Raw genomic sequence first — 106,128 nt, 5'->3', positions numbered from 1 at the left:
CAACAACACTATTTTAGTATTCGGTGCATGTCAGTTGCATCTAGTAAGCATAGGGAATTCACTGGTTCCAAGAAGTTACAGCAAAACCTCAATTCGAAGTCGTTGGGACTCAAAAATTGGACTTTGAATTACGCGATTTTGAATTAACCGCCAATTCGTATTTCAGAAATGCCAAACCTTGCCACGTTACAAATTATTCTAAGGCCCGTTCTACATGCAGTTAACCTTGATTCACAGTTTAAACCTTTCAAATGCCATGGGAAAAACTATTTCCGAAATGTATCGAACAAGGTGCATTTACAATGTTCAAATAATGCACTTGGATAAATCACTTACAAACATAACCTCACGCAACGAAAGAAATAACACAACACGATTCAAAGACGAGGATAAATTTGCTGGTTCCCCTGTGCAAATGCATTATTTCTTGGATTACTCTACCATTTGCATTTTTAGATGCCTTGTACATGCACGGAACGTGCCTGACGCCCTTAAAACATTTGTGGCTTATCGAACTTTCCTATGACGAGGCGAGGAATTATCTCGCTTCCGTGTGCACTGCAACACAGTATATACGAGGGCTATTTTTTTTTTTCAAGGTCCGATTGGTCACGAAATGAAACAGCAGTACAAATTTGACACTTTTCTATTAGTAACACACTGATACATCACAGCTATTTTTCAACATAGTCGCCTTGCAGAACGAGACATTTGTCGTAGCGTGGTACCAACTTATCAATGCCCTCTTGATAGAACGTCGCCGCCTGCGCCTGTAACCATCTTTGTACGCCGGTCTGCAGCGCCTCGTCGGTGTCAAAACGCTGTCCTCCTAGCCAGCGTTTCATGTGAGCAAAGAGGTGAAAATCTGATGGAGCCAGGTCCGGACTGTATGCTGGGTGATCGAAAACATCCCACTGGAAACGCTGCAGGAGGTTCGTGGTGGCAGCTGCAGTGTGCGGCTGAGCATTGTCATGGAGGAGGACAATGTCTGATGACAACATCCCTCTCCGCTTATTCTGAATTGCCCGTCGTAGACGTTGAATAGTCGCACAGTATGCGGCTGCAGTGATGGTGGAACCACGTTCCATGAATTCCACCAACAGAACTCCTTTCCGGTCCCAGAACACAGTAGCCATACACTTTCTGTTGGAGAGTGTTCGCTTGAATTTCTTTGGCTTACTCGGGGAGTGCGAATGCATCCACTGTTTGGATTGCTCTTTTGTTTCTTCCGTTTCAAAATGAACCCATGTCTCGTCCCCTGTGACAATTTTGTTCAAAAAAATCCGGTCCTTCATCATGGTAGCGCTGGAGAAACGCTAAAGCGGCGCCCATTCGCTGTGTTTTGTGACGGTCAGACAGCATCTTCGGAACCCATCTCTCACAAAGTTTGCGGTACTGAAGTGTCTCACTCACAATTGTGTAGAGAGCTGACCTGGAAATTTCAGAAAACGAAGCACTCAACACAGAAATTTTGAACCGACGATTTTCTCGAATTGCCTGATCCACAAGCTGAACAATATCATCGGTTGACACACGCTTCCTTCCCTGGCCGCCTGCATCATGGAAGTCTGTACGCCCTGCTGTAAAGTTCCTGCACCATTGTCGCACTTTGCTGTCGCTCATGCACGTTTCACCATACACACGACTTATTCGGCGATGAATTTCGGCTGCATTGCACCCCTCAGCCTGGAGAAATCGAATTACACCGCGCACTTCACACTTGGCGGGCGAAGCGATCGTTGTAGCCATGTTTACGAGCGCGCTGCACGCTCACTACTGACGGGACTGAGGTGAGGCGTACAACGGTCATTTCAGTAACGTTGCGGAACACATCTGCGCAACGGTCCATCATATATTCGCGGGCGTTTGACTGTCGCGACCGATCGGACTTTGGAAAAAAAAATAGCACTCGTACAATGACCCTCACCCTTGTACGGTTTTCCAGCTGGCACTTTCTCCTTCAAAACCATAAGACCGTTTGGGCTCGGCATTAAAAGAACGCAATGCAGTTTCATCGGCAATGACAATACTGTTCGGTGCCTACGAATTGATTATATGAGCCACGCTTTTTCGTCAACTGTCAGCATCGCCAGTGTTCGCGGATTCTGTTTCTCCGCTCACTGCCTGCTGCGTGATATTACGGTGTTCCTTAAAATGTTGAATACAAAAAAATTCAGATTTCACTCGAACTTAGTAATTATGAAGCACACTGCAGACACAGCAAAGTGCGCGAAAGTGCAGAAAGCCACCCCTGCACGTTCCGGAAGACACGTTATGATACGGATAAATTTTGAATTTAAATTACTCTGTAATTTTACTATTGTTTTAAAATGTAAAGACAGTTTTGAATTAAAAGTCTGAATTTCGGTAATGGGGCCGATATTGTACTTCGAATTACGAATTATCAGTATTTAGAATTAAACAATTCAAATAACATGCAAAACCGTATCTCGTGTTTCCGGGAACGAGAGCTTCTTCGAATTAGGAAGGATTTTGAATTAACCAATTTCGAATTATCGAGGTTCTATTGTATATGTTTAGCAGACAGATGACCGAGGAAGTCTGACTGAAAGTTGAGTACGCCCTACTATGCACCCCGTGGGAGACAATGTGCGACTCCAGTACGCTTTACTACACAACCCACGGGAAAGAGTTAAAAATGCTCAAATTATGAAAGTCTCTCGCACACCATGCCATCAATTATGTACCTTTCGTTATACATCACCTGTTGAGAGCTAAAGGTATTGCTGAAAACTATGAAACTTCCACCAAAAATACAAATACAATGCAGTTATCTCTCCAGTTGCAACTTATCTCTGAATGAACGTTTTTTTGATATAGTACTAGACGGCAATTGCACAAAATACATGTTTAATTATACTAAATCCTTTATTAATCAGTTATGCTATACATTTCTGACACCACTTGCACTGAGGGTATGTTTCCTTTTTACATGAGGCTTGAAAACCCATGTTACCAACATAAAGTTTTCAAATATGAAAGTCCAATTCTGCAGATTTCTTCCGTTGATCTATACTCCTAAAAAGAAAAAAAAACATTCTTGAAATGGGAACAATATTTACAAATCTGACCTGAAACAAAAGAAAGTACATTATTACTTCACTTTATACTAATGAAACAAAAATAACATTTGAGGGCGATGGATCAGCACAGACAAATTCCACATTTAGAACATTCCTTAACCCTAAAGTAGATATAACTAAAGTTGGCGTCTGACAGGTAAGGTTGGAGTGAGGAGCACTGCATGTGCCATTTCACGATGTTGCCACATTCAGACCCTACCCACTGATGCTGGGGTATATGCAGGTGAAATTTATCAGATGCCTATTTATGAGGCACAGTCTGATAACTGCATACGGGAGATAAAACTACACAATGGAATTAACGCCCGCCTAGAAAATCCAAATGGAAATTCTAAATTCCCTTGCTAGGCGGGCATTAATTCCATTGTGTAGTTTTATCTCCCATATGCAGTTATCAGACTGTGCCTCATAAATAGGCTTCTGATAAATTTCACCTGCATACACCCCAGCATCAGTGGGTAGGGTCTGACACATCCCACTCTGACGAGTCTAGTGTCAGACCTAAGATGAAATGCTGGTTAATAGAGCAAACGCCTGAAAAGCCGTACATCTAATTTTCTGATCTGATTTTTGATGCTCTATTGGTGGAAAATTATCTAATCCATTCTCTTACCCCTCGCTTCCGGCTCACTTGTTCCCTCCTTGATTTGACTGCTGTGACATGAACTGGTCTTTCTTCACATTCTTCTTTTCCACTGTAATGGGAGTGATCGCAAATGGGACAAATTTTGCTGCGACTGTGACTGACTTGGTCTCATGCTGCGTTATTTTTAACAGGGACAGGCCTGATAAGCTCAGAGAGTAGAGCGCTGGCCTTCTGATCCCAACTTGGCAGATTTGATCCTGGCCCAGTCCGATGGTATTTGAAAGTGCTACAGAACGTAAAATCAATAACATTATTATTCTTTAACAGGGGTGGTACCTATAGCCTGACAAATCCTTCAACATACCCTTTGTCCTATACTTTGTCTCTGTACACCTTATTGGCATAAGTACAGGACGTAAAACAAATAAGAAAAAGTGTGTTCAAGGGGAAAAGGGTGCGCTGGAAGGAAGTGTTCTCTTTTCCACACCACCCAGCGGTAGAGTACTTGGCGCGTTTCATCGTACTCGAAATATAAATTAAAATACGATTGTACGTACGTAAATAGTATTTAAAATACAATTAGAAAACTAACTTAGAAACAGAAATAGAATGCCACTCACACCGAAACGCTTGCGACAATATCGAACTCGCAAGTGAAGCGAGAGGTTTGGCAACTCCCAGCAATTAAATTGAAATAATAAATATGGTAGTTCAACCTATTCAATACAAGTAAGTAAGAGATGTAGAGATTACATTCTTATTTAATTAAAAGTGGAAATGGTACCGGTTTCGACCCCAGTCTGGGTCATCATAAGCCGATTATAACTCTAAAAACAATGCATTAGTAAGAAAGAAGTTAACTGTCAAGTCCACACAATATCAGATATAAAAATGACGGGGGTAGGCACTGTAAAATTCAGACGAAGTGGAATGTAAGTCACTTAAAAGAAGTAATGTGTAATCTTCCGAGCATCAGCACGGCACACGCAAAGTTTGGCACTGTCTCACAATGTTCACGAAAAGCAGAGAACAGTTAAATGAGCCAGACTGCATACACCGTCAGGCACAAAGTCACAACACAATCCAAATATGAAGATCTAAAGTCATGAAGAAGCCGAAGACGAGCAGCTCAACCAAAGTAACTTGCAAGCTCCGGAAGATCGGCGCGGTGTTTCCAACGTCAAGTGCTGTAGTTTCATACGCTGACGGAGATTGAAGGATAGATTAATGATCAAGTATTTGCTTAGTTTACGAAAATGTACCGATATATACACACACACACACACACACACACACACACACACACACACACACACACACACACACACACACACTTATATGATTCAATATAATTGAATACGTAATTATTATGATCTTGAAGATTTTTAGAACAGTTGACGTGAAAAAACAATAGTGAATAGAAAAAAAATGGTAAAAAGCGCAATGCTGGAAACAAATGAAAACGTGTATGCACAGTGCGCTATTTCTTGAATAAAAAAAAAATTCAGGTCATGATTGAAGTAGTCAAAGTTGGTGGACGCAAGGCATGAGTTTAAATTTGAAAGTGAGGTCCCTAAATGATGGTGGCAATGAATTTTTTTTTTATGGGTGAAAAGAAAAATAGGATAAATTAATAAAGAAAGAAGATTAGTGGATAAGAAAAAGATTAAAAGGGTTTAAAGGTGGTGAGAAAGGATAAGATAGGGATGAAGACGGGGTAGTTTAGGGTGGGTTAGGAGGGTGGGTTACTGGAGGTACAAAATGTGGGTAGGAACTTTGTAAGGCATGGAAAATTGAATTAAAGTTTTGAAATTTAGAATTTTTGAGAAGAAGAATTAGGAAGTCAAATAGGATGTTGGGTTTTTCAGAAATGTTGTTTAAGTTGAAATTGGGGTTGAAGTATTGGTCAAGGTGAATAAAACAATTTTCAGTAGTGTTTAAGAGGTGGCCTTTGTTAATGATTTTAAGTATTTTCATGTCTTTTTCAATATTGGTGGAATTGTGCTTGGAGTCATGTATGTGTTGTCCTATGGTGGAGAATCTGTTGTATTTAATGGCGTTGATATGCTCGGAGTATCTGATGTTGAAGTTGCGGTCAGTTTGACCGATGTACGAGGAGCTGCAGTTGTTACATTTGAATCTTATCTTTAAATGCACAAGCTAACCAAGCTAAACAAAAAGCCTTCTCTTACATGGGCCTTAAGATCAAGATCGCTAAATTAGGAAAAGATATAGACTTCCTAAAACAATGCATTTCCTATAATCTTACCCCCAAATTTCTTCGATGTTGCATCAGGAAAATCCATTCTTTTCCTCACATATTAAAAACCCAAAGAATAACTAACAAAATTTGGTTAAGAAACGAAATTTGTTTCTTACACAAGAAAAAATCGTATTTAAACAACAGATTATATGAAACACATCTAGAAATTGCTAATCTTCTCCCGAGTGCTCAATGGAACCTCTTCCTAGCTCAAGTTGACAAATTATTTCATGAACTGTCAATTAAGCAACAAACCCTTGAGAAAAAACTCAACATTCTTAAGAACAATTCCTCACATAATTATCAGTTTAAGAAAATTATCACACCCTCCAAAACCATTGAACAATTCCATCCTCCTATAGTCAATTTATCTAAAACAACTCAGTGATGATGAAAACTTAATTCTTTCGAAGGGCCTCAAATACAATTGGCCCAACCTCAACACTTTCAATATAGCCACCAATTTAATCATTGAATCTGAAATAGTCATTAACAAAATGCCAACAGAAGAACAAGATGAAATCAGATATGAAGTAAAAAGAAAACTTGAAAATATCTTCATCAATAATAACAAAAACACTTCTCCTAAAAACTATAATATTATTAATAATAATTTTAATAAATTATAGGCAATAAACTCATTTTAGATCTTAAAAAGAAAATCAATGACAATAACCTCATTATCACCAAATCTGATAAAGGCAACACCACCGTCATAATGGAAAAAACTGACTACATAGCTAAAACTAAACATTTCTTCAATGACTCTTCTTTTTCTATAGTAAAAAAAGACCCAACCAATAAAATCCAATGCCTACTCAAACCAACCTTAAAAAACACTTCCTTTCTCCTCACTGATCAAGAAAAAACTAAATTAATTAACATGAACCCAGGCCTACCCACTGCCAAAGCCCTCCCAAAAATTCATAAAACTAACATTCCCATCCGTCCAATAATCAATATTACAGACGCAGTCCCTTATACAATACTTCTAAATTCATCCAACATTTTTACTAAAAAACTTTCGATTTTTATCCAACGAATCTATCAAATACACTTCTGAATTAATAGACAAATTAAAGAACTTTGACATCCAACCAAACTTTTCTCTCCATTCTTTTGACATCGTAAACATGTACCCTAGTATTCCAATTTCCAAACTATTCCCCATAATAAACAACAACTTAAACAAATTCAGTAATCTGAGTAAACCAGAAGAAAATTCACGTCAATCTTAACATTTGTTCTCAACAATAATCATTTTACCTTTGACAACACCATTTATCAACAAGATGGTTTAGCTATGGGTTCACCAGCTTTAGGCATTGTAGCTGAAATTTACCTTGACTTCTTAGAAAACACAAAAATTAATAATAATAATAATAATAATAATTTCTCTAACATCCTCTTTTGGGCCAGATATGTTGATGACACATTAGTAATTTTAAACGAAGAATCAACCAACGCAGCCTCTACACTTCTTCTCAACAACATTGATTCTAACATTAAATTCACCCTCGAATCAGAACACAACAAAACTCTTAATTTTCCAGACTTAACCATTACTAGACATCCTTCTTCTTTATCTTGCAAAATTTTCAGAAAACCAATCCAAACGGCAACCACAATACGACAAGATTCTTCGCACCCTCAAGCACATAAACATGCTACTTATAACAGCCTAATTTTCCGTGCCTTCAACACCCCTATGTCTTAAAAAGATTTAAATAATGAATTAAACACCATCCGTAACATCGCTAAATTCAATGGCTATAACAACTCCTTCATAAACTGTATCATCAACAAATTCAAACACCGTCCTAAAACTACTTTATCTAAAGACAAAACCAAACCCACTGCATTTTCCACTTTCACTTTCACTCAATAAGCTTATAAAATAACTAATGTTCTTAAACATAACATAAAAATTTCCTTTACAACCAATAACAGAAATTTTGATATATTACACAACTCTAAATCACTAAATAAATCTAGTGCTTTTTCAAAATCTGGAGTATACAGATTCAAATGTAACAACTGCAGCTACTCGTACATTGGACAAACTGGCCGCAACTTCAACATCAGATACTCCGAACATATCAACGCCATTAAATACAACAGATTCTCCACCATAGGACAACACATACATGACTCCAAGCACAATTTCACCAATATTGAAAAAGACATGAAAATACTTAAAATCATTAACGAAGGCCCCCTCTTAAACACTACTGAAAATTGTTTTATTCACCTTGACCAATACTTCAACCCCAATTTCAACTTAAACAACATTTCTGAAAAACCCAACATCCTATTTGACTTCCTAATGCTTCTTCTCAAAAATTCTAAATTTCAAAACCTGAATTCAGTTTTCCATGCCTTACAAAGTTCCTACCCACATTTTGTACCTCCAGTAACCCATCCTAAACTACCCCTCCCCTTCATCCCTATCTTATCCTTTCTCACCACCTTTCAACTTTAAACCATTTTAATCTTTTCTTATCCACTAATCTTCTTTCTTTATTACTTTATCCTATTTTTCTTTTCACCCATAAAAAAAAACATTGCCACCATCATTTAGGGCCCTCACTTTCAAATTTAAACTCGTGCCTTGCGCCCGCCAACTTTGACTACTTCAATCACGACCTGATTTTTTTTATATTCAAGAAATAGCGCACTGTCCATAAACGTTTTCATTTGTTTCCGGTATTGCGCTTTTTACCATTTTTTTCAATTCACTATTGTTTTTTCACGTCAACCGTTCTAAAAATCTTCAAGATCATAATTACGTATTCAATTACATTGTATCCTATTATAAGTGTGTGTGTGTGTGTGTATATATATATATATATATATAGGTACATTTTCGTGAACTAAGCAAATACTTCATCATTAATCTATCCTTCAATCTCCATCAGCGTGTGAAACTACAGCACTTGACGTTGTAAACACCGCACCGATCTTCTGGAGCTTGCAAGTTACTTTGGTTGAGCTGCTCGTCTTCGGCTTCTTCATGACTTTAGATCTTCATATTTGGATTGTGTTGTGACTTTGTGCCTGACGGTGTATGCAGTCTGGCTCATTTAACTGTTCTCTGCTTTTCGTGAACATTGTGAGACAGTGCCAAACTTTGCGTGTGCCGTGCTGATGCTCGGAAGATTACACATTACTTCTTTTAAGTGACTTACATTCCACTTCGTTTGAATTTTACAGTGCCTACCCCCGTCATTTTTATATCTGATATTGTGTGGACTTGACCGTTAACTTCTTTCTTACTTATGCATTGTTTTTTGAGTTATAATCGGCTGATGATGACCCAGACTGGGGTCGAAACCGGTACCATTTCCACTTTTAATTAAATAAGAATGTAATCTCTACATCTGTTATTTACTTGTATTGAATAGGTTGAACTATCATATTTATTATTTCAATTTAATTGTGATACTTTTCAATACGGAACAATGAAATTTTTATCTTTAAACTCCCAGCAAGACGAGCTGCCCATAAATTGTATCTCCATGGCAACCATAGTCGCCCCACCCTTGTTTCCATGGCAACCATCCTGCCGCTCCCTTTATCCCGCCCCGGCAGGCAGTAAACGGACCTCCCTCTAAGAAATGCCAAACGCCAACTTTCGTTGTTACCAGTATAGTACTCCTGCAGAATTTTACCTCAAGTGCTGAGGGTAAAGTTACTGCGTTACAGACATAAAAAAATTGTAGCCACACATAAGCCATAATATATATGTATTGTATACCATTTCAAAGCTTAGAAGTAGAACTAAATGTTGATCCAAGAGACAAAAAGATTAAATTAATAATAATGGGTAATACTGTGAAAAATGCATAAAGTTTTACTAATTACAAAAATTTTTTTAAATCCTGGCCTAGAAGTAGCTGAAATAATTGGTTGATGCGAAAATATTACTTATGTAATTTGTGCACTATAAGCTTACGATGGAGATCCACAACATTAATTTTAAGCCATTAGTTCCCTTTTGAAAAAATAAAAGATTTACCCAAACATTTTTCAGAAAAACCACAATGGTGGAATAAAGTCTTCACACTCTCCTCTTTTTGGTGTTGTGATCCAAGTCCTTGTAACAGTTCACACATACAGCAACATCACATCCAAAGCAGCCATAGTTGGACCTTTTCACTTTTTTATTTCCACGAGAATTGCATACAACACACCTACGTTGACGATTATTGAGAAGTTTCTCTATAGTGTGAGAGGTGTTGCCAGAAGCTGGCATGTTTTGAACTTCTTCAGCACCACAGAGAGATTCCACAATGTTCACAATAACGTCATACCTTGATATTAGTTTATCTTCATCTGTATTCTGTGTATATAGAATATAGGCATTGAGGATGGCATTGTCAACAATATGAAAAAAAAAGTTTGTACCAATTCCTATGGCTAACTCGTTCAGCTGACACATTATCAATTTTTTGATCAGACACATCAATGCCCCTCATCCCCTTCGTATACTCTGTCACTACAACTGGCATAACAATTTCCCTCCCCTTTGAAGATCTAAGTTTCACCTTGTGGTTGATAGCTGGGCATGCAGTGGAGAGAACTGATAATTTTTTCTGAGTTATTTTCTCTCTCCATGCAGTGAACAGCAAAGGGCCACTTCTTTTGTATACAGTTTGTTCAGGCTCTAATTTGAAAGAGTTTATTCCTGGAGGGAATTTTTCCCATTACTGCGAACAGTACCGGTAAAAAGTGTGTTCTTTCCCAAAGAGCTAATGTCAAGTCAACAGAACTATACCAGTTGTCTACAACAATATGGTACTCCTTCCCAAATATATTTCCAATACTGTTCAGTAAACTGAAAACTGCATCATACCCCAATCCTTTACCACTTGGTGCAGAACCTCCAGACTTTACAGGTGAATAAAGACTGAACTGCATTGTATATGAGGAAACGGGTTCACACACCTTGAAAAGTTTAATTCCCCACTGGTGGTGATGTTTGTTTGGCAGATACTGAATCAGATGAGTTCTGTTTTTAGTACCAACTAATGTCTCATCAATACCGAGTGTTTTCCCTGGAACATAGTGATTTTTAAAACAAGAATTGAAGTGGTCAATTGCTGGCCGAACCTTGAAGAGGGAATCATAGTCCGGGACACCTGGTTTCTTGCTGCATGTGTTGTCCACGATATGGAAAAATCTGTTCATTAGTAAGAAAGTATCCCTTTCTAAAGAAGGGTGTGTCTTGACTAGGGTGCTGAGTTGACCAGTAACTTGACAGGTTCTTTTTCTTCATAAGACCCATATTTATGACCAGGCCAATAAAACATTTTAAATCCGCCATCTCTATACCACCATCTGGCCATAGACGAAATCGACTGTGCTTCTGTAGAACATCTAACCTATGGATGTATTGTCTGGCATAACGATTAGTCTCTTGCACTAATAATCTCCAGAACCCAAAGTTAAAAAACAGAAAGAAGTACAAGATTGGGGCTGCATTACGGGGAGGCATACTTCTGCATCCGGGGTGGTGAACAGTAAATGACACTTTTTCCAGGGAATTCACTTTCTGGAATTTCCACATCACACCAATTCACACTCACGCCTTGAAAACTTACATTACCAGTCACCTGAAAACCTGTTGTAGAACCTGGAAGCTCATCAACATACACGTCACTAGATTTTGGGACACCTGTGAAAATCTACCCGATGCACTCACAATTTCATTTTCAGTTTCGTCATCTGATGAACTCTCCACATTATCCTCCATGCAATAATCATCTTCACTATCCGTATCATCATAAATAAGTCTTTCAATTCCATTATCGTCAACAAACAGACACCATGTTGCTTAACTGATAACTTCAAGTGTAAAGATAAAATAGTGTCTGCCTTCCAAACAAATTATATTTGTGACTCACAAATAGTTTCAAAAGAAAGATAAACCTTCCAACTAGCAGGTAAACATACTACTCCTGCCATCTCTTGAGATTCTTACAAACTACAACGATTTTCGCAACCGTCTGTCAGACAAGACGATCGCAGTTGAGAAACAGTTACAACGTCTGTCAGACAGACGGTCCGCAGTTCTTGGGTTAAGCAAAAAACATTAATTGCTAGGTGAAGTGGAACAATGTTATATTTCTATTTCCTCATTAACGACTAGCACGATTTTCGAGTCCACACTGGAATTCCGATGGTGTCTCATTTACACAGCAAGCGTGATATTTGGCGACAGATGAGCGAACTCCAGACAGCCACGTATTAAGTTACTGATTGTGGGTAGTATGGCTTGACATTTTGAGTTGCCGGACATTGATGATTAATGTGAGAACTACACTCTCACCCGAGACTAAATTTTGACTAAAATGGATTTCATACTAACTACATCATTCCATCAGTGAAGATCATGTTTTTGGTCAGAAAGATGTTGGAAATGTGTAATACATAATACAGTAATCTATTCTAATTAAATTTAAATCATCTGTAGTAATCTAATGTCATACTGATCATCATCATGTTTCCAGCTGTTGGCCAGGTCTGCTTGGAACTTAACCCTCTCCATCTTCTCTTATCTTCCCACCACTTCTCCCTTGTCACTTGCCCAGGGCTCTCCTCTTTACACACTCTTCCACTCCTTTTATCCACCTGTCTCTGTGTCTTTTTCCTGTCATCTCCATTTCATGCAGCCTCCTCGCTAGCCCTTCGTCTGTCATACTCATGTGTACATGTGTGTCTAGATGCCTCTATCCTGATCTGTAGTGGCTCTTCTTTTACTACAGTCAAACGTTGACATCTCAAACCTCCATTACTCGAATTTTCAGTGTCTTGAAGTAACTTGAATTTCCCGGCCATTTGTGCTATTCTTCACACGTATATTTCTCTACTACTAGAAATTTGGTTACACGAACTTCTCTATTTCTCGAAGCAAACATTTTCTCCCTAGAAGCAAAAATTACTCTTACTCAAATTTTGTGCAGCATTAACTGTGGAATACAGCATTTGTGGTTTGTGAGAACAGTTAACAAGTAAAGGAATGTTTACAGTGATGCTGGGAGCTAATATGACGGGAACCGAAAAACTAAAACTTCTAATGACTGGAAAATCAGCGAAGCCTCGCTGTTTCTCGGTTGTGAATTGTGAACAAGGGAAACCACGGAAAACCTTCAGGGCTGCCGACAGTGGGATTTGAACCCACTATCTCCCGGATGCAGGACAAAGAATGAATGGATGGGTGGATATGAAGTTAAAACAATCAGTGGATCCGACCTGCAATGCCCCACATTCCCAGAAACTAGCATAAATGATAGTATTACTGACTGCTTCTAAAGCACAATACTGAATCAATGATGCTTGTAGTCCAGGTCATCGGCCCCTCAGAATGGTACTTATCGCTAGGGAAGTAGAACCATTCTATTTGTCATGTTGCGGTACTAATCAAAAGTAGCGTAGACTCGCGGTATTCCACACATTATGGTACTATTCAGATGTAACACAGACCTATGGCGTTTCACACATTGCGGCGCTATTTACAAGCAACGCAAACCTATGGTGTTCCTCACAGAAGTGGACTAACCACAGGGATATCACAAATAGGTATAATAATAATAATAATAATATTTATAGATCCACCTGTTCAATGCAATACAATCCACTATTTCATGTGGTTAAAATTTATACATAATACATAAAAGTCAAAGGGCTAACCACAGGGACTCACACTATCCCGTGGTGTTCCTCACTTAGTGAGTACGAAGCATTGGCAAAGCAGAACAATGGTGTCGCTCATATAGGGGTACAAATCACATGTATTGTAAAATGCATCCTGAGCCACACACTGTCACTACTAATCACAAACCTATTTTGTACCTAACATAGTAGTTCAACGCGCAAGTAAAAGCAACCCATGGTGTTCCCTGCGTGATGGTACTAATTACAAGTAGTCTCATGGTTCTAATATCATCCCTTGGTTACCCCTTTTAATCGCCTCTTACGACAGGCAGGGGATACTGTGGGTGTATTCTTCGTCAGCGTCCCCCACCCTCAGGGGCTTGTGTGTGTGCTCCGCGATAGGTAATTTATTTCCCTCAAGTCCGTCGGAAAGGCGGTTAGGAACCCCCTATCCGCCACCTGGGACGCGCCACGTGGGAGAATCAGCTTTCCCCCTTGCTACACCAGCGTAGTAGGTTCATGGGATGATTAGAGATATCGAGGTTCCACTGTATATCTCTTACCTTCCCATTTCTCATCTGATCTATTCATGTCACTCCTAACCTGCTTCTCAGAAATTTCATTTCACTCACCTGTATCCTAGTCATGGCTCTCTGGCTTATTTCACATGTTTCTGCTGCACAGGTCAGAAAAGGTATATAGTATGTCCTGTATATCAATTCTGCTCCTCTGAAAGACATCCTTACTCCAAACCAGACTTTTGATACACTTGAGAAACGCTCCTGCTTGTCTTCCACGCTGAATTTTTTCCTTATAATTTCTTCCACTGTCCTCTACGATAGTCTACCTCCCAGGTACTTGCATACCTGCCAACTGAACAAAACCAAAAATCAGGAGATACAATTGGTCAAAACTGCTTACTCTACATGTCTTGCGCAATACAGGAGTACGATGGTACATATGACACTTATCTCAAAACCTGACTTGTTACACGAGGCTACAAGGCTAAAAACTACACATCTCTATTCCCTCACAGAAAGTAGGTGAGTGAGATGATAGGTCTCTGATAATCCTTCTGAAAATAGCATGAATTTGTGCTCCACGTGCGTCAATCAGTCATGCACTTAGAAGCCATTACTCAGCAAATGCATAGATTAATATACTGCATCACGTACCATGCTATTTTTATCAAGTAATAAAAATTTGCCAGAATTGTCTCCAAATGGCTCCTAAAATCTCTAGAAAAGTGACAAGTCGCTATTTTAGAAATTCTGTCACTAAATTACTAAAAAAAACTCCAAATCTAGTGACCAGTCTCTAGAATAGACTAGACTGATGAACGAACACAGCACATGAGAACAAGAGACTGACAATCGATATATGCATAGCGGTGTACAGGTTTCAATAAACATCGCACATTTGTGAGCATTTCTCGTATTAATAAATGTAGATATTTCATTTGAAAATGACCAATGGGCGAAGGACTTCCGGCCACTGGAGTACAAAGCTGAAATGGCAGGATTTGAAAACAAATGTTTGAAGTTCACCAAAAAATAAACCAAAATTGGGAGGTGGAAAAACTGTTGAAAATTAGGAGCCTCGTGAGTAAATCATGAGAGTTGACTAGTATGTACTTTAAAAACTCCACCTTTACTGTTCCCCTCAAAGCATTATCCCTCTCGTAAGTCTCTTCTTTCTAGTTGTGATCACTATCTCGCTCTTTTTGGCATTAAATTTCATTCCATGTTGTTCCCACTAACTGTTCCTGGATATCCTCTTCCTTTTCTCCCCACACCAAAGTCATCTGCAAACATCATCACTTTCATTTTTCCTTCTCCAATTTCCTTACCATGTATAGAATAAAAAGAGCACAGGTGACAGCACTTCGTTTCAATCTACTCTTTTGCTCAAACCAGTCTGTTCTCTCTCCTCCTACTTTCACACAACTGACACTCCCAATGTACATCTCCCTCACTTTCTATTGTCTGCTTCTAGACACCTTTTTCCTCTAAGGCTTATAATTATTTCTGCATGAATGATCATACACCTTCTCAAAGTCCAAGAAGGCCATCAGCAGATCTTTACCCCACTCATAATGATGCTCTGAGAATATAAGGTCTAATGTGGACCGATCTGATCTGAAGCCATATTGCTCGTAACTTCTCTTCTACCCTCTTTCTAGTTTTATTCTCCAGAATCTTCTCATTTGCAGTGAGATATCAATGCGACTCCCTTATATTTCTTAAAATCTTTCCTACTCCCCTTTTGGAAGACAGGTATAAAACATTTGATAAACCTGGTTTCCCTGCTCCTGCTGCCTTCACCATCTGAATACTTCATCTTAACCTGGGTCTTTCCCTCCTTTCATCTCCAGTGTTTTCTATCATTAACAAACATAAATTTCACCCCAAGACCACACTTAAAAAAGAACCACCTAAACATGACTTTTTCCATCTTCACTTATGTCAATGGAATTCACAAGATCACCAATGTTTTAAAGAAAAAAAGGTATGAAAATAGCCTTTAAAACCAACAACAACACACAAATCTTACATAACACATCACATATTAATAAAATAAATAGGTACACAAAATCAGGCGTCTACAGGATTAAATGTAATACATGCTCTAATATTTCTTCAACATTAGATATTTAGAACATTTCAATGCAGTCAGATACAACAAATTTTCAGCTATCGGCCAACATATGGTCGACTATAACCACAAATTCACGAATATTGAAACAGACATGGACATTCTCAAAATAGCTAAGAAAGGACCTCTACTCAATATAATAGAGAACTTTTACATTCATTTAGATCAATACTTTAATGCCAACTATAACCTTAACGAAATAACTGAGAAACCCAATATTTTATTTGACCTTTTCATTACTTATTACAGAAAAAACAAATCGGTCGTTCAAAATTCTTTAAGTCAATTAAGGGTCCCCCGACAATACAAACACCATCACTTCCTCTCCCGTCCACCCCGCCTTGATCCTTTCCCATCCCTCCCACCCTCCACCACTTACATCATTCTTCACCTACCCCTTTCTTGCTGATCTACTCCGCGCTAGGCTCACTCCGTAAGTTGCATTCAATACAGCAAGTTTGTTCCACGCAGCGCAAGGTGAGTCATCGTTTATATTTTCCGGTGCCTCACTTGTTCTCTATCCGATTACCCGCGTTAATACTATCTTATTTCCCCAGGTTCACTGGGGTCCCGATTGAACTGAGACTACTTATGTTTAACACAGAAAGCCTTTAATTCCACCATAGAACAGGTTCAACTTTGTCAATTTTTAATCTGGTGCTAGTCTCATCGGATAATTCTTCCCTCTACGCAAAAGTGGAACTTACATCTACAACTTTCCAGAAGCATATACGTAGTTACATATGTCAATCGTGCAACACAGGAGTAACTGCCAACCAAAGACTATCTCATCAAGAGCTTTTACGTGACTTCACAAGATTTTACTTGTTATTGTGAAAACTTCTGTTACTTTTATCATTATTCGCAAATACAGTTTTTTCACTTTTATCTGTCATTCCACCACCATCCCATCCTTCTAGATCCTCTCTCATTTCTCGATACTATTTTTATCACTATGTCTTTTACTGTTGTAATTTGGCTAGGCTGATGATGGTCCACAGTGGACCGAAACTAGTACCTTTTAACGTCATTGTAATGTTTTTGTAAAAACATCAAATGAATTTTTTAGTATTGAGAAGGTGGAATATTAAAATTTTGTATTTACTTTAAGCATAGTCTCAACTCAATACGGAACCTAACAATGAAGTTTATTACTTTTAAATTCACAACTCATTCGATTTGTCTGTCGCTCACTCTCTCTCTCCCCTCCTCTGACTAGCTACGTCATTCACTTCGTCCTTTACTCCCAGTCCCATCCTACCTGTCAACTGTGTTATTACACCATGAAAAATATATAGCCTACGAAGACACTGACAATCCGACAGAATGGGAACACAGCAGACATGCAAATAAAATGCGTGACTTGTGAATCTGAAAGTAAAACGTGCGCTGATCCACAGCCGAAAGAGGATCTTCCTTGCAGGAGCGTTCATCTCATACAGAACACTTAATTAAACAAAACTGCACTTGTGGAATAGACTAATTAAGTAATAAATCAAAATGAATGGACTTCATATCATTTTTAAAGACCTGAAGCTGGAATCGTCTCTCCTATATAGAGTGCTTTAAGTACGACGATTTAGCTCTTCCACTAGCTTCTCCGCCATCTGTTTCACATCACCACGAAATTCGGAGTCATTGGGAAATCTGCAACACCATCTTATCAATGACCGAATGAGGAGTATAACTTTTGACGCAGTGACCAGTCTTTCACTGCTCATTTTCTCAGCACAATCTTTGAAAACTTTAAACACTTCGCAGGCTTGTGTTATGCTTGCAATGTCGTCTGCAGAAGCGGTTGTATTGACAATGGATGGGTGAACTTCAATTAAAAATGAGAGCTACTTGTTAGTGACAGCTCACTATATAAAAGGTGGTGGTGGTGATTATTGTTTTAAGAGGAAGTACAACTAGGCAACCATCCTCTATTAAAACTAGTCGGAGAGGAAAAACTGAAGGGATCCGACACTTCGAAAAATGAAGGTATCGGCCAAAGGAAGACAAAGGCCACGAAGGGCGTGAAAATGAAGAACTCCCTAGGCTTCAGGTGCTCTAATAATGTCGGGGTCAGAAAAGAACACGAGTTGACCAAGGGAGGTCGGACAGGGTGGATGAAAGTTAGGAGCCTGGCACAAGTAAGTGGAAGCAATGTCAGAACTCAGCTAAGGGCCCCGTAGTCGCCAGTCCATGCTACAAAGTTCAGAGACCCTGGGGCCCCTTCTAGTCGCCTCTTACGACAGGCAGGGGGATACCGTGGGTGTTATTATACTGCCCCCGCCCACAGGAGGATAACTATATGAAAGATTCATCAGGGTAGATAAATAGATATTTATGGCAGTGGTAGTCATATTCATTCTATTTAGGATTGTATTTTAAGAGGAAAAAAATATTATGATATGATGAATAACGTTGGTAACCCTGGTGTTTTCTGCAAGAGTACAGCAAAAACAGGTATCACGTGGCAGATAAAGGCACTGTTGAGTGCATTATGCGAATAAGATGACCCTAGATTAAATCCGTTCACAGTAAAGTGTGTGAATGAGTGAAGTAGTTCATAGGACTACTGATATTTGAATTACATGCTACTGTATACATTTCCATCCCCCATTAGACATCCGGACGTCTAATACAATAACAACTTGTGAATTGTCTAATGGCTGGAAACAAATCATGTACTAGCTGATGATGGCCGTTAAAGAGCCGAAACCGGTACTAGTTTAATCTATTTAAAATAAATTGTGTATTGATTGGTGGAAAAACACATTTCTTATCTACACTTTGTATCTGTCAATACGGAAAATGAAATTTATAAATAATAATACAGTATACCGGTGACCAAATTACATTGAAAAAAAAAAAAAAAGGAATTTTGCCATTGTTGGATGATTTTGTATCTAATGTGCTTTACAATGAAACTATGTAAAGTTTTTCAAGGGACTGCAAAAAAAATCTTAAGCACGAAACTTCTAAAAAAGGGTAATGCCCAAAACCTTATTCCGTACTTTGAAATACATGTGAAACACATAGCCAACAGATTTCCTTGTTTGTGAACATTTCCGAAATAGGCAGAGGCCGATATATAAGAGGTGCTGAAAGAAAGTCACAATATAAAAATTTGATTATCATGACATGTATTTTTACAGATAAAGTCAAATAATTGAACATAGCGTATTATAAATATATTTGATAAGAGAAGGGAACGTATTATATAAAACCTTGCACAAGAAATAAGAAATACCAAGAACATTAAAACAGTAGATGGTAACTGTACATTATGTAAATTCTGTACAGCATTAGGTATTATTTACATTTTCAAGCACAAAAGTCTAGGCTCCTACTTGGAAGAGAAATTGTCCAGGGTTGACTGTTTTTCAGGTTTTTACTGCTTTCATGAAGCATAAACCTCTTCATATTCCACATTGCCTCTTGTGTGTTCTGAGGCACTGTAACGGATTTAGGATATGTATTGTAATGTACTTAGACACTTATCAATTTACCTTTGGATCAAAACTAATTATCACGATTATTTCAGCTCATCGTAATTGGACTGGAAGTATTTCATGCTGCAAGCTTATATTTGCACGGTCCGCCACAGTAGCGCTAGCGTTCAGTAGGCATGCTGTCGAGATTGTACTGACACCTAGCAACAACCATGGAAGTGAATTCAACCTTTTCTCCATGCACGAACGACAGTGGGCGTTTTTTTTTTTTTTTTTTTTTTTTTTTTTTTAGTGATACAGGACAGAGCTACTTCTGCTATTGCTGGTGGATTTTAACTTGTATTAAGTGAGAAAGAAGAAAACATGAAGATTTTATTTGATCCTGGGTGATCATGTCATCGAGGGGCGATGACCTTATCGCCATTCCATTCCTTTTTCTACTATTTTAAAAATAATCTGTAAGTAAGCAACCAGTTCTTGTTTACCCAGGAGATCAAACAATGTGAGGAGCAAATCGGGTAATTCCAGGTTACCGAGTGGATTACATAAATTCGTCCCGCTTAAGTGAACTGCTTAAATCTATAATATTCTACTATCCAGTTCATTTTAGTGCACAAGAAATTGAATTTAGCTTATAATAAGACCGTAATCTTCATCATTTTAAATTGTGAATTAACTACCAATTTGTTGGGGCTTTTATGTAACTATTTGTAGAGTAATGGTAGGTGTTAAATTTTTAAAATCTGAATCTCCCCATCAGGGAAGTGATTATGAGCCGAAAATTGTTTCTTATGACTAATTCTGCTGTGTATTTATCCTTTCTGGGTGGGTAGCCATTTTGTTTGGGTTCGTCATGTGACCCAGTCGCCATGGTTGCACTATTTACATGTGGGTGGTCATTGCCGTATTATTTTGACATTTGCCGTCTCTGTTCTTTGTTATGTGATCACAGCTGACGTGCGCCATGAGAGAGATTGTTGGATTTTGCTCTTGGGAAATGCATCTCCATTTCTCCGTATGCTTGGCGGTTGTAAACTACTGATATTTAATTCTGGATTATATTTGACTTGGAGACTAATTGTACCTGTTGGTCACATTTACATTTGATTTAATTACCCTTTTCATAAAGTTTGTTCATGTTGAACTTGTGTTCTGCAGATTTCACATGCTACTGATCTTGTCCTACAGTCAAAGTGGTTCTTAAGAAACGGTATTGTGTGAAAACCCGGTTTTGGGTTAAGTGTTCAATTAAGAACGCTGTTCTTTCGTTCATTTCTTTAAGGCTGTATTTCCTAATTCAACCTCACTGAGGATGTCTCCAGGGAACTGGTTTGTGAGCTCAGATTGTATTTCTTTTTCATTTTCTTTCCCTGATTTTAATTTTAATGAACTTGAAAGTTCTATGATTAATTTGATTCCTTTTTAATTTTTGCCTAACTGAATTTTAACTTGATCTTTTTATCACAATTAATTAATTTTCTGTCATTAAAATTATGTGTAACTTGAACATGAATGATAATTTTAGTCAGTAAGTATTATTTCTCGTTATATGTACTCGACCTCTGTAAGCCTAGCGGTTTCCATGCCTTGCTACGATCTTCTCTTGGGAAAATCTTGGTAAGTGCTTTACTTAATTTAATATCCCTGATCGTGCAACTACTGTCGTGTAATACCTCACTTGTAAGTTCGCGACAGCACACTGGCTGAACGTTCTATAAACCGCCTCAGTTTTACAAGGTAGATGCTTGCCTCACAGCAAGATGGTCTTGGGGTATTCTCTTCCTCAACCTCCTCCTTTTCTTCTTCTTCTTCGTCAATCTCATCTCCTGCTTGAATTTCCTTGCAGATCTGATCGATAATCGGCTCCTTTCAAGTGATTACCATATCATCAATGGCAGTGAAGTCGTTGAAACTACTGATAATCTCCATCTTCCCTTGTATAGTTTTCCAGCACCCAGGCTCTTCATCACCAACTTCCATAACAATGCTGTTGGTATCACCACTGAAGCCTGCTTTCTTGAAGCAATTTGCTATTATTACAGGCTACACTGAATCCCATGATGAGGTAATGAAATGCATTGTGTCCAAAAGATTGCTTGTAGATGGATTTGCCTGCTTCCATGCGTAGCAGCATACGGCGCAGAACTGATTTTCTGTACCTCTGCTTCAATACCTTAATGACTCCTTGGTCCATGGGGCTGTAGTACCAAAGTAGTATTCAGTGGAAAAAATTCTACCTTGATGTTCCTTAAATGGAGCCACTCCTCGGGACTAGCAGGGCAGTGGTCCATAAACACCACAATCTTCCTGTTCTGGCTTCCCATCTTCGCATCTAACGCCTGCATATGCTCTTCAAACAGTGAACTTGTCATCCAAGCCAACTTGTTGCTAATGTACTTGAATGGTAAAATCCTGACATTTTTCAAACAACGTGGCTTTCTAGACTTCTCTATCATCAGTTAAGGTAGTTTTTCAGTTCCTTCCATATTAGCACCAGCCAATACCGTAACTCGCACTTTATTTAATTTTACCCTATGGCAAGATTCTCTCTTCAAAACTAGAGGCTTACCCAGGATAAGCTGGTAAAAAAAAAGTAGGAATTCATCAAGATTAAAAACATTGCAAGGTTTGTTTCAGGCAGGACCATTTCCTTTCACGCTTCCCTTTCCTCCGCACTTAGTCTGCTTCGCCACAAATTGTTTTGTATACGACGTAGACTCGATTTTAAAAGCAGTCCAGCCACCCGTTCAAAGCGGTAAAAGGCATCTTTAATTTGCACACAATTTCTTCAGCTTTCTCCTTCACAATAGTCCCACTGAAAGGTGTGTTTAAACTTCGCTGCTGTTTAAACCACGTTAGCAGAGCTTGTTCAACTTCATCGTATTTTCCAGATTTAACTTTCTTGCAATTTGCTGAAGTATTCCCTGCAGAAGCAAAGATCTCTTCTTTCTTTGCTATAATGCCGTTCAAAGTAGACGGCGGCATCCCAGCTCCTTTGCTAAAGCAACAAGGGAAAGTGTAGACGACTCCACTTTCCTTATAATCTCCACTTTGTTGTTTATTGTAAGTGCCTTTCGCTTGATCTCTTCCCTCTGAGTTCCACTCATTTTCAATTAAAACGTTTGTGCATTGATATTACAAGTACAACTAACTTCACTGACTCCTATTCACAATAATCACGAAGCTACAGTATGCTTGGCAATTCGTAGCTTAAGGCTTACAAGACGCAAAGACAATACGTGTACTACAGTTCATTAGTATGTGCTTTCTATCTTCCTCATACCCCCCACCTGACACCTGCTTCAAGGTAAATGGCAGCAAATGGGAAATCTGGCAACTTACTCTTAGCGATTCTTAGAACCTAGACCTAAATCGCCCCTACATTCCTACGGGTTGTCACGGCAACGGGCGTAGTATCTGTCTGTTTCGCAAGTACTGCATGGCCAAGCCAGTATTGAGTTTATTCTCCCGCTTCAATCCTCTTCATACTATAGGTAATGCAGAAAAGAAACACAGGTTCGAAGTTAAAGAAATGAGTGCATGGAAAAGTATCTGGGGTATTATGTGGGACTGACAAAGGCGCAGTAGCAACACTAGCACACCGAAATGTCAACAGTTTCTTTCCCCGCAATAATTTTTAATTCATGTCTCCTCATCCTTGTGCTACGTTCTAATAATGCAATGTAATAATTACGAGTGACACGATAATACAATGTTTCGCTCGTATAAAGGTAAAAATAAAAATAACTTTCAATTTTATGCCAACACGTATTGCAACGCGTCAGTGTGCCTCCCACCAACACCCAGTTGGTTATCTACATTTGTTCAACTTCGTAGACAATCGGGATCTTTCGGCCGGCTTTTTGGCGACGTGTATTAGGTGGCAAGTTGGCTGTTTCCTGCATAGAGTCAGGAAGTTGTCTTTGTTCACCTCACTAATAATGGATACGGAAAATCTTATCAGTTTAGTTCAAAAGGTGCTAGTGTCATCCATTTTTGTGGAAGTGATGCGGTGAATGACAAGTTTATTGCACCATGCGAGCAATGACCTGTTGCTTCAGATAGCAAAGATGGTCTAGATGTAAGTACTGTTGATAATATTCTCCCTATTTCTGGCAGTAATTGGTCTACACGACAAGACCCATAAGTATTATTGCAACAACGAAAGAGAGAATACCTGGAAGGAAATAAGCAAGGGAATGAAAAATCAAACAGGTTAGAGTATTCAATTTGGTGGTAGATTAGGCCTATACGGTATTTAGTTTATTTAATTATCGTTGATCCTGTTTTACAACATATTATCATGTTGGATTCCATTTACAGTACGGTATGTCAGTATAATAATCAGCATTGGTTGGAATGTACCATCTTTAAGTGTTTATTATAATTTTGTAAGTGGCACTCCATAGGCTTGTCGTATACGTATTCCTAACAAACTGTATTGTTGTGGACAAATACATTTTACAGTTTTTAATTCATGTTTAGGCCACGTTGATTAATGACTTCACCCCGTTGTGGCACGCAACTTACTGCATTAAAGTTTTATCAAACCCTCCACTGCGTGCTTTATGTTTCCCACGTAAAATCCTGTTTGATTCCATTACGCTAACTGGAATGGTGGAGTGGAAATTTTGACTGATGTGTTTGATTCAATTCCACAAGGTGAGAGGGAGCATCTGGTGTCAGTGTTGTTACAGTGTGACATCGTACGGCTTTGGCAAGCCCGGACAAGTTCCGTGACACCAGACAAACACCGCAAGCGCGCGAAGGGTCTAACAGAGCGTGCAACCAGCGCGGAGACTGGAGCGTTCTAACCATGGGCTGCTTTGAGCGGACGTTTTCTATCTTTGGGGCTCTAAAATCTGAATGGTTTAACCGGGAAATATATATAGAACAGAAAACTTTGGTCACACTTCTTAGGCGGGAAAACTCCTTAACACATACTTGTCCGGCCCATCTCACGGATAAATAGCCCCTGTGGCCGGAAGGTTTTGGCAGACATATGGAGTTATTGCAGGGTATCGTAATTTAATAAATTAGGGTTCATTCACAGTTATATTAGTCCACTTTAAAGATTTTGGTAAGATTTTATATTTCAGTTCATTCTGGTAATGATATCTGTTTGATTCCTCCACCATATACTCCAACAAATCATTACAAATCAACACCTCCACATCGTAACCTATATTTTCGGGTTCATTCGGCGAAATTTTAACGCCAGGCGTCCCCGAGAAAGACTTCAAAAACAGTATAATATCCTGTTTATACCACTTACTGCCAGAAATAGCGAGAATATCAACAGTACTTACATCTGGACCATCTTTGCTATCTGAAGCAACAGGTCATTGCTCCCATGGTGCAATAAACTTGTCATTCACTGCATCACTTCCACATAAGTGCATGACACTAGCACCAGAATTATCATTAGGCAATTCACTTTCACTCTCCTCAATTCACTGGAAACACGACAAATTATCAGCGTATAATATCACTAGGAGACAATCCACTCTTTAACAACACTGCCATTTAAGTTTATTAGGACTGATGGCGTGACCGTTCACGTCACCTATGTAATGATATGCAGGAGATGAAACATGCCGTTTTCCGCGTCATTCTACGATAAGAATTGTCCAAGTTAGGATTTTTCCACCCGTTCCGGGACACGAATGACAGTACGCTAACTCACGCGATCCAACTCTAGTTGTCGGTAATTAGCAGTGAGGCATTGCAGGAGCGCTTGTACTTGAATTCTTACTCCAACCGCGAGTGAGATGGAGAGAGACGCATTATCACGTGACAGAGAATCTAGGTCACTAGTAGAGCTCATGGAGGACATCCAACATTATACCGTATTTCCCTCATTCATTCACCACTGCTAACTCGCTGAATTCAATTGTTTTTCACCAGACAATTAATATAAATCGCACAATACTCAATGGATAGTCATGTGCAAACATTCATTTGAATCAGAGAATTTTACACATAATTATGAAGCCAAGAAGTGCTCTTCATAATTGAAAAAGCAGCAATTATGCCGTAACATGTGTGTGCCTTAATGGTTACCAGATGTTGGGTCTCAAACGCGGCAACAAGCTTCAGGATTCCCCTAGCGTTCATCACCCATCGACAGGGACCAAAGGACGCTTTTAAGACTTTTCAAGAATCCACGAAACTATTGTAATAAGATTCACTCAGTGAAAATGGGAATACAGGGGCTACAATTTGATACCCCGTTCGTTACTGTACGTTACATATCACCGGAGCGCATTTTGAGAAAGGGGGCGTCTTCCTACTCTGCCAGCTTCAGGGTATCTTGCCTATATATTACAAAGCTGTAAAACTGACATTATCAGTTCATTTTCAGTTCGTTACCAGCTCGTCGAGATTTGTGTGCAAGTTGTTTGTGAATGAATCATTCTGAAGTGTGAAGAACACATTATAGTGATGTATCAAGTCTGATTTTATGTGGAAGTAACCACAATCTAACTAAGCTATTTACGTGTACAGTGTAAGGTACAGTGTGCCGCTAACAAATTTAGTAGATACGGTACGAAACCGTGATGATCGTTGTCTGTGTGACGAGGGGCCGTGCATCGAGCCTCATATATGGCTAAACTAGTACAGCTCAATTCACAAAAACAGGCACGTATTCAGCTAAGTGCGTGGAGCGAGTGTATCAAACGGAAGTGAAATATTTAGGAAAGTGAATGAACGGCCCACTGTCGGCAATGTATAAGGGCAGTGTCTTGTCAGATAAATCCCTAACGCAGTAAAGAGCTCGACCTACGTATGACTAAGTGCAGTGGAGTATGCCTGAATTATTGGTATGTAGTACGAGAATGTTAACACAGTAGTAGCGTATCCAGTGACATAAGTGAACCAGTGAAACTTCAGGGCCTAGAATAACTGTCAGTAAGAAGGATAAGTAGGTGAGGAGGAAATAATGTCAGACTTTAGGGACGTAACCATATTTGGCTGGATTGCTCGTATCATTGAGCAGATCCAACCACATATTTAATCTGTGATGTATGTAAACTAATGTATTCACATGAAACAACTTCTCCTCATTTACATAAGGAGTCTACAAGAACGTCTGAGTGAACGAGATATCTGGCTGCCTGCCAAAATTTCGCCTTGTATAGCATAGATCGTCTGGAACTTCGTACGAGATCAAGCTGTCATGTGCGTGACTCACCAGTTGGTCATCAAAGGACTTCACATCGCTGAGGGCATCATGACGACCGAGTAAATGTATGGGTGTGCCCTCCTGTAAAGCTGTGTTCGTAGTTTCTGAAGGATGAGTACATTTTCAACTATTAGTATCTTTTGAACATCGTATTTATGTACGTTGTAAAATACATGTACAGGCCACCTTCGGCATCCAGCTCTAGTGGTGTAGGCCTATTTACGCGCCATTTGATCACCTACATCGACACCATACTTAGTTCCGTTATAAAATTCAGTCGTACTAGGTAGCTTCTTGTCGTCTTCGGCGACTTGAACGCTTGGTTGTAGAAAGCTTAGCAGAAGCAGATTCTTGTTCACTTTTCCTTGATATACTGTGAGAGTAGTGTGATCTTCCTTTCTGAAGTACGAGAGTCTCATACAGATTCATACGTAGTGCTTTCATTGACACCGGGATTTCCTTCCTCACTCTCGATTGATTGTTCCAACAATACTAGTTTTCTTCTCTTTCAGTCCCTCAGCCAAATTTACCGATGTGAAGAAGTTATCAGTGGTCACGTTACGTCCTTTCATGAGGTATGGGCTCCTAAGTTTCATGACAACATTTTCAGGCAGTGACTCATTGGCGGATCGCATTTCGTCTTTCCTAAGATAAGGAAACCCATTGCACACATACTTAAAATCAACGTCTACCAGTAGCCAGAAGTTTATGCCAAATTTGTCTGGCTTGTTGGCCATGTACTGCGTGAACCTACACCAAGCTTTTCTGGGGAAGAGTTGTTCATCAGCTGAGACATTTGCTCCAGATTCTCAATAAATCTATTCCAAATAGCAGACACCAAACCAAATTTATCTGTCTACAAACGAGTGGATCTAGTTTTACAGAGATCAAAGAGCAAATACCTTAGTATTTCTCTGAAACCGTTTCTTGCCATAATGTTAGTGAAAATAGGGAGACCCCATAAATAAGACCACATATTATGATCTACAACTAGTAAGTTTATAAGCTCCACGGTCATGTAACAAAGCAATAAAAGCATCTAATTCTTCCAAAGAAATAGACCAATTATTATCCATTGTCTGTCTACGACCTTCGGTCTCTGTGCACATCTTTATATGCTTCAACATGGATGCATTGATGAATAAACGCTAGGCACTAACCTTGCTATTAGTTTCTACATCACGTTTAGCGAGGGAAGTACGCCCTGCTGCCTCCTTTAGTACATTCTGAGCAGCCATCCTTCCAGGGGGGTTCCCACTACTGCCGATAACAGTCCAAATAGTTGTTCCATCCTTACCACATAACTGATCCCCTGGTGCAAATGAAGAAGACTTCACCAGTTCATGACCTCTCCCACCTCGTCACCTTCCTCTTCGAACAGGTTGCCCGCTGCTAGGAGATCGTCCTCTGCTGCAAGATTGATCACGGCTGGTTGAAAGAGTAACTGCGTCTATCGTAGGTGCGAAGTCCACTGTGTGCATATTTTCATCAGCGGAATTACCATCACTATCCGACATATTATCACACTGTTGAGGTATAAAATCCTGATCGTCAATCATTGCATCTATATCTGATAATGTATCTTTGTCACGTGATTCGTCTTCTCCTAGCTTTTCAAGTTCTGCTAACAACAGAACACGAGTAAGTTTTAGCTGCTGAGCCATTATTACACACTATACGACACAAAGGACAGGCACTAATGCGTTCACTCGCAACCACTGCTAGAGGCATACTAATTAGTTACAACATACGCCCATATAGCGCCACTTGTAAATAATATATCACAGGAAGCAAGCAGTGAGCAGAATAGAGCTCTCCGTATCAAGGAAGTGAAGCTGTCAAAATGACCGCTTATGGCCTTTCTAGGTATAAGGGACAATATCGGTGTTCCCTTATCCTCTACGGATGTAATTTTTGGCGTGAATGTACATAAACCTAAAATATTAAGTCACAAAAGAACAACTCCGTGCATAAAAAATTACGAGCGTGGAAATACCTTGAAATTCACTAACGGTCAAAATGACCGCTCCGGCCGTTCTAGTGTTAAAGGTGTGACAGTATATATATCACACCCTCGCACTGTATTTAGAAATGAGACATCTTGTCAGTTTTTTCTTTATGATCATTTATGATTATTTTATTAATATTAACAGTGAAGTTACAGATGGCTGCCCAACGTGTGGCTGAATGACTGATACATCTATTAGGCTTATAAGCGTAGGTGCACTTGTCAGGTGTGGATGGAATTCTGAAAGCTATGTCAGTGAAGGGTTTCATATGTATTTTGGAGTATGAAGAAACATTTCAGGGAGTCGAGTATTATAAAATTGAGAAATAGAGAGGTTGCTTAAGTTGTTGGTACTATGAATCAGGATAGAGGTGTCAAAAAAATTCCACCACATCGAGTCTAATTTAAGTGAAAATAGCGAAATGGCTAACAGCAGTAAAGAGCAATCGGCAAAGATAGGTGAGGAACTGAGTAACCCGTCTCAGACTCATAATGTACGGGACCAAGAGGAGGCTTCCATTCGTAGTATGCGTCAGTTGCTTATTAATCAGTATGATGAATTGTACAGCAAGATTGACGAGCGGGGTAAAGTGTTACGGGAGGAATTTAAAGCATTTGATAAAGTCTATTTACGGCAGTGTTGAGTGTGGGTTTGCATTTCTGATTTACGATATAAGCACCATGGCGGGAAATCGTACAAGGATAGGTGAGTCACTGTACTGTGTTCGAATGCAGACGGAAGCGAGAGACTTTCTCCCCTCGTCATAGGAAAGTTTGATAAACCTCAATGTTTTAAGGGCATCGGGTACTTGACGTGCAAATACAGGATATCTAAAATGCATTAAGTTCAGTAATCCAATAAATAAAGGACTTGCTCAGGGGAGCCAGCGTAATTTCTCCTCGTCGTTGAATCATCCTTTTGTTTTCTTTCGTTGCGTGAGGTTATGTTTGTCAGCGAGTTATCCAAGTGAGTACTGTATTGTGAATTTTAATACTGTGAATGCACGTTGTTGGATAGATTTTGGATTTTTTTTTTTTTTCATGGCATTTCAAAGGTTTAAACTTTGTATCAAGATTAATAATGCATGCAGTACAGGTCTTAGAATATTTTTTTGATGCGGCAAGGGTTGACATTTCTGAATTAAGAATTGGCGGTTAATTCGAAATCACGTAATTCGAAGTTGATTTTTGCGCCCAGTTTTGGAAAGGTCGCCAAAAATGGAAACAATACATTCCATCAAAGCGACACAGGTTTGGTATAAAGATGTTTATAGGCCTACATTGCGACTATAAAACTGGGTTTATCCGTGATTTTACTGTTTAAACTGGAAAGGATACGGAAATTGAACACTATGAAGAACTTCAGTGTCTGGGTCAGCACCATACCCTAAAGATATTTTGATAGATGAAACTGATGTAAAATAAAGTCAGTGTGTTGCAAATAGTACAAACTTCATCCTATATAGAGAGTAATTATATTTTTAACAATGTTACTATTCCTTTCATTAAGAAAAATATTTTCTATGCCACTGATTTCAACTAAATTGAAGGTATCAGTTATGTACCGTAAGTATAAATTTATTAATAGAGAAGAGATAGAATCAAAATAACTTAAAATTAAAAATTTTAAATTTTCAAGGAAAATCTCACTCCTGATGGCCTGCCAGTGTCACCAAAACTCACTGATCAAAAGGTTAAGATTAACTGCACAGCCCCAATAAAGTACGGCATAACTTAAGCCAATGTTCTGCGTTGGTATGAAGACAAAAATAGTTTTAAAATGAGTTCAGTAGCCAGCAACAAGGATGCTTACAGAAGTCAAAGATTACCCACTTAACTGAGTACTAAATTCACCACATGTGTAACCTGCCCTGAGTACTTTTTCTCCACTTCGTGATATTTAAATATTTCCTTCATAAATGTGTATGAAATTAGTTTAATCTAATATGATAGTAATTACAGTAGAACCTCGATAATTCGAAGAAGCTCTCATTCCCGGAAACATGAGATACAGTTTAACATGTTATTTCAATTTTTTTTTTTTTTTTTTTGCTAGTTGCTTTACGTCGCACCGACACAGACAGGTCTTATGGCGACGATGGGACAGGGAAGGGCTAGAAGGGGGAAGGAAGCGGCCGTGGCCTTATTTAAGGTACAGCCCCAGCATTTGCCTGGTGTGAAAATGGGAAACCACAGAAAACCATTTTCAGGGCTGCCGACAGTGGGATTCGAACCTACTGTCTCCCGAATACTGGATACTGGCCGCACTTAAGCGACTGCAGGTATCGAGCTCGGTATTTCAATTGTTTAATTCGAAATACGGATAATTCGTAATTCGAAGTACAATTACCGAAATTTAGACTTTTAACCCATTGAGCCCTGCATATTTGTTGCATTGACACTGCATTGGCGCTGGGATTATTTTGGAGGAAATATAGTGCCGATTCATGTCGTGAGAAATTTCTTACTTACAAGACCATTAAAGATTTAAATATACATGAAAACAAAAGGGTTTCATACCACAAACTACAGAACAAGAAATACAGTAAAACATTTTATTAGCATTACGGGTCCGTACTCAGTCCGCCTGCTGAGCTGTAACACGGCCTTCTTTTTGCATTTACTCTTCGATTTCCACATCTATTTGTTCTTCAGGAGCATTGCTGACACTAATATTACTACTAATTTCACTGAAAAAATTACATCCTAATCATCATTGCTTCCTAAAAGGGGTTATATATCGGTAAATATCAGTTCTATACTGGCAGCCATCTTGTTTACAAGCGAATCTCAAAGTCGAGAGATAGCCCACTTCAAACTAATATTACCAAGCACACTATTGATATACAGGGTGTTAGGTGTATACGTGCAGATATTAAGCTAGTCGGCAAAGAAAAAGACATATCACAATATATGCTATGTACTTTTTACCTTGTCCTATTAGTTTGCCCATAACTGAACCAAACATTTCAGGACCTAATGTGTTTTGAACGGCCGTAGCAGGATATGCCGGTTACGTCATTCTGTCCACGCGTAGTGGAAGTACAGTAGCAGAATATAGGGCTTGTTGAACCTGTTTCTTATCGCAGGCCAACGCATGTTATTGTGCACTTCCCCTAAAGGCTTGGCAAGTAGGAGAGGATGACTCACGTGCCAGCCACTTGCTGTACTTGAAAACCGGTCTAGGGTACTCTGTATGAAATGTACACAGAATCCTTACAGTGACCTCGAAGATACGTACCAGCACATACATGCGAATCAAGTATTGTGTAGGTGTGTGTGATTCATAAGACGTCAATGGCAATACTCAGTGATCCAAGCTGACAAAATGAAAGGAAATAGTTAATAAGTAAATGAAAAATGAGCGCAACATTTCGGTGCTGTCATTGCGACAGGCTACGATGAATTTCTGACAATAGACAATGCGAGTTGTCTATGCTTATTCATAAACTTTTCAGGTCAATGAAATGACTGTGGACACTGAAAGAAAAGGCTGTACGTATTCAGTCATATTGTTATTAATGAGACAGATTTCAAAAACCGTAGTTGCAACCATGCGTGAACATTGCTCGAAGGAAAAATAGCTACTGTGGATTTTTTTTTGCTAGTTGCTTTAAGTCGCACCGACACAGATAGGTCTTATGGCGACGATGGGACAGGAAAGGGCTAGGAGTGGGAAGGAAGCGGCCGTGGCCTTAATTAAGGTACAGCCCCAGCATTTGACTGGTGTGAAAATGGGAAACCACGGAAAACCATCTTCAGGGCCGCCGACAGTGGGGTTCGAATCTGCTATCTCCCGATACTGGATACTGGCCGCACTTAAGCGACTGCAGCTATCGAGCTCGGTCTGCTGTGGAATTGCCGCCGGGCATTTCTAATAGAAGGCTTATTCTTCTTTTTCCTAATCTGTTTACCCTCCAGGGTAGGTTTACCCTCGGACTCAGCGAGGGATCCCAACTCTACCGCCTCAAGGGCAGTGACCGGGAGCGTGAGACATTGGGTCGGGGGATACAACTGGGGAGAATGACCAGTACCTCGCCCAGGTGGTCTCACCTTCTATGCTGAACAGGGGCCTTGTGGGGGAATGGGGAGATTGGAAGGGATATACAAGGAAGAGGGAAGGAAGCGGCCGTGGCCTTCATGACGTTACAGCCCTAGCATTTGCCTGGTGTGAACATGGCAAACCACGGAAAACCATCTTTAGGGCTGCCAACAGAGGGGTTCGAACCCACTATACCCCACTCATGAGCTGTGGAACATCTCCATTCAATAGGACAAGGCGATTTCCAGCACCGGTTCTAATTAACATCTGGATGGGTGTAGTTGGAGGTCGGTTACATCTTTTTATTAATTTTATCTTGCTCCTGTAGAGGCAGTACGTTACTGGAGCTTTCAGAGGATGTGTCGCTTCGACTACGCCGAACCACGTGGATTTTACACGATGGTGCGGACATTTCCTCAACGGTAGACAGGACGATGTGGAACTATCAACTGGCCAGCCCTTATTCCAGACCTTATTCCAGTGGATTGTTATGTCTGGCGGGACATGAAACACAAAGTATACTGAACTGAAGTAACCACTTCGGATGACCTCTGTAAACATATTTTTTCGGCACCAGAGGATATTCTGAACAACACAGGTTCCTTGTCTCGAATGCGTCTGCATTCGGAGAAGTGAAGCCCGCATAGAAGCCCAGGGTGGTCACTGTGAACAATTGCTACGAGTTTCGCTTTGGTATGTCAGATGTTACGCCATTTCTGCACCGTAATGGCTTGGGAGTGCAGTACAGTATCGATATAGTATTTTGAGTCCCGATAGTTCGATATTCTCATAAATCCGAGCAGTGAAATTGAAGTACCGGTAACAAAAATTATAAATCGAGAGTTTCAGTGCGCGAGTGACTTGTACGTGCCGAAAGCTGAACACAACACAGGGAAGACGTGCTTGTTAAAACTCTAGACATTGACCTTGAACGCATTTTGGCAGTTCCTCAATTCTACCCTGCATGTGGTTTTGGTTTTTTACGTTTGTTCGAGCAATTTATATTTTGTTTCTTATTCACTACGAGTTAAAACAAAAGGCACGCGCTTTTAAGGGGCGATGACGTTAAAACAGCAATCATCATCATCACCATCATCATCATTAACACGTATAAAAATTCAATAAAATGCTTGTGTTATATTCATCACTACTGAAATAGGAAAAAATTCAATCAAATTAGTTATTTCATTCCCAGACCTCGTGGAGGAGTGGGTGGGCCTTCAGCTATGCGTGTAGCTCATGGGCCATGTAGTAAGGAAGTAGAGTTGTGAGGATGATATAATTCAAGTTGGACGTATGTCTTGTACATACAATAAATTGAATTGAATACGTTAGTAAATATGCTTGTTGTTTAAAGGGGCCTAACATCGAGGTCATCGGCCCTGTTAGTAAATACCTGACCGCGCAGAGAGATAACCGCAGCAACAACACGGACCCCAGAGGAGGCCCGCAGAGCACCCCACCCAGGACAGAGGTCCCCCCAAACACCCCGTTTATTGAGTAAATTTTCATGGTACAATGTTGACATACATACATTGGTAAATAAACAAACAAACAGAGAGAAGTGGTTGGCCTTGAACTTGCTGGGCCGATTGAGACGAGTTCTTAGTCCAGTTATGTGAACAAAACAAGCACTGAGGTCATTAACCATGCTACACTCTTAAAGGCTACAGAGCACATTAAAGGTGATGTATCACGAGGTCAAACTTAAACATGTAACAGAACGTAAGATGTAATTGTGACACATGAGAAACGAAACGCAATCCGGGCTGGGAAAACAAACACAGATAAACGAAATAAACTAAATCTAAATAATAAAAATAACAATAATAATATAAAAATAACAATAATATTAATAACAAAATATCAAACGTGAATAACTAGTATACGACTTAAAAGGAGAGTAAAAAGAGGAATAAGACGAAAATATGAACAGGTGAATAATAATAATAATAATAATAATAATAATAATAATAATAATAATCAGACGAGGAAAAGAGTAATAAGAAGTAGTTCAATATGAGTAGTAGCAATAATAATAAGACTGAATAATAATAATAATAATAATAATAATAATAATAATAATACCGGTAATGTTATTTGCTTTACGTCCCACTAACTACTCGTACTGTTTTTGGAGGCGCTGTAATTTAGTCCCACAGGAGTTCTTTTTACGTGCCAGTAAATCTACCGACACCTTCGAATACCACCGGATTGACCCAAGATCGAGCCTGCTAAGTTGGAACCAAGAAATCAGTGCTTTAACCGTCTGAGCAACTCAGACTGGCCACTTTTATTTTGATAAATTTATTAAGCACTGCAAAGGAAGCAGTACGTTATACTTTATTTTACCATTACACACATGCTTTTCGTTTGTAAGCACGAAATAATAATGTAATTTTTTACGTCCTAATAATTACTTTGACGGATTTTGGAGACGCCGAGGCGCCGGAATGTTGTACCGCAGGACTTTTTTTAATGCAAGTAAATCTACAGACACGAAACTGGCGTATTTCAGCACCTTCAAATACCCCCGAATTGAGCCTCCATCGAACCTGCCAAGATGGGATCAGAATACCAGCGAACTATCGTCCGAGGTACTCAGCCCGGCATTAGAGCTTGGAATACGTTGGTCGTGCGGTTAGGGGCGCGAAATTGTGAACTTTCATTGGGGAGATACTGGGTTCGAACTTCACTGTCGACAGCCCTGAAGATGGTTCTCCGTGGTTTCCCATTTTCACATCAGGAAAATGCTGGAGCTGAACCTTTTTTAAGGCCACGAACGCTTCCTTCTCACTTCTACACCTTTTCTGTCCCATCGTCACCATAAGACCTATCTGTGTCGGTGCGACGTAAAGCCAATTTTGAAAATCATCATATTTAGGACATTATACAACTGTCGAGATCCATAGTTATAAACGATGAGAAGTATTTTCTGGGCAGACATTATTGGCGAGTAGTCAATAATAATAATAATAATAATAATAATAATAATAATAATAATAATAATGATAATGGTATTTGCGTTACGTTTACGGTTTTCGGAGACGATGAGGTCTCACAGAGGTTCTATTTACGTGTCACTAAATCTACCGGCATGAGTGTGACGTATTTGAGCACATTCAAATACCACCGGACTGGGCCAGGTTCGAACCTGCGAGGTTGGAGTAAAAAGGCCACCACCTCAACCGTCTGAGCCATACAGCCCAGCAGGAAGCACGAAATGTAGGTACGTACACCGGTAGCAGCCTTCAGCTGTTATCGTAGTTCAGTTGCTCGTAAACATAAAACCAGTTTGGCAAGTATATTACGTAACATCTCGTTACAGTAGTACATTTGCTCTGAAACATAAACCGGTTTGGCACGGGTGGCGCGTGACTTGCCTGTTATCAACGGAAAGCTATTCATTCACAGAACAAGGCATACTACCTATTCTAAAAACATCGTACCCCTTTGCTTTCGAAAATAACTTCCGCTGATTACTAAAAGTTTGATATATAGTGGTTCGTCACATCGTTCTCTATTGCTACAAGAAATATCTGCACGTATACACCTAACACCCTGTATATTAGCAAAGAGCATATAACATTGCAAGGAAAGAATCCCTACACAAATCACAAATGCAACCCACTCTGCCATCTCTTGAGGAAAAGTTGAATTACGTAGTAAAATGAGACAGCGGAAGTTACGTGGTCGGGCATTTGGTCCATCGAGACGAAGCACGGAACGGTTCCGTGGCTCGGGCCCAATGAGTTAATTCGAAACTGCTTTTACATTCTAAAACAATAGTATGTTACAGAATAATTTCAACCTGAAATTTATACGCTCCACGTCATAATAGATCGTGCGTTCCGGAACGTGGAGGGGTAGCTTTCAGCACTTGCACTCACTTCGCTGGGTCTACAGTGCACTTCATGATTGCTAAGTTGAATGAAATCTGAATTCTTTTGTATGCAACCTTTTAAGGAACGCCATAATATCACGCAACAGGCAGCGTGCGGGGAAAATACAATCCGCGAACACTGGCAATGCCGACAGTTGACGAAAAAATAGGCTCATATAATAAATTCATAGGCACCGAACAATATTGTCATTGCCGGTGAAACTGCATTGCTTTATTTTAATGCGAGCCCGAACGGTCTTACGGTTTTAAAGGAGAAATTGCCAGCCGGGAAATCGTACAAGTGTGAGGGATGGGGGTCATAGTAGTGCGTTGCAATGCACATGGAAGCGAGATACTTTATCCCCTCGTCATAGGAAAGTTCGATAAGCCACAATGTCTTAAGAGCGTTGGGCACATTCCATGCCAGTAAAAGGCGTCTATAATAAAAATGCAAACATTACAGAAATCCAAACAATAATGCATTTGCACAGGGGAACCGGAATAATATATCCTCGTCTTTGAATTGTGCGATTTTTTTTTCTTTCGTTGGATGAGGTTATGTTTGTCAGTGATTTATCCAAGTGCATTATTTGAACATTGTAAATGCACCTTGTTGGATACATTTCGGAAATAGTTTTTTCCATGGCATTTGAAAGGTTTAAACTGTGAATCGAGGTGATTGCATGTATTAATGGGTCTTAGGATACTTTGTGACGCGGCAAGTGTTTAAATTTCTAAAGTACGAGAGAAGTGCCGGCAGGAAATCGTACAAGGATAGAGTCATAGGAAAGTTTGATTTTAAGGGCATCGGGTACTTTCTGTGCAAATACAAGGCATCTAAAATGCATACAGTATAGTAATGCAGTTAATAAAGCACTTGCACATGGGAGCCAGCATAGATTTCTCCTCGTCTTTGAATCGTGCTTTTTTTTCTTTCTTTCGTAGTGTGAGGTTTTACCAGTGAGATATCTGAGTGCATTATTTGAATACTGTAAATGCACCTTCTTGGATACATTTTGGAAATAGTTCTTTTTTCTTGGCATTTGAAAGGTATAAACTGAGAATCAAGGTTAACCGCATGCAGTAACGGGCCTTAGAATATTTTGTAACGCGGCAAGGGTTGGTACTTCTGAATTGCGAATTGACGGTTAATTCAAAATCACCTAATTCAAAGTCCGATTTAGAGTCCGAACGACTTCAAATTAACGAGGTTTTACTGTATTATTCTCCAATAATGGGATACTAACATTATGAAACTATCGAAATACTCGTACAATCAAGCAGATCTACTTTACGTTTGGAAGCCATGCTTCGAGACATAAATGGCTGCAGGGAAACTTCATGCAATAATTTGCATACAATTTTTTTTTATTCCACCTTTTGAATACAATTGATATTGTGTCATTAGAAATTCATATTGGTACAACACTACATTAAAGGGACATGTTCCGCTTGGTTTCAAGCATCTTCAGCCTTTGTATTTTATCTGAAGTTAAGACCTATTGTTAATTTGCTTATAACTAATTTGTACTTAATTATGATTCTAAAAACTAAGCGGTAAAATACATAAACATAAGCATTTGTTAACACAATGGACAATTTAACATTTAAAACTCATAAATGTCTAAAGTTTAAAATCTTAAGTGCGTAGGAATTATTCTGCTTCATGTATTAATTTGAGGTATGCTCCTGTAATCTATTAGTTGTAAATGGTAAAACGCAGCTGTTGGTAGTTTCCTCGAACTAGTCTTGATTTGATGAGCAGATTTTACATTAGAAGTAGTTCCGAGAATCTTAGACGTGTTGATGCGTTTTCTTTTTTCACAATTTTTAAATGATGGTGCGTCCCTTTGACTGCTAATACAATGCCTCGTGGTATTTGTTACATTACGGTGACTGCTTGCTTTCGTGTTTCTACTCGTGTATGCAAACTATAGCAAATTTCAATATGGGTCTAAACATGAGATTAATTACATGTAATAAAATAACTTCATGCAAGGCGCCAAAACAAATACATTTAACGAAGCTGTGACAGGTCTAGAAAAAGTACACTGCGTGATCTCGTGGAAAACATATCAACTAATACGATAGATTCCATGGCAACGCCATGTGCCTACACCCTCAAGAAAAATACACGATAAAGGTAGTCTGTTCAGCTAATAACTATAATATATCATGATCTATGAACGCGCTGAAGTATTCTGTGACGTTGTGCACGTCACTAAAATCTATATTCACCTGTAAAAGCAAACCATGGTTTTGGGGCACCATTCGCAACAAAGTGAGCCGGCTGAGTTACATTTTGAATGTTATCCGCGTCATGTGGTTCGTCTGGAACAACTTCACTTTCACTATCAGGATCGCTTTGACCGTCCTCTTCATCTATATGAATCCTATCATTATCATCACGTAAGGAAGATACCTCATCATTCTCTGCTTCTAAAACCGTCGAAATACCCGCTATCAACTTTGCGATTGGAAGCCATGCCTCGTGACAAATCTCTGCACGGGAAGTTCGTGCAAGGCGCCAGAACAAATGCATATCTCGAAGCTGTGACAACTCTAAGAAACAATACACAGCGTGATCCCGAGGAAAACATCAACTAATGCGATACATTCCATGGCAACGCCATATGCCTTCACACTCAAGAAAAACACGCAATAAATTTGAGGATCGACTAATGCCATCATACCCACTGTAGAAGCCCAGCGTGAAAACGTCTAAAGACTTCATACCAACTTAAGGGGTTAAATTATTAGGAATTTTAGTGAAAAAAGCAAGGGCAGAATGGCCATACCACAGGGCAATAAACCCTTTGACCTTCAACGCCCGCATCTTCATTATACACCGCCAGCCACTAAAGTCCACCCAAACCTGCAAGTGACGCGTGCGTCTAGCGGAAGCTGGTTGTACCTGTCTTTTAGTAAAGTTTTATAGACAGCAGGAATATTTTTCTGATGGACTGTCGTAGAGAAGTGGAACAGGTATTGACGGCAAATTTTCAATGGATTTTTTAAATATTATGGCAATTTTAATTTAACAGTTAGTAAACCTGCGGAAATACACAGCGTGATAGAATAATTGTGTAGCCACAAGAAAATATGGCATTACTAAGTTCTGCATTGGCGTGAAGACAAAGATAGTCTAAAAATGCGTACTGTATAAGAAAGGCATTCAATGATTTCACCAAGCACTTTTTAAGCCTGATTTAATTTTTTAAAAGGCAAAAGTGGGGGTCGCTTTTGGAATTGGAGAACTACAGTAAATATTTGACAAACTACACAAGTTTAAATTTCCCCCCAAGAGAATGTGTTAAAGGTGGAATGAATTGCTTGCTATACAAAGCATGAACAAGGATTCTTTCAAATAAATTCAACTAAACTATAAATTCATTGCTGTACATTGACAGCAAAACCAAATTATATGTATTATAATGCAAAGTACAGAAATATGATTGACTCAGCGAGTCCTAAACTCGTTTACTTCATGAAAATATGCCACTCATCGTACTAACTGGAGACAAAAAAAAAAAAAAAAATTGTCTACACCACCACACATCTGTTTTTCTTACAAATCTATTACGGATGAATGTGTATTTGGAAGTATATTTTTAAAATTTAGTCTTCTAAAATTAGGGTGCAGCGATTATTCACATATATATGGTTATTACTGGAAAATGCATCACACAGGGTCGTCTTGGTCTACCCCTACTTCTCTTACCCTCCATAGCAGAGTCCATTATTCTCCTAGGTAACCTATCCTCCTCCATTCGCCTCACATGACCCCACCACCGAAGCCGGTTTATGCGTACAGATTCATCCATCGAGTTCATTCCTAAATTAGCCTTTATTTCTTGAGTAATTCAGGTGAACTCATAATAGATCCCAGGGAATCACTGGAGAGGTGGAGGGAATATTTTGAACAGGGATGAAATGGCTTCATAGAGTAGTAAAATTAGCGTGGAGTGTTCATAAGGTACCTTCAGATTGGGCAAAAGCAGTAATTGCCCCTATCTATAAGCAAGGGAACAGGAAGGATTGCAACAACTATCGAGGTATCTCACTGATTAGTATACCAGGCAAAGTATTCACTGGCATCTTGGAAGGGAGGGTGCGATCAGTCGTTGAAAGGAAGTTGGATGAAAACCAGTGTGGTTTCAGACCACAGAGAGGCTATCAGGATCAGATTTTCAGTATGCGCCAGGTAATTGAAAAATGCTACAAGAAGAATAGGCAGTTGTGTTTATGTTTCGTAGATCTAGAGAAAGCATATGACAGGGTACCGAGGGAAAAGATGTTCGCCATACTGGGGGACTATGGAATTAAAGGCAGATTATTAAAAGCAATCAAAGGCATTTATGTTGACAATTGGGCTCCAGCGTTTGATTATTGTTTGGTCGGAGGAGCTATACCAAATGAATGGCGAGTTGCTATAGTAGCCCCTGTGTATAAAGGAAAGGGTGATAGACATAGAGCTGAAAATTACAGGCCAGTAACTTTGACACGCGTTGTATGTAAGCTATGGGATGGCATTCTTTCCGATAGTATTAGACATGTTTGTGAAATTAATAATTGGTTCGATAGAAGGCAGTACGGTTTTAGGAAAGGTTATTCCACTGAAGCACAACTTGGATTCCAGCAAGATACAGCAGATATCTTGGATTCAGGTCAAATGGACTGTATTGTGATTGACCTGTCTAAAGCATTTGATAGGGTAGATCATGGGAGACTACTGGCAAAAATGAGTGCAAATGGACTAAACAAAAGAGTGACTGAATTGGTTGCTATATTTCTAGAAAATACATCTCTGAGAATTAGAGTAGGCGAAGCTTTATCTGACCCTGTAATAATTAAGAGGGGAATTCCTCACGGCAGTATTATTGAACCTTTGTTTTCTTTTATATATATATATCTCAATGATGTGTAAAGAAGTGGAATCAGAGATAAGGCTGTTTGCAGATGTTATTTTGTACAGAGCAATAAATAAGTTACAAGATTGTTGAGCGGCTGCAGGGTGACCTCGATAGTGTTGTGAGATGGACGGTGGTCAATGGTATGATGATAAACGGGGTTAAAAGTCAGGTTGTGAGTTTCACAAAAAGGAAAAGTCCTCCCAGATTTGATTACTGTGTTGATGGGGTGAATGTTCCTTTTGGGGATCATTGTACGTATCTAGGTGTTAATATAAGAAAAGACCTTCATTGGGGTAATCACATAAATATGATAGTTAATAAAGGGTACAGATCTCTGCACATGGTTATGAGGGTATTTAGGGGTTGTAGTAAGAATGTAAAGGAGAGGGCATATAAATCGCTGGTAAAACCCCAACTAGAGTATGGTTCCAGTGTATGGGACTCTCACCAGGATTACTTGATTCAAGAACTGAAAAAAGAAAAAGAAAAAAAATCAAAAGAAAAGCAGCTCGATTTTTCTGGGTGATTTCCGACAAAGGAGTAGCATTACAAAAACGTTGCAAAGTTTGGGCTGGGAAGAATTGGGAGAAAGAAGACTAGCTGCTCGACTAAGTAGTATGTTGGATTGGAATAATAACAATTAATCAAATATCATCAATACGGAACAAAAATGATATTTATCACATGTAATAAGTAGTATGTTCCGAGCTGTGAGTGGAGAGATGGCGTGGAATGACATTAGTAGACGAATAAGTTTGAGTGGCGTCTTTAAAAGTAGGAAAGATCACAATATGAAGATAAAGTTGGAATTCAAGAGGACAAATTTGGGTAAATATTCATTTATAGGAAGGGGAGTTATGGATTGGAATAACTTACCAACGGAGATTTTCAATAAATTTCCAATTTCTTTGAAAACATTTAAGAAAAGGCTAGGAATACAACAGACAGGGAATCTGCCACCTGGGCGACTGCCCTAAAAGCAGATCAGTATTGATTGATTGACTCATCATAAAGCATTGAAATACCTACGCATCAGAATAAAACCATTTAAAAGATAATTGCACAATAGTTCACTTACATTAGAATGAGGTCATCCAAGTCACCTGAAACAGAGGAAATGAAGTCATATATAGTGCACACTAACAAAGGTATGACTGTCAGGCATGTTTCAGCAAAGCAATGTTTCAGATAGGGGCGAAAGAAGAATTCTTATCACAAAAATTCAACTGAACTATAAACTCACCATTGTGCAATGCCAGCAAAACCAAATTATATCTATTATAATGCCAAATACAGAAATATAACTTACCGAGTCCTACACTTGTTTACTACATGACAACATGCCACTCCAGGTTCAACCTGAATTTTTTTTTAAATTGTCCACACAACCACACATCTAATGTTTTTCTTACAAATCTATTATGGATGAATATGCATACAGTGGAACCTCGATTCTCCGTTTTTTGAGGGACCACGAAAAAAAACAACGTACAACACGGGAAAACTGAAAATCTGGGAACGAATGAACCATCTACAATTTGGCTAAACATCACAAAATTGAAATATGTATACTTATCTTACAAACACCCCTAAAAAAAACCAAACTACGGCCCCAATGGGCCTTCCGCCTACCAAGTGACGCCCTCGGTCCGAAGGCCTTTGGATTACGAGGTGACGCATGGTCAGTGTGACGAATCCTTTCATGGCTCTCTAGACTAGGGCCGCCATCTCACCATTCAATAGCTCCTCAATTGAAGGTAATCGTAGAATGACAGAACTCAGAACCAGCACTCATATCCAGGTAAAGATGCCTGACCTGGCCAATAATCGAACCCGGGCCCTCCGGGTGATAGGCAGTCAAGTTAGACCACAGGGCTGGCTTCAAAAGTTAATTACCGGTACGCGACTTAAAAATCTCAATCAGTTTTACCGGGGAAACTTAGTCAGTTTCCTCTGAAAATTTTGTCATATTTCTTTGAAAACTTCTTTCAGTTCAGCAACTTTGATCAGCCAATCTCCTAGAAAAATCTAGCACCCGTAACACCAAGCCATACAACAATCGACTACAAGTAGTTTTTCATTCTCTAATCTAATGAAATAAAGCACATTAGGTACATAAGCGTACAAGATGTTGGCAAAACCCTTTCTTCTTTTTTCTTCTATTGTAATTTGGTCACCGGTATACTCTTCCTAGTCAGTTTAAGGAAATCTTGTACCGCGTAAATTACGCCTACATCGACATTTAAAAGTTATGTTGAACTCGAGAATATGGCTTCGAAAGTATCAATTCTCAAGTTCTCGAATGCCTTATATTTAGTTCTGCCCGTCACTAATAACAATCAAGTTGGAAAGAGAAAATATGTCATTAACACTTCCAAAATTACGATTATTCGAACCTTGAGCTCAGCTGGAAAGCGCGTTCGCTGTACAAGTTGGTACGAGTGCAAAATTATGCAAAGTTTTAAAATGTAACATGTGCAAATAAAACGACTGCGGCTTTTATATCATTTTAACACAAAAACATGAAATTCCCAGTCTTATATTAGGACGAAAACAGTAATAGGCAATCCCAAAACCTCCCATGGCTTTAAGTTTGTAAGGTGCAAGATCTGTTCTGGTCTCGATAACAATCATATACCATAGTATTGAAATACTAAATCTGCGTTGCTTAAGAAGGAGCACTTTCGATTCCTGCCTGAAAGCCCAGTGACTATACAGTGCCCTGAGGGAAATGCCGTAAACCTGTTCGGTGGTACACTCGGGGAAAAAAAAAAAAAATCTAACTCTGGACATAATGTAGACGTTTTGCAAGTACGAACATTTGACGAAAATCGTTCCATTTTCATATAGAGCAGTCGAAATGCGCTCTGTCTCCTCCCAATTGTCGTGGGCACTGTCTGCATTATGATTTACGAGGATTCTCTAAACAATACCACACGAATGCAATGCTAAGATGATCCCTTATGCAAGTTCACCGCCGATCGCTTTTCCAGTACAGCACTTCTTCAAATTACCGCAATTACGGGACGTCAACACCAAGATCCGTAAATATGCCGTAGCCATCCTTTCATAAGATACAGTTTCTTGAAAAACGCATGATCGAAGATTTAGCATTGATGGGACTAATATTTCTGGACAGTTGAGCTGGGAAATCGTTTCATCGAGGAACGGATAATGCAGGATTTTTACAACGTGATTTAATTAGGATACTCACGGGACCACGTCATTTGAACGAATAATACAGGAAAACGTAGTTTCCGGGAACGTATAATAGAGGTTCAACTGTATTTTAAAAATTTAATCTCTAAAATGAGGGTGCACTGATTATTCACATATATACAGTAATTACTGGGCAATGTAAAAGATGGGGGTGAAGAAATCTCCTTCAATTACATTGAATCAAATATTCAACTCCTCATGCTGCATTGCAACATCTAAATGCAGTTTCAGATTTAAGGCAGTTGTTACAGAATGAGTATAAAATTAATACTTACGTAAACCAGGAGTCATCCAGTCTATAACACAGGGCAATTTAACCTGATCTCTGCAAAAAAAAAAAAAAAGTCTGTAACTATATTAGAAGCAGAGTTGTGATTCTTCTTGAGGTGCTTACTATTATTTAAGTTCTTCCTTCACATTACAAACTTTTTATTATTACGTGCAGGGTTTTATAGCAATACCATGAAAAAGCAGGATTAAGCCAATTTTGTATTATAACTCATTCAAAATAAATACACACAGACGATACCATGGGAGAGCAGGACTCAGCCAATTTTGTATTTTAACTAATTAAAAAAAAACCAAATCCATGCAAATAATTCGTTAAGGGTGCAATGAATTGCTGGCTATACAATGCATCAGATAGGGGCGAAAGAACAAACATTCTTTCAAAGAAATTCAAATGAACTATAAACTCATCATAAAGCATTGAAATACCTACGCATCAGAATAAAACCATTTAAAAGATAATTGTACAATACCCCACTTACATCAGAATGAGGTCATCCAAGTCACCTGAAACAGAGGAAATGAACAGTCATATATACTGAAAGGTATAAAAATGTCAGGTATGTTTCAGCAAAGCAATGTTTCAGATAGGGGCAAAAGAAGAATTCTTATCACAAAAATTCAACTGAACTATAAACTCATCACTGTGCATTGCCAGCAAAACCAAATTATATCTATTATGATGCCAAATACAGAAATATGACTTACCGAGTCCTAGACTTTTTAGTACACAACAACATGCCACTCCTGGTACTACCTGAAAAAAAGCTTTTTTAAAACTTGTCCACACAACCACACATCTAATGTTTTCCTTACAAATCTATTATGGATGAATATGCATATTTGTACCTACATTTTTTAAATTTAGTCTACTAAAATGAGGGTGCACTGATTATTCACACATATACAGTAATTACTGGGCAATGTAATAGATGGGGGTGAAGAAATCTCCTTCAATTACATTGAATCAAATATTCAACTCCTCATGCTGCATTGCAACATCTAAATGCAGTTTCAGATTTAAGGCAGTTGTTACAGAATGAGTATAAAATTAATACTTAGTCTGTAACTATATTAGAAGCAGAGTTTGTGATTCTTCTTGAGGTGCTTACTATTACAGTAGAAGTCCGCAATAGCGAGTACGGCATATAACGAGAACTCCGTTGTAGCAATAATTTTTTTATGTAGCTTCAAAATCCTATGTTAAACTGTGCGTCGTCCTTCGGTTACCGCGAGAGACCTATCACTGACGCAGCCGTTATTACGAGCGATTATGCGTGCATAGTTTTCTTTCGTTCCCGATATTTCTGCACCCCAGCCATTATATTGCTTGCGATCGATTACCTTCGGTATCGTTTCCTCCCTATGTTCACTAGCGAGTTCTCTCGTCGACATTCGAAGGCGATGTCGGAGTCTATTAGTAACACCCGTCGACTGCGGTTCTCTATTGAAAAAAAAAAAAAAAAACCCAGAGGATAACATGTTTTTGTAATAAATGCATAAATAACGTGGCTGATAGCAGTTGTTAACTTGTTAAAAATAGACTGACGTAAACGATCTCTTAATTTTAATGTTACATATGGAAATGAAGTAAGAATGTAATGCACCTCAATATATGGCAGAGTACATCACAGATTTCAGAGGATAGTTCATATCTTCTGGTGTCTAGTTAAATTTCGGAAAGGCTACTTAAATGTAAGCGAGGAGGTTATCATTTCTCTACTAGTGTTTTCATGATACATATACAGTTAGGTTAGGTGACGCCGTTTGAAGAAGAAAACTGAAGTGTTTGCCACAGAAACCTCTGGAGTGATACCGCATTTCTCCTAATCCAAGTAGACGATTTTTTTTTTAATCTTGTGCAATAACTCAAGGGTTGTCTTGCATTTGCAGCCTAAAAATAAGTAATGTATAGCACTGGCAACTACGCTGCTTCCTTTCACCCCAGCACGCGCACGCGCACACACACACACACACACACACACACACACACACACAAAACTCGTTGACAATAAACGACCCCCTCTTTATTATATATCACTAGCCGCGACTACCGGTTGTACACTGTCTGTGTGAAACGTCACTGGATTTCGGGAAATAGTGAGGAGAGAATGACGTTCTATTAGCCTCTACAAAAAGTTTCTCAAATCTGCAGAATGGCATCAAAACATGCGAGCCTTCCAATTCTTAGACAGGCCGGCTTCTCAGTGGCAGAGTTGTAACGTGTGTATTGAACTTGACGCTTAGTAAAATTAAGTTTTATACTTTCGTGATGGATAGTCGTATTGTAAAGCTGCGTGGAAAATGTATTGCCGGCAAATTTTCAACGGGTTCTCTTCGGTATTATGATGCTGATTATAAGTTAATGGTCATCAAACCTGCGGATATAAAGAATAATTGTGCAGCCGCAAAAAGAGGCATAACGAAAGCCAATGTTCAGTGTCTAAATATAGTCTGAAATGCGTGGGCCTACTGTTCAACAAAGGCATTCATATGATTTTACGAAATACGTTGAGCCTGATTTAAATTTATTGAACAAAAAAGTGGGGTTCGTCTTGGATTCGGAGAAATACGGTACTATATTTTTTCAGAATTAAATTAAACATACACTTTCACATAGTATCATGTTTCGAAAAATAACAAACAAGTAAGCCGTAGTGTGGATATCATCTGCGGAAACTCAAGTTTTGAACAAACTGATTGCTGTTTCATACCAAATTTTAATGTGTATGGTTTTCTCCCGACTTTTATACAAAATCGGATATAACGACATTCTGCTATAGCGAGTAAATCTTTTGCTGTTATGAATTCTCACTATAACAGACTTCTACTGTATTTTAGTTCTTCCTTCACATTACGAACTTATTACGTGCAGGATTTTACAGCAATACCATGAAAAGGCAGGATTAAGCCAATTTTGTATTTTAACCCACTCAAAAGAACTATGCACAAACAATACCATGGGAGAGAAGGACCTAGCCAATTTTGTATTTTAACTAGTTCAAGAAACCCCAAACCCAAGCAAATAATTTGTTAAGGGTGCAATGAATTTGCAGGCTATACAATGCATCAGATAGGGGCGAAAGAACAAGGATTCTTTCAAAGAAATTCAAATGAACTATAAACTCATCATTAAGCATTGAAATACCTAAGCATCACAATAAAACCATTTAAAAGATAATTGCACAATAGTTCACTTACATCAGAATGAGGTCATCCAAGTCACCTGAAACAGAGGAAACTAACAGTCATATATACTGAAAGGTATAAAAATGTCAGGTATGTTTCAGCAAAGCAATGTTTCAGATAGGGGCGAAAGAAGAATTCTTATCACAAAAATTCAACTGAACTATAAACTCATCACTGTGCATTGCCAGCAAAACCACATTATATCTATTATGATGCCAAATACAGAAATATGACGTACGGAGTCCTAGACTTGTTTACTACACGACAACATGCCACTCCTGGTACTACCTGAAAAAAAAAAAAAAAGCTTTTTTAAAACTTGTCCACACAACCACACATCTAATGTTTTCCTTACAAATCTATTACGGATGAATATGCATATATGTACCTTTATTTTTAAAGTTTAGTTTTCTAAAATGAGGGAGCACTGATTATTCACATATATACAGCAATTACTGGGCAATGTAACAGATGGCGGCAAAGAAATCTCCTTCAATTAAATTGAATCAAATATTCACTCTTCATGCTGCAATGCAACATCTAAATGCAGTTTCAGATTAAAGGTTGTTGTTACAGAATGAGTATAAAATGAGTATAAACTGGGAGTCATCCAATCTATAACACAGGCCAATTATCCCCCTCTCTGGAAAAAACAGAAACGAAAGAGTCTAACTATATTAGAAGCAGTTTGTGATTCTTCTTGAGGTGCTTACTAATATATAAGTTCCTCCTTCACACAACAAATTTGTTATGTGCAGGATTTTATAGCAATACCATGAAAAAACAGGATTTAGCCAATTCTGTATTTTAAATCCTCTCCTGCGAACCATGTGACCTTGCCGCGGTGGGGAGGCTTGCGTGTCCAAATGAAGCAGATAGCCAAGCCGCAAGTGCAACCATATCAGATGGGTATCTGTTGAGAGACCAGACTAAGGAACGATTCATCGAAGGCAGGGTAGCAGCCTTTCGCAAGTTGCAAGGGCGGCAGTCTAGATGATTGACTGATATGGCCTTGTAATAATACCCAACCTGGCTCAGCTGTGTTGATACTGCTACACGGCTGAAAGCAACGGGAAACTACACCCGTAACTAATTCCTGAGGACATGCAGCTCTATCTGTATGAATGATGTAGTGATCATGGCTTCCTCTCGGGTAAAATATTCCGGAGGTAAACTAGTCCCCCATTCGTGGGGACTACACGAGAGGGGGCTATCATCAGGAAGATGGATACTGACATTCTGCGAGTCAGAGCGTGGAATGTTATAAGTTTGAATCGTTGTGGTAGATTAGAGAATCTGAAAAGGGAGATGGATAAACTAAAGTTAGTAGCAGTTGGTATAAGTGAAGTACGTTGGCAAGAGGTTTGTTCCAACAAGAACGGGAACGGTTTAAAAACTGGCAGACGCATGCGCAGTACGGAAAGAGCGTTCCAGCAAACTTCAAACTCAAACGCGGACTCTGTTGTTCCAACAGACTATGAATCGTCCCCGAACCAGTTTGCGGACTGGCAAAGCAGTTTGTGCTCCAGAACAAGTACTGTTCGTCAGAGACATGCGCAGTACACCAAAATAAGTGTGAGCTGTGCATTGTGGTCCTAGCTGTCACTTGGTGAAGCGTGAACAGCTGATCGGTCATCACCTGGCAGAGGACACGTACACGTACAGTTAAACAGAAGCACGGCGTTAAAATACCTATATACATACAGTTAAAACATCATTTGACTGCACACTAAGATACACGAGAATGATGCATGACGATTTTGACGTTTTTGAAGGCGATTCTGATGATGATCATATGAACTCGGACTCCAGTGAAGATGATCTAGGGATATATTACAATATCCCAAAAGCGATCCCCCTGTGGGTGGGGGCGGTAGAATAACACCCACGGTATCCCCTACCTGTCGTAAGAGGCGACTAAAAGGGGCTTCAGGGGCTCTGAACTTTGGAGCGTGGGGTGGCGACCACGGGGCCCTCAGCTGAATCCCGGCATTGCTTCCACTTACTTGTGCCGGGCTCCTCACTTTCATCTATCCTATTCGACCTCTCTTGGTCAACTCTTGTTCTTTTCCGACCCCAACGCTATTAGGTTTGCGAGGGCTAGGAAGTCTTTCAATTTCACGCCCTTCGTGGCCCTAGTCTTCCTTTGGACGATATCTTCATTTTTCGAAGTGTCTGATCCCTTCCTTTTTTTCCTATGATTAGTGTTGTACCCGATGCATTTACTGGACGTATTCAAAATGGCGCCTACGGAAGGTAGAGGCCAGCCAAGGCAAAGAAATGTATAATAAGATATCGATATTGATGTATGCTAGGAGGCCATGACTAACTTAAACCTACCACTATGAAGGCGGTGTACAATGGTGTAGAATCGATAGAATTGTTTTTAAAAAAATAAGAAGGATCCAACAGATTATTATAAAAACTGACTTGAAAAATTGACGTGGTGAGAACAAGACGTTCCGAACTTCGCACTCGAAAATAAGCGAGATTGGCAATATTTAGCGAGAAGTATTAAGCTGAGAAGAAGGAAATATTGAGCGAATTGAATAGATAAGCGTTACAATACTGGAAAGAAGGAGTAAAATCCTGAAGCTTTGAATAATACGTCCAGATACTTAGACGCAAAGCCGTTTGAAAATAGGAACTTGATTGAGACGTGAGAGCTCGAGATTAAGCCACTCTTAGTGAAAATAATCGCAAGGAAAACCAAATAAAGAAGCAATCACCATAAAAATATATATATTCTACGCAGAACCATGATGAGCTTATATTTTTCAGAATCATCGCATATTGTCTACTGTGTTGCTGAACAGATGATGGCTTGCTAAATCGACATAGACCAACCTGGAGGGAGATGTCATCCTGGCCGTTAAAACCACCCGACCCGTGTGGAGGAGGTCACACTACCTGAGATACCACTGGTGGAAATCCTGCCCAGTTCCCGATCTAAGGACTATGACCACACCGAGGAGCAACTAAGGCCCGAGATATTGAATGGCGAGCTAAGTAATAGTATTAAGTAATATAATTTCTTATGTGGAGTATTACCAGTATATACAGTAGATCTGAATAGCCTAAGCGTGAGATAATTAAGTGTGCTTGTGAATATAAGAAAGTGCAGTGTGAAATATTTAAGACGATATCTCATTACGGAGTGGTAACGTGTTACTACATTATTTTATCCAAGGATGAAGGAATACGATTTAAAAGTACGACATAGTGTAACAGCTGTTTTCAAAGAATCCCGGTTAGTTAGAAAGGACCATGAGTGATGTAGTACTAGTCAAACCCAGTTACGTCACAGAAGGACGCATGTTGAATTGGTTAAGACAAGTTACCATACTCTTTGCTGTATGATTTTATTGAAAGGAAAGATACTGAATTTGGGGTTATATACGGAATTGCATGATTAAAATGCGTTTTGAGGAACGAATTCTGCGCTATAGATGGGATACATATCGTTGTGTTTAATTAATATTGGAGGTTAAACGCGGTAATTATGAATGTTAAAGGAATTAAATATGGGTTGAATTGAAAGTTAATAGTGAGATAATGGAAGTGTGTATAGTATTTTAAATGATATATTGCGCAGATTAATAGAAAGTAAAGCATATTTGATATATTTTATATGTGATGTTGGAGCACATGTAGTGCGATTACAGAATATAAGTATGCCCCAGGGAGGAACTATAGCAAGGTATGGACAATAATATTACGTATATTTTAATGATGTGTGAAAGTGGTTTGACAATAATAACAACCGGTGATGGGTAAATGAATACATGATTATGTCATATTCTGAATGAATGGTTATTGCATGGAAGAATAAGCTTGTATGCAAGTAGTATCATAATGTAGTGTTGAAATATCTTTGTGTTGACATTAGCACACCTATATATGAAAAATGCTCACTGGCTGCATGTATATTGAGCTGGTATACGATACGTAAGAAATTATTTAGCTAGAATAGGGAAATTATTTGACATTTACGTAGGATATCATCGACGTTTTGTTAATATGAAATATTATTAGAGCGAATACTTAGTTAGGAGCCGTAATTTAAATGGCAATCGGACCGAGGAACTTAGTGCGTCATTCAATATTTCATTTACTCTACTGTAGTCTGCACCAACGAACTCAGATAACTTTCAACATAACTTAGGTCACTGATATTTGTATTCAGGACATATTATTCAAATTCAATTTATTTTTGCAGAAACTTGAACGTGATGGTTGTATTTTCAATGAGGTATGTAATTATACCGTGACTGATGGAATAATTTATTGATATAACGAATTTCGACCGTGGCCAAAAGACTGTGATGTAATATATTTAAGTGACCAAATGTAATTTTTAAAGGGAAGATAATTCATTTCAGGAATACGTTACTCAGTGTGTTAAGATGTAAGCTTAGTTTAGGAATTAGGCAGCGCTGACCTAACATATTTGATTCACTGATTAAAATATTTATTTATTAGATTGATAATTGCAAGCTTATGAACCATATTTAACATTGACCATTTCTTTTGCGAATCTTGGTAATTTAATAAATGTGTTTCTTGGTTTTTTTATATAATGAAGTGAGTTTTCATTTATACTAGTAACCAATAGTTGTACTTAGTGAGTAAGGTTCTCGTTGTGCGCATATATATTTTTTTTAAAAAGGATGACTGAAGTTTGCGTTCACAAAACAACTACTGAGCGTATGGTATCGTTACTTTCTCTGAACCGCGTATGATATCGTTACTTTCTCTGAACCGCGTATGGTACCGTTATTTCTCTTCGGACACACGTAAAACCAAACATAGAAAAATTAACCATTTTTCTGGAGGCATGGATACCCTGAGATATATTTAACTGACTAGTTGGGAATTACTGTGGTTACCCTGACCCGTAGGGTGCAGTGTTATATTGAGGATGGTTGCCTAGTTGTACTTCCTCTTAAAACAATAAACACCACCTCCTCCCAAAAGCGAAAAATGAAGATTTAGGCAAGTTATTACAATTTTTTTACTTGTCTGCAATTATGTTTAAATGATATTTATTTTCACTACATGTAACTCAAATTTGTAACCAAAATTCCCTTTCTCTCTCTCTCTCTCTCTCTCTCTCTCTCTGCCTATAGAAGAAACAGTACCTCTCTATGACAAACGTTCAAGGAGCATTTTCGCGTCAGTAGGGAGATACTGGAAAATATTGCAGGAAGGTATAAGTGACCAATACAAACATCAGTCTGGCCAATATGGAAAACTTTCTGCACTGAGTCAGGTTTGTCTGCAGCTGCAATAATAAATATAATAATAATAATAATAATAATAATAATCATTAAGTGTTGCTTTTCCAATATAGGTTCTGATTTCCCTGTGGTTTATTGGGCATCAGACTGCAAGTTTCCGGGATGTTGCAGATCGGTTTGACATTTCTTTGAGCTCTCTGCATAGAATTGTCAAACGACTGGCCGTCTTCATTAGCAACTTATCTCCACAAGTGATCACTTGGCCTACTGAAGATGAGAAAGTACATATCGAGCAGCATTTCAGGGAAAGTGGACTTCCTGGCGTCATTGGTGTCATAGATGGCTGTCATATTGAAATTGACAAGCCTGCAAATGATCCTGACTCCTACATTAATAGAAAAGGACACTATTCGATAAAAGTATATTTTATTTATCAATATATGTCTTCATAGTAAACCACTGTTATTATAAAATGGATGTGTAAATATACTGGTAGAGCAGTTGATTATTTACAGTACTTTTAATTTTCAGATGAGAGCTGTTTGTGACCACAAGCGAAAAATTTTGGATGTGTTTCTGGGGTATCCTGGGTTCTGTGCATGATAAGAGTATTTAGAAATTCGCCTCTTGGCAATAATTTAGAAGAAAAATGCGGTCAGTATTTTCTTTTAGGTGACAGTGGCTATCCTCTGAAGAGAAACCTACTAACCCCCCTTCAGAGACCGAGGCCAATTGAATTAACATCAGATTAATTACAATGTGAGACTGGCTAGAAGTAGATATGTTATTGAACACACTTTCGGTATACTAAAACAAAAATTTAGGCAACTGTATCATGTAAAATTGAGAGATATCCAACTCATTGCACATTTGATTAGGGCAGCTTGTGTTCTGCATAATATATCAATGAGGGATTTGTGTTCAATGAAGATGTCGGGGTTAATGTAATTCCTCAAGTTCAGTTCCATCCAGAGGATGAGGACTTTAATGACGACAGGGATGCAGCAATGATAAGAGAAAACATAGCTCTCAGATTGTAGGTCTGCATGTAGGGCTGTTGCCTAGGTATCAGTTTCCCTATCAATTGTTTACCTAGTCTTAAATGATGTCAAGAAATGCGGAGAAATGTAGAACATTTCCCTTGATAAATGATTCCATTCCTCTGCCTCTAAATTAATATTTGTTCCAATTTTTCCTGTTGAATTCCAATTTTATTTTCATATTATCATATTTCCTACCTTTTAAAAACTCCACACAAGGTTATTTGTCTGCTGATGTCACTCCAAATCATCCTTTCACTGACCACTGACACCTGGGAACATACCGTACCACTTACTCGAGCATTTCGTCTCCTCACTCGCAAGTCTTCCAGGCCCAAAATAGTGTTTTAAATGAGGAAATGAAGTTGATATTTTACCTGCTTGAAGCAAGAGAATTTTTATATGTAACATACATACATCTTTATTATAGACTGTTATGCCTTGCAACATTACATCTGCAAGCTTTTGTGAATATACAGCACTAAATGCCTCCACAATCCTCTATTTTTAGCTAGCCTCTGTGTCCTCATTTAGTTCCACACATCTCATCTTTAAATCATAGGAAACAAGTCTCACCATCGTCGCCTTGGACACCCTGCACGTCTCTTAACGTCCATGATTGAGTCCATTATTATCCTAGGTAACCTATCCTCCTCTATTCGCCTTATGTGACCCTACTGCAGAAGCCAGTTTATGTATACAGCTTCATCAAAGGAATTCATTGTTAACTCAGCCTTTATGTCTTCATTGTGAAATTCCTCCTGCCATTGTCTCTGCCTGTTTGTACCAGTGAACATTCTCGCTATTTTCATGAAATACTTGTAACTTATGAATAAGATATCCTGGGTCCAGTGCGCTTTCACTCCCATACAGCAAAGCTGGTATGAAAATAGATTGGTGTAAAGATAGTTTCGCCTGGGAGCTCACTTCTTTCTTACAAAATACTGTTGATCGTTATTGTAGTCAACAGTCTCAGTGACAAGGTTGAGGAACTTCTCAGTGATCCCACCTATAAGGTGCTAAAAAATGATCCTACCAACGCCATTGATAGGAAAACAGTGTCTCTTCTTAAAGCCAGCTCGATTCCGAATGATGTTTCTCGTGGTTTGAGACAGCAGGCTTCCAAAATTCCCCGAATTTATGGCCTTCCTAAGATCCATAAAGACGGAGTTCCCCTTAGACCTATTGTTAACAGTATAGGTTCCCCTACATACAACCTGGCCAAATACCTTTGAGAACTTCTCAAGCCGTACATAGGTAATGAGGCATCCATCAGGAATTCATCGCATTTTATTGGCATTTTATCCAATCTGCATGTTTCTCCTGGAGATATTCTAAGGTCAGTTTTCATGTTGTGTCTCTGTTCACTAGGGTTCCAATCAGACGCCTTGTCTCTGTTGGATAACATCTTTCCTGGTGACATTGTTAATTTGTTTCACCTTGTGCTCACTACCACGTATTTCAGTTTTCATGGTACAATATATGAACAAATGGATGGTGTTGCCATGGAATCGCCTTTGGCACCAGTCATCGCTAATTTCTATATGCAAGATTTTGAAGAGCGTTGCCTTCAATCTTGCACGCTCAAGCCGTCCATCTGGTTGAGATATGTCGATGACACATTTGTTATCTGGCCCCATGGTGAACACACGAATTATCCATATTTTTTGATCACTTGAACAGCATACATCCAAACATTAAATTTACCATGGAGACTGAACGTGGAGGTTGTTTGCTGTTCTTGGATGTTTTGGTTTCTAAGAAATCAGATGGAACTTTAGGTCATTCGGTTTACCGTAAATCTACCCATACTAACAGATACCTTCATGGGTCCTCTCATCACCATCCTTGCCAAAAGCGTGCTATGCTTAACACTCTTATCAGCCGAGCAAGGGAGGTTTGTGAGGAGGATAAATTAAATGGTGAACTTGAGTTCCTAACGGGAACATTTCTGAGCAATGGCTATTCAGGGAGACAGATTGACGAAGTGCTACATCCTAAGCCAAAAGACAGATTGTCGCGTGATTCTCGTCCTTTGAGTCTGGCCTTCTTGCCATACGTGCAATCTGTCACGGATAGGATTGGCAATATTCTCAGAAAGCACAATATCAAGACCATTTTTAAGCCTAATATCACCATAGGCAATTGTTTGCAATCTGTCAAAGATCCAATTGGTTTAAACTGCGCTGGAATATATATATGATTCCTTCCTCCTGTGGATCGGTTTATGTAGGCCAAACATGTAGGAAAGTAGCAACAAGGGTTAAAGAACATCGCAGGCACTTACGTCTTTGCCAGCCAGAGAAGTCTGCTGTGGCAGAACATGCCATACATAATGACCATCAACTAAATTTTGATGCAACTTCTGTCATTTGTAAAGAGAAACATTTTATTCCCAGAATCATTCGTGAGGCGATAGAAATTGCTAAACGCCCGAATAATTTCAACAAAGGAGACGGCTATATACTGAGTAGATCATGGCTACCCTCCACAGTTAACTCATCAACATCTTTCTCCGTGACTTTGGAGGCCCTGGAATGAACTACATTTCTAACAGGGTTTCTCTATCTTGAGTCTGGTTACTATGGAGTGACTGTAGCCATTTTGCTTTGTTGTTGCTCTGAAGACGATCCTGGTCGCAGGATTGAAATGCGTCAGCTGGTGTTTATTTATTATTACACGACTTAATATCCCCAAATAATTATCATAATATTGAAAATATTCCTTCCACCTATCCAGCGATTCCCTTTGATCTAATATGAGTTCACCTCATTTACCCAGAACACTTTTTATTTCATTTTCCACTCCCAATATTCTTTATTATTGTCCAGAAAGGTCTCCTTGCAGCTTCACCTAGCTTCTCCAGGTTATTACTAAAATCTTCCCATGACTTCATCTTTCATTCAACAATTATTTGTTTAGCCCTGTGTCTTCCACCTAAGTACAATTCTCAGTCTGCATCAGTCCTTGTTTGAAGCCATTTCTGATATGCCTTCATTTTATATTTACAGGCTGCTTTCAGCTCATCATTTCACCAAGATGATTGATTGTTTCCCATTATTACACACAGTTGTTCCTGGGCATTCCCTTGCTGTTTCTACTACACTATCCCTGTATGCCACCCATTTCCTTTCTCTGTGCTGAACCTGCTTACTATCTTTTGTTGGGATGTTTTCACTAGTCATATCCATGAGCTTGTGCCTAATTTCCTCATCCTGGAGATCTTCTACACTTATTTGTCTGCAGACAGCTTTTGTTTTCTCTATCCTAGACCTGGAGATACTTAGTTCACTACAGATCAGATAGTGTTCTGTCTCATCAAAAAATCCTCAGAATACTTGCACATTCCTAACATATTTCCTGAATTCATAGTTAGTTATGATATATATACTGTTATAGATCTGGTACCTCTACCGTCCCATGTGTAGCAGTGAATAGCCTTACGACTGAAGAATGTATTCATAACTGCTAATCCCATACTAGTACAGGAGTTCAGAAAACACCTCCCTTTTCTATTAACTTCCATATCATGCCCACATATACTCATCACCTTGTCATATCCTTCATTTCTATTTCCAACTTGCACATTGGAAATGCCCATCAGCACTAACCTATCCTTAATGTTGACCCTCACTAAGATGTCATTCACTGCTTCATAAAACTTACCAATATTTTGTGGATGATGTTATACCATACACAGTAATAAATAAGTTACTGGACTGTGAGCGACTACCAAAAGACCTCAACAAAGTTGTAGACGGACAACACTTAATGGTATGATGGTAAACAGGATGAAAAGGTAAAGAATTGATAATCTGCTGCTTGGCAAAAACCCTAAATGTAAATAAGTGATACTGTAGTTGATTTATCCTTATCTGCATCCTCACATGGTAAACAGACTGAGACAACTCTCATCCTAATTTCTCCAACAGCTAAATCTACCCACATCTTTTGCTTATATACCTGCCAAAGAGATATTACTACTTCCGCTGTGCAGTTCTGTCCTACAGTCTCCCCTTCGCTCTTTAACACTCGCTGAGATCACTTTATTATATCCTACTTATTTCTAGTTATCTCCCCTCACCTGAATATCATTAACTCCTAACACATGCAGACACATTCTCTTTGCTGATCAGCCATTTCTATTTTCTTTCTTCCATAAGCCCTATTAATATTGATAGCTCCCCACTGAATTCCATTTTGTTCGCCAAGTGGTTTCCTGGCAGTCCCTCGCCTATCAAATGGAAGTGGAACTCTGTTACTCCCATAGTTCCGAGGCTTGCTTAAAACGTTCTGATGGTGGTGGTGATTATTATTTTAAGAGGAAGTACAACTAGGTAATCATCTCCTGTATAACAATAATCAGAGATAAAAAAATCGAAGGGATCCAGCACTTCAAAACATTATAGTATTGGCCAAAGAAAGACAAGGGCCACAAAGAGGGTGAAAATGAAAGACCACCTAGGCCTCGATACCTAATACAGTTGGGGTTTGAAAAGAACAAGAAAGAGAAGTTGAATAGGATAGATGAAAGTGAGGAGCTTGGCCCAAGTAAGTGGAAGCAATGCCAGGACTCAGCTAAGAGCCCCAACTCATGTACCCAAGTTCAGAGCCCCTGGGGCCTCTTTTAGTTGCGTCTTATGCCAGGCAAGTGATACCGTGGATGTTATTCTATCACCTCCACCACAGTGAAAGGTTCTAAGTGTCCTCAGTAAAAATTCAGTGAAGCAGGATACTTCCTTACTTGCACAATGTCCCAGTGATAATCTGTTGCCACCTGTGCACTAGGAGGACATGACTCTGAATATGTCCAACTTGCCTACTTCTATTCCATAGCAACTATAAAACTGTTACTTTTACGCAGCTTCCGATATAACCGGCTACCGCTACACGCACGTCTCGCTTGCCGGGTTCGGCCAAATTCAGCGGCTAGCGATGTATAGGCCCAATCGTGAACGTTGAAAGTCAACGAACAAGTTTATTGCGCCACGGTATGGCCATTCTGCCCCTGCGTTTTTCGTGCACATACCTCACAATTTCACCTTCGACTTCTTTAAAGCGCCCTTGTTGCGGACCACTGAATGCATTTTTGTGCAGTACGCATTTTTTTTAGCTCTTTGCCTTCGCGCTAACGTCAAATATTGGCTTTAGTTAGGCCTATGCCGTATTTTCTTGCGGCTGCACAATTATTCTACATTTCCCAGTGTTTAATAAACACTAACTTAAAATTGGCATCATAATATCGACTAGAACCCGTTGAAAATTTGCCGGCAATACCTTTTCCACGTATCTTTACAATACAACTATCCATCACGAAAGATGGAAAGCCACATCTAGGGAAAGAAGACAAAGCAGAAAGATGGCAGGAAAATATCCAACAATTGTACCAAGGTGAAGATGTAGATAATTTGGTTCTGGAACAAGAAGAGGCTGTTGATGCTGATGAAATGGGAGACCCAATTTTGAGGTCAGATTTTGACAGAGCTGTGAGCGACCTAAATAGGAACAAGGCACCTGGAATTGATGACATTCCCTCTGAATTACTGCCTGCCTTAGGAGAAACCAGCATGGCAAGGCTATTCCATTTAGTGTGTATGAGACAAGAGAAGTCCCATCCAATTTTCGGCAGAATGTTGTAGCTATTCCCAAGAAAGCCGGTGCTGACAGGTATGAAAACTATTGCACTATTATGCCTGTTACTCACGGTAAAATTTTCTGTAAAATTTATTGTACAGTAATTTAATTTTATAAAATTTATGTTGATCACGGTCAAAGTCAAATTTTATAAAACTTTGATAAAACTTTTCATAAAATAGGACGTTCTATTCCGTAAAACTAATTTTACAAAACGAACCAATCAGCAAAGCTGACATCACAATGATGCTGGCGCTACGTTGTGAGAGGATTGCGAACCTCTATAGTATACACTTCTTTCTAAAACAGGGTGTCCACCAAATCTAAATTTTGAAATTCCCTGACATTTCCCTGTTTTCCAGACATAAAAACCAGTTTTTTCCCTGACACACGACGACAAAAAATAAAATTATAAAGGAAGTTTCCAGCTATGACAGTAATAATAAAACACATTTTGAAAGCTTCACATCCAAAAAATAAATAAGCAATTCAAAAAGTGCATTAAACGCAATAGAAAGTCCATCATCGAAACACATCCTTGTACAAGAAATACAACTGTTGTTTAACAACATCATGAAAGAAGGCAAACAAGTCATCCTTGTGTGGATACCCTCTCAGAGGTATTCAAGGCAATGAATCTGCTGATCAAGCAGCTAAAGACGCTACTTACCTCCCGCTAGGCGATCTAACAATAGCTACCCCTCACACTGACATTATTGCCTATGCTAAAACAAAATTATACCAACAGTGGAAGATAAAATGGCTTCAAACTTCGAACAGCAAACTCCACGAAGTAACAACGGAATCTACAGTACAACACTATCTTCACAACCTTCACAGGCAAGATCAGTCCCAATAACTAGAATACGGATTGGCCACTCCAAGATAAGTCACAGCTACCTCCTTGAGAAGAAACTGCCTCCCATCTGTACAACATGCAATAGTGTGTTGACTGTGAAGCACATCATAACAGACTGTTCACTGTATGACAAATGGCGCCAGTACCACGGTATACCTAAGGATATTGAGGGGACACACTCATCTCCTTCACTGTGCAAACAAATTATCAAGTTTTTCAAAGACACTGGTCTGTATTCAAAAATTTAACTGTTCAGTTTAAAATACCACTTTTTTTTTTTCATTCTTCACCCTATTGTAATTTAATGTAAATTCTACAGTTAGAAGTCACGATAAGACCTTAGAGTTAAAGTGACTAAATTATCTTCATAAAACAAATAATAAAAAACAACTCATCTTACAATGGGATGTCACTTTATTTTAAATCTTGTTCTGTATTCACAAAATTACACTTGATATTACAAGCTACTAGTCGTGCCTAAAACTTGCTAACACCTCGCATGAAAGATAGATTAGAAACTCAACATGGCGCGGCCTGAACGGTGTCACGATGCATTACACATTTACACAAGGTTTACCTATGTCAGCATATTTAATAATTGTAATAATAATAAGAAAAATGAGCACTCGAATGAGTATTTTCAAGCGAATTTCACACTTTCCTGCATTCAGTGTTTTTCGTCTGTTTTTACATTTTACGAGGTAGAGACTATCACACACATCGTTTAGTAAACAAACACAGTCATCCGTTGGGTTGTGGAATTTTGTCTATATGCATATTTCGCTGTGGAAGCCATGTATTTAAGTGATTAGAAAACTGAGAACGCAATTTAGGCCTCGCAGTTCCCCAACAACACAGAATATTCAATAGTAAGTTGTAATGTTTATTTCCTAAATATAGGAAAGATTAATATTGGAAAGGTGGTTTTAACTATTATTCTTGTTTTAATGTTCATATTCGATCAATCGTAGTCGCTACTGCTTCCTATAGGCTATCCATATAGCTATTGATGCTATTGGTTACTTCACATTTGCGATCACAGTTGATTTTTTTAAATGTCTATCAATTTTCTTTACAATTTATTCCTGGCATAAAAGACATGCCCTAGATTATGTTATAAAAACTGAAAAATGTGCTTGTATTAACAGATATATACGGTATGTCAATTTTATTTGGCAGAAGAACGAATTTGCAGATTTTTCTGAATTCCCTGACATTTCCCGGTTTTCTCACCATTTATCGAATTCCCTGATTTCCCGGTTTCCCATACGGGTGGCCACCCTGTAAAATGGCAGGATCCTGGTGGATTAAGGAAGCGTTAGTGTTTTATTGACAAATACCAGAAATATCCTTGTTTGTACGAAGTTAAAATGCCACTTTACCACAGCAGAAATGCAAGAAGAGGCAAAAAACACAATCGCCGAATTCCCATATGAATACTGGTCTTCTAACCTCAACTAATTTTCGACCAAGTCCAGAATTTGCTGGCATTTCTTTTCTTCCTTTTTACCACTGTACAACACATAATTGCAGCTAAAGCAGCAAGTTTTGCTTTGTTTGTTGGAGCCATACTCTCAAACACATTGTAAGTTGAGCAGCTGAATCTTGGTTTTAAAGTTTATCGATAGATGGCAGCACATACACTTAGTTCAAAAGTAAGTTCATAGATAGCCATCCTGATGTTTCCACAGATTTTATAAAATCATTTTACCGTGAGCAACACAACTTGTTATCACCAAATTTTTATAAAATTAATTGTAAAACAAATTTTACAAAACATTTTACCGCTAGCAATAGGCATTAGTTTAGTATCTCATGCCTGCAAAATTTTAACACACATTATTTACAGAAGAATGGAAAAACAAGTTGAAGCTGAATTGGGAGAAGATCAATTTGGCTTCAGAAGAAATGTAGGAACATGTGAAGCAATCCTGACTTTACGTCTTAGAGGATCGAATCAAGAAGGACAAGCCCACGATCATGGCATTCGTAGATCTAGAAAAGGCATTTGATAATGTTGATTGGACCAAGCTATTTAAGATTCTGAAGTTGATTGGGATCAGATACCCAAGAACGAAGAATTATCTACAATCTGTATAAAAATCAGTCTGCAGTGGTAAGAACCAAGGGCTTTGAAAAAAGAAGCAGCAATCCAGAAAGGAGTGAGGCAAGGCTGCAGTTTGTCCCCCCTCCTCTTCAATGTTTACACAGAACAAGCAGTAATGGAAATCAAAGAGGAATTTGGAAAGGGAATCAAAATCGAAGGAGAGGAAATCAAAACCTTGAGATTTGCCGATGATATTGTTATTTTATCTGAGACTGCAGAAGATCGAGAAGCTACTGAATGGTATGGACGAAGTCTTGGGTAAGGAGTACAAGATAAAAATAAATAAGTCCAAAACAAAATTAATGGAGTGCAGTCGAACGAAGGCAGGTGATGCAGGAAATATTAAATTAGGAAATTAAGTCTTAAAGGAAGTAGATGAATATTGTTATTTGGGCAGCAAAATAACTAATGATGGCAGAAGTAAGGACATAAAATGCAGATTAGCACAAGCAAGGAAGAGCTTTAAGTAAAGAAATTTGCTCACTTCAAACATTGATATAGGAATTAGAAAGATGTTTTTGAAGACTTTTGTGTGGAGTGTGGCATTGTATGGAAGTGAAACATGGACGATAACTAGCTCAGAAAGAAAGAGAATAGAAGCTTTTGAAATGTGGTGTTACAGAAGAATGCTGAAGGTGAGATGGATAGATCGAATCACTAATGAAGAGATACTGAATTGGACTGGCGAGAGGAGATTTGGCTACAATTGACGAGAAGAAGAGATAGGATGATAGGACATATCTTAAGACAACCAGGACTTGTTCAGTTGGGTTTGGGTGGTAAGAACGGTAGGGGTAGACCAAGGTATAAATATGACAAGCAGATTAGAGCAGATGTAGGATGCAGTAGTTACATAGAAATGAAAAGGTTAGCACAGGATAGGGTGGCATGGAAAGGTGCATCAAACCAGTCTATGGACTGATGACACAAACAACACATATTTTAACTAATTCAAAATAACTATGCACAGACAATACCATGGAAGAGCAGAACATAGCCAATTTTGTATTTTAACTAATTCAAGAAACCCCAAACCCAAGCAAATAATTTGTTAAGGGTGCAATGAATTTGCAGGCTATACAATGCATCAGATAGGGGCGAAAGAACAAGGATTCTTTCAAAGAAATTCAAATGAACTATAAACTCATCATAAAGCATTGAAATACCTACGCATCAGAATAAAACCATTTAAAAGATAATTGCACAATAGTTCACTTACATCAGAATGAGGTCATCCAAGTCACCTGAAAGAGACGAAATGAACAGTCATATATAGTGCACACTAACTGAAGGTACAAAACTGTCAGGTACGTTTCAGCAAAGCAATGTTTCAGATAGGGGCGAAAGAAGAATTCTTATCACAAAAATTCAACTGAACTATAAACTCATCACTGTGCATTGCCAGCAAAACCAAATTACATCTATTATGATGTCAAATACAGAAATATGACTTACCAAGTCCTAGACTTGTTTACTACACGACAACCTGCCACTCCTGGTACTACCTGAAAAAAAAAAAAATTTAAACAGTTGTCCGTACAACCACACACCTAATGTTTTTCTTACAAATCTATTACGGATGAATATGCACATTTGTACCTATATTTTTAAAATTTAGTCTTCCAAAATGAGGGAGCACTGATTATTCACACATATATGGTAATTACAGGACAATGTATCCGATAGGGGCGAAGAAATCTCCTTCAAATAAACTAAATGAAATATTCAACTCCTCATGCTGCATTGCAACATCTAAATGTAGTTTCAGATTAAAGGCAGTTTTTACAGAATGAGTATACAATTAACACTTACGTAAACCGGGAGTCATCCAGTCTATAACCCATGTCAATTATCCTCCTCTCTGCAAAAAATAGAAATGAAAAAGTCTAACTATATTAGAAGGAGAGTTTGTAATTTTTCTTGAGGTGTTTACTATTATTTAACTATTTCACATTGTGAAATTTTTATGATTATGTGCAGGATTTTATAACAATACCATAAAAAAAGCAGGATTTAGCCAATTTTGTATTTTAACTAATTCAAAATAACTACGCACAGACAATACCATGGAAGAGCAGGACTTAGACAATGTTGTATTTTAACTAATTAAAAAAAACCGAAACCCAACCAAATACAGTAGAACCTCGATAATTTGAACTTGGTCAATACAAAATCCCGCCTAATTCGAAGCAGCTCCCTTTCCCGGAATAATGGGATACGGTTTTGCACATTATTTAAATTGTTTAATTCGAAATACAGATAATTCGCAATTCAGAAATTTAATTTGAAGCTGCCTTTACATTTTAAAACATTAGTATGTTACAGAGTAATTTAAATTCAAAATTTAACCGCGTCACAATAGAACGCCTCTTCCGGAATGTGCAGGGGTAGCTTTCTGCACCTTCGCACACTTCGGTGTGTCTGCAGTTTGCTTCATAATTATTAATTTCAAGTGAAATCTGAATTATTTTGCATTAAAAGTTTTAAGGAACGCTGTGATACCACACAGCAGGCAGCAAGCGGAAAAAACAGAATCCGCGAACACTGGCGATGCCGACAGTTGACGAAAAACGTGGCTCTTATAATCAATTTGTAGGCACCGAACAATATTGTCACTGCCGATGAAACTGCATTGCTTTCATTTAATGCCAGGCCCAAATGGTCTTATGGTTTTAAAGGAGAAAATGCCAGCCGGGAAATCGTACAAAGGTTCATTGTACTGTGTTGCAATGCACACGGTGGCGAGAGAATTCCTCCCCTCGCCATAGGAAAGTTCGATAAGCCACTTTGTTTTATGGGTGTCGGGCACTTAATGTGCAAGTACCAGGCATCTAAAAATTTAAACGGTAGAGTAATCCCAAAAATAATGCATTTGCACAGGGAACAAGCATAATTTATCCTTGTCTTTGAAGCGTGTGATTTTTTCTTTCGTTGAGTGGGGTTATGTTTGTCAGTGTTTTATCTAAGTCCATTTTTTTAACATTGTAAATGCACCTTGTTGGATACATTTTGGAAATAGTTTTTGCCATGGCATTTGAAAAGTATAAACTGTGAATCAAGGTGAGTGCAGGGTTTTTTAGAATACTTTGTGACCCTGTGTTTACATTTCGAAAGTACGAGAAGTGCCATGGCGGGAAATCGTACGAGGATTGACTGCATTGTGTTGTCATGCAGAAGGAAGCGAGAGACTCCCTCCATCATAGGAAATTTCGGTAAACCACAATGTTTTAAGGGCATCGGACACTTTCTGTGTAAGTACAGGGCATCTAACGTGCATACAGAACAGTAATCCAAGGAATAAAGCACTTGCCAATGCCAGCATAGATTTTTCCTCGACTTTGAAATGTGCTTTTTTTCTTTCTTTCGTTGCGAGAGTATGTTTGTCAGCGAGTTATCCAAGTGCATCATTTGAATACTCTAAATGCACCTTCTTGGATGCATTTTGGAAATAGATTTTTCTTTCATGGCATTTGAAATGTTGGGACTTCTGAATTACGAATTGGCGATTAATTTGGAATCATAATTCGAAGGTGATTTTCGAGTCCCAACGACTTTGAATAAACAAGGTTTTACTATAATGTGTTAAAGGTGCAATGAATTGCTGGCTATACAATGCATCAGATAGGGGCGAAAGAACAAGGATTCTTTCAAAGAAATTCAAATGAACTATAAATTCATCATAAAGCATTGAAACACCTACTCATCAGAATAAAACGATTCAAAAGATAATTGGGCAATAGTTCACTTACATCAATGAGGTCATCCTAGTCACCTGAAACAGACGAAATGAACAGTCATAAATAGTGCACACAAACTGAAAGGTATAAAACTACCAGGTATGTTTCAACAAAGCAATGTTTCAGATAGGGGCGAAAGAATAATTCTTATCACAAAATTCAACTGAACTATAAACTCATCACTCTGCATTGCCAGCAAAACCAAACTATATCGATTACAATGGAAAATACAGAAATATGATGGACTTACCGAGTCCTAGTCTCCTTTAATTCACAACAATACACCACTCCTTGTACTACCTGAAAATGAAAAATATTGTTCACACAACCAAACATCGAATGTTTCTCTTAACATTCCATTATGGATGAATATGAAAGATACATTCTGCAATGTATATACGGAGATGGTTTGCAGAAACCATAGAAATCAAGATGATAACACAGTGGAAAACAATTCTACCAAGTGAATTAAGGACAGAAAATTACCAGCTACAAAACACATCAGGAAGGAACAGAAGAAAATAGAGGATTATCAATGGCAATGAAAATAACGCGAATTAGCATTATAATGACCAGCAGTAACAATACGAAATGACAAACACTCATTCACCATGTCCAAGAATCATCCACATTTCACGACTGAAATATTAATGATCGATTTCTCCGGAACATAAAAAACGAAAATACATCAACCATCATTCAACTACATCAAAATTACAAAAACAACGAAACTATGAAGTGTCAATTACTAAGCAATGCATCAGATAGGGGCGAAGGGATAACTACTCTTTCAATGAAATTCAAATGAACTATAATCTCATCATATAGCATTGTGGAGTTAGATAAACGCAAAGAGCTTCAAAGAAATCTCACTACAGTAAAACCTCGGTAATTTGAAGTCGCTGGGACGCAAAATCGGACTTCGAATTACATGATCTCGAATTAACCGCCAACTCTTAATTCGGAAATGTTAACCCTTGCCACATCAAAAAAATATTCTAAGACCTGTACTGTATGCAATATTAATCTTGATACAACTTTAAACCTTTGAAATGCCATGGTGAAAAAAAAAAAAATTCTAAAATGTATCCAACAAGGTGCATTTACAGTATTAAAATTCACAACACAGTATTCACTTGGAAAACTCACAAACATAACCTCATGCTACGAAAGAAAACAAAAGCACGATTCAAAGACGAGGAGAAATCTACGCTGGCTCCCCTGAGCAAGTCCTTTACTCATTGGATTACTGAACTTAATGTATTTTAAATGTCCTGTACTTGCACGGAAAGTACCCGATGCCCTTAAAACATTGTGGTTTATCTAACTTTCCTATGACAAGGGGAGAAAGTCTCTCGCTTCCATCTGCATTCGAACACAATACAGTGACTCACCTATCCTTGTACGATTTCCCACCATGGTGCTTATATCGTAATTCAGAAATGTGAATCCTTGCCACGTCAGAAAGTAATCTAAGACGCATTATTGCACGCAATCACCTTGATTCTCAGTTTAAACCTTTCAAATGCCTTGAGAAAATCTATTCCCGAAATGTACCCAAAAAGGTTCTTTAAATAATGCACTCTCCTGTACTTGCATGGAAAGCGCCCGACCCCCCCTAAAACATCGTAGCTTATCGAACTTCCCTATGACGAGGGAAAGAAGTCTCTCGCTTCTGAGTGCATTGCAACAGTACAATGACACCCCTTGTACGATTTCCCGGCTGGCACTTCTTATATAAAGCCACAAGGCTAACTGACTGACTCACTGACATTAATGTTTGCCCACTTCCAGGTGAGCTAGGAACTTGAAATTCGGCAGTATGATAGCTATTAAGCTGTAACCCAAGGAAAAATTCCAAAAAGTTGAAATTTTCCATATTTAGCCCCCCACCCACCCAACCAAAATATCGGACTCAAATTTCGTGTTAGACCCTTCCAGATGAACTAGAAAGTTAAAATTCAGCAGTCTGGTAGATATTAGCCTGTAAGCCAAGGAGAAATTCCAAAACGTTCCAATTTTTCATATTTATTCCCCCACCACCCAATCAAAATATCCGACTCTAATTTCGGGTTCGACCATTCCAGATGAGCTAGGAACTTGACATTTAGCAATACTATAGCTATTAGCCTGCAGCCTACAGAAAAACTCCAAAAAAATTCTAATTTTTAATTTTTGCCCCCTCCCCCAAACAAAATGGCAGACGAAATGATGCAGTGTTTTACAATATTAAAATTTGGCAAATATATAGCTCCTATCCTGTAACTGATATAGAAATTGCAAGTTCAAATATTTAATATTTTAACCATTGAAAATTTCGAATAATTAAGCCAAATTTAATGACTGTGCAGACTTTCGTTTTGAGCTATATTGTGGCTGAACCGGTAATCGCTATCAATGAACGGATTGCACTCTCGTCTCCTAAAATTGAGAGATCTACAACTTTGGCCCTATGACATTTTGTCGTATCTCTACCGCTTCTACCGCAGATTGAGATTCATTTTCCCGATTTTGGAAAACTTTCTTAAATTTCCATAATTTATTTTACTGATTCACACACTCATAAGACAGATAGATCAACGAAACTTAGCATGCTGCTTGACAACATCATTGGCCATATGTAAACCGACTTTCATTATTCCAGCTGCCTTGCAAGTATGGGAAAGTGTAAGGTATATGTGGAAACACTATTGAAATTTCAGCCTAATTTATGATTCTTAAGCAATTTATGATGAAGCCCGATGAGATACGGCAAAACCTCAAATAACCAAAATTATAGGTTGTTTCATCATCGACCTGTTTGCCAAGTTTCAAGAGTGTAGCTGTCTGCTAAGTTGGCAAAATCATTTTTCAACTTGTGAAAAACAGACGAAATTTGACATGGATTGAAAAGTTCCCCTCTTTCTATGGTATACATAGCGAGATACGAGAAATGACAGTAATGTAGGTGACTAAAAGGGCCGTCAGACGGTGCAATCCGTACCTCGATACGACGCATTGTTTGGCTGCAATAAATTTCCAAATGAAAGTCTGCACTATTCAGCGTGCACGTTGCCTATTATCTTATAGACATAAAGCCACAAGGCTCACTCACCGACATAAATGTTTACCCCTTCGACATAAGCTAGAAAATTGAAATTTGGCAATGTGATAGCTATTAGCGAGTAACCTACGGAAAAATTCCAAAAAGTTGAAAATTTTCATTTTTACCCCCCTCCCCCAAACAAAATGGCGGACACCGTGATGCAGCACCCTACAAAATTAAAATTTGGCAAAGTTCTAGCTCCTAGCCTGTAAGCGACGTAGAAACTGCAATAAGTTAGAATATTTAATATTTTATCCACTAAAGAATTTGAAATATTAAGCCAAATTTAATGACGGTGCAGGCTTTCGTTTCAGGCTTTCTTGCGGCTAAACGGCAATTGTTGTCAATAAACGGACTGCACTTTCGTACGCTAAAATGAAGAGATCTACAACTTTGGTTCTGTGACTTCTTGTCATATCTCCACCTCTTGTACCTTAGATTGAGCTTCATTTTCCCGGTTTTGTTCAATTTTGTTACATTTCCATAAATTATTTTACTGATTCACACGCTCATAAAACAGATAGATGCATGAAATTCAGCACACTCCTTGGCATGACTATTGGCCATATGTAGACCAACCATTATTATTCTAGCTCGCTTGAATGTATGGGAAACTGAAGGAATATGTAGAAACACTAACCTAATTTCAGCATAATGTATGTTTCTTAATTTATGGTGAAGACCATATAGATACGGCAAAACCTCAAATAACAAAAATTGTAGGTCGTTGTATTGTCCTCCAGCGTGCTACGTTTCAAGACTGTAGCTGTCTGCTAAGTTGGCAAAATTATTTTTCAACTGGTTTTAAGCGGACGAAATTTGTGATGGAACGAAAAGTTCACTTCTTTCTATTGTATAGATAGCTTAGGTACAACAACATGTCTAAGACAATAAAGCAGACAACTAGAAGGGTCGTATGGTGCCACAACCCATTTTTCTATACGACGCACCGTTTGGCACCAATAAATTTCCCAATGATAGTCTGCCTTATTTAGCGTGCACATTCCCTGGCCCTATCGGCAATCTGATAACTATTAGGTTTTAACCCAGTGGAAAATTCCAATTAGTTTAATATTTTAATTTTTACCATTCCCCGCCAAACAAAATGGCAGATGCTATTTCCGCGTGCAGCAGAAAATTGAAATCTGGCGAAATATTCAGGCAAATTTCATGCAGTTGGAGGCCTTCGTTTTAGAGTACTTTCTGCCCGAACAGTAATTCCAATCAAAACTGGATAGCACTTTGTCCCGGGAATGATTCAATCTATAAATCTGGTCCTACAAAAGTTTCAAGACTCTAGCAGACTATTAAGTGAATAAAATAATTTTTCAACTTGTGAAAGTTACCCCAAACAATAAATGGCCAATATACGATAAAACATAATAGGACCAAACACGCTGGCGGGTAAAAGTCCGTCTGTTGGCACAGTCTGCTTGTCGATGCGACGAACCGTTTCTCCAGGGTCAATTTTGAAATGTCCATTTGTAATGCGGAGAACCCGGGGGTTTGGAGGCAGAGCCCCCAACGAGCGAAAGCGAGTACGTCCTATAAAAAAAGTCAGTCCGTTTGGGCTTGGCATTAAAAAAAACCAATGCAGTTTCATCAGCACTGACAACGTTCCGTGCGTTTGAATTGATTTTTGTATCAGCCACGCTTTCTAGCCAACTATATATCATAGAAAGAAAAGAAAGATCCACCCAATCAATACTTATTTATTGAATTTCTTAATAACAGAACCGGTTTCAACTCCTCACAAAGTCATCTTCAGCTGTCTTGGAGATTTACATTAGATTACATATTCTTAAGTGTTGTGCCTTGCCAGTTGAAAGTGTACTTCTAGTGTATTTGACAGTCATTAAGTAATCATGTTTCAGAGTGGTTAGTCCAATGTTTATATACTTAATTTTGTTTGAAGACTTATTACACATATTAAATGATAACTATTTAAACACATTAAAAAGATCACAATACATGATAAAAAATATTTCTATGTACATATATTCTATTACCGTCTAAGTTTTACGGGTAAAACATGTTCTTAAAACAACTTTGTCATCTTTCGTTATTATAATTCGTCTGATATAAAAGGATAATGTGCTCGAGTTCAGCCATATTATGCTTTTGTAATGTATTGCATCTAGGCTTTATACTTTGCCAGATGAAAGAAAGTATGTCAGAAGCTAAACTGACATTTTTCAAGTGAATAGTATTACGCTCATAATAATGGTATGTCAGGTAACCTAAAACTTATGTTAAATAACCTATTAAGCATAAACTACATCAAATACAACACAAGGTTAAAGTACACTTTAAGATGCACATGTCTAGTTATGAAGTGAAGGGTATAAACATTCATGCAAGTTTATGCTGAGATTGTATGGGGCACTTTGCATCATTACATTATATTCACAAAAAATCCAACCACTACATAGCTTGCAAATTTTTCTAATATTGTTGAATGTGTACAGATTTGAAGATGAGTGTGTGCTGCTGGAGTTGTTGATAATCTTGAAACCGTTAAATGCAGATTAGACTGACGTGTAAAAACAATTGTTGTTGGTGGCTCTTTTCCGGTCTATGACGATTGATAACTATCTGTAAAGAGTAAATTAAATAAATTTAGAAGTTTATAAGTGTTCAGAAAGTGTCTACTTGTGTGTGCATATGTAAAGGTTACTTACTATTGTTGAGTGGTTGAGAAGCATACAGCTTGGCTGTCTGGCGTGTACTTCTGGTGTTAGTATCTATTGCTGTGAGGGGAATGGAGGGGTGGGGGTTAGGTTAGGCGTGTCCGTCACCTGCGCTGTGGTTTGCGTGTGACGTCGTTTGTTGATTATTCTAAGATAGTAATTTTTTACAATAGGGATAATTTTGTTAAATAAGATATTGTTTTTTTTCCGTTATTTCGTTAATATTGAAGTTGGGGTTAGTATATTGATCTATTGTTATGTATAGTTCTTCTATGATATTGAGTAAGGGTCCTTTGGGGTTTGTATTTAATATTTTCATATCGTTATCTATATTCGTAAAATTATGTTTGTACTCGACCATATGTTGACCTATCGCCAAAAAATGATTGTGCTTTACGGCATTGACGTGTTCATTGTATCTGACAACAAAATTTCTACCAGTACGTTCTATGTAACTTGTTAGGCAATTATTGCAGCTGATTCGGTAAACTCCAGAGCGAAGGTATTTATTGTTATTATTAATAGTCTTGGTATTATGTATGATGCTACTACTATTATGTGTGGTCTTGAAGGCTATTTCAAGATTGTGCTTTTTGAAAATGTTAGTTAATGGGTATATGTGTGTGTTATTGAAGGTGAAGGTTGCATAGTCTTTCTTAGGTTTGTGTATTTTTAATAGTTTAATTTTGGGTCGAGTTGATCTTTTGAATGACTGAATTAACTATTTCTTTCGTGTATCCATTTTTTCTTGCTATTTCTTGAATCAGATGTATCTCTTCGTTGAAGTCGGTTTTTGATAGTGGTATGTTGAAGGCCCTGTGAATCATACTGTGATGCACTGCTTTTTTATGGAAGCTGGGGTGAATGGAATCTATTTTTATTGTGTTTATTGTATGAGTAGGCTTGCGATAAATTTTGAAGGTCAAATGATTTTCATGTCTAATAATAGTCAGATCGAGATAATTTAATTTGCAGTTACTCTCAGATTCTTTTGTTAATTGTATATGCGTGTCTGTGGTGTTTATTCTGTCCAAAAGGGTGTTGTCATTAGTTAAAACGTCATTAACAAATCTGCACCAAAAAAATATTCCATCTATTTTGCTGATTGAGGTGTGTTCGAGGTGGTCTATGTATATTTCGGCTAGTATACCGGAGGCGGGGGATCCCATCGGTAAGCCTAGTTGTTAATAAGTTGTTCTTAACAGCGAATTCAAGTAATGTTATGAACTCCTCGACTTCTAAGTTACTTAATTTACTGCGAGTTTTGAGATTGGATAAGATTATATCTATGGTTTTTTTTTAGTGGGAATATTCGGATACATATTAGTTATGTCGTATGATGCTAAGGAATGGTATTGTTCTAATTGTAGCTCCTTTGTTTTATTACAGAAATCTACTGAATTGCATATAGTTCTGTTAGCTTGAAAGAAGTTAGGTTTTTAAAGAAATTTTTTAATAAATTGTGATAACTTGTATGTGGGACTTGCCCTGTAATTTACTATAGGTCTCACAGGTATGTTATCTTTATGTATTTTTGGAAGAGCTTTTGCAGTCGGTAGTTGGGGGTTCATTGTTATGAGATTTTTCGCTTCCGTTTCTGCAAGTGAAAAGTGTGTATTTTTTAGTAAGGTCTTGAGATTTCTCTGTATGGTTTTTGTAGGATCTTGACGTATGATCCGGAAGGTATCATTATTGAAGCATTCTTTCGTTTTTTGAATGTATTCATCTTTATCAATGATTACTGAAGTATTGCCTTTATCTGCTTTAGTTATGAGAAGATTGTTCCGTTTAATTTTGTTTTTTAGACTGTTTATGCATTTTATATTCGCCTTGTTACTGTGTGAAATGTTTTCTTGTACTTCGTTAATGTACTGCCGTAGTAAGTCCTGTGGAATCTTCTGTATTACTAGTTCGGCTTCCATGACGGTAGTTGTAATATTTTGTAAAATGGACGTATTGACCCCTACTCAATATACCAGTTTCTGTTTCGTCGAACACTGTGTTCGTGAGATTTTTAACAGGTGGATGGAAATTGTGTTCAATGTCTGATTTAGACTGGGATGAAGTGGCCTTATTCGTAAAGGGAATTGTGGGTTTCGCTCTTTGTGTCTGTTTTAAAGTCTCCAATTTTTTACTGAGGGTATTTTGTTTTTTTATGGCTAGGTTTTCTATTTTGTCATTAGTAATGCGTTAAAAGTGATCCCAATAGCTGTATGGCAGTTCTTGGGACATTTTCAAATGCAATGGGTATAATTCATTATTCAAATGCTGTTTTTTTACGATAAAAGAACTATTTCCGTTTTTAGCCAGATTTTGTTGGGTTTTTTCAATGTGTTACGCGTTTGATTAGTGGATCTGTGCTTATTGTTATATTTACTCAGAAATTTGGGAGTTAAGTTGTTAGCAAGGCATTCTTTTAAAAATGTAATGTTCTTGGTGGCATTCATTAACTTGATTCTAATGTTTATCTATATGCATTGCGTTTTGCCTGGTTGGCAATAACATCTTGATTAATTAATTTCATTGGGTTCCATATTGATATCTACCATATATCATCTCACGAACACAGTGTTCGACGAAACAGAAACTGGTAGGCCCTATATTGAGTAGGGGTCCGAAACATAATTGGGTCAATATGTCCATTTTACAAAATATTACAACTACCATCACGGAAGCCGAACTAGCAATACAGAAGATTCCATATGACTTACGAGAAGAAGTTAGACATGACATCGCAAAAAAACTACCGCAGTACATTAACAAAGTACAAGGAAACATTTCACACAGTAACAAGGCAAATATAAAATGCATAAACAGTCTAAAAAACAAAATTAAATGGAACAATCTTCTCATAACAAAAGCAGATAAAGGCAATACTTCAGTAATCATTGATAAAGATGAATACATTCAAAAAACGAAAGAATTCTTCAATAATGATACCTTCCGGATCATACGTCAAGATCCTACAAATACCATACAGAGAAATCTCAAGACTTTACTAAAAAATACACACTTTTCACTTGCAGAAACGGAAGCAAAAAATCTCATAACAATGAACCCCCAACTACCGACTGCAAAAGCTCTTCCAAAAATACATAAAGATAACATACCTATGAGACCTATAGTAAATTACACGGCAAGTCCCACATACAAGTTATCACAATTTATTCAAAAATTTCTTTAAAAACCTAACTTTTTTCAAGCTAATAGAACTATACGCAATTCAGTAGATTTCTGTAATAAAACAAAGGATCTACAGTTAGAACAATACCATTCCTTAGCATCATACGACATAACTAATATGTATCCGAATATTCCCACTAAAAAAAAAAAAAACCATAGATATAATCTTATCCAATCTCAAAACTCACAGTAAATTAAGTAACTTAGAAGTAGAGGAGTTCATAACATTACTTGAATTCGCTGTTAAGAACAACTTATCAACAACTAGGCTTACCGATGGGGTCCCCCGCCTCCGGTATACTAGCCGAAATATACATAGACCACCTCGAACACACCTCAATCAGCAAAATAGATGGAATATTTTTTCGATGCATTGTTGATGACGTTTTAACTAATGACAACACCCTTTTGGACAGAATAAACACCACAGACACGCATATACAGTTTACAAAAGAACCTGAGAGTAACTGCAAATTAAATTATCTCGATCTGACTATTATTAGACATGAAAATCATTTGACCTTCAAAATTTATCGCAAGCCTACTCATACAATAAACACAATAAAAATAGATTGCATTCACCCCAGATTCCATAAAAAAGCAGCGTATCACAGTATGAATCACAGGGCCTTCAACATACCACTATCAAAAACAGACTTCAACGAAGAATACATCTGATTCAAGAAATAGCAAGAAAAAATGGATACACGAAAGAAATAGTTAATTCAATAATTCAAAAGATCAAGTCTCGACCCAAAACTAAAATATTAAAAATAGACAAACCTCAGAAAGACTATGCAACCTTCACCTCCAATAACACACACATATGCCCATTAACTAACATTTCCAAAAAGCACAATCTTGAAATAGCCTTCAAGACCACACATAATAGTAGCAGCATCATACATAATACCAAGACTATTAATAATAACAATAAATACCTTCGCCCTGGAGTTTACCAAATCAGCTGCAATAATTGCTTAACAAGTTACATAGAACGAACCGGTAGAAATTTTTTTTTAATTATTATTTATAAGTTTCATTTTCCGTATTGATTGGATTCAATTTATAGACAAGAAAAGTGTTTCACCGATCAATACTTATTTATTGTGAATGAATTATTACACTAGTACCGGTTTCGGCCTGTCATGGCCAACATCAGCTAGTACGTAACATTTATAGTCATTAGACAAAATCACAAAGATGTTACGTTAGATCATCCGGATGTCTAATGAAGAATGGAAGTAAAATATATTGCAGTATTGTTATATTAAAATATTTGTGATTAAAAGTGATGGTTACAACAAAGTAAAACCTATTTAGTGTATATGAATATGAGTACATTAAACACATTAAAACATATAGGGCACAGTATAAAACACTCTGAGAGTAACACTTTTCTTGTCTGAAAAAAAAAATTTTTTTGTCGGATACAAGGAATATGTCAATGCCGTAAAGCACAATCATTTTTTGGAGATAGGTCAACATATGGTCGAGTACAAACATAATTTTACGAATATAGATAACGATATGAAAATATTAAATACAAACCCCAAAGGACCCTTACTCAATATTACAGAAGAACTATACATAACAATAGATCAATACACCAACCCCAACCTCAATATTAACGACATAACGGAAAAAAACAATATCTTATTTAACAAAATTATCCCTATTTTAAAAAATTACTCTTAGAATAATCAACAAATGACGTCACACGCAAACCACAGCGCATGTGATGGACACGCCTAACCCCACCCCTACACACACCTCCTACCCACCCCTCCATTCCCCTCACAGCAACAGATACTAACACTAGAAGTACACGCCACAGTACACACCAGACAGCCAAGCTGTACGCTTCTCAACCACAGTAAGTAACCTTTACGTATGCACACACAAGTAGACACTTCCTGAACACTTATAAACTTCTAAATTTATTTAATTTACTCTTTACAGATAGTTATCAATCTGTCATAGACCGGAAAAGAGCCACCAACAACAATTGTTTTTACACGTCAGTCTAATCTGCATTTAACGGTTTCAAGATTATCAACAACTCCAGCAGCACACACTCATCTTCAAATCTGTACACATTCAACAATATTAGAAAAATTTGCAAGCTATATAGTGGTTGGATTTATTGTGAATATAATGTAATGATGCAAGGTGCCCCATGTGAACTCAGCATAAACTTGCATGAATGTTTATACTCTTCACTTCATAACTAGACATTTGCATCTTAAAGTGTACTTTAACCTTGTGTTGTATTTGGTGTACTTTATGTAGTTTATGCTTAATAGGTTATTGAACATAAGTTTTAGGTTACCTGACATACCATTATTATGAGCGTAATACTATTCACTTGAAAAATGTCAGTTCAGCGTCTGACATACTTTCTTTCATCTGGCAAAGTATAAAGCCTAGATGCAATACATTACAAAAGCATAATATGGCTGAACTCGAGCACATTATCCTTTTATATCAGACGAATCATAATAACGAAAGATGACAAAGTTGTTTTAAGAACTTGTTTTACCTGTAAAACTTAGACGGTAATAGAATTTATGAACATAGAAATATTTCTTATCATGTATTGTGATCTTTTTAATGTGTTTAAATAGTTATCATTTAATATGTGTAATAAGTCTTCAAACAAAATTAAGTATATAAACATTGGACTAACCACTCTAAAACATGATTACTTAATGACTGTCAAATACACTAGAAGTACACTTTCAACTGGCAAGGCACAACACTTAAGAATATGTAATCTAATATAAATCTACAAGACAGCTGAAGATGACTTTGTGAGGAGTTGAAACCGGTTCTGTTATTAAGAAATTTAATAAATAAGTATTGATCAGGTGGATCTTTCTTTTCTTTCTGATATATGGTAGATATCAATACAGAACATAATGAAATTAATTAATGAAGATTCTCGCTAACTGCCGGCATTGCCGGTGTTTGCAGATTCTGCTTCTCCGCACACTGGCTGCTAAGTGATATTATGGTGTTCCTTAAAACGCTGAATACAAAAGAAGTACGATTTTACTCGAACTTAGCAAATATGAAGCACACTGTAGACACACTGAAGTGAGTGAAAATACTTCAATCTATCTCAGCACGTTCCGGAAGGCGCGTTCTACTTTTATTATGACGTGGACAAATTTTGAATTTAAATTACTCTGGAAAAAAAAAAACTACATTTTTAATATAAAGGCAGTTTGAATTAAAAGTCTGAATTTCAGTAATGGGACCGACATTATTATTCGAATGATGAATTATCTGTATTTTGAATTAAACAATTCAAATAACATGCAAAACCGTACCTCACGTTTCTGTGAACGAGAGCTGCTTCGAATTAGGCAGCACTTTGAATTAACCGATTTTGAATTATCGAGGTTCAACTGTATTAAGCCTACATTATTGCAGGGTCTAAAATTTGAATGTAGAAGGGGAAAACATACCATTGGATTAACAATTTACAAGATTAAAGAAAACTTAGAACTTCGAAATTCACATTTTCAACGTCGCGGAGGTTTCGAAATGCACATCCGTCAGATTAGACAGTTCTAATTTTGACTAAATATCTATTTGCGTAATTCCCTTTGTTGCATAATTTAGGCACCCTGCGTTTGTTAGTTCAAATTGGGGAGGAAGTACCTTTTTATGTATTTGACACACCAGTTTACTGAAGCATCTACGGTGAAGTTCCATGAGTTACAAAATATAAGTGGGAAACAGTAGCCTTTCTATGTTGAAATCTGGTATTCAGTGCCAGACTAATTTAGCACATGAGCCTGCGCTGATCCGATGCGTTAACACTCTTTGCAGTCCATTGTTCTGTCGAAACCTCTGAAACTATCTGGCTGACAAGGTTACTAGAATCTTGATGTTGAAGCTTTTGTTTATTCCATGCTATACTGAGAGTCAACTCAAAACCTTAGCGGTCCCTTTGATGTTAGACTTTTGGTCAGTGAAAAGGCTTCCGCAGCGCCAAATAGTTCCCTAGGTTTGTTACTTGTTCCTGAAGTCAGGAGCTTTCTTCAGTTTGGTTAGATATTCTGGTAACTAACTTGACGAATTAAAAATTTTTGCCCTGTATAAATATGGAAGGTATATCACGTTGTATGTTATTCGGGTTCGTTACCAACTCTTATATTTCCTACGTAGATGACTATGAATAGTTATTGTTCTCAGTGGTGTATGTAGCAAAATAATAATTATTTAATATGCTATTCATATCGTATTGCACGGTGTACTTAGTAAGCTTTGTTCGAGTTCATTCCATTGTTGATAAGTTCGCATAATATGTACGACGTTGAAGATGGATCCAAGACAACTGTTGGGAGTACTGGCTGCAACAGCATGTTCACTTGTTCAGCATTCATAATGGCTGCCAGCTGTGAGCAAGACGTGTGTGAAGCTGTGACGCTCGAGTCCCCCTGTGAAATACTTTAAAGCTAACAAAAGTGGAGAAAAGTTAAGTAGGAAATCTAAACCTCATTGTTTTAAACGTTTACAGTAGCCTACGAGATTAGAATCCGCTGTTGACTGTGGAAGACGGGAAAAAGACCGCGCAGCTGACCAGCGTTTCTGTGTACAGTGTTTACACCACTCGCGTAAAATTTAAACTCGATGGAAATTCCAAGTCTCCAGCGAAAGGTCGATGTGTCAGCTCAGCACTCGCCATAAATAAAATAGGAAGGGAATAAACACGGTATGGGAATAGGATCCTTGGCGGATTCGATATTATTATAACATTTACAACATTCCTGGAAACATTGTATTTTGCAATCCCGCTCACTGGTCGGTTTTTCAGCTTTTTGAACTGTGAGAAACTGCCCCTGACAGTCGTTGCACGAGAGCGGAATCGTATACCGGTAATTATGTTGTAAGTCCCGTTGTGCCTCACACAAATTGCATTATGAAATAAAAATAAACCTTGTATCTCTTGCCTCGGTATTCGTCAGTAAGGTCAGTAGGTTTTACATTGTCAATAAAGGAATAAATAGGTATGGTACGTAGTCGAAGTACAGCTATGTGAAAGGAAGTAATTTTGTTTGATGCTTCACTTTTTGAGAATGAAGTACTTGTCAGGTAGATGCACGGCGTTAATGATAAACTGGTTGTGGCGGAGATGGAGAACGGCACCGGAAAGGGGAAATAGGGGACGTGCTCACTTGCGGAAGGATACTTTTCCTAAGCTCGAGTTGAATTTCAGTATAGCTTTGCCTTCGTTGTTCTATTTTATGATTCAGTTGCTTAGTTTTCCAACCTCGTATTTACATCATTCAAGGAGCCATGCGGTGGGTAAGATGGCACTTTCCAGACTGAATACGAGCGAAGATGCAGATGAGATTTTTAATGAATTATATGCGGATAAGTATTCAGATGGCCCCACTGAAGTTGACAATCGCGAATTTGATGTTGATAGCTATTCTGACAAAAGTGTCTCGGTTGACAATAATGATGTGTGCCCTCCAAAACAACGTGAAGTAGTGGTGGTCGAGAACGAGGCTGTAAGTGATGATGTGAGTGTAAATGGAAGAGATATGTCTATTTCTTCTGATGAATGGGTAGAAAATAATAGTTTGCCGACTTTAAAGGATTTCCCAGGAGTTCCTGGCATAACGGTAAGACTTGATGAGCCTCAAAACATTGACGAAGTAGTAAGGCTTACTTTATGTGATGATTTCTTTGAACTTGTTGCCGAGCAGACAAACTTGTATCCAGCGAACTACTTCATTACACAAAATATCCCCTAAGGGCTTGAAGTGGCCTGATGTAACTAGTTGTGTATTGCAAAAATTGTTTGCTTTGTTTATATTGACGGAACAGGTAAAAAAAAAAAAAAAAATGTTGAAAAGACTACTGGTCAACTGACCCCCTCAAAATTTCACGGAGGTCATTGCTACACAGCCTACCACACCAGGAAATATTATTAGGACTCATACCAAAGGTCGCCAGTAAATTTCACCTTAATCAGTAGAAGGTTAGTGAAGCTAGACTAAATTGTTTGTGTGCATGCGCTGTATAGAGCATCCAGAGTTAAGAAAAGACTACAGGCCTTATGGGCCTCCTGCCTTCCACTGTTGTCATACTCGCTCACTCACCGCAGCTCGGACACTGCTTGTGAAATACAGTGATGACATAAAATTATACATCGCTTGGTAAAGCTGTTGCAAGACTAATAATAATAATAATAATAATAATAATAATATAAATGCCCGATTATCTCCAGTCATTAATGAAATTAGTCATGAAATTTCGTTTTGCCATAACGTTTCTAAGGATAATAGCCCACTGATTGTATCATTCGAAATAGAGTAAGAGTTTGAACATGCAGGGATGCGAACTAAATAATAATAATAATAATAATAACAACAACATGCATGTCCAGAAGCTGAAATGATTGTCTTGTTTCTTATATCCGAGAAAGTTTCATGATTGTTGTTGCTTTAAGGGAGCGCAGTGCTGAGTCTATTAGCCCCCAGAAACAATTCATTATTAAGGCAAATACTGTGTGGTTACAACACAGGAAGCTGACGGCGAGATATCTCTATCTTGGTGATGTATTCTTCAGCTCATTTCAGATAAATTTACTCGTGACAACAGATGCAAGGGCTTCATGTTTATCACAAAATACGATAACTTAAATATTCTTCCGCAACATAAAATACAGAATGCTGAATGACCTATTCGTATGATTTCTTAAAATCAGGTAGTTCGGGGTTGCTGTTTACGGAAGTGAGGATTGTGTTCAGAGTTGGCGGTTCATCTCTAAAATAGAATTCATGAACAGTGCGCCGTATTCCACTTCTGACAAAATCGTCTATTTAACGAGTCCAGAATTACTGCGAATTAACTTTTTCCTTTCCTGCTTCTTGCTGGGACTCTGGAGTGGCCCTTCGCTGGCTTCCTTCCTTATTTCAAAGATTGAAGACCTCGAAATTCCTAAAAACTTTGTGGCTTTATCTACTACCCAGTTTACACTTCGTCCTGGGGCCTATTCCACAAACGAACTTTGCAACTTTTCACTTTGCACTTTTCAGTTCAGATTTTGTTCCACCATCACTTTTCAGATTTAGCTTGCAAGGTGAAAAGTGAAAAGTTAGAAATCTTTTCACTTTTCAAGCCTGTTATGTTCCTCCATTGGTACAGAAATGCAAAGTGCAAAGAAATGAAGTGAAAAGTTTTCATAAATCTTGCAAAGAGATGATTCCCTTTTCATATGTTAATTAACAAGTATGTACATTAGTTTCTCGGCGTAGAATTTGGTTTAGTGATATAAACACGTCACGACATGAGCTTTTGTTAGCATCAAGTGAGGACAGTGATGAAGAATCCAATAATAGAACGTACAAAGACAGGATTAATTTTCATAACCTCACTTCGACGTAATATCGCGAGTGATTTCGTATTATCCCAACAGAGTCTGACTATATTCTTGAAATGATCGGTCATTTATTGAAACATAAAGAAGTAAATTCCTTTCCAAAAAAGAACAAATTCTTATGTTTACATTTTAGTAAATGGTGCCCAGCTGTACTGTGTAACAGCAATGCATGGGACTCAAACCCATAAATAACTGCGTGGCAGCACCAAACAATGTTGCCTTAATGACTACGGCTACGTAGGAAGCTTGCTGTTGAATTGCTTGCATGCAACTCAGTCAGAAGCAACAACTTGCTAGCTTGGGAAATCTTTAAAAATTCTGTGATAGCTGGACAGGAACCACGATATATTTTATAAATATATACATAGATTACATTATAACATCATTATAATATAATCATTATTTTTCGTACAGCATCATGCAGATGTAGATTCATCTTGATGTGTAGCTATCTTGATTCTTACAGTAGCATCCCCAATAGGAGCAGTCCCAGATAAGAGCGTTAACTGCCTGTCCAACTTCAGCATAGCTGAACTCGAGAATATTCTCCCAGATTGCACAAACAGAAGTCTTAGTACGAGTTTTCAACCAAACTTCCAGATAAATGTGCAAACTGCTACATAAATTTAAACCGCACTTTTATCTGGCTGTCAGTGTACAGGCTCTAAGACTGTTTGGACATGTAAAAATCAAGGACAAAAGGATGACAAAACAGATGATGGAGGCTAGAGAGCAAGAAGGAGACCCAGGGCAAGATGGATAGACCTGACAAAGACCAGCATAAAGGAAACAGGAATGGGAGAGAATTACAAAAGAATGATGGAAGGAGAGAGAAGGTGGAGAAATAACAAATACCCTAACCTGGCTGGAGCTGGATAAGGGGAAAATTATAAAGATCAAAATAGACTTGAATGAAAAAACCTAATATTTAAATATAGGTGCATGTTACAAAAACAAACCAAAAAATTCAAAATTCACATAAAATTTGTACACCAATCAGCTCCAAATTGGATATATTATTAGCAGTCACAATTACCAATATATCTACGGGATTATCCAACTGGTTTGCGAAATTTTGCTTGTATAAATATCCTCGGGACATCTATTCCTTCCTTTTTGTTGACAGTTCTGCGATGAATGTAAGAGTTGCAAATCAGTTCGAAACCAGCATCAGTAAAGAGCTTTTGTACTTCCTCTAGTGAAAAGAAGTAACTCCTAGAACAAGATTAAGAAAACATTAGGTCAAAATACAGGATGGTAGTTTCAGTAAGACTCTTAAAATAACTTGTAACATTTGAATTTAGAAACTACCTGAAAAAAGAAAATGTGAAAAGAAAAAAAAAAAAGAAACAACTTGATTAGAAATTACAGAAGAGGAATGTGGAAGGAGAGAGAAGGTACAGAACTACCATTTAAGAAAATGGTAAGATAAATTGTGAAACTTCATCTAAGACATTCTCTCCAAAACATCGTTCAAGGATTTATCTCCCTAGTCATGTTTTGTTGGCATGCAGGGTAGAACTCCAGTATAGGGCCATCAGCCAAGAAAGCTGCAGGTTACCATTGGGCAATAAGAAACAATGGCAGATTGATGCTCTTCTGCACGAATCTATTCCTTCCTTTTTGTTGACAGTTCTGTGATGAATGCACAAGTTGCAAATCAGTTCAAAACCAGCATCAGTAAAGAGCTTTTGGACTTCTTCTAGTGAAAAGAAGTAACTCCCAGCTGTACCGACCTGTATAGATGAAATCTCCTTTACTAATGTGTACCTCACCTGACAGTAGCCATAATGAGCAGTTATGCAAGACTATATGTAAAATAGCAACTCCTATCTTTCTTGAAAGAAAGAAGAAAAAAAACTGCTTGCAAAACAGAATGACCTGAACATAAGTACCTAAATCGAAATCCTTTAAGATAGAAGACATTAACTGCTTAAAGCTGCCTGAAGTAGAGTGGAAGACAGTAAGGGAGATCCTTGCACGCTCTGACAGGGTGCCCGCTAGTAACCTAAATCTAATTTCCTTGTCTTTTCCCTGGGATATTCCAGATTCCATCAATTAAATTTAGTGGGACATGGTACTTAAGAGTGACGCTCAAGTGTTTTTTATGCTGGAATGATAATCTAGAAACATATTTTGCATAAACATTTACAACGGCACCATTGCCTGTCCCAAGTCCGGGGCCCCATCTCTCAAGTGATGGGGAAGTAGGAGGGGGAGGAGTAACACCTCGTTAAAAAACCTGGGTCCATCTGGCTCTGGATGGTAGTATCCTGTAAGGGCCCCTGCCTAGGGTTACTAGGTGAAACCTGGCCAACGGTCTCGAAGACGGAAGAGGAGTTTCAGATTCCCAACGGCGGAGAGAGCGGAATAGCTGCCTCCAGGACTCACAATCCTGGTTGTATTTTTGTGGTCTTCGGGCCACACTAGAAATAACTTTCATCAGTGATGGAAGTGTGTCAAATTCCTTAATGGCAACTTCGGCGGAGATGGAGACCATCGGTGCGGTGTAGTTGGCAGATGAGGCACTATCTTTCTGGGAGTTAATGCAGAGAGGAACGTAGCGTTTGTTCTCCAGAGGAGCGGCTACAAAAGGCATCTGTTATCCAGGTCAGGAGCGGCCTAACTACCTGCTGGCAGCAGCTCTAAAATGCTTGGCGACAGGCTCCGTGACAAGCCGGCCGTAAAAACATACTGTCACATCTTTATGGAAATGTTGTCTCATGGAATCGGAACCATGGCTAGGGCGCCTCCCCGCTAAAAGCGACGCGTGTTGGCAGGCCCCAGCCAGCATGAAAAGTATGCAAGGGTTACCGTCGCATGGGCGGCGACGGCTAAGCAAGCGAGCCCCTACACTCTATAACATCACTGAACTTCGGGACTATGTCTGGCCGTAGCAGTGAACTGGCCACAGCACTTGAAAGAAGGCATATAGACATCTGCGCGGTGCAGGAGATAAGATGTAGTGGAGAAAAGTCACGCGACATTGGGTGTGGATACAAACTCATATACAACGGAACCCGAAGAACAACTAACAGTGTTGGCATTGTTATATTCACAAAATTTGATGGTTCTGTCTCTGAAGTGCAACGCTACGTTGATCGATTGATGAAAATCATATATATAGTGGATAGAAGGAAGGTCCATTTTTTCAGTGCCTACACTCCACAAACCGGCCTAGACACGGAAACAAAAGATGCCTTCTGGGAACTGCTCGATGAGAAGACTGCTGAAGTGCCACCAGAAGACTACCTTATAGTTGACAGTGATCTGAATGGACACGTTGGACAGAGGAAAGAAGACCACACTGCCCATGGGGGACATGGATATGGAGAGAAGAACAGCGTCGACCAACGAATTCTTGATTATGCAGAAACTCATGATCTGATTATCGCGAACACCTGGTTCAAAAAGCATGATACTCATCTAATCACGTACTACAGTGGCTCCAATGCAACTCAGATTGACTAATTCCTTGTGAGACGGAATTTCAAAGATGTTCTAGATATAAAAGTTGTTCCTTGCGAAACCGTCGCGATGCAACACCGACCTGTCATCTGTAAGATACGGATGAAGTCGCCAACAATCGAATACTTACCCAGAAATGGGCCCAAAAGAATCAAATGGTGGCGCTACAAGGAGGAGGAGGCCGACATTGTTACAAAAATTACAGTGCCACCAATCACCACGGTTGAAGAGAGCTGGACTAAACTGAAAGACGCCGTTCATGAAGCTGCACGCTCTATTCTTGGAACAACTAAACCAGGACGACGTAGGATTGACAAAGACATGTGGCTTTGGAATGACGATGTTAAAGATGCAGTGCGGAAGAAGAATCAGCTGTACCACGAGTATCTTTCAGATAAAACACCATCTCGTTGGTATGCCTACAAAACAGCCTGTAGTGAGGCGAAGAAGGTCATTGCTGTAACAAAAGCAAACCGATACGCAGAACTAAATGCAAAATTTGACGCGCGAAGGCGAGCGGCACATTTACCGGCTACTCAAATGGAGGCACTGCAAAACGGAAGACATCCATAGTTTTTACGGCCTCAATGACGAAAAAGGTGACCTTCTGGTCGACTAGAAGAAAGCGCAAGAACGCTGGCGGAGCTATTTTGAGAAACTTTCAACCAAAGAATTTCCCCACCCACCAATCCCAACCACCTCCACTATTGAAGGCCCAGTGAAGGAAATTGACATCACGGAAGTTCAGGCTGTTCTGAAGGAGATGAAACCAGGGAAAGCCACCAGCCCCGATGATCTTCCAGCAGAGTTCTGGTGGTCTGAACGATGGGATGCGGCAATATGGCTAACACAGCTTTTCAATCATATCATCAAAGAAGGTCAAATACCATCAGATTGGCGATGGAGCATTACCGTACCAATCTTCAAAAAGAAGGGAAGTCCTGCCAATTGTTCTAATTACCGCCCGATCAGACTTCTGAACCACGCGATGAAGATCTTCGAACGTATTCTCGACAAAAGGATTCGCCAGATAGCCAAACTTACAACGAACCAAGCTGGATTCGTGAAAAATTGTGGCACAACAGATGCGATCCACGCTGCACGGCTGTCAGTTGAGAAACACCATGAAAGACATAAGCCTCTTCATCTCACTTTTCTGGATCTTGAGAAGGCCTTTGATCGGGTGCCACATGACCTAATCTGGTTAGCGCTACGAGAACGTAGCATTCCAGAGCACCTTGTTAAGTGGGTACAGATGCTCTACATACAACCAAGGAGTTATGTTCAAGCTGCCGCAGGAGCATAGATGATTTCCGCATCACTGTAGGAGTACATCAAGGCTCTGCCTTATACCACTGCTGTTCATTCTTGTGATGGACACTGTTACATCAGATCTACACAAGCCAATACCATGGACACTTCTCTATGCTGATGTCATGTTGGCTGCTGAGAATCAGTCTGATCTCCAGCACCAAACAGAAAAATGGAACAACAGACTAGCGCAATATGGCCTGCGCCTCAACAAAAAGAAGACAGAGTACATGACATTAGATCCTCGAGAAGTTGGAACTATCCACGTGGATGGTGAAGATCTGCCACGAGTAGAGAAACTTAAATATCTAGGCTCCACGCTCTCTGACGATGGCAGACTTACTGATGAGGACAACACAAGGATACACGCAGCCTGGCTGAAGTGGTGAATGACAACGGGCGTCAGCTGCGACCGTCGGATGAAGGACCACCTGAAATCTAAGATCTACCGGACTGTTATCCGTCCCGTCGCTCTCTACGGCACTGAGTGTTGGCCTGCTACGAAGGAGGTAGAACGTCAACTAAGCATCATGGAGGCAAAGATGCTTAGGTGGTCAGCTGGCATCACTAGACTGGATCATATTTCAAACGACAATATTAAGAAACGCTATGGCGTTGCACCGAGCCAGAAGAAAATGCAGGAAAACTGTCTACGCTGGTTTGGACATGTGTTGCATGCAGAAAACAATACACTGGCAAAGTCAGCATATACATTGGAAGTCGCTGGAAAGAGGCCCAAGGGACGACCAAGACAGCGATGGATCGATACATTGCACAACGACCTGAAGGCTGTAAGACTACATCCTGGCATGGCCCGTGACCAAATTAAATGGAGACAACGAATCCACAGAGCGGACCCTGCCACCAGGCGGGACAAACGCTAAAGAAGAAGAAGATTTACAACGGCATGTATGTTCAAAAGAAATTGAAATATATCATAAGTCAAACCAACTACAACCGGGTGAGTTGGCCGTGCGGTTAGAGGCGCGCGGCTGTGAGCTTGCATCTGGGAGACAGTGGGTTCAAATCCCACTGTCAGCAGCCCTGAAGATTGTTTTCCGTGGTTTTCCATTTTCACACCAGGCAAATGCTGGGGGCTGTACCTTAAGGACACAGCCACTTCCTTCCAACTCCTAGGCCTTTCCTATCCCATCGTCGCCTATCTGTGTAGGTGTGACGTAAAGCCAATAGCAAAACAAAACCAAAAACTATACATTATTGTGAAATGCCAAACAGTGAAGTGGGATACCAGTAATCCCAGAAACAATACAACCAACAAAAATGAACTACATTTATCACAGCAAGCCATCATCCAATCACTTTTCAAACTAACGCCTGTGTTCATCAGCGACCTCATTCTTGAAACTGGCATGAGTGAACATGACAGTTTCTAAACAGAAGCATATGGGTTAGAAAATCAGGAATTAGATCCCAAGTCCTGTACCAAATGGAAGTGGCCTTCGAATACGTGTATTGGTCAAATATTGTGCATAGAAAGAAGCACCATTGACACATTCCTTCCTATACAAAATTTTTCTGTGATAATTTTACTTTTCTGTAATAATGTTTCCTTAATAGCAAGGCCAAATGCACAATAATCATGGGCAATCCATAATAATTACCACCTCTACATTATATAAATTATATGGATAGGTTTTAAAACACTGGGCATTTTAAAAAGATCATTACGAAGTTAAGAACATTTTAATTACAGTACACAGATTAACTTTCAGTGGTGTATTATTCTTCACATCAGTCTCCCTCATCATTCCTTTTGGGTCCAGTCTAAGACAAAGCTTAATTTTGACGTGACAAGGGATTTCCCTGTATATTTTCTGCATTTTTTCCCTGTGCTTTCCTATTTTCTATTTTTTTACGAAAAACAGGTTCCTTGTCTGATGTGAGTAGCAGAGAACTGTAACACTACCGCATGTACAGGGTTCAGGCTCAAGTGACTTACAGCAATGCCATTACCAATTGAGGCACTGAGTGAGAGAGTGGGCTATGCCGAGATTGTCAAAATTGAGTTATTGGTACCCTTGTGTAGGGCTTACATTCATCTTTTGGTGCGCAAAATATCCAAGACTTTCACAGGCTCCTTCCTTTCTTTTTGAAAGAACATATTTTCTGTGAATTACTCATCTCACGTTTATGCTGCAAGAGAGAGAGCTATACCAAGCAGCTAGAAGCATTCAATGTGTGCGCCGTCTGTCGGCTATGCGAGCTAGCCAATCACTGCGCATATTCACAAACACGTGCGAGTTGTGTACAAAATGACAGACGGTGAAGGAGAAGTAATAGTGAGTAGCTGTGAAAAACCTAAAAAAATGAGTTATAAATGATAAGTGGAAAAGGAAAAGTGCTAAAGTCTGTTGAAACTAAGGATTAGAGTACATTAGCGATAAAACGAATAAAGTTGTTCGTGCAAAGCAGCAAGGTGCTGAATTATTACACCAAGTAACCAACACCTTAAAAAATCAAGAGATCAAAATAGCTTTCAAAACTCAAAATTCAAACCAAAAAATGTTCTTCAACCATAATACAATAAATTCAGAAAATAATAAATACTCAGGCTCCGGTATCTATAGATTAAAATGTAATGAGTGCCTCAGCTCATACATCGGACAAACAGGAAGAAGCTTCATAACTGGGTACACAGAACATTTCAATGCTCAGAAACATAATAAACACTCAGCAATGAGCAATCACATGAAAGAAACGGGGCACAACTTTACCACAATTGAACAGGACCTTCAAATTTTAAAAACAATAAAAAAAGGTAGACTGATGACCAAATTCGAAAATTTATACATATTTTTGGACCAAAAATTCAATGCTAATAAGAATTTAAATGATCCAATAGACAATAGAAGCCCTTTATATGACCAAATAGTAACTTTATTCAATAATGTAAACCTTCAGGACAAAAAGTTTTTTAATATTTTCAAAACAGCATCAACAAACACCCCTACGTCAACAAATACATCATACCCCCCTCCCCCTCCCATCTTACGTAATTCCCCTCCACGCGCCATTCTGAAACCAATAAAAGATACACGCCCCTCCGCTTCCCCTACCATTCACAACTCCCTCCCGTTCACGAATCACAAGCCTACAACTCCGCCCCCTCCTACCCACCCCCTCTAGCCAGACGACATACGTACAACACAAGGAGTAAAAACCGTTAGTGACCATTAGTATCCTAATAGCGCCTCACACAGCTTGTTAAATGGGCCTACAACGCCATAGGTAAGCACCAACATTTTCTCACTAACAACACTTAAACAAAACCTTCCCATGTTTTCTTTCATTCTCGTCAAAATTAACTACAGTTTTTTCTTCATTTCAGAACCATTCTATAACAACAATAATTCAACAGCTTCATCAAACTTCCATAATACTCTTCAATAGTATAAATTATTTACAATCAACGTTTTATAAATATATTGTCATCGAAGAAGAACACAACAGCTCTCCAACCTTCACGTCAGAAAACCATACCAACGTTGAGAATTTCCACCCATCATCATCTCTGCAACTTTCTTTTTACAAATTAGGCCAACTATAAACATCTGGTGAACTTCTTGTCAACGCAATCTTGCCGAATAAATCTAAAATAACCTACGAAATGTTGACCAATAAATATCACGGACAAACGCATGCCAACGTCAAGTAACTTTTGTCAAGCAATTGGAATGTTTTTCCTTCATATTTTTTATACTAAGCTGTATATTTTGACTTATATCTTTTTACCATATATTTAGCAGTTATTTGACCTACATTTCAAACTTTGACTACGGCTTTAAGCCATCAACTGTCTTTTATAGTCACATGAAGCCTTCATTTTTAAATGTACCTCTTATGAATCTACCAGTTTTTATGTACCAATTGTTTGTATTATATATTCTCATTGAACTGATTTCATATGCCTTCCACTATGTATTAGACATCTATTAATGACTACGGCTTTAAGCCGTACAATCTTACGACGGCCTAATTAACAAAGAACTACATATGTGTTTATCATTTTATTAGATCTATAGTTATTTCATTGAACATTTTATATGTACTACCTTTGAATCCACTAGTTTTTAGTATCATTTGAATGTAATATATATTCTCATAGAACTGATATTTTATGCCTTCCACTATGTATTAGACATCTATTAATGACTACGGCTTCAAACCACCACCTTTTTCTATATAGTACAATCAAACAAGTCCTATTCAACAAAGTACTTATGTTTTTATCAATATATTAGATTTTTAGTTACTTCATGAACATGTTTATAACTAACGTAAATCTTACCTCTCTTATAATCATCAAACACATTTTTGAATATCTTTAACCAGGTGCCTGGTAAAATAATAAGGTTTTTGATAATGACTGAAGATGCCTCACAGTGAGAGGCGAAACATGTCTCATCTGAATAATGTTTTAAAGTAAATGCCAACTTCTTGTAATGTATTGAATAGGTGGAAATAAACAAAAGATATTATCCTATATACAGTTTATTCATATATGCAACCAGAAAATTGCCTTCATGTGTAGCCCGAAAACATTGCTTCAGGAGGTGCTTCAGAGATCGCATCGTGTCTACTGAAAGTGTTAAGTGTACCTGAAAATATTTTGGGAAAGCAGAAGTTAACATTCTTTTCCAATTCCTGTTCTGCACAGAACAAAAATAACATCCTATATATGATTTATTATGCTCTTGTAATGAATGGAAAGTTTGACTGCATAGAACATTACTGTCTTGTTCCAGGAGACACCTTTTTGCCTTCAGACTGTGATTTGGTGTCATTGAAAAGATGATCTGGAAACCGGACTATGTATTCACACCAGAAGATTGGTTTCGTCTTGTGGAATATTCAAGAGTGAAGAAATGAAATGAAAAGTGACTTCAAAAACTTCCACAGTGCCACATCAGGTGTTAAAATGCTACTCTGGAAGATTGCCATTCTCAGGATAGACTGTAATAAACCCAGTATATTATAGAACAAAACCAGCTATTCTGAACTTTGTCCATGGGAGGAAGTGCATGTACAGTACTATGTACAATACCTGGGAAGCCTCAGAGAGAGAAAACACAAGCACCACTGGAAGCACTGAACAGAATATTAATTCCTTCAGAACTGGAAAGTCTATATCCTGTAGGAAGAAGAATTAATAAAGCTAAATACACGGACTTTATGTCTCTTCTGCCGTACATACCGCAGAATTACCATACTATATGCCATGCCTCCAGCCGGATGACTCGAGCACAGCTGAGGATGTCGAGGAAGACCCTGAAGGTACTGAAATATTTTGTTTAATCTGGAAATTTAATTAACTGAAGTTCCAAATATTTGTTATAAAGGACTAAAAGTTTTATAGTAACCAGGTAATGAAGGAAATTCTTGGTAGGTACTGTTAGCGAACCTAGAAAACTTCAGTTTTTGCCCACAAAACCCAGTGGTTATCATTCGTATACGAAAATGTATTTTCCCCCCCCATTAAATACCTTAATACTTACCTACGCCGTACCTTCTTCACGCAGCACGATTAAAAATTTACTCCGCTTCTTCAATAATGTGGAGCTTTTCTTTAGCCATGAACCACTTACGAGAACTTGCACCACCCTTCTTAAACATATCTTAACCTGCCATGGATGGGGGTGGTAGAACACATCCATGGTATAAACCTGCCCATAGCAAGCGGCAACTAAAAGGGCAACCAGGGACTTCAGAAAGCATGCTCATTTTGATGATTATCAACAATTAAAATGGACGAAATTACTAAACAAGCTTTGAATAAATAAGGCTTTCTAACAACTAATCTACCAAGCATAGTCACTCATTAACACAAAAACTGGACACTGCTGACACTACTTCAATAAGTAAAACAGAACAGACTTACATCAACAAATAATGAATTTAAGTAAACTGAAGGCAATTTAGAGTTACACAGCAAGGATAAATAATGTACCAGAGTATTATATTAGAAAAGCACTTTGCATATTTCGCTACTTATTACTACTACTACTACTACTACTAATAACTTAGCACCTAGCAAGAAATCGCAGCAGAAAGACAATGTTTAGAGCTTCTTCTAATTGCTAAGAAACAAGATGTTATGGGTCAGCTTTTCATATGGAGTTAATAGCCTTTCCCATTAGCGTGAGATTTTTCAATCCATACAGTTACTTTATGAAGAAGGCCTGTGTTCTGCACAGTTTTTCTTCTAAATTGACAACTCACAAACCATGTTACAAACCTGTTGCCAGAGCTCTGCCAGTGCAAGAACATCTGACACAACACAATTGTGTCACACAGCTGCTGGTGGTGGTGATTACTGTTTTAAGAGGAAGTACAACTGGGCAACCATCCTGTTTACAACACTAATCAGAGAGAAAAAATGGAAGGGGTCCGACACTCTGAAAAATGAAGGTATCGGCCAAAGGAAGACAAGGGCCACGAAGGGCATTAAAATGAGACACTCTAGACCCCCTTACGTAATACCGTCGGGGTCGGAAAAGAACGAGAGTTGACCAAGAGAGGTCGGATAGGATAGATGAAAGTGAGGAGACTGGAAGCAATGCCAGGACTCGGCTAAGGGCCCCATGGTCGCCAATCCACTCTCCAAAGTTCAGAGCCCGTGGGCTCCCTTTTAGTCGCCTCTTACGACAGGCAGGGGATACCGTGGGTGTTATTCTACCGTCCCTACCCACAGGTGGGAGGGATACCATGTCACACAGCTCTCATAAAACGTAATACTGTACTCAAAAAAGGAAATTAATTACGGGCAAAACCAAATTCACAAAAACTTAAGACACTGTACGCTCTTACTAACACCACCTGACACTAAAAAGAGAAAAAATAAATGATTAAGAGGATGAGGAAATAAATTACTCCCCACCTACAACGGGAACACTTCACTGATCTCCGATTCACTTGTATCATCCAACGGTTTATTTTTGTCACTATCATCAGCTCCCAAAGAGAAAAAGGCTGAAAAATTTATTTACCCTTGTGTCAGTGGGGAAGTTTGTCCTGAACAGGAATACCGCCAAGCACCCTACGAAGTGAGCTATTATTCCCCTGCCAAATCCCGGAATGGAGTACGAACTGAGTTTGCGCGGTTACGGTACACAAGCCGACTATTTCCAGTTCACTCGTAGGCGCCGTCATACGCTATTAAATATGTTCATTAGGGTACAAGGAAGGAGTAGAGGTGCAAAAATACTAGGTTTTTGTATTATTACCTGCCATATAGAACACTGAAAAGGACACTATATAGGACTGGAAGAGCACATGGCGACCATGTTTACTTGGTGACGGAGGGGTGATGAAGTTATACCTGATGTCACGGGGTGTGAGAGAGACAGGGAATTAATGTCCGAAAACTAAGTCCGAATTTTTAGTGACGTCACATGACGTCACACCCCCTGTTCCTCTACAGATAACTCATGTGGTACACATAGTAATGGCAACGGGAGCTGTGACGTCAGACAGGGCTGCCAACCCTTCCGTGCGTAACGAAGGGGGCGTAACACTAGCTGTCCCGATGTGTGTGGGTTCATCGAAATATGTACATATCCATGGCACATGAAGGAACATGGAAGAAAATGCATAATCATGGCGTATACAACGTGTGAATAGTTTAGGTACAACTACTCGGGAATGCATACCTATTATATACATTTACTTTAAGTAAAACTATACATTCCCAGCACAAACGCGTATAACATTATAAGGAAGTGGAAATAAGGCAAATCTTACTTGGAAGTCCTTGTAGAGGTGAGATGTGGGCCTAAAACTATTCGGGAAACAATCATATGATGTCCGTTCTTCGCCAATCAACAGGTAAGTTAGGAGTAGAAGGCGAGTACGCTGCTTATTATATTATGTGAATGTCGTGCATCCTGCGTCAATGCTGTTGAAACAGGCCACCGTTCCATATGTCGTGACAGCATGTCCTCTATCGCCAAGTGGTTAGGTTCCTGAGATTGGTACGTCTCTGATGATATGTAGATCGAAGGTGGAGGGGCGGTGATTCGCTGGAGCTCGTCGCCATTACCACGTGGTCGTGGAACCTGTGCCCGTACTGTCATTGCACGTTTCGGATATTTATTTCCTTAATGGCTCGTACATAAACATTGTGCGATATTGTATACTTAACTCTGGAACGACTGATTCGTACATTCCGTGGCGGTTTATGTGCGTTATAGGTGTCTTATTGTGTAGAAACATGCAATGGAACGAACCTCGGGAGTGCTGTTATATTAACGTATGCTAGCTGGCTTCGTAGATGATGGCCGACCGTGCGTGCGATGGATACCAAAAGGACCGTCTGTATTAATCGGTGAGTACCGTTAGAACACACTACTTCCTATTGGTACTGTGTGCATGTGCCATGTACTGTAGTGGGGCCGAAGCCGCAGAGCGGCCCTAGGCGCACATCTCTCCTCTAAAAGGAATTCCACATACAATGTACATTCGTTTCACGTCAGTATAATGTTATACCCGGTGGGCTGCGGAAGGTAAAGTTTGTATTGATAGTAAATGTATATTATACGTATGCCGGCTGTTTGCATAGTGTTTATGCAGGCTAATTGCATTGTGTTTCCTTCCTTATACTGTTTCGAAGCGGCGGGGCGGCCCTAGGCCTATATTCCTGCTCTACAAGGAATTCCACATACAATGTACATTCGTTTCACGTCCGTATGTTATACCCGGTGGTCTGCGGAAGGTTAAGTTTGCATTATTGGTAAATGTATATCATAGGTATGCCGGCTGTTTACATTGTGTTTAATAATAATAATAATAATAATGTTATTTGTTTTACGTCCCACTAACTACTTTTTAAGGTCTTCGGAGACGCCGAGGTGCCGGAATTTAGTCCCGCAGGAGTTCTTTTACGTGCCAGTAAATCTACCGACACGGGGCTGTCGTATTTGAGCACCTTCAAATACCACCGGACTGAGCCAGGATCGAACCTGCCAAGTTGGGGTTAGAAGGCCAGCGCCTTAACCGTCTGAGCCACTCAGCCCGGCACATTGTGTTTAAGCAGGCTACTTGCAATGTGTTCCCCTCCTTATACTGTTATAAACGTTCGGATGCGGAATGTACAGTTTTACCAGGTACCTTTATATCATAGGTATGCATTCTGTGATTTGCTGTGCTCATTTTCTGCTGTAACCCATGGGATGCATGGTTTGTGTTTGTATGTACATTTAAATGTCAGATGTTGCCTCGTGACGTCATAGTTTCATCATGGCTGACCTTCCAGAGGTTGAAGGGATGAACTATGATGTCATCAACATGGCTACCCTGGCAAGAGAGTCATAGCGCTGGGCACATATTGGCATTTAATAATTACGTACAAATTGCAAAAACTCTTAATTTTTGCATCTAAGTTTCTTTTTTGGACATGGTAGAATTCGCCCTTTAGGTTAAAAAATTTCTGAGACCAGAATTGGAGATAGCTGGATTGTGTACCGGACCCGTTTACGCCCCCCAGACCCCTTTTGCTTCATCACAGTCCAATGGTTTTCTTAATAGCTGGACCTCACCAACCGTTTTGTCACTAGCGAACATAACCAATCCAGACCAATGGCTCTGTCACTTGCCCAAATGATAAATTAATATTCAGCCTTTTGTCACTGCCCAACATGGAATGCACTGCTATTCCAACCGGCCTATGCAATGCTACAGATCTAAAAGTCACCCTGCGGCCCTAGCCTGGAGGCTTACACCACCAGATCCAGATTCCAGTCAAATGGTTTTGTCATTAACCAGACCTAGCCAATCCAGATCAATATTTTTGTCACTAGCCACACTTAACAATCCAGGCTAATTGTTTTGCCACTAGTTTGCATAATAAATTAACCTGGCAACTTACGCTTATCAATAAACCACTAGCTAAGTTCAAGAGTTGGCAGCCTTGTGCACCACAAAATCATGCTGACTGCGGGGAGCCTGCCAGAAAGAAACAAACGATGCTTAGAAGTCTGCGCTGAAAAAGTAGAGCAGAAACTGTACTTATGCCATGGTCATTTTAAAGTAAATGATGTTTGTTGGTATTGAAGTTATTGAGAATACATTTCATCGTGCACTTCACTAAAATATTTCAACACTGAACTAACGACTGGCTTATGAACAAAAATGCGTTTCTCAGATTAATCTATACCAAATAATGAGACAAAAATAAAGAGGCCAGCAAAAAATGTTTTTCGACTCCCCTTACAAATTTCAGATGCATCTCATTCCGAGTCGCACCACTCAAGAAACTGAAGTATCGAGATAACCAACATGCCGGGCTGCGGATCCTCAAGTTGGTCAACCAGTCTCGTCTCCAATAGCGCCGTAAGGGTGATGTCGTTGAAATACACAAGCGGCATTACCTTGTCTACTGGTATCCAGGCTACTACAGTTCCTTTTGAGTAGCTGTGTGTGAAGAAGTCCTTAGTGATGCAGATTTCAGAAAGATACTGCAAATAACACACACTTATATATGGTACATCCCATTAATTTTCTTGAAAATTCACATTACAAACACAAAAAAGAAAAAAGAAGTCCTGTACCACAAGTTCTCATAATTATATTACAGCTAGCCCTGGACCAATAGTACAAGTAATCATTGCTTTACTTCTCACAGCCCAGTATTCGCTACATTTAGCCGCACACGGAGCGACTGTAGTTTGTTTAAACAGTCACAAAACCGGTGCTCAGTTCCGCCAACCTCTGTACTTAGGAACTAACGAGTTGCTTCGATAGCTGGTGGTGGTGATTAGTGTTACACGATTGGTCTGGACTGGTTCTTGCCCTGCAGACGGTTAGGATAGGATCTGGATAAGACCACTGGCCTGGACGGTTAGAAGCCGCGAAGCGGCCGTAGGCCCCTAGTTTCGTGAGGAAACACGATTGGTCTGGAAGGTTAGGATTCTTGCTGTGGACAAGACCATTGGTCTGGACGGTTACAAGCAGCATTGTTATTTTACATGGTGTTTTTTTGTTTGTGCTTTTATTCAGCCGGGTTTGGTAACGCAATGTATTTATCAGCATTGATGGCAATGACGTCACATACCGTTCACGTTGACCAATGAGAATGCAAGAAGCTACTTTAGCCATGGACGATGGCGGCTGCTACTCTTTATTAGGTTATAAAAGTAAATGTACTTCTGGGAGCGTGATGGTGGCTTCTTAGACATTGCAATGAACATATCTCTTCTCCAAAAAAAATTCCAAATAAGATTTGCATTATTTTCTCTTCATTATAATGTTATAAACTTTGGGCTGTGGGATGTAAAGTTATACCGTACAATAGGGCCAATGTCTTGTTAAATCTTGCATGTACTCATTTTGAGAATCTATTAAAACTAGACAGTCTACATGTTACAAACACATAACAAAAGACCTGATACAACCACAGCACCCAAATAAAGAGAGTAGTGTGCGATTATATCTTTTCATGTTCTAATAATATTTACTAAAAGGTTCCACTACTCATGCTTGAACTATTTAAGACAACAATAAGCATAAAAATTTTACTAAAACTAGTGTGTGGCATAACCAAATTTCTGAGATCACTTACCTGGTACCATCCTGCCTCATGTAACAGTTTTCAGATATTTTGTTACCGGCCTTAAACCGAAGCTGAGCCATGTCATAAAGTCCATAATCACGAAAGAGTACTATGCCTCCTGGCTGAGAAACACGAAAAATTGTTCTTAAACTACTTGAGAATTTGTCCGGATGAATGGCGGACAATACAAATATCAAAGTAACAATATTCACAGATTCTTCCGGAATTTCGCTTAGCAGCTGATCGCTCGTTATATCAGCCTGAAAGGCTTTTATATTATCACTGTACAACGGATTTTCTTTCAACAGCCGAATGGCTTCAGCAGAAATATCACAAGCATACACAAACAGATCTAGGCCTTCTTCTATTAATGGAAATAGGAAATTCCCGACACCACAACCAACTTCTAGCAAGACTCTGGTACTACTGCATGTAGTGGCTCCAAGAAGTTCTTCGAATTCTCTCGTCGTCCAATGACGATCTTTAAAAAAACGAGTATCGTTTCTCTTGTAAAACAGATCCCAATACTTCTTGGCATCACGCTCCAACTTGGCTGCTTGATAACCAGTTACCAACCGAGAATTTTGTTTCTCTAACAGTAAGCGCTCTTCATCCGTAAGTTCTCTTGCCTGGTAGTTAAAAGCGGTCTTAGTAAAATTAGGGGGATTTTCTTCTTTTAGACTCTGTCTTTCATGCTCTCCTTCCATACTGTACTTCTCAAGCTTCGGCCACGTGCTTCCTGAAAAAGGCACATTAACCAACCAATACCACGTCAGTTTAACGTTGCTGATCACACACACGTATAATATTACAAATTCAATGAAATTTTTAATAAAACTGTCGAACAACAAATAAACATAACCTACCGAAAACAAGTTTTAAACATCCATGGATATGCCCCAAGCGAATAGTGACATCGCCATGCCACATCCAGAGCTCCAACACGCTCCAACAGACGCCAAGCAGATGATGCCAAAGAGAATAAGGATGGTGCAAAGGGAATAAGAGATGATGCAAAGGGAATGAGTAATGAGGTCATGGACCACTGTAATGTCCTTCGCCTGCCAAACGCAAGCAAACGCAAGGGAGAAAGGAATGTGGCAATTAATAATTTTAATACAGCCATATGGCCTAAACAATTTTTACTAAAATATTGTAAATAATCAACGCACAATTAAATTCATTTTAATTTTTCAATAATCCATAAGGAAATTTGCTACGACTTATGACTCCTCCAGAGCATAACATAGTGTATTTGGTCACATACTATAACTGTATAGAACTTAAAGGCCAGTCTGCACTGTTAACACCAACATGTTAAATTTAACATGTTACAGTTGACATGCATATTGTGATTGTGTCTTCCAATTGACTTTGCATGTTAACTCAGAATGTTGAGTTAACACTTTTAACATGTTGGCGTGTTTTCCGCTCCAAGTGGAAAACATGTCAAGTCAATTCGTTGTTCGTGCGATGTTGGCACAGCTTCGGCAACTTCCATGCTGATTCTATGCCAACACATAGCCTAAACGACGCAAACGTCGTGCTCCTCATGAAATAGGTTTATAATTACAACAATCTGCAACACTGATTCTCTTTGTTATAAGCTACAAATACAGTACGCACACGTGTGTCGTTCTCTCTGCATTATACTAAAATGTACCGGTATAGTCAGAAATGGAGTAGAGCGAGGAGATTACTCTGGACTTAATTAATGATATGCCTTTTAGAAAGGCCTTATTTGTGGGATGTCTCATCAGAGGAAAACAGATATAAAGCGAAGAAAGCCGACAGTTTCCAGGAACTCGAAAATATCTATAATTGTTCCCGCGAGTAAATCGAAAAAAAAACTAGCGTCCCTCCGCTCCCAGTACAGTCGAGAATTGCAGAAAGTTCAGAAAATTGGGTAATCGGGAGCGGACGAATTTTATACTTCAAAGTGGTTTGCTCTTGAAGCAATGAGCAGAGTGAGGGGAAGAAATGTGCCTAATAAGACTGCATTTCTAAATCATAACAAGAAGCAACAGTGGCAAGAACAAAGGCCAATTCCTCTTCATCTGAGTCCATTGTCCTTATTTAAAAATACTAGACACCACCTAAATGTATTACCATAAATTGATATGATGAACTACCTGTATATAAACAAAGGATGTCAAGTTTAACATGTTTATTAAGTGTGGACACAATGTTAAATGAAACAGTATTTGACATTTAACATTTAACATGCTGATGGTGTCACCAGTTAACATTTAACATGTTGTTGTTAAATGTTAATCAGTGGAGACCGGCCTTAACTGGGACTGCCTCACCAGGAAAGAAATCACTAACGAAAAAGTAAAAGCACGTTCTTAAAAAAAAAAAAAAGATGATGTTCCGCTATAAACATACGGTACCTCTTCACAACCGACGTAATACGTATTGGCCAGCGAGTCATTGGCTATTTAAGATATAGGACACCTATTGGGGTAAACATTCACTTTACCGAAATGCTTATCACAAAATGATTTTTAATTATGAAATTATTATAAATCAAATCCTATAGTTGGAAAGAACATTAGCACAGAGTGGAAAAATGTTATGCTATCGAGCAAGTGGTATGCAGTTGCAGCAGTGAAAAAGAGGAAGACAGATATTTTTGCAGGGGAAGCTAAATACAGAGTCGACAAAAATACCCTAAGACAACGCTATTGATGGATCTCTTTCAAGAAGCAGAGCAACTTTAGGTAGTAGGAGTGGAGATATAACATAATTATCTGGTGCTAAATGGATCTAGCATCATGACTTGGTATTTCACGGAAGAAATGGTATTTAAAAAAATCAGTGTAGAAATCTTGCAAAATGTTGAAATCCCGCTAAGGAAAAGGTGATGGACATAAAGCTGAAAATTACAGGCCAGTAAGTTTGACATGCATTGCATGAAAGCTTTGGGAAGGCATTCTTTCTGATTATATTAGACATGATTGTGAAATTAATAACTAGCTCGATATAAGGCAGTTCGGTTTTAGGAAAGGTTATTCCAATGAAACTCAACTTGTAGGATTCCAGCAAGATATAGCAGATATCTTGGATTCAGGAGGTCAAATGGACTGTATTGCGATTGACCTGTCTAAAGCATTTGATGGGGTGGATCCTGGGAGACTATTGGCAAAAAAAGAGTGCAATTGGACAAGACAAAAGAGTGACTGAATGGGTTGCTATACTTCTAGGAAATAGATCTCAGAGACCTAGTTTTTTTTTTGTTTTACGTCACACCGACACAGATAGGTCTTATGGCGACAATGGTACAGGAAAGGGTTAGGAGTGGGAAGGAAGCGGCCTTAATTAAGGTACAGCCCCGGCATTTGCCTGGTGTGAAAATGGCAAACCACGGAAAACCATCTTCAGGGCTGCCGACAGTGGGGCTCGAACCCACTATCTTCCGATTACTGGATACTGATCGCACTTAAGCGACTGCAGCTATCGAGCTCGGTTCAGAGAATTAGAGTAGGCGAACGCTTTATCTGACCCTGTAATAATTAAGAGGGGAATTCCTCAAGGCAGTATTATTGGACCGTTATGTTTAAGTTACAAGATCGTTAGCAACCTGCAACGTGACATCAATAATGTTGTGAGATGGACAACAGCCAATAGTATGATGATAAACGGGGTTAAAAGTCAGGTTGTGAGTTTCACAAATAGGAAAAGCCCTCTGAGTTTTAATTATTGCGTTGATGGGATGAAAGTAACTTTTGGAATCATTGCAAGTATCTAGGTGTTAATATAAGGAAAACCGAGTTCGATAGCTGCAGCCGCTTAAGTGCGGCCAGTATCCGGTATTCGGGAGATAGTAGGTTCAAACCCCACTGTTGGCAGTCCTAAAGATGGTTTTCCGTGGTTTCCCATTTTCACACCAGGCAAGTGCCGGACCTGTATCTTAATTAAGGTCACGTCCGCTTCCTTCACAGTCCTAGCCCTTTCCTCTCCCATCGTCGCCATAAGACATACCTGTGTCGGTTCGACGTAAAGCCAATAGCAAAAAATATAAGAAAAGCTCTTCATTGTGGTAATCACATAAATGGGATTGTAAATAAAGGGTACAGATCTCTGCACATAGTTATGAGGGTGTTTAGAGGTTGTAGTAAGAATGTAAAGAAGAGGGCATATAAGTCTCTGGTAAGACCCCAACTAGAGTATGGTTCGAGTATATGGGGCACTCACCGGGATTACCTGATTCAAGAACTGGAAAAAAAACCAAAGAAACGCAGCTCGAATTGTTCTGGGTGATTTCGGACAAAAGATTAGCGTTAAAAAAATGCTTCAAAATTTGGGCTGGGAAGAATTTGGAGAAAGAAGACGAGCTGCTCGACCAAGTGGTATGTTCCCAGCTGTCAGCGGAGAGATGGCTTGGAAGGACATCAGAAGACGAATAAGTTTGAGTGGCGTCTTTAAAAGTAGGTAAGATCACAATATGAAGATAAAGTTGGAATTCAAGAGGACAAATTGGGGCAAATATTCATTTATAGGAGTTAGGGATTGGAATAACTTACCAAGGGAGATGTGAAATAAATTTCTAATTTCATTGAGATCGTTTAAGAAAAGATTAGGAAAGCGATTGATTGATTGATTGATTGATTGATTGATTGATTGATTGATTGATTGATTGATTGATTGATTGATTGATTGATTGATTGATTGATTGATTGATTGATTGATTGATTGATTGATACCAGTGTACACAACAGTCCAACTGCAAAACGACAGAGAACGGACAGAATTGCAGGAAAGCCAATTCCAAAATATAGGAAATTGAAACAGGATAATCTGCAAGAAACAAAGCCTGTCTTTGAATTAGTTGCAGAGATTATAAGTGTGCTCAAATAGAACAAACGATAAGAACAGCCACAAGCCATGGTTCCATACAGAATGCTATCAGCTAAGGAAAGGCGCTCTTGGACTACTAGCCTATATATAACAAAATAATACCACACAAGAGAAGCATTGCTGTTACATTCAGCGAAGCGAAAAGAGACGAAAGTAAACTACCCTGAGGACCAAGCCAAAAATCAGGCGGAAGAGGCAAGAAATAGCCCATTCCTAGTGTTGTTTGAGGCATGGGAACGATATTTTTCAAATCTATATAATTACTAATATGAATCGTGCAGAAACGTGCATATAGCTATGTAACATAATACGAATTACACTAGTGTTCGTTACTGTATTCCATTAATGATTTTGTTCGCCTAGTGTACAAACTAAATGGTAATGTTCACAAACCCTCCGGCACAATTTGCATACACATTCGGGTGTTGCGTCTTGGTAACCTTGTCGCGTACATAAGCTGTGGTGAAATCCATGAAGAGCCAATCTGGTCACAGTACTGCGTAAGCCTATGTATGCTTCCATCCAGTCCTTGACGGAAGAAAACAAGAATACAGGATTCTTATACTCTCAGGCCATGGTTCTGCCTATTACTCAAATATACAGTGGTTCGAATGGCCCCAAACAGAATGATCTACGGCCTGAAAAGTGAAATGTTCTTCCTAGAAGAATTAAGTATCAAACTACAACTACCTTCCACCGGACTGTACAATAACTAATATTAGAAAGAAAACGGAAAGCAGGGAAGATAGGCAACCATTTATTTGGGACGGACGCAATGATTACAGGCGTTGGACCGGAACAAACCAAATTTAAAGACATGCTATCATTAGGCTAGCCATACATAGGTGTCACCATAAACTATGTGTAAACAAAGAACGTCGATCTGAGGCTTTTGATTCCCTTCTTCACTTCCCTTCAATCCGAATTTAATAACCGCGCTTTCTATGCTTTTTCTGATCGTGTTATTGTTACATAGTCCTATATTTAGTGCAGTCATTTCTCAATAGCCATTCATGCTCCTTCAAATAGCTACGCCTAGAAATATGGCCAGACTTCTACAGCACGGGTGCGTTGATCGATAGGACCTGGACGTCAGCCAAGACCGACTCCAACTCCAATCATCAGACCTTAATGCATATCTCGATCGTTCAAAGGTGGCGAACTGAGTAGACGGATATGTTGGAAATGTGGGTTTGTTTTGGTTTCTTGTTATCGTATGTAGTCGGTGTCATTTCATGAAAGTTGATAGATAGATAGATAGATAGATAGATAGATAGATAGATAGATAGATAGATAGATAGATAGATAGATAGATAGATAGATAGATAGATAGATAGATAGATAGATAGATAGATAGATAGATAGATAGACAAGGAATGGGTGAGCCCTGCCTTCGCAGGGCTCCACACGTAGGTCTGTGAAGAACCTTTGTGTCCCTTAGACGAGATTGCCTTGTCCAGCCCTAGTACTCCTATAAAGGATACCAGTGTCCGGATGTTGGCATTTCCGAT

The 106,128-nt window shown here is 38.7% G+C and overlaps 1 protein-coding gene and 4 non-coding genes across 21 annotated transcripts; all 5 read right to left on the bottom strand.

Moving 5' to 3' along the window:
* Positions 1-2,870: 2,870 nt before the first annotated feature.
* LOC136858565 (tRNA N(3)-methylcytidine methyltransferase METTL6) lies at positions 2,871-100,738 on the bottom strand. 17 transcript variants are annotated; one of them, XM_068225606.1, is made up of 16 exons: positions 100,624-100,738; positions 99,767-100,496; positions 84,449-84,627; positions 67,300-67,349; positions 67,062-67,084; positions 65,125-65,173; positions 64,768-64,817; positions 64,532-64,556; positions 48,671-48,720; positions 48,445-48,469; positions 45,952-46,000; positions 45,726-45,750; positions 45,231-45,280; positions 42,815-42,839; positions 14,242-14,482; positions 2,871-3,039 (listed from the first exon to the last, which is right to left on the bottom strand). In XM_068225606.1, the coding sequence occupies exons 1-3, from the start codon at positions 100,685-100,687 to the stop codon at positions 84,465-84,467; spliced, it is 957 nt and encodes a 318-aa protein (XP_068081707.1). In that variant the 5' UTR covers positions 100,688-100,738; the 3' UTR covers positions 2,871-3,039; positions 14,242-14,482; positions 42,815-42,839; positions 45,231-45,280; positions 45,726-45,750; positions 45,952-46,000; positions 48,445-48,469; positions 48,671-48,720; positions 64,532-64,556; positions 64,768-64,817; positions 65,125-65,173; positions 67,062-67,084; positions 67,300-67,349; positions 84,449-84,464. The 17 variants fall into 17 exon arrangements, with proteins under 17 accessions (XP_068081707.1, XP_068081708.1, XP_068081710.1 ...); XM_068225607.1 differs by having other exon boundaries at positions 45,952-45,996; XM_068225609.1 differs by lacking the exon at positions 14,242-14,482.
* Positions 45,586-45,667, bottom strand: LOC136859349 (small nucleolar RNA snR60/Z15/Z230/Z193/J17). The gene has a single exon (XR_010858984.2). It is a non-coding gene; the product is annotated as a small nucleolar RNA snR60/Z15/Z230/Z193/J17 (small nucleolar RNA).
* LOC136859348 (small nucleolar RNA snR60/Z15/Z230/Z193/J17) lies at positions 48,305-48,386 on the bottom strand. The gene has a single exon (XR_010858983.2). It is a non-coding gene; the product is annotated as a small nucleolar RNA snR60/Z15/Z230/Z193/J17 (small nucleolar RNA).
* LOC137497190 (small nucleolar RNA snR60/Z15/Z230/Z193/J17) lies at positions 64,392-64,473 on the bottom strand. Its single transcript, XR_011017725.1, has one exon. It is a non-coding gene; the product is annotated as a small nucleolar RNA snR60/Z15/Z230/Z193/J17 (small nucleolar RNA).
* LOC136859350 (small nucleolar RNA snR60/Z15/Z230/Z193/J17) lies at positions 66,922-67,003 on the bottom strand. Its single transcript, XR_010858985.1, has one exon. It is a non-coding gene; the product is annotated as a small nucleolar RNA snR60/Z15/Z230/Z193/J17 (small nucleolar RNA).
* Positions 100,739-106,128: the final 5,390 nt, after the last annotated feature.

Source organism: Anabrus simplex, chromosome 1, assembly GCF_040414725.1.
Source record: "Anabrus simplex isolate iqAnaSimp1 chromosome 1, ASM4041472v1, whole genome shotgun sequence".
NCBI lineage: Eukaryota > Metazoa > Arthropoda > Insecta > Orthoptera > Tettigoniidae > Anabrus > Anabrus simplex.
The sequence above is the reverse complement of the archived record's forward strand: the minus strand, read 5'-3'. Positions and strand labels throughout refer to the sequence as shown.

Bases quoted from the DNA above. Each gene is read 5' to 3' on its own strand.
- LOC136858565 (XM_068225606.1), bottom strand. From the start codon at position 100,687: ATGTGGCATGGCGATGTCACTATTCGCTTGGGGCATATCCATGGATGT. The intron at 100,497-100,623 runs GTAGGTTATGTT...TGCCTTTTTCAG, and splicing joins ATGTTTAAAACTTGTTTTCG to GAAGCACGTGGCCGAAGCTT. The intron at 84,628-99,766 runs GTAAGTGATCTC...ATCTTGTTCTAG, and splicing joins ATGAGGCAGGATGGTACCAG to GAGTTACTTCTTTTCACTAG.